The following is a 144,179-nucleotide window of genomic DNA, read 5'->3' as shown; positions in this document are numbered from 1 at the left end:
TGTGGTATTATTGTTCTATCATTTCAGTTATGGCTGACTCTTCATGACCCCATTTGGGATTTACTTGGCAAAAATAATGGAGTGATTTGTGATTTCTTTCTCCAGATCATTTTACAGATGACAAAACTGAGGCAAAGTTGTCTAGATGGTCTCAACATTCCCTTCTGACTCTAGCTTTATGATCGTAATTCTAATCTGCTTATAGGTATCACTATTGTAATATTTCAAATTATAAACTGTTTACATATTTGTTTTATTTTAAATGGAAAAGTGAGGATAATAATCAAACCCATAGCAATGGAATTTTGTGGTTTCTATGCATTAAATTTTTTAATCCACATAGTAATATGTTCATTTCATTAAATGACTTTTTTGTTTTTCATTGCACTTAGGTTCGATCCATAGTGAGTGACTTTGCTGTCTTTCTTACTATTTTGTCTATGGTTTTAATTGATTATGCCATTGGAATCCCATCTCCAAAACTAAAAGTTCCAAGTGTTTTCAAGGTAAAACCCTCTCCTCTCCTTCCTTCTTCTCCTCTCCTCTCTCCTGTATACCTCCCTCTACTCTTCCCTCCCCTCTCACCTATCCTCTTCTCTCCTATTTCTTTTTCCTTCCCCTCTCCTTCTTCTCCCCTCTTCCACCTGGCCTCCAATGAAGTATATAAACACTTGTGTGAAATTCTCAATGCTTCCTAAATGCCAGTTATTATTTATTTTATCTAGTTTATTTGTCCAGCCTTTATCTTTGGTGTGCAGGTGCTTATCACCTCAACCATTTACATAAACATTCAAGAAGTGTAAAATGACAAAGAGGTAAATGAAGTTTACTAATCCTTACTAAAGCTTGGGTACACAATTTAAAAAAAAAAAAAGATTTATGGAAATTTTTAAAAAGAAACTGAAATAAACTTTCTAATTGGTTTTTCTGCATATAACACTACTATTGTTAACGTATTTATAAAGTCAATGTTGTACAATATTTTAATTCAATTTAAGTTAGTTTCCTTTTTTATTCTTGGTACTGAAGATATTTAATTCTGTTTACCAAATGATCAGCTTGTCAGTTTTTGTAATAGTATCTGTAAGATAAACTATATATACCTAGATATACAAATGTATCTATATGTCTATATTCATATATAGCCATAGATAGATAGACAGATACATAGATAGATGATAGATAGATAGATCTACATCTATACTTATATATTAATAGTATTCATTTTTTAAATTCACATAGCCTACCAGGGATGACCGTGGCTGGTTTGTTACTCCATTGGGACCAAATCCATGGTGGACAGTGATTGCTGCTGTGATTCCAGCTTTACTTTGTACTATTCTTATCTTTATGGACCAACAAATCACTGCAGTCATTATCAACAGAAAAGAGCACAAGTTAAAGGTATGTTTTTTACCTTTTAACTTTAGTCATGTTAATTTCTTTAACTGGAATTGATTAGTTCCTTAGACTTTTCATGTTCTGCCTCATTTATTATTTTGAAAACTGCAGTGTGTCATCAATTAATCTTAAATCTTAAGGCCTTGGTTCCCCTTTTAATTTGCCCTTACACACATACCTGTGTGAATTATATACACCATTTTTTTGTCTTCAAATTCTTTTCCTTTCATTCTCTTGAAAGCATTTCTACAAAAAATATTTTCTAAGAGTAAAAAAAGAAAACCTCATATTATAGAGGGGGTTTTGGCATTCTCACTGAATTCAATAAAATAATTTATTTTATTTTTTTAATGAATATAACATTTTTCAATGAAGGCACTTCACCTTCATTTATTTACTAACTTAGATGTGATTTCACTTTGCTGCTGTGAAAACTGAAAAAAAATTTAGCTGCTATGTAATTACTATAAAATGCTTAGACAGAATACTCTCCTTTTCAGTAACCCATACTAAATGCAATCAATACAGTTATTGAGTGGTTAAAAAAAATCTAAAGCAATCTCTATAAAAATAGAACATGCACTATCTTGTTTTTGTTCTGATATCCTGGGGAATTGCCAACTATTTTCACATGCCTACCCTTGAAAACATAGGAAGAAAAATTTAGATTACCAGAGCAATTGAAATTATATCGTGTTTTATAGGATTGTATGTGACTTGATGAGATAAGAAAATTTCTTTTTAAACTATTTGTTATGATGCAGATATGATATTATGATATGAAAAACAGAACTATTGCTATTTATAATAAATAAATGTAATTCAAAGAACAACTGTTGGGAGAGCAAAATGCTAAAGTATATTACAGTTGGAGAGAACAATTTAGCGTATAAGCTCTTTTTTGAAGGAGATTATATATTTATTATTGTCATATGTCCTTGATAATTGCTAAGCTTTTCCAAATGATGTGTTTGTAATAGTTTGTGTATTGTATAAAAAAAAACACCCACCTGAGATTAGTGAAAGCTTCAGTAAAAATTTATCAGTCTTTGAATGTCTAAATTTGGATTTCTCAATTTCCAACTATCAATAATTAATGGGATTTTTACCACTTCTCCCACCAACCTCTTTTCCCTAATTCTCTTGGCTTTTTAACATTTCAGCTTGGTCTGTTCTCATGCATAGAAGGCCATAGTAACTTTGGTAAATATCATTAAAGACATAGACTTAAGGAAAGATAACTATAAAACAGACCTGTTAAATTCTTTTGTTGATTTAATATTTTCCAAAAGTGATGAAAACCTTGCCAACCACTTGCTTTGAGAGTAAACATCAAAGATCCTCTTGTGTTTTAGGAGAAATTAAAACCATATTATAAACATTGAGTATATATCAAAGAAGATATATTTTGAAGCCTTCATGGATAAACCGAAATTCTCTCTAATTTCAATGGGAAAATTTTTTTGAATAAAGATAGCAATCAGAGTAAATCAGTTAGTATCTTGTCTAAGCATTCATGACAATATCTTTAAAATGATACAGAATGATAGAGGGATTCAAGGAGAATTCTAATTTAAAAAAAAACCTATTTTGTAAGTACTTATTTCTTTTTTTTTTTTTTTTTTGTCTCCTATCCCTCTACTGTAATTTTTGGATTTTTTGCATATACTTTTAATTTTGGTCTTTCTATGATCATGTATCTGTATACTTCTCTTTTTTTCCCTAGTAAAGAGGAATACTTCCAGTCTGTGCCTCTTTGAAAAACAATCTAAGAGTACATACTTTTTAAATTTATAATTTGTTCATTTTTATTTTTATATCAAATCAAACCCTTATAGCAAATATGCATAATCCAGCAAAAACAAATTCTCATATTGGCCATTTATAAAGAGATGTGTCATAATCTTCATTTAGGTCCATTTTCTTACTCTTAGGAAGTATGTTTCATCTTCGTCCCTTTTGAAATTAAAATTTGTCATTGCATTGTTCAGAGTTCTAAAGTCTTTCAAAGTTGCTGTTCTTCATATTAGTGCTATTATATAAACTGTTCTCAGAGTTCTGTTCACTTCATTCTGCATGAGTTCATAGTGGTCTTCACAGTTTCCTCTGAAGTTTTCCATTTCTCCAGGTCTTATGGTGCAATAATATCCCATCACATCCATACACCATAATTTGTGTAGCCATTCCTCAATAGATTGGCACCTCCTTAGTTTCCAGTGCCTTGTCATACAAAAAAAAAAAAAAAACTACTATAAATATTTTTCTACATAAGGGACCTCGTCCTCTTTCCTTGATCTCTTCAGGATGTGTGCCTAACAATGAGAATCAAGGGTCAAAGAGTAATCACATTCTATCTACATGAGTTTTGAAAAGAGTTTTTTACCAATGGGAGAAACATTTTTAATTCACCTTTTTGGGGAGGGAGGAAAAGTTTTTATGAAAATCTAATTAAGATCATCTCAATGTGCATCTGCAAACAGTTCACTCTTCCTTGACATCATTTTTAATAAGGAGCAATACAATCACAGATCATTTGAGTAAATGAATGCATTTGCAACATTCTCTTGGCTCCGCATCCTCTTGAGGATTATAGCATTTGATGTGTTCTTTTCTGCCCTCTTTGTCAGCCTGGTTCTTCATGTCAATCTATAGTCTTTCATGTGGTTAACTTGACAGATGCAGGAAATTGCTGCCAAGCTTTGGAATGAATTTTTTTCAGCAGTGGCATCTGGGTATCAGATGGTCCTCTTGGCTGGCCTCTTGTCTTGCTGCATGTTGGTTTTAGTGGGGTCTGGTGTAGCATCACCTGTTGCTATGCTCCCTTTTCCTTCCATATGTCCATTTCCTATGATTCATATATGAATGTGAGAATCAATGCTCCAGTCCTGTCTCTATCTGAGAATAAATTCCTCAGAAACATGTCAGAAGGTAGAGCTCTCTCTGTTATGCACCGAGAGGGGGATACTTCCTCTTGGCTGGCATTTATTCCAGCTACAAATTTGGTAAGGAAGTCCAAGTATGAAAAGACACATTTTAAATGAAAGTCAAGTGGGAAAACTTTGAGGTGATGTGAATTTCTGGAGTGGTTTTAATTTCTTCAATTTGTATTTAATCAAGATGTCCAGCTTGATACACGAAACTATGGGGCAAAATGGTATTTTTATAGTTTCTGTCCTCCTTCAAAGAGCCACAGATTTAATTCTAGCAAAATCTTTTTTGAAGGAATTGTCTACTCTTCCTGCTTGCTCTTAGTCAGTATCCCACTTAAGTATAAAATAGATTTTATAAATCACAGATGTAGAAATTTAAATTTCCTAGGAAGCTATGCCTCATAATAAAACTGTAGCAAATAGCAGAGCAAATAGCAAATCCAAGACATGCCTAAGGCTTCTCTCTCATATCCCCAAGCCACCTGCTTTTGGGGGACTTGATCTCACTTCCCCTGGTATTACTACCCATGAACTTGCAGTAAGCATCATTCAGAAGAAAAGTCCTGTTAGTAACAATAACCTTGCATCTTTTACTATTCCGCAATCTCCAAACTCAGTGGTACTATGGCCAAACCCAGAATTCACAGAACTATGGGATTAACAAGGTTTTCTCGCACTGTACATATTTCTTGTTACAAGGGTTATGTTTTTCTTATTTTTTGGTTTTCAAAAGGAGGAATGAGAGAGAGAAAAAAGATTAACTAGAAAAATTATATTAAAAAAAGATAGGAAGAAACTGATCTCAGAGATCAAATTCCATCTATACCTGAACTTGAATTCTCTGCAATATGAAGGCAGAATAATTGAGTCAAAAGAATGCTGGATTTGGAATCAGTTTGTAGATTTAAATCCCAGGCTCAGTTCTGCCACTTAGTAGTTCACATGATCTTCAACATCTCTCTGAGCTTCAGTTACTTCATTTATAAAGTGAGATATCTGGATTCTAAAAGATAACCTCTAAAGTATCTTCCATTTCTGAATCTTTGATCCTATCATTGTGAATAAATGGGGAAATGGAACCTAATAGTTCTGTTAGGAAGTCAAACCTAAGTCTTCCCTTATATGATATACACTACTTCTTCCTAGTTCTGTCCTCTGTGGCTAAATAGAGCATGTCTAACCCAAGTACCACAGATCATCATTTTTCTATCTTCAGAACTATTTTCTTAAGAGTGATGGGTGACTAAACCCTCAATTATAGAAATGATTTTCCATTACAATTTATTAAGGGACCAGATGTTTATTCTTTTTTGTATTAAAAAAAACTTCCAGGAATTTGCTCACTTAGAATTGCTTTAAGTTCCTTATTCTTGGTATGTATCACTAACTCTTGACATCCCATTCTCTTTTTCAAGACTTTTTTGATAGGATCTATTAAGTATGCTTCTTTTCACATACAGGAGAACACTATTAACATCTTTCTGTACATGCAACTTCTCTTTCTTTCTTTGTATCTATCTGTTTCTGTGGATCTCTGTCTCTGTCTCTCTGCCTCCCTTTGTCTTTGTCTTTCTCTGTGTCTGTCTCCATCTCTCTCTCTGTCTCTTTCTGTCTCTGTTTGTCTTTCTTTCTGTCTCCATCTTTCTCTCCCCCATCTCTGTATCTCTCTGTCTCTGTCTCTCTATGTCTCTTCTCTCTTTGTGTCCGTCTCTCTGTCTCTGTGTCTCTTTCTCTTTCTTTGTCTCTCTCTCTGTCTCTCTCTCCTCTCCCTCTTTCCTCACCTCCCAAATTTGGTCACATTTATTCGGGCTTGAAGAAGAGAATTGTGTCCTAAGCACACTCAGAGGATTTCTAAATCATATTGCAGTGGCCATATTGATGACTGAATTTTCTCAACTATGCAACTATCTGCACTACATCTGCCCCACACCACCCACATTCTTTTTGTTGTATGCTTAAAGCTGCTCAAAAGAAAATTATCTCTATTAAAAAATTCCATCATTCTTCCTTCTTTAATTCCACGACATTGTCCTGGTTGACCATCCAGTATGGTGACTTTCTGGGAAAGGTTCTGAAAAAATGGTGAGAAAAAAGAAGGGTATCTGATTCAAATGAAATCTTTGAACAGATGTGCACTCAGCAAATTCAATTTAGTAGATATTTATTAAGCCCTAATAGGTGGGGAAGCAACATAGTCAATATCAAGAAGAGAACTGAACTTGGTATCATAAACAGCTTGGTGAATTATTATTTATGTGACCTTGAATAAGTCATCTATTTCTGGCCTTATTTCTCTCATTGACAAAATGAGAGACCTAGACAAGTTCATTTCCAGTTCTAAATCCTTTATGCAAGGCACAGATATTTAGAATAGTTCATAATAGGGATCCTGTGAATTTACTTATCAAATAGTGACATTTCTTAAAACTGAAATGCAAACATTATTAGTGAACCTGCCCCCCCCCATCCCAATTTTTAAAGCAAAGATACCTACTTTTTATAGATAAACCAAGTTCTTCATAGTCTTCTTCCTCTACTTCCTTCCCCTTTATACAGTTGTCAAGTCCTGGAGATTCTGGCACTGCCTTTCTCTCCTGAATTCTACCTCTGCAGTTTAGATTTTCTTTACCTCTTCCCTGGATTTTTGTAGCAGGCTATTTTTTTAATTTAAAAATTTTATTTAATTTTAATTTATGGAATAAAATAAATATTTTCATAACAGCTTAATGAAAAGATGATTGCACATGAAATTACAAATCTACTAAGTACAATTTACTACTTCTTTTAAATATATAATAAAATTAACTCTTAAATGATCTCTACATCTGTAGCATCCTCAGAATCCATCCTACTTATCACTGCCAGGATAATCCTCTCAAACTACAGCTCTGACTCTGTCACTTCCGGACTTAAAAATATTTACTGATTTGTATTTGTCCACAAAATAAAGTCCAAGCTGTTTAGCCTGCAATAAGCCCCTCCCTGATTGGATGCCAAATCTCCTTTTTCATCTTATTTTCCACAATTTCATTTCATATGTTCTATCCGAACCAGACTACAGTATTGGCTGTTGCCTGAACATGAATTTCATTTTCTCACCTCCAGGAGTGTATTTGTTCATGCTGTTTGTTAACATTGTCTGGAACGATCATAGCTTTTATAGGGAAAGATAAAATTTGTCTAACTGTAGCAGGAGGTGCGTAGACAGAGGCAATATTTAGTTAAATAAGGAGAGGCCAAATTATTAATGCCCTTCAAATCAGACAAAAAAAGTTTAATTTACTGTGGCAGGTAATAAAGAATGATGGTAAGTTATTGATGAAAAGAATGATAGCACAAAAACAGTAGTATTTTAGGAAAGTATGTCTAGGAACAGTAACGTAGGGAGAAATTGGAGGCAGAGAGACCAACTATTTCAACAGCCCAGAAAAAGGAAAATAAAAACCTGCATGCTCTATATACCATCTTGCTCCCCAGTTAAATATAATTTCCTTGAGAGAAGAGACTGTTTTGTTTTGGTTTTCTACCCAAGTAAGTAGAAGATGTTTAATAAATGCTTGTTGAATTGAATTGGTTTACTGCTTAATTTGTTAAGGCATGAATGAACAAAAAGTATGAATAGTGGTAGGGGAAAAGGAGAGGAAAGAAATATCTAAGAGATGTTTCTAAGAGGAGAGATCATTATTGATAGCAGATTGGGCAAAAGAGACCAAGGAAAGGGGATAATCCAAGGTAACTACAAAATTTGTAGTCTACAAAACTGAAAATTTGATGGTACAAATGATGGAAATGAGAAACTCAGGCAATGGGGTAGGATGACTTTAAAGCCCAGTGAACTCAATTTAAAGCATGAGTTTAAGACATGCAACCAGAGATGTTCCACATTCAAACAACATATGGGACTGGGGAATTGGTGAGAAGTTGAGCCTGAAGATATAGCTTTGAGAATCATCTGCATAGAAGTGAGAATTAAAGCAATGAGAGTGGATGAGCTTATTGAGGGAGGGTATATAGTGAGAGAAGAGAGGAGGGAGAGGAGGGCCAAGTCCAGAAAAAGTGGGTGGTTAACAGTATCAAAAGTAACAGAAAGATTAAGGAGAATGAAGCCTGAGAAATGGCCATTGGATTTGACAAGAAAAAGGTCATCAGTAACCTTTAAGAGAGCAGTTTTCATAGAGTGGTGGGGGTGGAAGCCAGATTGCAGTGACTTCAGATGGTAAGGAGTGGAGGCTGTGTGTGTAGACCACATGTTTGAGGAGTTGGCAGCAAAAGGAAGAAGGGAGTAGATGATAGCTAGAAGGGCTGCAGGCTCAAGAAAATATGTTTTGTTTGTTTTGTTTTGTTTTGTTTTGTTTTGTTTTGTTTTAAGATAGAGGAAGCCTGAAAGAAGGAACCAATGGAAAAGAAGATACTACAGATGCTAAACTCTATCGCACAGATAACTGTTAGAGTAAAGTCTCAAATGGAAAAGTAAATAGGGTCATTTCTAAAATCATTCCCAAAGTAAAGGAAAAGGAAACAAAATACATTTGTCTCATCATTAGGGTAAGCTGATAAGGGTAGAGTAGCCTTGTATGAAAGGTCTGTATAGAATCACGGACCTAGATGCCTAAGCAGAGTGGCCTACTGCCTTCACTGACAGCTCCCCAAGATTAGGAGTCTCAAATTGGGAAAAGTGAATCCACCATCCTCAATCTCCATGGTCACTGGAGTCAGAGGACTATAGAGGTCAGGGACTTGCTTATGGAATTCTTTCCCTGGCTTATGGTTGGCAATCTCCCACCTCCTGTGCTCCTTAAACTTGTGGTTGAAAAGTAATCTACTGGGTCTACAATCTTTCCCTTGCTACTTCTTCTCAGATTCTCATTTCTATTTACCTTAGTTTACCCTCTCTACTGTCTCTATATTTCTCTGTTTTAAAATCCTATTCCATTCTCTGGAATCCTTACCTTATTGTTTAACAATATCCTCTTCATTATAGATTTCTATATTTTATACTCTTTGTATTTTATGGTAGTCACAAAAATCTGATTCTCCAAAAGAAGTTACATCCTTGGGTACCCTCCCTCTATAAGTTAGTTGCTCCTTCTTGAATGCCCTTCAGAATCTCCTTATTTGAGGTTCACCCCATCCCTTGATATCTATATATTCCAATCCTAGGTGTAATCATCTACTAGTGCTTGGGACATTCTTTCTCTCTCTTCAAAGTCCATTATCTGAGTCATGGGATTTCTTTACACCCCTCTCTCTGCCCTCAATTTCCCTTTCATTACTTCTCAATTCTCAAGCTTACCTTGATGCTATCTCAGGTACTCATAGGGGTGATTAATATTTAGCTCCGAGTATTACCTAAAATGCTGCCACTCATTTATCTGAAACTTTGAAAGTCTCTTTTACTTTCCTAATTTCCTCTCTATCTCTCTACTTCACTTTTCCTAAACTAATTATTTACCTTCACCACAACTGCTTCCATCCTTTTCTCAGAAGAGAAAATCAATATCAATCATGTTCTAGCTCTGCATTCCTTTCTTCATATACTTGACCCTATAATTGATCAATTTAACTGCCCTCCACTCTTGAAACCCTTGCCCTTTTGCCAACATTTATGCTCTGATAATCCTAAACCCAAGGTAAATATCATCTGACTTTTCTGTTCCATCCAATCTCAACTGGACCTTCCATGCTACAAAGTAATCCTTTCATACTCCCCCAAAAACACTTTATCACACTATTTACTTTATCAGCTGTTTTAAACCTTATTCTTTCTCCCTCATTCTCTCTATATCTCTCTCTGCTTTGCTGTCTCTTAGGCAATTGCCTTGCCTCTAATTTTACCGAGAAAATTGAGGTCATCAGTTTTGATTTCTCTCTCATCTCCCCTGCTCCATATATCAAAACCTCTATACTTCTCTAATTGTTCTCTCCTGTTCCAATCTCCAAGGTAGGATGGACCTCTTTTTGTCAAATCTAATCCTTCTAATTTTTTCTTGATCTCATCCCTTTCTTTCTTTTCTGGGTGATTGCCAGAAGGTTCATTCCCTCCTCTTGCATCTTCAGTCTCTCATTTTCTCCTGATTCCTTTCCTGATATTTATAAACATTGCCAGATCTTCCACAAACTTAAAAAACTCTCCTTTGACCTTGACATCATTTTAAACTACAGTCCTATATTCTCTCTTTTACTGCCAAGAACCTAGAAAGAGTTACCTACTCATGACACTTTCACTTCCACCATTATCTTCTGAACCCCATATAATGAAATTTCTGATCAGAGTTACTGATGGTTTCACAACTTGGTCCTCATTCTTGGACTTTTCATAACTTTTTACACTATTACATACTCCTTCTTTTGTCTTTTTGGTGCTATTTTCTTCTGGTTCCCATCTTGCCTTTTAACACTTCCCATAAGCTCCCAAACAGGGAGCTAATAATGTGAGAAAGTAAGTAGAAGCAGAGCAGACCCTGAAGGAATACTTGCTTGGAGACATAGTTCTTTCCATCTTTTTTTAGATTCATCAGCCATTTCTTCCCCTTTCTTTCTTTCTACCTTCCCCAAACATGGATATTCCCCCAAGGCTTTTTTCTCTTTTCAGATTACAAGTTTGCTACTGGTGAATTCATAAGATCCTGTGAGTTCAGTTATCACCTTTATGCAGATAGCTCCTAAATTCATCCCAAATCTCTCTTCTGAGCTCCAGACTCACATTGCCAACTTCCTGCTGAATAAATCCTTCTCTATATTCAATAAGCATTTCAAATTCGTCATGTCCAAAACAGAATTTAGTCTTCCCCCTCAAATCTTTTCTTTCAAAATTTTCTATTCCTATTGTTAGCACTATCTTCTCATGCCACTCAGGTTTCTAGCCTCAGAAACATTCTTGATTTTTCACCCTTCTTCACCATCATGTCCTTTCATACAATATAGTTCACAATTATTGCCTTCCTTACATTCACTTCCACTCAGTAACTCATCATTTCTTGCCTAGATTATTGTAATACCATTCTAATTGTTCTCTCTTCCTTTGGTCTCTTCTTTCTAATTTACATGCTAAATTTGCTAAAATAATCTTACTAAGGCACAGTCTGACCATGCGATTCTCCTTCTCTTAAGCCTTAAGTACTTCTTATTCTGTTATCTCTTATTCCGACTCCAAACCATTTTTCAAGCCTTTATAGAATTCTTACCTTTCATGAACTCTATATTCCATCCATGTCAGATTGTTAATCATTACTTGAATTTGACCTCCTATATCCTGTCTCCATGCATTTTCTGATGCTTTTCCTTTATCACTATGCCTCAGAATCTGTCTTTTTCAAGATTCATTTCATGTGCCATTTCTTCCAAAAGACTTTGCTCTATTTTTTTCCATAATAACTAGAATTCACATAGCACTTTAAGCACAAATGTTTTTTACAAATATTGCCTCATTTTGTCCTCAAAACAACCCTGGGAGGTAGGCACTATTTTTAACCCCATTTTTACAGGTAAAGAAATTGAGACAAATGAAAAATTAAATAACTCATCCAGGATCAAACTAGTAAAAGTATGAGGGAGGATTTGAACTTGGGTCTTTCTCACTCCAAATCTGATATTCTATCCATTGTGCCACCCAATTGCCTTTCAATTGCTTTGAATTATACCTGTTAGTATACATGTTGTATATCACTCCCACTGTAGTATATGAATTGCTTGACTTCAAGTATAATTTTGTCTTTATAGTTTTATTCCCAACTCTATGTATAGTGTCATGCATACAGTAGATATTTATTAATTTTGGCTAATAGATATGAATTTAATTTTTTCCTGAATTTACATGTATATTGGAAATATATTGAAAATTGAGATGACATTAATCAGGGAACACATTTAATCTGTAAAACCATGAGCTTCTAAAATTGATTCTAGCTGCTGTACATCTGCTAATAAAACTAGTTTTCTAGGTACTTATGTAGTATCTATTACTTTTACATCTTTGACTTTTACAAATACAAGTTACAAAAGATTAAATAATATCTGTGTTCTTGCTGCTACCGATGCATGGTGGTATTTACTCTTGGTCTTTCTTCAGGTATTAGAAGTAAGAATCTTTGTTTCCTCCCAACAGAAAGGATGTGGGTACCATCTGGATTTACTGATGGTGGCAGTCATGCTTGGCGTGTGCTCCATTATGGGACTCCCATGGTTTGTGGCTGCCACAGTTCTCTCAATTACTCATGTAAACAGCCTGAAACTGGAATCTGAATGTTCAGCCCCAGGGGAACAACCCAAGTTTCTTGGCATCAGAGAACAAAGAGTTACAGGGCTCATGATTTTTATCCTTATGGGTTCATCTGTCTTTATGACCAGCATTCTCAAGGTAAATTAGATCTAACTTTATAGATAGAATCAAGAGGCAAAGTATATGTGTCATTGTAAATAATAAAAAATTTACATTTTGCAAAACTGACTCAGCAAATTGGTCAAAATGATAGATTGCTCTCTCTTTAACATAGTCTTTACATAAATGTTCATAGCTAATTTTACCAAAAGCAAAAACATGATCTTTACTGAAAGCAAAACTTCCATTTTACATTTTGAGCTCCTCTAGCCTGGTTTTCAAAAATAAAGGAGGGGATGACTTCTAAAGTTTCTTTCAATTATAAATCTTTGATCCCATGTACCTAAACTTTAACTTGACAAAAGTAAATGTCTAAATTGGAGTATCTAGATAGCACAGTAGATGGAACACTAGACTTATAATCAGAAGATTCATCTTTATGAGGTGAAATCCAGCCTCAGAAACTTAACTTAATTAATTGTGTGACCCTGGGCAAGTCACTCAACACTGTTTTCCTCAGTTCCTCATTTGTAAAATGAGCTGTAGAAGGAAATGACAAACCACTCAAGTCTTTGCCAAATGGGATCACAAAGAGCTGGACTTAACTGAAAAGGACTGAACATCATCTTGAGATGGTTAAATTGAATTATAACCGTGATCAAGTTCTTGAAAAAATACATTTTTTTGTTTGTGACTGACATCATTGATTTTTTTTTTGCAATAAAAATCTGACATATTCTAAATTTGATGGAGATTCAAACTAAGTAAAGGATCTATTTTCTTCTCAGCGGGCAGATATAATTCCAATTAATGATATTGAGCATTGTGTAGAGGCACTGAGATGAGCATAGACTTGTCTATGTTCACATTTGCCATCTCCTATTCTAAATACACCGTAAACCTATTTCATGGCAATTGTCCATGCATGCACTCATTTTGTTAAATATAAAATGGGATAATCTATCCATTGTAAAACTTTAAATAATGGTTGCTTTGTCTTACATACTTTAATGAACTGTTCTAGGTTTTACTAATTAGATTTTAAGCTGTTAACCTTGTTCAGTTGACTATGAGTAAAAGAATATAACGAAATTATTTTGCTTTGAATTAGAATTTTATACATTTTTATTGTTTCTCTACAAGTTTGTATCCTACAGTAAATTAGATAATACCCAAACTTCTGGATAAAAGAGGAAAAATGTAATTGTTTACAAGCTTCTGGCATGGTGTTAATAAAAAGCCACTGGATATTAACTGCATTTTTCTCTTTTCATCTTGATGTTTTAGCAGTATAAAGACAAAGGTCAAAGTTTTCAAAAAAATATATTGTAATACAGTTTTCTTCTACTAGAATCATAGTAAGAATCTTTGGTAATCATAAAATAACATATCAGAATGATATCTAAAAATTACAAATTGTATGTTATTTTCTTTGCTTTGCTTTTCCTCCCTTTCCAGTTTATTCCAATGCCAGTGCTTTATGGGGTATTTCTTTACATGGGTGCCTCATCTCTAAAAGGAATTCAGGTAGGTATGACATGATAAAAACTTGTAGCAAGCTCTGAAATGTACTATATTATGATAAATTCTATGGACAAAAGCATAGCCAGTTTAGGAAAGAACACTGCCATATCTCATATAGTCTCTCTAAATTGGACAAGATTTACCATGACTACAAAAGGCTAAAGTAGAATCCTTCTAGTCACTCAACTAACCTCCCTGAATCTTAGCTTTCTTCATTTATAAAAAGAAGAGGTTGCACTAAAAAGCCTAATGTCCTTTTTTATTTTTCTATGTCTTATCTCTTATTCACATTCCTACAGAATTATTTGTCAATACGAATTAATACTGTGGGATAAAATAGATTCTATTCACAACAAAAAGAATGAGTATTATCTGAGTAAAAAGATATTGTTAATGTTGTAGAAGTTGGGAGCACACTATCAGTGCTTAATATTTTCCTTTACGTATAAACATCCTTACTGAGTTCCATAACTGAATTATATCCAAACCAAGCATTTTATTGCTTTCAGAATAAGAGAATCTATAGTTCTAGGGGAAGTTTATTGGTAAGTTTAATTTATCTCAGATTGAATAAAGGAAGCTACATAAATTGTGTAATCTTCCTATGACAAGCCTACTCATCTATTAATTTCTCTGTATATTAAAAACATGGAGAAGGAAAGACTCAAGGTTGGGACTGAATCATTTTTGGCATTAGGCCAGCACAGAGCCCCTGTTGTTGAGTAAAGAACCAGCTCCTGTTATTCATAAAGAAGGGTAGAAGCTTGGCTCTAAGCTCAATATTGAGACAAAATATATATAATTCTAAGATCTTGAGTTGATTTCTAAGTCTCCCTCAAAGGGATAAGATAGTAAGAAGTAGCCCATATTATGCTAGGTAGAATTGATATCTCGAAGGCGAGTTATTGAGAGAAGCTGCATTTCCCCACACAAAAGTTCATTCATTCCAAGAACTTTTCCTCCCAGAAAAGTGCACTTCCAATGCTTCTGGGTTTCTGTAAGGCAGTCAGGGAAAAGAGGTTTTGTTTGTTTGTTTTGCTGTGTTGTTTTTTTTTTTTTGTTTTGTTTTGTTTTTTGTTTTTGCCTTTGGCAAAAGTTCCACTAGCACTAATTTCATCTCTAAGTGAAAAGTATTTATTATTAGGCCCCAGGCTCATATAAATACAGCAGCATGAGTTTAAGGAACGAAGTAAAATAGTTTTGATAGGTTTCAACAGATTTTTTCCCCTAATTCCGCTCACTTGATTTTGTATCCATGAAGTTTAGAATTAAGCAAAAATGTCAAATTGGATTTCTTTGGGGTGTGAATCTTTCAAATGAGAATTGAGGAAAACATTACCCAAAGGCCTAGGAGAGAAATCTAATGAGTTCTAAGTAGGAACAAATGAAACAGGACAAAAAAGTCCTTGATGGAATGTTTGTTGAAAATACAAGTGGAGCATCCAGGCTTCATATTGCAAATATTAGTGAAAGTGGAAAAATCAGAAGAAGCGACAAAAACAATATAAATTTTGTAATTGTTACTATTACTTGAATGTTAGTCATCACACATTTGTTCCGCATCTGTATTAACAAGGGAAAAGTTAAATCACTCCCATATGTGTGGGAGGATTCTATAGAAGTTACCTGGTTGTTTGGCAATATTAAAAAACTTATTATCCAGGCTTCTCACTCTAAAATGTGGTAGAAAAAAACATCAACAGAAATCACAGTGTTCTCACGAACACTGTTTCTGCATTCAGCTGCACAGTCACTTCTATATTCATTCCAACACTTTGAAAACTCAAAGTAAAGCAAATGTGCCACTTAAACAATAACAATTCAACCCACCCACACAACAAGGTACACTTATGCAATTATACATCTTCACATCTGGAAAAAGGTTCGCTGGGAAAATTAGCTCTATAAAATCTGAGACATTTAAATGTAAGGCAAGTGATTTCACTTTACTTTGCTTCTCCCTTTTTTTTAAAGAAAGTTCTATCTTATGAATTTTGCTTCACACACAGATATGAAGACAAATTCTTTTTTTAAGTATTCAAAATAAATAATTCAAAAAGCTCTCCTTGTTTATCCTCCATTGAACAGTGTCCTCCAAATACACAATGGGATATCAATAATTATTTGTTGTTAAAATGATAGCAATAATGGCAATTTAAGTGGTGATTTAATCTTCTCCTCAAGGACCTTCTCAGATAAAAAGTAATGGGCACAAATGAGTTCATCATATAGATGAATCTCCCCTTGTTATCTTTCATCTTTGAAGAGGACCAAAATGACATCACTATTAGAATCTAGTTAGAGTATGTCCAACTGTTAATGCTTTATCCAACCTCCTAATAAAAGTGGAATGTATTTATCAAATTTTAAGACTTGCTGTTTTTAAGACTGACAGCATAGGACTAACTGCGGGGATGACTTGGTTCCATTGAAAACCAGGAAAATTGAGGGAAGTAGCACTTAAATGGGTAAAAAAATGGGAGTGGAACGTTAAGTGAATCTAAAATGTTAAGACTGCACCATCAATTTATGATATGGTTTTTCTTTCATATTGTTAATCAAAACAATTTCATTTCTCTTGCAGTTCTTTGATAGAATAAAGCTTTTCTGGATGCCAGCAAAACACCAGCCAGATTTCATATACCTACGGCATGTACCTCTTCGCAAAGTCCATCTCTTCACCATCATTCAGATGAGTTGCCTTGGCCTCCTATGGATAATCAAAGTTTCAAGAGCTGCCATTGTCTTTCCCATGATGGTATGAAAACATTATCTTCTTCTTAGCTCCCTCTATAGAAGGAGCAACAGTGTTATCTGGCAGGTGGAAATTTTATTGGGTCTTCTATTCAGAGGATGGGAAGAAAGAAATATTATAAAACTGAAATGTTCATTTTGGTGAGATGATAGATTAAAATTAGTGACAAAAAACTAGTGTTTGGATTATCTATAAATTTCAATCATCCAGGCATTTTGTCTCCTTACTTGTGAGGATAATAGTCAAGGTATTAAATTTTGGAGGAAAAATAAATATTTTAAAACCATCCAAACTTGAGATTAAGGTATAAATATCATGATAAAAGGAGTACTTTGGAATTCAGTGACTCAAATTCAGTCTCTCAGATGTTCTATAAGTTAAAAAGAGATACTCAACACACCACACACACACACACACACACACACAAATGCCAATATAGAAATATGCTGTTATTAATATTCATGAGTTCCTTGTATCTAATGCTGACATTAAAAAATATGAGTTAATAGATTTTATAAGTTTATCTTAATCCTAATTCATAATAGAAATGTGAATTTTAAAATTTCTTTCACCATCATCATTACAATATGCCCAATCCTTTCATAATGAGGCCTGTAATACTTTTTTTTATAAGTATTTCTTATGTGCTAGGAGTGATTTCGAGTTCTAAGCAATACAGTCCAGATGATATATTACTATACTAACATTTATTTTTATATCAACCAAAATAAAACATTTCAATGTGATCTGATATGTTTCCATTAAATTCATATGCACATATAATAGGTTTACAATGCTTTGGAATAATGCCCCTTTTTGCTTATAGGTATTAGCTTTGGTGTTTGTAAGAAAATTGATGGATTTACTTTTTACCAAACGAGAATTAAGCTGGTTGGATGATTTGATGCCTGAGAGCAAGAAAAAGAAATTGGAAGATGCTGAAAAAGAGGTAGGTCAGAGGAAAAAACAGTTTTATATATTTTTTATTTTAAAATTCAATTCTCTTTAATAATTAAAGTAATCATTTCCTACCCAACCATTGGTTTTGAACAGCAAAATTTATTTGAAACAACTAGATTACCCTGTTTCATTTTATATAATCACTGATCCTGACAGATGTGAATTGGTTGGATAGAAAGCTTAGAATATGACACCAGAAAACTGGCATTTGGAAAGAAAAAAAGAAAGTACATATTTGATTTGTTTAAATGCAGACATATTGAAAATATGAGGCTATTTTAAGGAATGGTAGCTTCTATTTATAAAGTGAGCTAACTCACAAATTCCATTGAATTCATAATTTGAATATTTATATATACAATCTTCAGGTGCTACAATTGGTTTAAAAAACCTCTATCCTGAGTAATGCAGACAACTGATAATAAATTGTAGTGTCTTCTAATCCCTACATATATAAAGATTGACTTGATTACATGTATGTAAAAAAGCAAGGAACAAATCATTACCATCATTTTGTTAAAAATAAGAAATAAGTATTGGCCAAGAGACTACAGCAAAAATGTTGTCAGTCCTTGGTTACTTTAACCAAACAATGAGAAATGTTGATTTGACTTGATTTTTCAAAGTGATAGAGGTTGTTGACATAATTGAACTGTTTTCAGAGAAAACTGTTCTTAATTATTTTCATGGTCTATATCTCTGTTCCATTATATTTCACTTTTTAAAAGAAATATGTCACTTTTTTGTGCTCCTGCACGTAATTCATTATTTTCAATGTGATAAGGTTACTTTCACTTGTTTTGTCATTTCTAAATTTTGGGAGCTATTCTTATATCTGTTTAGGCAGTTATAAAATAATGTAGAAGCCACAAAATTTGCAGATGACAAGATTAACTAGTAAAATATTTGACACATTAGTTAATCACATTATTTAAAAATAGAAAAAGAGAAGTGGAGTTAACATTTAAAAGAAAATATTTGATGATAGCTTGGAAATTAGTCTTTATAATTCTCTATAAGAAGTATAGTGAATTTGTTCACTTGCTTCAATTGTCGAGTATGTTCTATGTCTATTAATATGGGCTTTTAAACTATCCCAATGGTCTTCATTTTAACTCATCCATATTAATGCCTTTTATTATTTAGAAACAAAGATTCATCATGAGACTTCTATCCATTGTTTCTTGGGGAGCTATATCTCAGTGGTGGAACTAGATTGCTGTAGCTTTCTCCTGTGGTCATTTCATATCGTCTTTCTACTATTCTTGGTACCCTGGCATAATGAAATAACTTTATACAAAAGAATATATGAGAGTATTAATCTTTTGTAAATGGTCTAGAATGAATTTTTGAATAGCATTTTCTCCAATGACACAAGTTTAAGACCACTAGTTCTTTTTCTTTCCAAGATAAAATACTAGTCTAGTATTTTAAAATTTTGCTTGTGATATAAAATGCAAGGCCCTAGAAATTCAATATCCTATAGTACTTCTTTCCTTTTCAAACTTGGTTTTAATTCATTTCTAGTGTTTTTGTTCACTAAACACCATATACCCCCCCCCAAAAAAAAAGGCCGGGTGGGACTCAGTAAAGATTAAATCTAAAGGAGATAGGAATTAACAAACAAATATTTTTGAAAACTAAAAGTACTGAAATTTGAGGTGAAAGGACTACCTGACTTTTCTGTTTTCACATTATCTTGTATATTCTCTCCACATATAGCACCTTCCAAGGGAAATATAAATTGCTTGAGGATAAGGATTATTTTGGTTTTATCTTGGTGCCATTTGATCTAGTACAATACCTTACACATAGCAGACAGCTTATCAAATATTTGTTGAATTGAGTTGGGTTAATTAATTAATTGTATTTATTCTCAATTCCAGATTTCTAGTTGAATGCAATTTACAAGTAGGTTTCTAAACAAAAGGTTTGCATACAAAGCTTTCTGGATGTAATTCTCCCAGCCTTTCCTATCTTTCATTTATTATTAAACACAGCAAAGCAGTAACTAATATCTTATTTTCTATGACTGCCTGATCTATATGAATGTCTATATTACTTCACCTCTGATGAGACAACCCTACTAACTGCTTCATTAACATAATTAACCTACCTATGACTCTCCTCTTAAGCCATAATCTACACTTTGAACATTTCTCCCTTTCCAATTTACCAAGATCATTTTCTTCTCTTATTCCTTCTTACTTTTACAAAATCATGCCCCTTGAGATTTTAGAGCACGAATTTACAATTTTGTTCCTCCCAAAGAATGTTCTCCCTTCATTCAAAGCACATTCAAACCCTCTCTCTCCTTTATCTCTCTTTGAAATTATGAGAAAGAACTACATATTATATGACTTTCTTCTGCCTTCTACCGATAAACCACAGCACCTTTCCATTGACTTTTGGACTTAATATTTTCATAATTCCAAACCATTCATATGATATATTATATAAAACCTCAGCTAAACATTCTAAGATGTTTCCCTCTTGAATGTGGTTCAATATGTCTTTCTTACAGGTTTTGAGTTCCCTAAGAGTAGGGGCTCTATTTGAGTAATTATCCTTCTACAGCACACAGAACAGTATAATATTCTTTTAGTTGCTGAGTATGTTTTGACAACAAAAAGGAGAATTTTATATATAGTAAAAATAATGCCTTAATTTGTAGAGATATTTTTTTTTCTGAAAGAACTAAACATGATGGATGTGAAATGTCCAAACTGACATTTCTATGATGCTTTAAGCTTTGCATACTATTTTACACATATGTGAAACTCACAACCACTCTATGATACAGGTAATATAGCTACCCACATTTTAAAGATGCAGAAACTGAAACTGAGATATATTAAGTATGTTGCTTTTTCATAGTCATAGGGTTGGTAAATGTTAGAGGCCAGATTTGAATCCAGGTCCTCTTGATAACATGTCCAACTTTTAATCCAAATCTATTATTTTACTGACTAAGCCATACTGCTTTTAGGTGACTTCTAATATCTCTTCCAACTCTAATCTATTTCAGATCTACTTTTGTTTAACTATAACATGGGAAGAAAAATAAGGCCAATGACAGTGTTGAAAGAATGTCTTGTTGAACACAAAATAAATTCCTGACCAGTGCAGAGATAATTATGCATCTGACAGTTGGAAAGAACAAAAGAAGCACAGAAATGTTCATTCTTTTGCTTGAAATAAATATTAAAAATGTCCAGCCAATATGGAGAGTAGGAGGGTTAGACTAAAAACTCCCATGGGTTTATTTTCAACTTTGTCCAGCAGACCTCAGCATTTGGCTTCCTGAAGACTTATGGTATCAGCAGCAGGAAAAAGCCAGTCAAGAGAACTCATTGTGTCTTACTGGGTTTTTCCTATTCCATCATTCAGTTTTCTAGCATATTGTCCAATAACATGATAAATGGATCAAAGGAGTTGTCAAAATGCTTTCTTCATAATATTGCATTTCTCCAATAGTCTGAACTAGTAGAGCAACTTCAATAGAAGTCTGGCAAGATGGCAAATTTCAGGAAAGTCTCTAATGTAACATCTAAGCTGCTCCCTGAGACTCGAATTTAAAGTAGGTTCACCTCTTGTCCTTCTGATGATAGTTACAAGTCTGTACTTTTATCCTGTAGGGTTTTCCTCCCAATAGCACACTTCCGGTCTTATGGCATTGAGAAAACATTAGGTTGACCTTAAAATTCAATAATGAGCTAAGCAGAATAAATAGCTACACAGGCCAGTCCAAGGTCGCAGAGCTTCTGTTCCAAATTTTCATGTGCTTCATGCATATGCATATGCATATGTTTCAGTTTTTAGAAAGAAAGGATTATAATCAGGGTAGAAATGAATATTGGAACCCTGACATTTTACACATTGCTCTGTGTAAATGAAAGACTTAAGAATCAAATTCTGGATGTCCAAATGTGTCTGAAACACCAACACCCCGTCCCTAGTTAAATATTTCTGAGGACTTAATATCTATCCAATAGAAAGGACTTTATATATTCCACTAATGATGAAGAATGTGGTTTCATTTCTGGCCAAATGGATTTGAGAGTCCATTTCAAACAAATTTCATTGACATGTTTCCTAGAATTTTAGCTGAGAGGAAGTTATATAGTCATCTGTTTAGTGTTGAACATGTCAGTTGAATATTCACCACGAATGGAAGGAAGAAAGGAGAGACAAAAGAGGCTAGGTCCTCCAGTGACTTACAATCTGTTGGAGAGACTTAACCACAGCAGAGAAACATAGGAAAGTGTACAAATGTACCCATTGAGATGGAGATCATTTGAGTACTTGGTGGCTGAGAACAATCCCAGATTTTGGCCAGAAAGGTAGAGGCTAATAAGCAATGTTTAATGAAAATAAAGAGAGGTAATAGAATAAAAAAATAAGAGAGAATCTCGTCTGTAGAAATTTTCCTAAACATAGTAAATGGATGTCTTTGACTTTTCAGAAATCTGAAGATCTTTGAATTTTTAATAAATGTCCATATTTTCGAAAGATATTAGACAATTTCTTAAGTCTTTCTGAATATGTCCTATCCAAAGCATTTTAAGTTATCAGAAAAAAAAAAATATGGCTTTGCAATTGTTCCTTTTTTTTTTTTTGAAACTGTACCTGTGATTTTATTAGTACAAGGAGCTCTAGGTAAGGCACTTTCTTTACCAAAACAAGTCCTTACCTTCATTGCAATTTAGTCTTAAAAGATTGTTTTGGGGGATTGAGTGGTTTACTTGGGGTCACACAATCCATATGCTGTGAATCCAGTTCTTCTAGACTCATACCAACCACTAATCCATTAAAAGCTGTCTTTTCTTCTATCATATGGAAATGGTTGATCTTGCTTTTCTGGACCTTAAACTATGGTGCTTAATAATATTTTGATAGCTTAATGATAATAGTAATAACAAGAATAATGTCTTGCATTTGTAGATTAAGGAATGCTTTCCCAGTTGACAAATGCTACATCTTCTTGGTCCTTAATTCAGTTGTAATTTAGTGCTTTTAAGTTCTGCAAAGAATATACTGTCTCTGTCTGTCTCTCTTCCTCCCTCCTCCTCTGTCTCTGTCACCTCTGTCTCTCCCACTTTCTCTCTGACTCTGTCTGTCTCTTTCTCATTCCATCCCTCCCTTCTTCCCTCCATCTATATTCAAAAAAACTTCCTTTGATTTTCGTAACAATCCTATGAGATTGGTACAATTACTGCCAACAATTTACAGATGAGGAAACTGAAGTTGAAAAGATGAATGACAGTATCTAAGGCAGTATTTGAACGTGTCTATCTTGCCTCTAGCCACTCTTTCTCCTAGGTACCTCATCCTCCAAAGACACTGACTTTGTTCTCATTCACTATACAGTGGGATTATGCATAAAGTGACTGAGGCACGGCAAAGTGGATTTAGCCAACTGAAGGGATTCAAGGACTTTGTTGCAAATCATATTTTTACCTTTGAGCCCCTCCCATAGCATGAATTCCCAGAATGGCATTATAGCAAGGCTGCTTCTTCTAACGTCTGTTCTTCCATAAGGCTGATATAAATTGAGGTGGTGATTGCCTTGAGGTCAATCCATGTAAACCCCTGTGTTTGAGTAGATGCTCCTCCCAAGAAGCATGCCTTTTTTTTTAATTTAAAAAAATTTTTTTTTGTTTCCTTATTGAGAAGCCTGAGGGACGCAGCATGCCGTCTCTGTGCTCCTGCAGGCCCACCCAGCTTCCTTCTGGCACTGAAAGCAGCCGATGCTCTGCCACCTTTCTTTTCAGATAAGCATGACTTGGAAAAGCTATCTTTAGAGGTGATGAGTTTTTGTTTGGATGGAATTATGACTTGTATAAAGCCCACGCATGCTAACAAGCCACAGAGTGCAAAATAATTATTGAAAGTAATTTAAGAGAAAAGTGGAAAATCATCTAAGGGGGAAAAACATACTTGTTCTCAAAGCTTTGGTCTTGGTCCTCCATAGTCAGGTTAACTGACCATTGTTAGCTATGACCTCATCTCTATGCAATTTAGACTTTTTTTTTCTCATTGAAGTACTTGATGTTTTATTCAGTTAGAAAAAAGCATATAATGCTTATCATTCACTGGAGAACCATAGAAAGAAGTGTTGCATTACATTTTCATTTGGGAAGTATTCCTTCAGCATTCAAGTCCTTAACTCATTTTCCATGGAAGTATGACTTTTGAAATCACTTTATGATTTTCTTGTTGTCATACATTCCACTTTTATTTTACTCATCATGTGGCAGGTGTTAACTTTCCACTTTGGCAGGATACATTTGCTATCCTCCCTTATTTTCCATGATGGAATTATAGGTCCAAGCAATTTATTTGATATAGCCTATAACTATGTATCTCGAGATATCTATGTATGTATTTATGTATATTTTCAAACCAGCTCTCTTCCAAAGCCAATAAACTATGTCCAAATGCATAGTATGCCTGAAAGCTATTCAGAACCAAATATAATATAATGTACACTAAGATAAGTCTGTTAGTGATATAAATAATTTGAGTTTTTGTGGAAAGCACAAAAAACAGATTAATGAAATCCGTCTTAAAATATTCAAACTTTGACACTGTCATCTTGGTAACAAATAGATTTAAAATAATTCCTCCTTGTGGTCAAGAATTTAAAATTGATGATTCGATCAAGTTAACAATCTTAATGATTTTAAATGGTCCTTAATATTTTTTCAAACTTAGGGAATTTAATTGGCCACTTTGCAGATAGGCACATGGACTCTGGGTCAAAACCGAGAAATGTTTAAACTTTCTCTTTGGGTACAGCAATGACAGTTTGTTTATACCCAATACCCTTTTTTGGAAAGGAGAAAAAAAAATTGCAAAGGAAAATTTCAACCGTGGCATTCAATGCCGATGATAATCCCAGAGAAGGGATAGTTTATTCCTCTACTCTTTAGGCAGGCCTACATTTCAATCACCTCAAAAAGAAAACTACTTCCCTAACTTGAAAAATATATGGAGGAGTACATCCCACAAACTCCCTTGGTAATATTCTGGAACATAGTCCAAAATTTTGAAGTCCTCATTACATAACAGTAAATTTAGTTCACAGTTTTAAAAAAATTCATAAAAGAAACTCTTTTAAAAAATGAATCAGATTTTCCATTGACTGACATGAAAAAGATTGTTGTTAACACTTAAATTATATCATTTGGGGTAACGCACCCTTAATTACTTGTGTTCTTGGTAACTGATGTTTTACTAAAAGAACTCATGCTAGCATTAATAAATGCAAAAAATGAGAGGTTCTTTAGGTTAATAAGCTAATGAAACATTAATTCATCCCTGTTCTTTAAAGTAAAATGGAGAACTATCAGGTGAAATGTACTTACTTTGAACATTGTCTTCCCAGGAAGAACAAAGTATGTTAGCCATGGAAGATGAGGGTACTGTGCAGCTCCCACTGGAAGGGCATTATAGGTAAGATGCTTTCTTTAATGTAAGTGCTTACTCCAGGATCTTTAAAAAGTATCATTTCTGGCAATGGGAAAAGACATTGAAAGCACAATGAATTCTATTCCAGAATATAAGTGGGTAAATTTCTATTGTTGCTTAAGTCTAGAGATAGCATGGCAGTCAGGAAACCACACTTGGATTTAGGCTCAATTTTGCCACATTCACTTGTATAATCCAGGGTTCTCAACAATGTCAACACTAAACTTTAGGAATTTGGGTAACTCACCTCCCACTCTGGTTGTCTGCTTCCTTATTAGAAAACATATGAACTGGACTAATTAATCCCTAAAGTCCTACCAACTCTTAAATTCTTTTGTTTTATGTTTTCTTTGAAAGTAGTTTATTTAATCCACTCAGAAAATAAGACTAGTTTTATTAAATCAAGCTTCACTCTTCAGCCAACAACTAGATACCAAGCATATATTAATTGCTTGCTGTATTCCAGATCTACTGCTAAGGGGAATATAAAGACAAAAACCCTCAAGGAACGCATTATGTAAATTGCTAGTAATATAAATATAAAGAATAACTGGAATATAATCTAAATAAAGAAGGTAAACAGGGAATTAGGAAAGGCCTCCTACAAAAAATGGGAAAAGGAAGCCAGGGAAAGTAAGATACAATGTTTAGGATCATGGAAGACAGTGAATGCTAAAGCTTGGTGAAAATGGAGAATTCTGTAGCAAATTTAATGCTTACTCCCTAAATTGAATGTATTAACTCTTAGACTCTTAATACTCATAACAATTTGTCTTTGAGAACTTTCAGTGGAACTTCAGCTCACTTCCTGACTTGAAATACTTAGCCATCCCAATGAGATCATAAGACTTCTTAAAAAAAGAAAATCTACAAACTGTAATTGTCTCTTTTTGCACAAAATTGCTACAAAGAGAATTTCTATTGGTCATAAATTATATTACATTAGCAAATATAATATATGAATCATGTAAAAAAAAGTTTATGTTGTTGCACATCACATCATTCTCCTAAAGGTAGCCCTCTTCAGAGCTACACATAATTATTTATCTACATATTTCAACCCAAAAATTTATTTTAAAAATTTCCAAATATTTTATCAGAAAACTATTTCTCTCTGCTACAATTCTTACCTGAATTTTTAAATTTGTGACTTTGTGACCTTACTAACAACTAAATTTGTATTGTCAAAATAAATCTACATAATTTGTTATCATGTTAATAAAAAAATGACTTTTCTCCCATGGAGACTACTTTTATTTGTTGCAATATTAAAGAATAAGATACAGCAGAAACATTTTACTTTATAGGGTTTAATATTAAAGCTGGATTTGAGAATCTTTTAAGATTTTTTACCACTTAAAACTGAGCAGAAGTAGTAAAGGTATTTCTTTTCCTCTTAGGGACTTTGTGAAAATTATTGTGCCAATGATGGATATAGAGAAAATCTCAGAAGCAGGAAGACTTGGTTTCAAGTCTTAATTCTAACACATATTTGCTATGTGAACCACAGAAAATCCAGAGAATTATAGACTTTTGTCAAAAGGGGTCCTTAGAGTTTATAAAGTACAATCTCCCCATTCGACAGACTATAAAACTGAGGTCTACAGAGGCTAAAAATGAAAACTTTTTTGAGAATAAAAATTGTTTCTTTTTTTTTGGGGGGGGAGGTCTTTGTGGTCCTCAGTATTTAGCACAGTGCTTGGCATTAAATGCTTGTTAATTGTGCATAATCACACAGAGTTAGTATATCTAATGTTTCTTCATAAGACCATTGAAGAAGAGGGAAGTAGTAAAATTGACCCTCCACCTGAGAATATTAATCAGTTATTTATTAAGCATTTTTAAGTGCCTACTTTGTATTAGACATTATTACAGCCTAAGAATATACCAAAACAACAACAGGGGAAAAAAAATGAAACAGTCCTTTCTCTCAAAGGACTAACACTCTACTAGAAGCATGAGGAAAGCAGAAACTGCTCTTCTCAACATGAAGTCCAGCTGTGACTTCTGCTTTTTCCAGTGTTTTGCTGCAGCAAATTATCCAATCCTGTCTATTTGCTTCTGTAAATTCCCTTCCTAGGGTTCCCTATCAGTGGCATTCTGGATCCTTGCCAATTTCATTTAATTGTATTCATTTTTGAAACATAAATTATGGACCATTCAAAATTTGATCTTGAAATGCCACCTTCTCAAAGTGCAGAGAGTCTTTTTAAAACAATAAATGTCATAACAGTGAAGATCTGCAAGCCACAAGGAGAATTAACCATGAGCCACAGAACAGAACTTGAATAAGGAAATGATTGCATATAGTCAATGCTTACATACCAGGGATATTTGGAATTGGCTTTGGATTTTCATTTTTTATGGTTATTTGTTTTGAAATTAAGAATCACATGGAAGACTGCATAGGTTTCTGCTGTATTCAATCTGGAGAGAAGTATGCTTTTCTTTCATTTTATATCATTAATGGACTACCAGTGCTAGCAGCCTAAATTGTTAAATTTTTTATATGAATTCCCATCTAGAGATGATCCATCTGTGATCAACATTTCTGATGAAATGACAAAAACGGCATTGTGGAGGAACCTTCTGATCACCTCAGAAAACTCAAAGGATAAGGAGTCAAGCTTTCCTTCTAAAAGGTTTGAATTTTTTTAGTAATTACAGCATGATGTATTAATCCCAGGCATTTTATAACCTCAAATCATTAGCTAAAAAAAAATCAACTTATCATTAAATTGAAAACTTAATTTTGTACAGAGAAATCTTTAAAATTGAAGCATAAATTATGTTCAGAAACAAAGATGATGTTACTAAAATTTTCTTTCTCAGAGCAAAACATTTGGAACATTACCTAAGCTGTCATTTATCATCTAGGCCTCTTATATAGTTTTGCCTTTCCTGACCTGCTTCATGCAAGAAGTACCCTAGATATCTGATGATATTTTGTAGTTCCTAACCACCACCACCACTTCTTTCCCTCCTTCCCATGTTTCACATGCAATGGTTATATTAACAATCTAATTTTACCCACTCCATGCAACTTAATCATTTGGGGGCCCTTTACATATGCCCCACTAGAAAACTTGCAACTCTAGAAATCTTATTCTCTTTCTATGTTTATGCATAGGCACATGTATATTGCTTGTATGCAATTTCATGTGCATGTAGAAAGCAGATTTTGCCCTTGAATTCCAACATGTATATCTGATTTTACTGATGAATTTCTCTGAATCAGTACTCCGAAATGAAATCACCCCATCTTCCTTGATGCTGAAACATAAATGGCAGCCTGGGGTCATGATAGTATTTTTTTCTGCTTGAGAGTGATCAAGGGATTTGGGGAAACTAGCTACAATGTTTGCTATAATTGATATCTTCTTTTATTTCCATAAGTTTTCAATTAACTTTTTCTACTTGGTTGTTTCATATTACATTTCTGTCATAAGCTCCCCTTCCTAAATCACTCTAGAAGCTGATTCCCCAAAGGTAAGACCCTCTCCCTGAAATCTATTCCTTGATTGCATCCCCTTATGTTAAATGGTGTCTTCTAAAAACCCGATCAGCCTCTGTATTCTGTGTAAGTTTTGGGGAGGCAAAAGGCATGGAGTGCCATAGTTTCAGGCCCACAGCTTGAACTAAAATACCCCAGGGCAGTTGCCCAAATACTTCAAAAGGGTTTGGAAGCCCACCTATTCATGATAGTGTAGACAAAATCCTCATTCATCAATTAAGAAATCTTCTTGCCATGCTATACTTAGCAACTCAAGCCTGGCATCAGTCTTTTTTACCTTAGAAGGAAAAAAAACTTTGATTTTAAAAATTACATAAAATGGGCACCTCCCCTTTATGTACTACCCACTCATCCAAACACCAGGAGTCTTGCTTTGTGGGAATGGTCAAGAACATGGGCACAAGAGAGGGTTTACTTGACACTTTGTAGAAAAACAGAAAAACAGCAAAACTTGCACCTCTAGTTGCTGATTTTTGTCACCCCAAAATGGCATGCTACTGCTTCAATGTTGTCTCTCTTTCTCAACTGCATAAATAAGATACGTAGGGAATCCAAAGAGGTTTGACTTCATAGGTTCACAGAGCAGCTCACTGACATTTCTTTCTTTTGCTTTACTTATTTATTTATTTTTATTGCTAAAAGACTAAACAATTATTATTAGTTATCACCATAGACTTTTTATAATTTTTTTTTCTGCTCCTGGGGCCAAAAGCCTTTGTGAGTTTCTCCACTTGATTATAAAAAAGTAGCTTTTTATTCTATGGCATATTTAATTTCAGTATCCAAAATAACCCATAATATTTCTGTGAAGATCTAAGAGTTGGGCAAAATATTGAAAGGGTAGCTGTCCACTTACACTGAAATCTTTTTCTAAAGTCCTAAGAGTAAAAAAAAAAAAAGTCATTATAATGGTATTTCATTATATTTCAGTGTAAAGACCAGGCTGATAAACCAAAAATGAATGATTTTTTTTAAAAATTCATTTATTAAGCACTTATTATGTGCCAAATGAAATGCAGGACAAAGAAGCTATACAAGTAAGGAAGGACAATCTGGTTTGTAGAACTGCTTACTTCAGGCACTGTTGTGTGTCTTCCTGTATTAACTAGACCAGCAGTCTAGACTGTCCATCTGTTTAGCTTTGACTCAAGCCAACAGTTAATGTTCTAATGCTAAGTGTTCTAATCTTAAGTGTTCCTTAAACTAAATACCAGACTCAGAAGTTTTCAAGTACTGCCCTTTACCAGAAATGATTAACTTTTTAAATATTTCTCTAAATTACTAGCACATTTATAGATTGACTTTGGAGAATAACTTAATATAATTTTACATACATTCCATTGTAAAGGAATTGTTTTGGAGTGTAGTCAATAATATCCATTCTTAATTCTTAATGACCAGTAATTCAGTTTCAAAATATTTCTGGAATAATTTCTGGAACAGTTTACACTTTAAAAAAAAAAAAAACCTTTTTAATGTATAAAGTACTTTCACATACATGTCTTCATTTGATAATCAATAGCAAAACTATGAAGTAGAGAAAAGTAAGTATCATTATTTCCAAATGAGAAAAGTGAGAATCAGAGAAATAAAGTGACTTATTTCAAGTCAAAAGGTTAACAAATAGAAGGCGTGAATCTATAGAACCTTCCCATTTTACCACACTACCTATATATTTCATTGTAATGAAGGTTCAGCTAGTTTCTCTGAATTCCAGAGAGTAAACCTCCCTGGTGAAGATGTCTTGTGTGCCCTATAAAGCTTTTCACCTGTATAACTATGGAATCTCTATGAAAATAGGAATTCTCAAGAAATCTAGAGAACAGTAGCAACACTATTATTCACAGACCCCCATTTAGTATCAAATGAGGGCATCAGATAAGGCCAGGAGGTATGCCATAAGTATAATCCATTCCCTTACCTATTCATTCAACCTATTGTGCACCTACTATGGGCAAAGAGGCTGTGCAACTGTTATATCCTGATATAACTTGGCCTGTCTTTGGGTCTGGAAGGAGGTAGCTGAGGCCTTAGATTTTTAATCACCTTGAGAATATTAGCACATTAGTTTCTTAGCTAAGGGATCTTAGCTAAGGGCAGCAAAACTGACTTCTTGTCATTCTAGTTTTCGCCCTTGAAGACACTGCAGTGTGAGGTTTTATACCAATTCAGGATTTGCCTTTTGTAAGTGAAGTTAAATATGATAGCTGTACTTAGCAATTGTTTCATGCACTTTTATCTATCAAATACTTCAGAGAAGATTAAGGACAGACAGTAAGAAACACTTTCAAATAACAGCACATCTGATGAAAGGGCTTAAATTTGTATCATGTGGAAAATACAAGTATTGGGTGGGTCAGCTCAACATATTAAATGGGTCATTTGAAATGAATCCCATTTAAAGTGTACTATTTCAATCAGGGGCAATTTGAGATGAACTCTCCAAGTCAGTAATTGTTGTGTCCTGTATCATTTAAAATCCACAGATTCCTCCTTTAAAAAATAATAATTCAACTCACTGAAACATGAAAATATTACTAGATGTCATAGTCTGGGCTGTTTTCCTAAATGAAGAAAAGTTTGTGTAACACTAGAATAGCTATTCTGGTACTTGAAGTCATTCTCATCATCTCTTTCAATAAATATTCTATGCCAGTGAGTCCCGTTTGTTTCTCTGTTTTATTTCAGAGGATATGAATTTGTAAAAGTATAAATAAATGATCCAAGACAGTTAAGAGGACTAACCTCTTGGTTAATAAACGCCTCTGGGTTAGTAAAACCCCAACCTATGACTTAAAATCTCCACTGCCATCATGAATGAAAAAATCCTTAGAAGTTGATTCTAATTTGTAGTTTTGAGAGTGAATTATCATCCAACTTGAAGTCCATTGTTTCAGAGACTGCTATGTATGCAATTAGAAGGAACTATATCAGAATCCTTTGCTATTGCTGTTGAGCAAATGTACATGAGAATCACTTATCAGTAGAGTATAAGAAAGGCAGCTAGCTAGCTCAGTGGATAGAGCACTGAGCCAGAAGACCTCAGTGCAAATTCAGCCTCAGATGCTCACTAGCTATGTGATAGTGGCAAGTCACTTTATCTTTTTTACCGAAGAAGCAAACCACTCCAGTATCTTTGCCAAGAAAAGTCCCCCAAAAAACATCAACAGTGTGGTTGACAAGATCACAAAAAATCAGACACAACTAAGTGAATGAACTAAGTGACTGAACTACAAGAGTTAGAGGAGCAATTGTTTTTTATAAGACTCAGTTCTTGAACACCTGGAGCATTGTTTATTTATTTCTGAAACATTTACTCCATCAATTGTATTATGATACTGCACTTTCATCAATATCCCATCATTATGAATTACCATAAGGAAAAACATTAACCTTTCCAGGCAGTGAAGAAGAACTGGTAAATATATATATATATATATATTTATATATATATATATATATATATATATATATATATATAAATATATATATATATATATATAAAACAAAAATAAAAAGTATCTCTCTTACACATCACCAACTGCCTTTTGGAAATCTTGAACTGAGTGTCCCTTAGACATCTCAAGCTCAGTATGTCAAAAACAAAACTCATTATCTTTTCCCTGAAACCTTCACTTTATCACAGTGTTCCTGTTGGCAACAAGGGCATGATGATCCTTCCATTTACTCAGTTTTGCAATCTCAGTAAAATCCTCAACTCAATCGCTTTTGCCTCATTTATACAGTCTGTTGCCAAAACTTGTTACTCAAACTTAGGAGAGACAATATCAAGATATATATATATATCTGGGAATTATTTGTGTAATAATTTATGAGATAACAAACTGAGATGGAAAGAGAGAGAGAAAATGAGAACGAGACCGAGACAAAGACAGACAGACAGAAACAGAGACAGAGAGAGACCAAGGAAGACAGAGAGACAGAGACAGACAGAGACAAAGACAGAGAGAGAGAAAGACAGACAGGGAGAGACAGAGACATTAACAGAGAGACACAGATAGACAGAGACAGAGAAGTCCCCAGATATATCCTCAAGGACACTCAAGATTAGTCTACACATCAGAGGAAGATCTAACAAAGTACCCTAAAAGGAACAGATAGGCAGATTAGAGAACCATGAGAAAGCAATGCTATGAAAACCTAGAGAAAGGCTATGCAAGAGGTGATGACCAGTAGCAAGTGCTAAGAAGGTCACAGAAGATAAAAAGAAAAAGTTACTAGAATGGGCAATTAAGAGATCATTGGTAATTTTGGAAAGGTTGTTTCTATTGAATGATGGAGTCAGAAGCCAGGGTGAAATTTTAGAAGAAAGGGAGGACAGAACTGTAGAAACCTAGTGTTTCTGGCTTTCCAAAGGAATTTTCTGGGAAGGAAAGGAGAGATATGGGTTTGTTAGCTATTGAGAAGTGATTGGATAAAATAAGTTAATTTTAAGGATGAGAGAAAAATGGAAGTTATTCATAGATATCAGGAAAGGAAATAGTAGATAGTGAGAAACTGAAAAAAAGATAAAAAGGAAGATATAGATGATAGGGGGGCAGGGGAGTGGGAGGAGGACCTGCTAAAGAAGGCAGGAGTATGGTAAGTACAATATTGGATACAAATTTATATAATATATAGGTCCTGACTTCTCTCAGAGATATCCTCTAGAACTATATTAAAGAGAACTCTATCTCTTTAAAAGTAGGTTGCATTCCGAGTGTAGTTTACAGAGCAAGAATAATTCATTTAGTCAGGTAGAACTCAAGAAGATGTTGTTATGACAGAAGACAAAGTCATTAAAACTTGTCACATGGAAAGAATGGAAGGAGAAGAAATTGAGATATGTAGATAGATGGTTTAAAAATATAGAATTAAGGCTCTCAGCACATCATGTGCATACTGTCATCCCTTCTCATGAGAAAAGCAAATGAAAGAAAAGAAAGTCATTTTTCTGTGACCTGTAAGTGGTATGTGCTGAGGCATGTGGCAGGCTCCAACCCAGGGTGCCACAGATGCTCACACTAGCTCTCAGAGATCTGGCAGCCTGCCATGAATGGCAGAAGCTCGGGCACTCCTTACCTGATGGTGCCTGGTGATGGTGACAACTGAGAAGGGCTGTTTCTAGCAAAAGTAGAAGAATAAAATCAATCTAAAGCACTTTCAGAATGCATTTGATAATGTGAGCTATTGGCCATGAAGGAATCAGTGGCTTGGGGGCTAAAAATCAAGATTAGGGACAAGTAAAATCTCTCCAGAGCCAGACATTTTGGTCAGAAGTAAGATTCTGACAAGAGCACTATCTCAGTTGCTTGGTGATAACTGTAGCAGGAAAAATTAAAGAAAGGCTCATAGGTAAGTAAGGCTTCACTTTAAAATTCAATTGAATCAGCACTTATTACTAGCCTACTGTGTACAAAGTATTTGCTAGACACTAGGGATACCAGAAATCCCCCAAAAACAAAACCATCACTGGCATTTACATTTTATGGGGAGGAAGAAGATAAAGACATAAACAACAAGTTTACACACAATAAGTTGAAATAGTAGCACCACTAACAAGGAAAGTCATAAAAGATTTTCTAAGGAATCATGTCTTGAAAGAAGCTAGAAATTCTAAAAATCCAAAGGGGAAAAGAAGAATGTACTCAAGGCAGGTCCAAAAACAAAGAGGGGTGATACATCAGGTGAGTAGTCATAAACCATGTCCCCTAGAAGCTTACAATTCAGATATTGACATAATGCATGTATCTATTTTTTATTAACATTCCCAGCCAAACAGCTAGTGAAATAGTGGGAGAATTTTTAACCTTGGAAAGGGGAGAGGGAAAGAAAGAAAGGAAGAACGGAAGGAAGAAAGAAAGAAAGGAAGGAAGGAAGGAGGGAGGGAGGGAGGAGGAAGGGAAGAAGGGAGGGAGGGAGGAGGGAGGAAGGAAGAGAGGAAGGGAAGGAGGAAGGGAAGGAGGGAGGGAGATAGAGAGGGAGGAAGAAAGAAAGAAAGAAAGAAAGAAAGAAAGAAAGAAAGAAAGAAAGAAAGAAAGAAAGAAAGAAAGAAAAAAAGAAAGAAAAGAAGGAGGGAGGAAGGAAGGAAGGAAGGAAGGAAGGAAGGAACGAAGGAAGGAAGGAAGGAAGAGGAGGAGGAGCAGAAAGAAAGAAAGAAAGAAAAAAAGAAAGAAAAGAAGGAGGGAGGAAGGAAGGAAGGAAGGAAGGAAGGAAGGAACGAAGGAAGGAAGGAAGGAAGAGGAGGAGGAGCAGAAGGAAGGAAGGAAAGAAGGAATGAAGGAAGGGAGAGGGAGAGAGGAAGGAAGGAAGGAAAGAAGGAAGGAAAAGAAAAAAGAAAGGAAGGTAAAATTTCACAGTAGACATTGATATTAACAAATGAAAGGAGTTGGAGAATGAAATGTTATAAAACCCTTTTCAGACTGTGCAAATTCACAATATAAGTGATTGGAGTGACCCTTTCTGTCTTGTGAGGCTTTGTCTTCCCAAGTGGATATCAGACTGCTGGAGGATAGGTGCTCAGTCTTTTGAGGAAATGTAATCATCCTTCAGAATGAAGGACATGTACTTCCCACAAAGCACCATTCAGTGAAGAAGGTGGGAGCAAATCGAGGGTCAGCAGAACTAAGGAATAACAACTGTGACTTCTTGTTTGTTCCATTTAACAAAGTGTCAGTGTTGTCTTAAGATGGTATCATGACGGGTGTTTTCAACAATCATTAACAATTTCATTTGCCAAAATGACAAGTGTGTGAATCTTGCATGCTTTCAGATCTGTCTGAAAACTTTCAATTTTATTCATTCTTCACTCTCTGAAATTCTGGCCCATGGCTTGTATCCTACCCAGTTCAGAGTTGTATAATTGTTGCTGGTCAGTCTGTGCTATGTAGCATGAAAAATTAATGCATCTTGGTGATGGGGGGAGGGGAGTTTGATTTTTTTTTTAATTTGTTTTGTTTTGTTTTTGAAGAGGGCATCTTTTAAGGAGAAGGGAAGGGGATCAGGCAGTTCTTACAGAAGGTATGGTGGCATTGACAGTAACAGACTTTTCCTTTCCCCCCTTCCAGCACTGAAGGCAGAAAAGAGAAGAAAGCTGACTCAGGGAAAGGTGTTGACAGGGAGACTTGTCTATGACTTGTTCTTCAATTTATTTTTACAAACATACAAGAAGAGTGCCACAATTATTAATAAAACTGCTTTGATCATGTATTGTAAATTCTGTCTCTCATCCCAAACTCACGCCCACACTGTAAGTAGTGTAATACTCATTTTTTTGTTTTTTTTTTCCCTCTGTTTAAAACTTCGGAGTGGTGTGAACATCCCTGGTAGCCAATGCAAGAATCTGTGTATTCCTTGCTGGATTAACCATTTATAAACACTAAATTCATGTCATCACTCTCATAAGAGCAGTTGCTTTTTGAGAGGACTCATGTGAGTTGACTTGTATTTTACTTTTTTCCTGGCTTTGTAATGCCTATAAATTTCATCCAAAGGAAATTTGAAAGATAACCCTACTTCTTTTCGATTTTTATAGCTTAGCATTAATCATTTATTGCAAAAGACCCAAATCAAAAAGTTAGTCTGAAAGCTCTTTTTTAAGGTAATTCTATTTGTGCTGTCTTCCTTGATTCAATAAAAGGCATTTAATATTTTAAAATTTGTATTAACTGAAGCATAAAATCATTTGGGGGAATCAAAATTTTAAAAAAAATATCTTCTCATCCTGTTTTAGACATTGTAGAGAAATCTTCAGATAGCATTCATTCAGAATGTGATCCAATATGGACCATGGGAAATATTAAAGTCAATGAACCAATACTTTTATAAACAGTTTGGAGAAGTTTTCAATATAAACCTTAGTCTGAATTATGTGGTTAAGTTTATTTACTTCTGACACCAAGTTTCTTTTTCCAAATCAGCATTTATTTACACATATACAACATAACCCATGATGAATCATTGTATAAGAAATACCAATGTGTACAATAACTCTACCACTGAGGATCCTTCCCTGTTTCATGCTAGGTTGGAATTTGTTCTAATGTGAGGTTGACAGGTGTCCAGTTGTGATTTTTTTTCCTGCAACGCTTTTATACTGTTCTATTAAAAATGCATGCTGTCAAGAAATAAACCTCAAACTGAACATTTCAGCTAATGACCAGGGGAATTTCCAGTTGATGTTTCAGTCTATTCCAAGTCATCTCATCTTTACCAAGCTTGTAGAAGAGGAAAAGGCTATTTCCAACTTTGGAGTACTATTTGAAAGGATAACTTTTTAATTCATTTTTAATGAAATTCAATAACTCTAATAGCCATTTTAGTGTTTTGAGATTCCAGGAATGCCCATAGGTCACTGAGCTTGTACTCTTTTTAATGTTCACTTTTGCAAAGATTCAGAGTTCTTCCAATGTGTTTAATTACATTTGCTCAAAGTGATTTTGTTTTCCATACTCAATGTGGGGGGAAGGGTTCCTTTGATAATCAAGTCAATGAACAGTATTTTGTAACATTCTCTTTACTACTGTCTTGACCTCATCACTTCGTAAAATTTTTCTCACAGCCCTTAAAGCAGTTATTTAAATGGAAACAAGCCTAATGGATACAAAAAAGGACTTGCATTTAATAACAATAAAAGATCGTATTTATAAATTCAGGAGGCAAAGTATAGAAATTTCCTGTCCTAAACACATTGTTTTCATGTATTCAATAACGCAGATACTATTTGTAACATTCCAATTGATTTATGATTTAGACTAGAAATATATGCCAGTCAGACCCCAAAGCAGGCTCCTCGTATTTTGATATGTTAATAACTCTGTTAAAAAAGAGATCATAGTGAAGTGAGTTTCACATGATCATCTAATAGACTATTAAGCAATCATTGTATCCAATGGCATTCTGTGTTTGAGCATTTTTTATAGTCACGCTGTTCTTGTGTGGATTTTAATGCTATCCTTATGTTAATCCCAACATTTTGAAATCACACAAAATATAATGCAAATGTAGTGTTATATATTTACTTCTAATTTCATATTCCTGGTCAAAATTGCTGAATTTCTTGGATGTAATTTATTACAAAGTAAAGTGTACATGTGAATAGGATATTGTGTTTTTCACAACTAAGAAATGTTATGTGGAAATAAATATTTATCCTAACTAATTTCCTTTCACATTTCTATATTATGTTGAGTGCTTGTCATTTTATGGAACTTTTCATTTTTTCCTCCCAGTATTCATCAGGTCAACACCACTGCTTGAACTATAAATGTCACTTTTCTTACTTTTTCAACTTGAAGTTAGGAAAACTTGGATAAATGTCATTAGGAATTTCAAGATGGTCAGTAGAACAGATTCATTGGCTATAGTTTTCCTAGATAGCAAATGATCAAAGTCATTAGAAGACAGTTCAACACCATTTTCACTGAAATAGCCAAACTAGTTGCTTTCCATTCCTGGGAGGAAAGCAGTTCTAGAAGCAATTAAACTGATTTGATTACCACCTCAAACCACCAACATCCCTAGCTAAATTGAAAACGATTGTGTCCGATTCTGTACATTATTGGGCAGTGAACCCAAAAATAAAAAACCTCAGGTTGTTTTTTTGTTTTCTTTTTTTTAATCAGACTTGTAATTTCATTAGTATTGGGAAGTGTCAATGAGGAAAATCCTTCTACTAAAGGAAGCTCAGAAACTGCTCAGACTTCTTAAAAGTCCCAGTCACTAAGAAGTTGTGAGCTATCTCCAGACACTGAATCAATATGTATTAGGAAGGTTTGAATCCAGGTTTTCTTGGGCCCATTCTCAATCCACTAACTCATGCTACCTTTAAAAAACAATTGCTAAATATAATATTTTTAAAATCTAGCTATCTTTGACCTGCTATACGAAGTTAGTTGAAAGTACAATCTGTATTCTCTGAGTATTCTCTTTGAGTACTGCAGGTTACTAAATTTTGTCTTTGAGAATCTTTAGTAAAAATACAAACTATCCAACCTTGACAGATCCATTCACTGTTCTTGAATATCTCTAGAAAAAGAACACATAGCTTCTTTCTGTAATCATTTTTCCCCCTGAGGCAATTGACATTAAGTGACTTGCCTAGGGTCACACAGCCAGGAAGTGTTAAGTGTCTGAGACCAAATTTGAACTCAGATCTTCCTGACTTCAGGGCTGGTTATCTATCCCCTACACCAACTAGCTGTCCTGAAATTCTTAAATCTTAAACTCATGTCTTCCTAAGGTTTTAAACAATGTCATTGCACTGAGATTTCAAGTTCAGCTTATGATCTAATCTGATCTTTAGATCTTTTTCAGTTTATTGCTTTTACAATTTGGTTTTCCTTCTTAACTGCAGTGGACTTTTTTTCCAATTCAAATTTATCCTTTTTTCCATTAGTTATTTCAATACAATACAATACAATACAATACTCATTGGTATTTCAGGATTTAGATCATAGGATTTAGAACTAAAGATTGTCTAGTTCAATTTTCCCTTTTTTAACATGAGTAAATTGAAGATTTACTCATGAAGGAAATTAAATGATTTGTCCATGATCTGAGGGAGTAAGAACTCTAGGGTTCTAAACAAGGTTCTCTGATTCTCAATTCAGGCAGTACTTTGGCCAATTTATGAATGATGCTAGATGCAAATAGTTGGAAAAATATGACATTTAATATAGGGATCACCTAATGGTCTAAAATTATGAGCCAATCAATTCCTTTTTCCCCTATAATTATGGTCAGCTCCCAAGCACTTATTAAGCTCCAACTATGTGACAGGCATTTGGTTAAATACAAATATAAAAGGGGAAAAAAATTCTCTGCCCTCAGAGAACTTGTAGTCTACCCAAAATACCACAAAATCACACAGAAATTGAATGATTAATATTTAAGAATAAGTGAAAACTTATTGACTTCTTGTGCAGGAGTACTAAAACTACAGGTGACAACCACATCCTGTAGGGATTGTAGTATATTTCAAGAGCCTCAGTGACCAGGGAATGACCCATAGCTCAACAAACAAAATCCTCTTGTTATTTCATTATAGTCTTGGACCAGCTGGTAAGATGACACCAGTTCAGACACATGTCAGCAGACTACTTCAAGAAGTTCTAGAGGTGAGGAAGAAGTAGCTATTTAATATTTTAAGGACCTTCCTGCATGTATGTCAAAATTTCTGTGTTTATTGATATTTGCCTCAATATTCTGAAAATGCATCCCTGCAGATTAGATGTGAGCTCACTGACCACAAGATAATTAAGTATAATTTAAAAATAGCTAGTGGTTCTTTTTTATTCCAGTAATGTATGAGACTGCATACACATAACACACACACACACACACACACACACACACACACACACACACATTTCTTAATACCATTCCTGGGATGTATGTGTGCACGCATGTGTCTGGCATGAATCAAAACATCCAAACCGGTTTCCATCCATGTACTGCAAGTTATAATTGGAAGAACAAAGGACTTGGGCTTAGAAAACTTGGGACTTGAATCTTTGCTCATTTATTTGCTGTAATACCTTGGACAAGGATAAGCATTATGCACCCAAGTTGTCTTGCTTGTACAATGATAGGGAAAAGAGGCTACACTATCTAGGGAAAGAGAAGGCAATAGTATGAGTAAGCATTTATAAGAGCATCTATTATGTGTCAGGATCTGTGCTAAGCACTTACATGCATTACTTCATTTGATCCTCTCAACAATCCTGTGAGGTAGCTGTTGCTATTATTCCCATTTTTTAGTTGAGGGAACTGAGGCAAAGGTTCAACTATTTGCTTAGAGTCAAATAAGTTGTCTGAAACAAATCATCACTTTGCCTTTCTCAATGACCCATGCAACTCATGCAGTGCTTTTAATTGTTATAGTAGTCGAATGTTTACTAATATAATAAAGTATGTCTATATCTGTTTTATGGTGGCTCTTTTCATCTTGAAGGTCTATATAAAATATTTTATAAATTCTGCACAGTCCTTACCTGCCTATCTGGCATTGGTAACTAAAAGACTGTTTATCAATTAGAAAATCAAATAATCTGAGTAAATGTGATAGTGGCCACCACTAATAAGGGACCACCACTGAGCAATGAGCAAATTGGAATGGTTATGCTGGAAAAGTAATGAGAGAATATTTAGGTAGAAAGAGGACAAATGAGAGAGGTCCTTGAAGGTCAGTGACAAAAATAGCTTTTAATTATGATTATATAATGTAATTATAGGATCAAAATCCAAAAAATTTAGTTCAGTGCCCAGAATATGTTTTGTATGGTTTAAAATCAGGATAAGGAAAGGAACTCAGATCTAGTGCATAAATAAGGATATGAATGCTCCCTCAGTTAATTTTCCAATTAAGGTACTATGGTACAATTGAAAGAGTCGGGAGGCTTGGAATCAAGAGATGAGTTCAAGTCAATCATATAAGCTATTTAGGCTGCAGTTTCCTGAACTCTTAAAATTTAAAAGGTAGACTAGATGATCTTTAAGGTCGCTTCTCACTTGTAAATCTGATTCTATGATGTTATAACCTAGGTTTGAGTTCCATTTCCTAACTTAATAGCTGTGAAAACTTGGGCAAGTCTCAGCCTCTGTTTTCTTATATTTAAAATACAAATCATAAGAATTATCTATTTCACAAAGTAGATCAATGAAAATGTAAGGCATTGTTGAGTTAAGAGCTATATAAATGTCAGTTTCTCTAACTAAAGTTACAATACAGGACCTCAGGCCTTCATTCTAACTTCATTTCTAACTCTTAGTTTATCAGGAATTTCAGATTTCACTGAAAATGAGTTTAAAAGCAGCAATTTTGAAGAAAAGGGGGTTGTAAGGGGCAGAAGCACACAACGAAATCCAAGACAAGCAGGAGAAAGGGGAAAAAAAGATCAGGCTAATTGACCTTGTCACAAAGCAAAAGTTTATGCTTAGTATTCCCTGTTTATAAAGGCAGAGAGCTTTGTTTCCAGAATTAAACCATTCTCACATCCCTAAAAGTTTCAAGTAGGTGTGTTCAATTTCCTGTTAGGGATAAATTCTGAGATAACAAGCTCATCTTAAGAAGTCAGTACAGGGGCAGCTAGGTGGTATGATGGATAGAGCAGCAGCCCTGAAGTCCGGAGGACCCAAGTTCAAATCTGGTCTCAGACACTTCCATTTCCTAGCTGTATGACTCTTGAGCAAGTCACTTAACCCCAATTGCATCAGAAAAAAAAAAAAAAAAAAGGCAGTACAGAATAAGTCCTGATTGATTCAGCACTGAGGGAGGGACATAATAGAAACAACTGTAGTTTACTACCTTATTTGTATGAATTAGATTCAAACCATTACAATCAAATTAGCACAAGCCGATAATTAGTAAAGAAATCCAGAAATTAACATGTGCACCAACAAAAATCTATCCAAGTGGTCTTCACATGTCCTCCAATGTTCCCAAATAAGTCTATCCTCCCCAATACTGGGACTAGATAGTTCCCTGATGCCTCCAATATATTCTTACATTTGGAATGTATTTCTGATTTATTCATCAAATTCTTTTAATTTCTTTGTCCTTTAAGTTGATTTAATTCTCTAATCAGTCATCATTGGAAGGCCCCTTGTCTTTTGCTCCATTATTATTCACATATTCAGTCCTTAAATACTTAAGAAAAAAAGAAAAAAAAAACAACCATTTGTTATAGTTGCCTTGTAGGCACAAAAGAAAGGTTTGTATCTTTTGGGGAATTGAGGGGAATGACAGTCGGGTTTATCATCCAGAACTAGAGTTTTGATCCTAAATGGTGGTACAGATGGTCAGTGCAGATGACAGGGAGATTGCTATTCAATTTGTGTTTCAGACTCTTATTGTACTTCAGAAGTAGGACTTAGTATTTATGCAGAGTGTTTTCTTGATGGGGAATTATACAAAGATAAGCCCAATTGTCCTAGGTTAATTGGCTTGATCAAGAATATTCACTTTTGGGGAAAAATTTTTCTTATAAGTAGTTCTTAAGTATAAGAGATATCATGAATATGAGGCCAGGTAAGTACAAGACAGGAAGAACTGTTTTCAAGTCCTCTTTCTGCCACAGGAGAAAACAAATCAGCAAAACTGAGTCCCCTAGGCAACTCTTCAAAATAGTAAATGCTGAACTGCATTGGTGGAAGAAGTTTCCACATTAGGAATTCTCTATATTGGTAAAATCAAAGGCCTGGATTTTTAATTTTCAACGGATGGCATAGCTACAGTCCAACCAATGAATAGGAAATTCGATATTAGCCAATGGGGTAAAGAAACATCTTTATTGTATTTTTTTAAAAAGTTGCAGTTGTGTGTTTGCAACCTTTTATTCAACCCTTTTTACAACTCACTATCCTCAATGATCCATTTGAAATGTTTTTAATAATATCAACTTCTGGATTTAAATAACTTGCATTTAACAGGTAACTGTTAATTACCTGTCTGTGCTAATTTTGTAAAGATATGAATACAATCTATACTAATAAACTGAAGTAAAGAATGGCTTCTAAATAATTCAAGTTATGAAATCAGATGCTTCAATTATGTGAGCATTCCAAATTTAAGACTTATTTTTGAACATGGGACACCTAAACATAAGATTGCCTCCATTAGTCATTTTGTAAGCCAAGCCCTAGCCTTAGATACACAAATATTTTAGTGATTAGGTCTACATAATGAGTGTGACTGTTATGTTTTCATCAACCAAAAATTTACTCCAGGCTAGTTCTGTGATTCCGACCATATCATAACAATTAAGCTTAACAGTTTTGCTCTGTAATATCTTAATGTCTAAGGCTCATAACTACATTACAAAATCCAATTTTCCTGGGAAAAGATTAGAGAGGCAGCATGATAACAACTCTTTAAAAAAAAAAAAAAAAAAAAGGTGATTTCTCTAAGAGAGTATATGTTGTAAGTCAACAGATAGCAGATAGGAAGGGGTATGCAATGAAAACAGGGCTACTGACACCACAAACTGCTTTATTACATCATAAATTTTGTGCTTTGTATTAAAAAAAAAACCAGCTCAAATCTTTCCATTTATTTAACAGATAATCTGGAAAATGTTAAAAAAAAAAAAAAAAAAAAAAAACAATCAGAGGCTTCCAGATTATAAGTGGCCACATGCCAATATGATTTAAATCTGATTAGGGATACATACTCATTATCTCTGAAATGCCAGAAACACACTTATTAAATGATGAGGGAAATTTTTATAGTCTAATGAACATACAGTAATGCACAACATTCTAGCTATTTTATATTGCTCAAAGGGAATCTAAGATGGCTAAATTGCTCCTTAATTAAGAACATCAAGGAAACTGATGAAAAATCCAAATTGATGCAAATACTTTCTTCAAGTTAGGATTTGCAACACAATTAGGTTTCATTTTTTAAATGGGCAAGTTGATGGGCTTCCATCCAACTTCCAAGCTGTGTCTCATGTTTGGGAAAGGCCTTTCATTTATGAAACATTACTTGTAAGTTGCTGTTGGGTTTTGTTGTTGTTTTTTTTTTTTTTTTAACACATTAAAAAAGTGGTGGAGAACTTTTTTTCACAGTACTATTTGTTTTCATAGCACCTGTAACCACAGATATCATGGAAGAGTGCTCCTCATTACTGACAATTATTCTGAGTCCTCCAATTGTTTAGAATTCCATTTAATAATTGTGGTTTAACTCAGGAAAAACCTTTGAAAATCTACTTTCCATTCTGAGAAAAGCTGTGCAACACATATCAGGCCAGTCTCTGCTGTACAGCTATAATTAGTAGTAAATACAAGGTAAAAGATATTGGGACTGAATATTTAGGTAAAGCTCCCCTACAGAATCCCTCTTTCTCCTACTTCATCTGATTCAATTTTCCATGCTTTTAATTAAGGTTCACAATCTTTGCAGAAGGCCAGTTGGGGACAGGGGAACAGGCCAATGATCCTGTGGAAACGTAGCACATGAACAATTCATTTCTTTTTTGTTTTAGCAGATGACATGTAAATGATCTGGATGCTAAACAAAATCCCACTGAATATATCCAAAATGCTGCAGTGCAATATAGTATGTTGGCAAGAAAGAATTCCACTTAAATGTTGACTTCATGTTGTATGTATGGAATTCAGGAACAAAAATACCCTTACATTTCTTGATTTGAGTTTATTTTCCCCAAGATAGTTATACTGACACAGTGCAGTTTTGGGTAATGAGAAAAAAATAGCTATTTAATAAGCTAAAAAAGAAATACAGAGTGAGACACTTGGGTGCTAAGGGAGATAAAAGCACTGTTTTAGGAAGTGGCTCATGTGAGTATATATATGTTGGTGTGCTGAACTGGTCCCAATGCTGTGATTTTCATCTGTGTACCACTAAAAAGGAAGGGGAGAAAAGGCATCATTAGTAGTCATTATACAAATGAGGTAATTTAGCTCATCAAAAAATAAAACCAAAACTGGGCATCTTAATCCTTTTGATTTCTATCATTCATAACTCTTAGACCCATCCCATCCCCAAAGACTTTTTTCTTGCGGGTCTACAAAAATTCAATACTTATAGCCCAGAGGCCCTAAGAGCCCTTCCTGTGAATTTCACTATGTGACTTTTAAGGATATGCAACAATGAAGTAATAAAATAGACAAATTGATTTTCTCTTGACTCAAAGTCAATTCTAAAGCACAGCTCCCTGTGGGAAATGACTGGTGCCAATTTGTCCCTCCAGTTTTATGAATTGCTGTAAACATCATTCTTTCTTTCTCGTCAGGTAAAAAATATCAGTGTTAAGAAAAAGTGTTAACATTGATTTTACTCTTCCCCCCACCCCACCCCCATATACACACCATCAAATGTCTAGGGGGGAAAGTGGGAAAAAAATTCTGAAGCTTTACCCACAAAAAGTCAATTAACTATTCAGATGTAGTATTTAGAATCTGGGGTTTTGACAGATTTTTTTTTTCACTATATCCCATTTGGGTGTTTGACATTGTGTAGACACAGCTTTACACCCAGAACAGAAATCCCTTATATTGAACTACTAATAAGTAGCATTACTTGGTTAAATCCAAGGCACAATTCATTGTTGGGTTATATTTATTTATTTAATGGAAGCAATTCTTTTAATAAAGATTTGACTGGACCAGCTTGTATTGGTTATTAAAAATTTTTTCTAATGAAACCAACATACCCTGACTCCTCCACAGACCACCACCCAACGAACTGCTATCTCTTCTTGAGGATTTCTGCCTGGTATCTAAATGACTGTTCCCCTCGTATAGAATGTGTAACATTGGAGCGGAGTGCCGACTAAAGCAAATATGTTAGTATGGGGTGGGAAAAGACAGGCTTTTCTGGCTAAAACATACAGGAGAGCTGCATTTTAAAATAAATATATAGAATGACATAGAGATCTATGTATATCTTTTTTTAAAATCTGGAAAGCCCTAGTACAGCAAATGAGTTTGACTTAATACACAGAAACATCTTTCTGTATAGGCAACAAAGGCTCAAGCCGTTTCCGACTTTACAAAACAAGTCTAATTGCTTATTGCCTGTTGTTGTTCAACAAAAGATAACATGGCAATTTCACAAAACTGAAAAGTAGTGATTATTAATATCCTACTGCTGTGATAACTGCTAGTCATCTATAACTGAACAGAAATGGATTTTCATATTTTGATCTGTTATTACTGCTAGTCTCACTTTAGAATGAAGCTGCCACACATTTACCAGATAAGTGATTAGATTTTCAACTGAAATCAGGGGAGATAGTAAAGATAAACAGAAGCCCAGAAATTTGGCATTCTGGACACAAGAGTTGTGGCATGTTTATAATCCATCTTCCAGTTTGAGGGATTAGTTTTTTTGCTTGTTTGTTTGTTTGGGTTTTGTTTTTGGTTGTTTTAACATTTTACTTCAGGCATTTTCACTTGGTATATGGCTTAAGGACCTCTACCTTCTATCTCAGTTTCCTCCTTAATAACAATGACAATAGTTATGTCTCTTTCCCATCTCTGGGCTTCCCCCAGTAACAAGCATTTCTAAAAATCCTGGTACTTCTTGAAAAGTGGAATCATGCTGCCTCCCTCCCAAGAGCTTGAACCGTACCATTGCCTGGAAATCCACACCGGCCTCTACGAGAGCTTTGGAGATCTGGGCTGACTGCTGAAAATGAACATTATCTGGTGGGGAGAGATAAAGGAAAAACCAAGTAATAAGTGTTCTTTCTTGTCCAGTTCTTTGAAACCGAAAGATAGGAAAACAAGTCAAAGAATAAAAGGACTGTCTGAAGTTCTAGGACTCAACAATAACAGTTACCAGAAGACAAGTGAGTTGTGGAAAGCAACACTGTTTTATTGAAGTAAATGTAACAGTCTTGCCCCCTCATGCATTTGTTTTGTCAGTAGTGAAATTGCAAACCTGTCTGTGATACTAAAAAGTCTAATTAACTGAAACTCACCATCTGCTGTTCCATGAATAAGGAGGTACTCAACTTGTTTAAAATTTTCAGCTCTGCTCATGACTGTTGAATTCTGGAATTGGGGAGAAAAAAAAAAAAAAAGAATGTCATTATTCAAAAAAGGATCTGCCATAAACTGATTTTTCACTTCAGTTTACAAAATAAAATGTTTTCAGCTGGGGCCCCCTTTGATACAAAATATAGCAAGCCGCTATTCAAGCAAATGCTGTCTAGATGTACGGCATAATGCACAGGATGCCCTCCTCCGCCTGGGATACATGGGATTTGAAGTAGATGAAGCGGCTGCTTCTCCCCTGCACATTCTGGAAGTGGGCACCTGTCACAGAGAGGCAAGGCTTCAGGAAAAGCCACTTGAATCATCACTCCAGGTTCAGCCGGGTGCTGTGTGTTAGCACGGGGCATAGGAACATATTAGTAATGTATGTTCCATGGGCTTCTGCTGCTGTTCAGCCAAAAAGTGTATCACCATGGCAACCGGGCATCACATGGTACCATACATGCTACATTTCAAAGAGCCTGTACATAGCATTTTCTGCAACTAAACATACTCTGCAATATGCCATGTGAACTTTGGTCCATATTGCTATATTCTGAATGAAAAGCAACTATTATATGTTTCAAGAACAGATGTTTAAAACCTGGAGAAATACAATGGATGAAAAGTAAAATGAGACACTGGCCAGAAAGGCCATGTATGGCTTCAAGCTGAACAGTGGGACAGTACAGACTGATTTCCTGGGTAATGGGAAAAGAAGATCATGATAGTTGTTTGTTGCCAAAGAAGCACTATGAAAATAAGGAACTAGTTTACTGGAGGACACTCAAGTTCACAGAATTCTTGTTTAAGCTGCAAAGTTAGCGATCTAGAAGAGCAGAGAGACATCTCTGGAAAGTAGACATGACTCTTTTGGTCCAGATTCCAGTTCTGCCCTATCAGAAGGTGAGGAGGAGGAAGAACCTGGCTTCCAAAAATCTCAATCAAGAGAATAACCCCCATACTTTAAATGAAGGAAAAGGTTATGAGCCAGACTGAGAAATGACTGACCAGAAATTAGTAGCATTGGAAAATCTAAGCTGAGCTAAATTCACATTTTACTAGATAAGGGACATCTCTAAGGAGTCACAGAATATAGGAAGATTGGACTTTAGAGTCACCACCAGTTCAAGCTCTTTGAAAAAAGTAAGTTTCAGCAGGCAAACTGGTAGAAAGATCACTGAATTTTCAGTCCAAAGATCTGGATTCTAGTTCCACCTTTCCCCTACTAAGGCATGACTTTTGATAAGTCACTAAACTTTTATTAATTTCTGCATCCTCATCAATAAAATGAGAGGATCATGTTGTATCAGGGATTCTTAATCTTTTGTATGCTATGGACCTCTTTAGCAGCCCAGTGGAACTTGCAGAATTCTTCTAGGAATAATATTTTAAATAATTGAAAAAAATACTAAATTTCAGATAGAAGTTTGTCAAAAATAAAGATTTTGTTTTCATCCAATTTATCTGTCCCTGAAATCTAACCATGGAGTCTATCTATCTCATGTTAAGAATCTAATCTCTAAGGCTCTTTCTAATTTCAACATTCTAGGATTCCATCTGGTTATTAAATACAAGTTTCCAAAATGGGGTACTTTCTAGTGACTTCATTTTTGGACTTGACTTGTGATTTCAATGGTAGAAGAAATTCTTAGTGAGAAACTTCCTCTATCTATAAAAACTGCTCCCTAGTCTGCAATCTAAAGTTTTAGCAATTTTTTTGAGGAATTGAAAGGTTATGTGATTGGCCTAGGATTTCAGATATTGTCCAGAGATGTACACATAGTAATGATTACAACATAAACACATCTCATTATACAAATGCTTCTAATATAAATTATAATACACTCATTCATGATCTCTTTTTTTTTTTTAAATTCCTGGGACTAAAAAAAAAAAAAAAAGCACATTCTTCATTTTTATTTTAGTGAAGCTTTGATAGCAAGTATGAGCAATAAGGTGGTCAGTCAGATCATCTTTCTGAAGTTTAGTATCTGACTTGTCCCCTTTGGATACAAGCATGGGTTTTGACTTTGAGTTATATATAATAGAAGATTTTGAAGTAAAGAGAGAGTGGGAAATAAGCATCTATGTTAATTCCTGGGGAATTTCAACAAACAACAAAAGTATATTGGCAATGGAGCTTTTCTGATCAACTTTGTTTATAAGTTCATAGGATTCAAAAAAAAAAAAAGAAGAAGAAGAAATTTTGAAGATCCAACATCTAGGGACCTTACCCCCCCCCCTTTTTTTTTTAAGTCTTGTGGAGTTCTTTGGCAGTCTGGAGAAGCCTATGACACCATTTTCATATTATAAATTGACATATACACACGCAAGTGCATGTGTGTGTGCGTGTGTGCGCAAGTGGAAAATTCATCTTCCTAAGTTCAAATCTGGCCTCATACACTTATTAGCTGTGTGATACCCCACCCATCCCAGGCAAGTCACTTAACTCTGCCTCAGTTCCTCATTTGTAAAATGAACTAGAGAAGGAAATGGCAAAGCACCCTAATATTTTTGCTAAGAAAACCCCAAATGGGTTCACATCGAGTCAGATACAACGACAACTGAATAACAATAACTATGTATATATGTAGGCTTTTGTGTATGTACATCTGGGTGCGTATGTGTGTGTGATTTATTTTTTTTTTCTTAAATTTTTAAGTGAAGGAAATGTTAAATTTCAATGAGAGGTTAATGAAAATAAAGATGGATTTTTTTCCTCAATCACATTCAAAGATCAACTGAGATCTATCCATAGATCACTTGGGATTCCCTTAATTTAGCTCATCTCTCATTTTGCAAATGAAAAACTTAAAAGTGGAAGAAAAAAAAAAGATTAAAGAAGATTCTGAAATGGCCCCAAATCCAATGCATAACATGTGGCAAAAGTCAGTGACTCAGACTTTCTGAGAGCAAATCCAAGTTTCCATGTACTTTCTGTCTGCTGTGTGCATAGCACTGTGCTGGATCCTAAGACCACTGTACTCTTTGTCAGCTTGCTCAAAGAAATTACTGGCAGTATAGCACAATTTTTTCTGGTATCTGTCTCCTGGTTCAACTATTTCAAAGTAGTCCCTTTCTTCTCCTGTAACTTAGGAATCTAGTCCTTAAGAACTGGTCAATGGAAACAAAGTAATAAAAATCTGGGAAGTATTTCATGTTATAAATGAGGTTGGAACACATAGATATATTAATTGACCTAGATAACCTCTAAAGTCTAATCCTGGAAGTAAAAGACCACTACTGCTGTTATGGAGCATTGCCATCTTTATGTGCTCAACATTTCTCAACTGAATCCTCTTCCCATCAATGGATCTACAAATTCTGTGCATGAAATGGTGCCATCACATTCTGCTTCCTCAGTTTGCCAAAGTGCAACCCCTGCAATTGTCCCACTATCATTAGAAAAATACAGAGGCATGTGGGCTTAGAACTAAGAGATGTGGATTCTAGTCCTTACACTATATTTGAGGTTTGAATAAATCACTTTAGTTCTCTGAAACTCAATTTTATTAATTACAAAATGAAAGGGTTTAAATAAATGCTCAGAATTAATGTGTCCTCAAAACAATATGAATTCATAAGTCTACAGCATTCTTTAGTCTAGGGTTTCTCAAAATGTGAGGTTCTTCACATTTTCTGTATGATCCATTCATAGGTGAGTTGATCAAAACTGAATTGCTCCAAGCTTTCGGCCAGAATTCCATTTCAATGACTATGGGTGTCCCCCCCCCCAAATAGTTAGACTAAAGTGAAAACAATATGCCTTGTTCAACAGTCAGCAACATAATTAGGCATCACCTCATTTCTCTCTACTGCCTGAAGCTCACCAAGTTGTTGGTAAAGCTCCTGGGTGAACAGAAAGGGTGTTTTTCCCCAAAGACTTTCCTTGCAGTAACAATCACAAACTGGAATTATGTACAATTGAGTCTTACATGATATCTTAATATCTTAATTATACTCTATCCAAAACTCTTGTGTTTTCAAGAGGGCTGACGCATGAGACTCTGAGAAATGAGATCTTTTCCAGGAGGCATAACTAATCCATCTATTCTGCTAACCAAGCTTAAAAACCCCATGCCCTTAAAAACAGCTTTTTGCGTTTTGTTTCTAGATTTTACTCGCCTAAATGAAATTTTTCCATATCTGTTTTTCCTGGTGGGAATAGACTGCTTGAACCCTTCACAAACTTAATCCCATCTTCACCTCAGCCTATGTACAAGAAAAGAATTCCAGTCATGTGGACTGTCACCTAAAAAAGTTTCATTTTACTCCCTTGTCTCAAATACTGAGGAAGCAAAGCCTATTCTTGCAAACTCCGAGAGCAACAACACCGGAAAATATCCCAGCAAGCTCCAAACATACTAGTTAGGAGACACAGAAATATACAGGACAGCTAACATGGAATGTGATAACTACTGGAGTTTGGAACAAAACAATTTCTGGTGGTTGTTATATGTATATTTTTTTTTCTTAAATAGAGTGAATGCAGGCTGAAAGAAGACAATTTTTATAAACAAGTAAAACCCTGAGCCTAAGATAAATGTTGTGATGTACACACTGTAGCTGTGATGAACTAGACATGGTGAGAAATGCAACATACTGAGAAAAAGAGGAAAACTGTGATAAAAGTGTCACGACGCAAATTGTTTTACATTAACAATATTACACCACAAAGAAAGAAAGACAAATACTCTAATACAGCAGGAGAAGAGGAAAACAAAAAACCTTCAATATCAGTATGAGAGAAAACTTCCTCTAAAAATATAGGCTGCCATCAGTTCATTCACAAGGGCAGTGATAGAGAAGATCCTTGGGCAGAAGACCCTCTAGAATAAAGAAATGCAAGGTGAGAATGAGACAAAGGCAAAGCAAAACAAAATCTCCAGTCTCATGGCCCTGATGCATCTGTGCAAGTAAATATGGGTTTCTCAGCCTCTGCAGTGACAGGGCTGTGTCTCCAACAGGAGATCTGCAGAGCCATTCGATCTGAGACTAGGAATACTGGCATCAAGCTTAAGTCTCATTGCTTATTAGTGTTCTTAAAAGCAGAGCACAACGACCAATGGCATTTACAGGTGAAAAAGATTTTAAGAAAAAAAAAATGTATTTAATATAGCTTCAGATCACAAAAAAAAAAAAAAAAAAAAAAAAAAACAGCTGGTTATTTTCACGAGTAACCAGAGTATTATTTATATTTGCCTGTCACATGATTATAGATTTAGATCTAGAAAGGATCTCAGAAATTACCTAGTCCAAACTTCTCATTTTACAGATGAGGAAGTAAAGGAAGTGACTTGCCCAAGTTCACAAAGGCAGAAAGTAGAAAAGCTGAAACCATGTTCTTTAGACTCCAAACCAGAACTTTTTCCACATCTCTAAATTTCTAATTAAGCTGCATCCAGAAATGAAGTCAGTGTTTCTATTTAGGGTCTAGGTCATTTCTAACCAATAAATATAAAGGCATCAATGAAATAAGCACCAAGTAAAATAAGTGAGTAAGGATGTGGATGGCAGTACAGTTGGCATAATCCTGATGATAGAAACTTCCGGAGAGTATCGGTGCCAGCAACAGCCTGGCAAAGAGAAATGGAAAGGACTGGTCCAGTGGCAATACCAATTCAACAGCATTCACTATGTGGAACTTTTCATACAAGCACTGAGAAGAACCATCTGTGGCTGCTTGTTTGATCATGCTGGTTCATAAGCTATGTTCCAACAAATGAACCTTTGTATTATTAAAATGTAAGGAACCAGTAAAAATGAAAGGAGCAGTAAAAAGAGGTGTCCTTTATACCCTCTGTAGTCAGTACAAATGGACCACTCTGGACACATTATTCTTATTATAAAACCCGAATAATGTTATCATCTATACCATACATAAGAGAGAATTGCCAATGAACCCACTAAGCTGCCCAGTATTTCAATGCTTTAATCAGCTTGAGGTCCCTTGCAATGAATGCCCTCTAAGGGGGCCCAACATGTCTTAGGAAGAAGCAATCCAAAGTTCGATGTAAGAAATGGGTACGCTGGCCTCAACTTCCTTTTCTATTTTTTTCCCCCTTTTTACAAGCACATCTGATACCACATTAAAAGCAACAGAGAATATTTAAGAATAACTGAATTTACCCCAGCACATCCCTTGACCTAATTGTTTACATAAATCAAACAACTGCACCTCAAGGAATGTGGCTGAACGATTACCTTTCACAACCAGTCAGAGGAGACTCAACCTTAGGCCTTGCCGAGTATAACTGGCTTCTTTAAAGATCACACAGCAGTCAACATTTTATCAGCACTCAACAAACAAGTTGAGGCTTGGCTTAAATCTGAAGGTCTCTCTCCCTTTGGCATATTCTGGGATAATAGAACAAATGTCAAATCAGTACAAGATGGCATATTTACAAAATTGCACCCTGTTTTGCATAACCTAACGATGCAGCAGTTCTTAAGGATTGAACATTTCAAATCTGCTAGCAGAAGATTGCCAAATCTATGACTGTTTCAAACACTTGCCAAAAGCCTATCAAATTCTGAGCAAAATGCAAAATAAATCTCCTCTACAAGTTAAATCAGTCCCTTCTTTGTGTTCCAGGCTGCCCTTTTATCTTGGCTCAAGGGATGAGCCCTGCACTCTATTTCAGTTGGCTTTAAGACCTAACTTCCTTGTTTTGTGTGGGTTCCAGCTTGAATTTTGCCCCATTTTTTTTTTTTTTTTGTCCATTCTCTGCTCCTTCCTCCTTTACAATCCTTTTGAATGATCCTACCATACATTGGGCCAACTTACTATCCAACCCCAAACTTAAAATTATCTGGTACTCATCTTTCTTTTATCCCTACAACTTGGAATATCCTACTGCCTGTTTCCATCTGGCCAAATAGTGTCAAACCAAATTTAAGTCCCACTCCTTCCATGAAGACTTCTCTGATCACTCCAATGATTTCTTCTCTTTCCTGACTGGCTGTAATGCTTATTATCTGCACACTTTAACAAAATGATGTTCAGTGTGGCATTTTCATCATTCAATATTTAATAAGCACCCACTAAGTGTGAAAAACCATTCTAGGTACTGGAGAAATAGAAAGTTTTGATCAGACATCATTTCTGTCCTCATAAAGCTTATAGTCTATTATTCATTGTTTTATTATTTAGTAGTTTTTATAGGTTTGTGTTTATCTCTTCAACAAGATTTTAAGTAACTTGTAGATAAAGATCCTGCCATATACTTATTTTTATCTCCTCTCCCCCAACTTAGGCACTCAGTAATTACTTGAATGAATGGATGAATATTACAGCACTAAAGACAGTGTTGCTTTTTTATGTGCACAGGTGTAGGAAAGACAAATCAAAGAACAACCACTAGATGTTTAATCACCGGATCCCTTTAGTTCAAACTACATTTGCTAGTTTTAGAGCCTAATATTCTTATGAGCATCTCACTGGCTGCATGATTGATTTACTTAGACTAAGCAAACCATTGCGGAGTGTTGTACATCTGTTTTATTCCATTGTTGCTTCTCTACCTTCCATTAGTGATGACATAACATCTCTGTCCTGATTGTAGTCACTCTCAACACAGCTTACCAATAAAAGTTATTCATCTTTTCTGATGTCAGTCATTCATCACATGTGGTCAGCATACTGAAGAGAAGCACTAGTATGGTGCACATACACTCATCTGAGCCCCAGGTGTCCACTGATGATGATTCTATCATGCTATTTGATATTGAGTATGCCAGTACCATCAAAGCCATTCAGAGAACTGTTGTTTGCCTTTCCTTATTTTTACCTCTCACCATATGTAACTTGGTTCCATTTAAATAACTGATAGGGAGAATGTTTAATGTCCTTCCAGTTCCCATTCTGAAATGTTAAGTGGAACTCTTATTTCAAAATATTTAGTTTTCCTGGTAATTTGGGCTTCCTCCAAAGGCTTCCAGATTTCGATTATGAATGACCTTATGGAGACTGTTTTTCATCGGCTCATCATGTCTAGCTAAATATAACATTCATCCCTTCTCGGCTCTATCCATCTAGATGCAGTGGCCATCCATCATATGTGGGGAACCTCCAGAGTAAAAACAATAATGTAGAATTATCTGGATAATTGCAAATTCATGAAAGGTTACTCAACTTTATACCATCCAAGACTATATAACCTGTCAGTGCTCAATGAAATTTGACTGGCAGATTGAGTTCAAAGAATGGGATACTGTGTTGTTTTCAAGGCATCTTTCCATGGCCCCCTCAGATACAGCTCCCTCCCTAATTTTTTCTATTTCCAAAGAAGTAGACATAAGAAGAAGTAAAGAAGAGATAGGGAGAAGAGAGAATTCAGACAGAGGAAAGGCCAAGAGAAGGGGGGGAAAGAGAGAGAGAAAGAGAGAGAGAGAGAGAGAGAGAGAGAGAGAGAGAGAGAGAGAGAGAGAGGTGCAGAGCTAAAAGGGTCCAAAGGGGCAGCTGGGGACATTGGAAGAAGTAGCTCCCCCAATATATCTCTGCCAGAGACAAAATCAGATTCATTTTTAAAAACAAAGGAGGGCAGCTTTATTCTGATGCCTGCTGTGCACCAAAAATAGATATCTAGGTTCAATTTTTCCCCACACAGAGGAAGCAACTTACCATTGTGGAAACAATAATTCAATCAATATATTTGCATTACTTTCCCCTGCCCACCTAACTACCACCCTCCCACCTCCCAAATAAATCTTCTGAGTAACACATTGGGAACCTTTAGCTCCCTGGTACTGGCAGTTTTAATGTGTCCGTTGCCAGCAATGGATGTTGTGCCAAGAAAACCCGACTCCTGGCGTGAAAGGATTAAACAGTCCTCTGGTGCCATCTGCGCAGTGAAGTGAGAGAATGACTTTGTGCACCCAGTGTGCTCATGTTACCATTGGCAGCATGAGAGTGACTCCTATTTACATTGCTACCTAACGCAGCTAACGCAGGGGGTGGGAAATAGGGGTTTAAGAGAGAAAGATGAAAAGTATCACTGCCCAAGTAGAGCCTATAGGAAAGACATGAAAAAGAAGAAAGATTAAAAAAAAAAAAATGACTGTTGGAAAACTAACCACTAAGACAGCAGAATCCTGGGGGACAGACGTATCCTGTTAGGCAGCATGCAGAACACAGGTACTAAATAAAGCCAGCTAGCCTTTCAGATACCTGCAGATATAAGTAAGTTAAAGGATGCACATACCAAGGAGCATGTGGTCAGAACCTTTTTCATATATCACCATTTTCTAAATATCTGCTGTAGACACTGGTAATTCTGTGGCCAATACATGTATCTGAAATCTGTGTAATTTTTACATACCCAATAGTTTACTTAAACTGTAATTTGATATTTTCAAAGGAATCAGCAGTAATAAGTCCAAAATAGATGTTTTCAAACTGAGTATTTTAGGCAAGAACAGAGGATGAGTGAGATAATTCTAATTCCACAATAGGATTAATTATTAATTTGTACACTCTTTGCCCTTTTACATGTCAGTCATTTTATGAATTATTACATAAAGCCACATAGATTACCTAAAATGGTCTTTAGAGGCCAATAAGTCCAAGCCCATCATTTCTCAGATAAAAAACCTGGGGTAAGAAACTGTTTTGTGATCTAAGTAGTAAATAAGAAGGCCAAAATTCAACCCAAATCTCTGGCTCCAGAGCCAGTACTCACTCCTCTGGACCACAGTGCCATGTCTTGGTCAAAGAGCAGAGCTTGCAAAACAAGCCTTGGCAGCACAAGCAAATGCAAATAAACAGAATTCAGATTAGAGCACTCACCTCACAAAGTGAAATGGTTTTCTTTGGGTTTTAGCCTGAGCTTTGGTCACATGGTTTCCAAGGTCATAGCAATAAGAAAGACGTTTATACAAGATAATAAATACTGCTCAAGAGCCATGTATTAATTATACAACTGTAACCTATCTTTGGAAGTCATGCACAATATTTCTTATTATATAGAAAAGGCAAAATAATGACAACAAATTAATGTTGCTATAGCTTTTTCTTGCTCCTCAGAAGAGATCTGAGTCTCCTGGACATGATCAATTCAAAGATGACTTACTTGGAGTTTACTAATGGAAAGAGGAAAGGGAGAAGGGGGGGAGGGTAAGAAGGGGTGTCTTGAAGACATTAAAGTTTGCAGTTCTTTCTTTCCAAATAGTTTGATCTGTGTCCAGATTTGCATTTCAAATAAATTATTGTAAACAAAAAGGGAATCCCACTGCTTAAGACTGATATCTACACTAGGATGGACATACTGATAGTAGATGTGCCCCAACCATACTTTGAACTCTGCAGTCCATCTGCGAAACAAACTGCCAGTTGGTTTTCCACCATCAGGCTGCCAGCCTGTTTGATGCCACTAAGCTCAACATGTTCAGTTCAGGGGCTGTTTAATACATTTTCATGGGTACTGTCCATCTCAGTCTTTCTTAGTTAAATTGTTGTGCAAGAAAAAGAAAATACTGCTGTATAGGTAGCTCCTCTATAGATGTAATGATTGGATTCTAAAATTGGGACCTCACTCAGAAGACAACTAGACTAACACCCTCATTTAATAGTCAGATTAGGCAACTGAAACCTTCTAGAAATGAAGTGACTTGCCCCAAGTAATACAGAGAGTAAATGACAGAGGCTAGATAGGAAGACAGCATGGTATTTCACCTGTACTCCACTGTGACAAAATAGTGTACATTTGGTCACAAGTAAAAAAAGTTAATGCCTCGTAATCTACTTAGTAGTCAGCTTAATAAGGATGATAGACTCATGAAAAGTTCTACAAAGAGCCAAAGGTCTAAAGAGCTTTCCAGCCCCTGAAGGAATATATTGAACTCAGTTTGTTATTTTCACAAATTAAAATTTACATAATAAATGCAGACACTGATCTACAGAGTATACATGTTTTCAAAACATTTGAAAGCCCCAAATGAGTATCCCAATAGTTATTATTCCTCTTATATTATTAAAATATATTCTTTATTTTAAAAGAACAGTTTTAATTTTTTTAACTTTCTGCTTGTTGCATGCACAGAAAGTATCATTATGAATTAAAAAATCAAAACAGGAAAACACATTAAAAAGCAGCTCCTAATTATGTTATATAAGTTCCTGACATAAACTGAGATATGTTTGACTCTTGACTACATTATGCTCTTTCAAATGTTGACACTTACTAAAGGAAATTCCCATAGAACAGAATCAGAGATTTGTTGTGTTGGATTTCAGGATGAATTAAAGATTCCAATTGTACAATCTATACTTGGGAAAACCCCAAGTATGTTTTTGAACCACCTGTGTGGTGTCTACATAAGAAGAATATTTTTTTTTCTGGGAAGAAAAAAATTCTAAATATATACTGTGAGATATTCTAGAATATTTTACTGGAATTTGAAATCATTGCAATTTGTTGTTTCTTACCTTGTAATGGTCAAGATTATCTTCTGCTGTTGGAAGTCCCATGTAACGCTCTGTGTATACTGAATCTGTGTGATCAAAAGAAACGGCTCCATTCAAACAAGATGGCTTTTTTGTTTTTAATAGACTTATTGTACTGACATTTCTGTACATGTTAACTCATAGTAGTATTAAAAGAGAAATAGGAAAAAAAATGAAAAATGCCCCCCCAAAATACACACATACATAATACAATCAGAAACATGAAAACAAAGCATGCCAATGACATTATATTCCTTTGGTATGGCTGTAATCTATTCTACAACCCATCACAAAAATTTGGAGTATAAGACTCAGTAAAATGTTTAAATACATTGGGTCCTAGACCAAACTAGATCTACAAAATGGAAAATCCATCTATCTACAAAAAATGCAGAGTTTACCTTATTAATGCAATTAAATTGGATTCTTACTAACAATCCATTTCTCTCTTCTGATTCTTTTGATATACACTTCACTGATAATATCATTTACCTCAACTGCCTTGAAAATTGGAAATCTAAAGAACACTAAGGAAATATCCTTGACAATATTTTATGGGCAAAGTTTTCTTACAAGCAGAAAACCCTACATATTTTCAGTGAGTGGTTGGTCATTCAAGATTCATCCTTCCATTTTAAAAGCATCTTAGAATTCCACATAATGAATCAAAATACCCAAGTAGAATTTTAGGTATAGCTATTTCTATTTGTCATTTTCTGTACTATTTACCATTATTTTAAATACTCATAACCCAACTCAATTTCATCAATATAAAGCACAATGATCAATTATTGTTGTTGTTTCTTCTTCCCTAATGTGTACCCAAAGACAGAGTGAATTAAGTTCTGCTCATGGGGAAGTGCATAAAATATCTTACCTGTTAAACAGGTAAAAGGCAGAGTTACCCTAATCACCTAACACACCCCATTTTGGTAATAGCTATGTATATCTGTACACTGCTTATGTATTAACTTTCTAAATCACAGCTTATAATAGCTTGGCACAAAAAAAAAAAAAAGCTCTGAGAAGGCCACCCCAACCCCTTTTCTTTGCAGATATAGGGAATTATGGGTGTGGGAAATTATCTGGTTTTTGTTAAGCTAATTTTGCTTAACAGTTTTTAATACCCTCTTTTTCATGCTTTTTTTTTTTTTTTTTAAATAAGGAATGATTCTCTGGCACCAGGAAAGGTGACAGATATATTGGGGAATATAGGTGATATGCAAACATAATATAACAATAAAATTGTATGGCTCTCTGCCATTGCTGAACGTTATCCCTCCTCTCCTCTGACTATCTCCATATTGTTGTTTAAAGCTCACCTAAAAATCCTACCTTCTACAGCAAGCCTTTCCAATCTCTCTTAGTTCCACTGGCTTCCCTCTTATAACTATTTCTTATTTATCCTATATATAAGTTGCTTTGCATATATTTGTGGCTTTTTTGCCTCCCCAATTAGACTGTAATTTCCTTGAGGACAAGGATTACATTTTGCTTCTCTTTTGTATTCCCCATGTTTAACACAGTGCTTGGGGAGCAGTAAGTAGTTAATAAACATTTACTAATTGATTTTAATAAAAATAAGTATGAATCAAATTCTTATTTAGGGGTTCCAAAATAGAACATTAAAAATTCTTTTCCTGTCAACTAGAACCTAAATATGATTTTAAAACAAGAAAGAGAAGTCCCTTCTAAAAATAATGATTGCTTGCTTAGGAGTGGGCATAAGAAATGACCATAATAGTATTAAAGAATATGTTTTGGTATGTATGTGATATTCTCTGAACCAAGATAAAGAAAAAGACAAGAGCGTATGATTTCATTGATATAAAGAAACTCCTTTAACTGATACAAGTCAGCATTTTCTTTGTAGTCTTATATGTTTGCCTGGAACACTGACAGGGTAAATGACTTCCCCAAATCCTAGAGCCAGGATAGGTCAGAGGCTTAACCACATCCCAGTCTTCTTGCCTCTTAGGATGTCTCTCTTTACACTACTCCATGCTGCCTCTTCATGGACAAAACAAACCACTTCAGTTTTGTATTGCTAAGTGAAGTCTCATGATAGGGGCCTTCATCCAAACATGATTCACACTCTATGTCTTTCTAACCATGTTTTTAGATGACTAGCATTGTAGAGCAGCTTGAAAAGAAGTTATTCTTAACTTGAAAGAATGAATTTTTATGAATTTTTGGATTGTTTTTCTGGGGTTGTTCTGCAAAATCATGATTCATTGATTTTCCTTCAAAAAAAAGTAATATACTATTTAAAATTTTAATCCTAAATCATAATTTCATTATATTATATATCTAGCAAAAATTAGTTTTATAGAGTTTCCATAAAGTTATGCTGTAGTTTTAAAACTCAAAATGCATTTTGTTTAAAGGCTAAGGAAGTAGTTATTATAGATAAAAAAAAAAAAAGCACCCTCAACAATCTGTGGAAAGTATACAAAGTCCAGCTGAAATCTCATTTCGTGGCTCATAAGGATGACTAATTCTGCTCACCATGCAACAGTTTATCTTCTCTACACGAAAGCCATTTACCACTGGGCATATGAGTTGAAATTGGGTGCATTTATGTAAAGAAGTTACCACTAAGAAAAGAAGGGTTTTTCCTGTTAATTTGGGGAATTTTTTTTTCTGAAAAAATATAATTTGTCTTTTAAGATCAAAAACAGTGATTATTGTAGTTGTTCATTAAATTTTAATAAATTTGTTTTTAAATAATATCAGACATTGCTTCTACAATACTATTAAGGCTGATTTACTATAGTTTAAAAGGATAAATGAATTTTTAAAAAAGGACATTAGACATGTTATATTTCATTTGGGAAGAGGGTAGAAATTAAGCAATTATCAAAAGCCTCCCTCCCAAATAAAGCAAACAACTCAAACCTTAAGAGATGGCTACTAACTGGAATATAGCTTAACAATTTGAGATATACAAATATAATGAAATATTAATGTCCTCTAAAAAGTGATTTAGAGAATAATATGAATTGATGTTTAGTGGAGTGAACATAATCAAGATAAACCATACAGGCACAAAAGCATTGTAAAGAAAAGCTCTGAAAGATATAAAACCTCTGATCAAGATTACAAAGAACCTAGGATAAGGTATTTTTCTATTCAAAGAACACATTGACTCAAGGTGACAAAAGAGAAACCTATTTTTGAATATGGCCTCTATATGTATTCATTTTATTTGACTAAACTTATTTGTTGCAAACACACCCTTCCATCTGCTACACTTTTGGTGGGGAGAGGGGTTAGCTTATTTAGCGAAAGGGAAAAGGATTAGCAACAATGATGCTTTTTAAAAGGGGATGAAGGTTAGTAAAACTTATTTTAATGTCAAAATATCTAAATCAATGTGTTTTCATTTTATTTTAGACCACTAGTGATCTTAAAAACCATCCAAACAACAAAGAAAATAAACAAACAAACAAAAAAAATGAAGTCAATAGGAAAGTTAACACATAAAAAGAAAATAGTCTTTTGGAAATAGTTCATCTGAAATAGCCAGAAATCTGATAATATTCTAATATAAAAAAATTTGGATTCTTTCCTATACTGCATTGTTTGAACTGAAAATCTGATTGCATTTTTTTGGAATGTAAGTTATGAAATATTTAGTTATCACATTCACTATATTTAATCTGATCTTATATTATATCCCAGGCCTTGAAAGAACAGCTTATGAAAACTAGGGAAAGTACCCTTTTCTTTGTCCTTCCTATCCAATACCTCCCAATTGTTTTTTTATCTTCAGAAGGGAAAGTGAGGATCCCTCCTATGGAATTTTTCAACCTCTCATAAGCTGGGAAAGGAACTAGATCTGTGATTTCATTAGCATATGGAATCATCTCCCTCTACAAGAGCACTTGGCAGTTTCTCTACAACCTAAAGTCTTCAAAAGTTACTTAGAACACTGGGGGTTGGGATGGTTTATTCTGGTCATGTGGCCAATTATGTGTTGGAAGAAATACTGAGGCTAGTTCTCTATCCACCATGACAAACAACCTCTCATAAGTAGTAAATCCAAATATTCCAGAGAAGCATTGGAATACTGCTTTTTTCCTTTTTTCTAGATCAAGCCCTAATTATAGGTGCTCTGTGCCTGAAGGAAGAGAAAAACAGCTTCCCACTGGACATGAATGTGTGAAGTCTAAATCTTAAATTGGAGAAAATACAAATATCTGCCTACAGAGATAAGGCATTTGGGATATTTTAGAAACTGATCAAAAGAATATGTCTACTTGCTAACTGCATAGAAAATGTGATACATTGTGGAAACCCCCCCCCCCTAAAATTTCATAAAAACAAAAAGTATCACTTACCATAAAATTCCCATCGTGCTACTGGTGCTACAGCTATTCCACATTTGAAGACGCCACTGCCTGCTCCTAAGACCATAGAGGTGACATATCCACCATAGGACTAAGGAATGAATATACAGAAATTTTTTTTTATAATGGAGTGAAAAGAATAAAGATATCACTTAACTCCTGTTTTTTACATTTTTTTTTTTTTTTTTTTTGCATCTTTCAGTACTGTGAATCATTAGAGACAGGAAGCATGGAAAGCAGATCTTAATTGGCCAGAATTTCAAGACTACTTTTTTTAAATAACCCTGCTATCTTTTCTTGGTAGATGTGAGGAAAATGGATGGGAAATGCACCCTTAACCAGATCCTTATGAAAAAGAAATGCCAATACACAAAAGAAATCCAGAATAATTGCTTACATCCTTTTAAAAGAAGAATGACATTCTCTGTCTCCTTTCTGTCAGTCTATACTCTTTCTTCCTAACGATATCTTTCTGTCTCTGTCTCTCTCTCAATGTCTTCCTCCTCCATTGTTCCCTTTCTTGACTATACTCAATTGAGAAAACAAATTCAGAGAATCTTCCTTACATTGATGAAGTAAACAATTAATCTCAGAAAGAATATAGAATACAGATATACATGCCACACGATAAAAGGTAATTTAAACATACAACTTTTTAGCATGAGTTTAGACAATAATAATAGTTAGCATTTATAGATCTTTTTATAATTTAAAAATTTTTATATATTATCCCATTTGATCCTCATAGCAACACTGTAAGGTAAGTACTTTTATCTTCATTTGACATTTGACAAATGAAGAAATTGAAACTGAGATGTTAAAGTCATACAGCTAATAAGCACCTAAAGAAACACTTGAACCTAAATCTTCTATTCTCTTTACTGTACTACCCAGTTGCTTTAAGAATAAAGGCACCATTTATTGTACTGCCAACAGGGTGATCAAAATAGTCCTCTAATGCGCTAAAAGAACTCATGTGTCTTCCTAAGTGGAATAGAAATTAATATATTTCAACCTAAATCATAGAATATAAAATGAGACTTCAAATATTTAAATTCCACCCCCTACTTTTAAAAAATGAGGAAATGTATCAAGAACAAAAGTTAACTCATTTTTGCTAATTTAGTTAAGGTTGTGATGAAAAAATAGAATCTCCAGCTACAAGATTTCTTTTATTCTAAACCTGTTTAAGTTTAAAATTACACTTACTAATCCTAAAGAATAGACATAAAAGGAAAAAACTAGCTTTTTTTCTATTTTTTCTATATTTTATTCTGTTTCTATATTTTTATTCTATGATTTTGCTCAACAAAGGAAAGACTGTTTTGAGTGGCATATAATAAATGACACAAATATTGTTTCAACAGCCAACAACTACTCACCCAGCCCCAAATTGCAATTCGTTCTTTGTCCACAAAGCCCATTTTTGAAAATTGTCTAAAACATGAAAAATTTATTGGAATGAATTCAGAAGCATGCCCAGAAATGTAACCCAATTTTAAATAACACATAGCACTATTATTTTTTTTTCTTTATTTAACTATGAATTTTTTTAAATGAGGGTGGAAAGAAAATGAGAAACTAAAGTTTCCAAAAAAGCCACGGGAATGAAATAACAACCCAAGATTAATTTCCTCTTTTTCACTTTAAAAGACTTTGATTCCAAAAAGCCAAAATCAAATGTTTTACCTTTTGTTGGATTCCATGAAATGTTCTTAGCTTAATTTGTATGTGTGCGGGTGTATGTGTATGATTCACAGAAAACAAATCCTGGCAGTTTTTTTCACAGCTTTATATAAAAATTTGCAGCCCAGATGCACTTTTCTTTACATAATTGAATTTAAATCTATCCAGATGTTTGTGAGTTCGAGAGTAGCTGCCCCTGCAATGCAGTAATCCAAGGGCCAGAGAGAACATCTGGGGATCTAGTTAGTGGGAAGGCTTTTTTAAAATGTACAATGATATATAAGGTTTCCTCCCTAAGAATCTTAACACCATTCATTTAAGTAAGTTTATCAGGTGTTTGGTGTTTATTAGCTTAGAACTATTCCCACCCCCACCCCCCCCAAAAAAAAGGCAATTGTGGGCATCATGTTTTTCATAATCTCTTTGCCTGGCAAAATGGACCTGGGCAGGAATATAAGAGCTTATAATCTTAGAGTTCTTCTTCTGAGGGAGATTCTTGTGATCCTTGTGGTCTTTTGACTTATTTTATTTTTTTTGCTCTTTAATCTTAATACATTTCCATTACCTTAAAAAAGGTCATTTGATTACATCTGTGCCTTACTGGAAGAAAAGCAACAACAGCTAATGAATCTCACACACACACACACACACACACACACACACACACACAAAGATACATTTTTGGATGTGGAAGAATTTGTTTTCCTTGTTTTGATTTTATGTTTGTCTTTTTCTTTTCCTTTTTTCCAATGGAAGAGCCAAGAAGGAGGCAGGCAGAAAATAAATGAGTATTAATTGAGCTAGTTTTTTAAAATAATGACTGCTGTTTTGGTGACAACTCTGGGATTTTTATTTATTCAACTGATATTTTAAAAATAAATTATTATTGTTATCTTTTTATTTTCACATTACTTATATTTCACACTACATTTCATCCTTCTCATATTTCTAAAGCTGCTCTGTTCTCCTACTTCCAAGGCTTGAGTGAATAGTGTTTGACAAAGTTTAAGAGATCAACAGTTTTTATACCATTCACTTTTTGTCCATGTTTTTGTTTTGTATGATATAATACATCATAGATATTTAAGGTATCTAAGTATATTTTTGATACATATGGTAAGTTCTTAGTGAATAATATGAAAAACTCATTACTATTTTTTTGGTAAGAAATTTTCTTAATATTTTCAGTCAATAAAGAAAATTTATTAAGTGCTTACTATGTACTGGGCATTGTGCTAAATGTGAGAATACAAAAAAGGGCAAAAATTGAGTCTTAGCCTTTAAGGAGCTCCCAGTCTAATGGGGAAGACAGCATGCAATGCACAAAGTGAATACTGAATAAACTGAAGATAATTAGCAAAGGGGAAGGCACTGACATTTAAGTGAGATTGGGAAAGACTTTCTACAAAAGGTAGGCTTTTAGCTGGGACTTGAAGGAAAATTTAAAAGTCATTATTAAATTGTTCTCTCTGTGTACTGTATAAACACCCTTTTGAACTCATTCAAGTAAATAATAGTACATAATTATGCTATAAAGAAATTGCCTAACAGAGAACAACTGGCCATTCCCTAATAGGATCTTATCTCATGACTGTTTGCTGGTCAAAGGGAAGACTTGCTGTTCTGATATGGACTGCCTTCCTTAAGTTACACACAGTTTTTCTTTACTTTCCCCTCTAGTTATTGTTTCTCAACACTTTAATCATCTTCTTGGAACTAACGCTATCTTTACAACATCTAATTGTAACTGCATAGGCTGTACTTTAAGATAATAATTAATATTAGAGATACTATTTTTAGTCAAGAGGCATCTATAATGTGAGGCACAGTTCCAGCACACCCTGAGAGAGCACTGATTAATCCTTCCCATGAGAAGAAGCTGATTGGGAAAGGCAAAGGAAGAGCTGATGATTTTCTGCCTTCAGAACCATGCCTATAATTCTAGTACAGAGTTGACCATTATTCTAAGCAAAATGAAGAGATTAAATTGAGCATACCTGTAAGGATTTTCTAAGCTAACATGACTTTTTAAATGTTCTAGATATACTTACCTGGCTGCCTCAATTTGATCTTCAACTTCTAATGTTCCCAATCTTCGATAAATTGCATGCATGATATTATCTCCCTGATAGCCACTTCCTCTGCCATCAAAGCTAGCAACTATAATCTTCTCTGTGCTAGCCAGGTAAGTAGACCAGCTGAGTCTAAAGGTAGTGTCAACTTTTTGACTACAGGGTCCTGCATATCTGTAAAACATGGCAAAATATTAATCTCTGCAAATGTGCAATTAGATACTATTCCTGTTATCTTCCCTGTGAAAAGGAAATTCGCGCTTTTTTGACCCAATAACTGAATTCCTATACATCACTAAGAAGTCCCAAGTTGGACTCAAGATATCTTGGCAACATGACCATAATGGCTGCATCTTTATTACAAAAATATGCATCAGTTTCATTTTTGCATGATTACAGCAGTGGCAAGCACAAATTCCATAGGCGAACATTTTATATTAAGAAAATTTAACCAATGGTTATGAAAGAGCAATTGAGAATCTTAGATAAAAATACTCCCTCTACCAAAGTAATTCAACACTTTCTAGTTAATTTTTATTCTTAAAGAGTTATATTGATTAAAGAGTTATATCAAGGGGATAAGTGACTAATGTGCCCAAGGTCACACAGTCAGAATGGTCAGAGATGAGACTTAAACCTAGATTTTCTTGTCTCCAAATCTAGTACTCCCTCCACTATGCAACATTCCCCTTGGCTATGAATGGAAAGCTATGTTCAATAGCAATGATCAAGAATGGGATTCTTTAGAAAAATCAACAGAATGAAGTGATAAATTTGGTTGGATAATGGGGATGTTGTAATTGAGTTTAATATCTCTAAATTTTCCTGTATCTCATTCTCCCCATTTTCCTTCTAGCCTACTCATAAACTATCAGTATTCTTTTCTCCAAGTCCTGTCTCTTTCATGTCTTTTCCTTTTCATTAACAAAGAAGTGATCTTGTTGCTTAAAGTACCCAGTCATATTCATTACCTGTGCCCCTCTTCTTGGACCTTCCTGCCTTTTTGCCTATCTTCTTTTTAACTCCTCCTACATTGTCCCTACCTCTTCTATAATAAGAAGCTGACATCTGAAGAGCATTTAAAGATTGCAAAATAAAATGTGAGATAAGTATTACAAGTATTGCTATCTAAATATTTCAAGGAAGAAACCAAAATTCTTAGAAATGAAGTGACTTGCAAAAGTTACATCTTCCTAGCAATTTAGTGCCTACTGCCATACCATGCTACTGCCCGACTTTCTTATTTTCCTCTCTTTCATACTTTTATTTCCTCTCTATTTGAAATATTTGGAAAATTAGGGGGAAAAAATCACTAGTCAAGTTAAAAACAATTTAATATCTTGCCCTATTTGACAATTCCTTTCTATAACTGGATTATTCCATTTTTCAGAATCTATCAATATCAGATCCAACCCCCACAACTGTCATTTGTATGCTATGAGATCATATGAATGATAGATATATAGCAGAGTTTAGTAACTACTAGAAATTGAAGGTTGTTTTTGTTTTTTTTGTTTGTTTGTTTTTTCTGGGATGATTTGTAAATATCCCTTGCCAAAGTTTTAATCTGTTAGCTAGGTGGCACACTTGTTGGAGTGTAGGGCTTGAGGTCAGGAAGACAAGTTCAAATGTAAACCCAGACTTTTACTAGCTATGTGATCCTGGGCAAGTCACTTAACCCTGTTTGCCTCCATTTCCTTAACAGTAAAATGATCTGAAAAAGGAAATGGCAAACTACTCCAGTATCTTTGCCAAGAAAATCCCAAATGGGTCACAAAGAGCTGGATATGATTGAATGACTGAGCAACAACAACAACAAAAAAAGTCTCACCCTAATGCCTAATAGTGGCAAGCAGGGGATGCTAGCTGCATTCTAAAAGGCCACTGTGTTTACTGTCATGCAAGTTTTAAAGTACGAGTCTAAGGATAATGTGCTATGAGCTGAAGTGATGAGTACCCACAAAGACAGGATCCTTGAAATACTGATGAAAAAATGCTAACTAGTTCATTTTTAAGATTCAGTAACTTGAGTTTAAAAAAAAAATTCTTCAGGTCTCAGGACGCACTATGGGAGTTTACCACTAAATACAACTACAAGAGTCACAATTGACCCATATGTCTAAGTTCTAAAAGAATCACAATATAATTCAAGTGAAAAACAGCTTTAGGTTTCACCAAATATTATTTGGGAAATGGGTGGAATACACTGAAAAGTGCTGAACTTTCAAACATAAGACCTGAATCAAAATCTCTACTCTGTCATTTGTTATCTCGAGGACAATCAATTAGTCAGCAAGTATTAATTAAGCCACTATACATCAAGCACTGCAGAGAGTGAGAATTAAAAAAAAGAAAAAAAAAGGAAAAAGAAGAAAACAATCTCTATATACAAGGTACTTATAATCTATTATGAAAGTAAACAGATACATATGTAAATACACTTCGTATACTTATAAAGCAAAAAACAAAACAAAACCAAAAAACCCTACCAATATATGAAGTATTTAAATACAACATAGTTTGGGAGAAGGACACTAACACTTGGGAGATCAAAAAAAGCTGCATACAGAATATAGTGCCTTATTTTTACACTAACAAATCCAACACAACTAAAATTAGAAGGGAAATTTATCTGGAGGGGAAAAAAATCTTTGCAGCAAGTTTTTGTCATAAAAGTTTCATCTCTAAGATACCTAAGGAATTGATTCAAAGTTATATACGGGTAGAACTACTTACCAACTAAAAAATGGTGAAATGATATGAACAGAGAATTCTCAAAGGAGGAAAGTGAAACTCCCTGCAGTCATATGAAAATGATTCCAAATACTAGCACTTAAATGCAAATTAAAGCAATTCTCTGAGATTCTCCTTCATAACCATTGGCAAAGTTGATAATAAAGGAAAATTACAAATGATGCAAGGGTTGAAGAAAATGGGCACACTGATGCATAGCTGTGACAGTTATTAATTATTTCAGACAATCTGGAAAGCAATTTGGAAATATGCCCCAAAAGTTACTAGCTATGCATGTCCTTTGATTCAGTCATATCATTATTAGGCTTACCCGCCAAAGAAATCAACAAAAGAAGTTCCTATAGGTACATAAATATTTATAGCAGTATATTTTGGTAAGGGGCAAAGAATTGAAAGAATTCTAAGCCCAACAAATAGAGAATGGTAAAACAAATTACAGATTATGAATGTAATAGAATACAACCATGCTGTTACAAAGAAAGAAGGAATCTGAGAGAAAGCTGGAAATTCTTGTACAAATTCTTGTACAAACTAATACAGATTGAAGTGAGTAGAAAGCTATGGACTAATATGTAAAAGGAAACAAGTTTTTTAGACACAATGACTAATATGGGAATTTATTTCATTTGATTATGTTTAATTATTAAAAGGATATTGTTTTTGGGGTTTTTTTGTTTTTATGGGAGAGGAAGGGAAAAGAGAGAATAAAATAAATGCTTGATAATTGAAAAAAATATTTAACTTTTTAATATGACACTTTTAGGGGCAGCTAGAAGCACAGGGGATAAAGAACTGGCCCTGGAATCAGGAGGACCCGAGTTCATATCTAGTCCCAGATACTTGACAGTTACGAGCTGTATGACTCTAAGCACATCATTAACCACAATTACCTCACTCCTTCAATGCCCCCCCCAAAAAAAGGTGCTTTTGCTGCACCTTAAAGTGAGTACTCTCTGAGGCAGAGAAAAAGATGTTCATTCCAATTATGGAAGATGACCTGTGCAAAGACATGGAGATAGATGTATCATGCGTAAAATAAAGAGAAAAGGCTAATCTGATTGGATCAAAGAATGCAAAAAAAATAAAATAAAATAAAATTCAATTATTGGAAAGGTAATTGACTTCGGGTTATAAAATGTTTTAAAAGATAAACAGAGCATTTATAATTTATACCAGAGGTAATGGGAAGTCTCTAGAGTTGACTGAGTTAGGAGAGTCACACAGTCATATCTCCACTTAAGGAAAATAGTATGCAGGACACCTTGGTGGGAGAGAGGGGCCAGAAGAGGGGAGAGGAGAAGAGGTGACAGTCTTGAAACAATGAGAGCAATTAGGTGAATGCTGCAATATTGTAGGTGAGAGGTAGCAAGGGGGACAGCTGTATGAGAAATGCTGCAAAGCGGCAAGAGATACTGATTGAGTAGGTAGGTTAAGGGATAAATAACATAATTTCCCTGGGACTAAATGAGGGATTTAGATTATTAGATGATTCTTAAGATTCCTTCTAGTTTTAGATTTATGGCACAATTCATTTTTAATCGACTGTCTACTTATCTATATGCTGAGCAGTATTCTGGTCCTTTGAGTCATATTTTCTACTGATACACAAAAATGAAATGCAACAAAGGTATCTATAGGCAATATTCATGTTCATACTTTGCAAGGTAGGGTGCCCTAGAATAAAGAGCACTACATCAATAATCTGAAAACCTGTGTTTCTATTCTGTTTCTATCTTGCTAACTACTAACTCTTTGGCCTTAGACCTTGACTTCTTTGGTTCTTCACTGATTTATTTATACATTGAAGGTCTTGAACTGATGAACTTCAAATTTCCTTCCAAACAAAGGTTTTCTTGAGCCAACTCAAAGCAGCCTGTGAGCTAAATGGTAAATTTTCAATGTGAACATTTTACAAATACTACAAATGCTTGACTTAGTGTTTTGTTCATTGAATAGACCCAGGAAAAAGATGGAGGAATTATGCCATATGTATATTTTCATTGTGTTTTTCCCTCCAGAGAGCTGGTGGTTAAACATTTACCAGCACATACCTCTTCTTCTAGCTCTAAACTTAAATTTAGTTTAAAAAGTACTGACAGCAATAAGGATTTAGGATGGCAAAGGAACAGAATGAATAAGTAAGGGTAAGAGTAATATAAATTTAAAATAACTAAATATATTATCATTCAGATTAAAAAGAAAAAACTCACAAAGCTGAACGTAGGAAAAAAGTCTGGCCTGCTAATTTGTCCATACTATAACTTCTCAATATTCATATTTCTTAGGCAAAGGATTTATTACGTCTCTAAATCACAAATGATTTTCTCATATCTCATCTTATCTCTTTCATTAAAGTTATTCTTCATAAATTAAGAAAACAATCTCAAGGGGCAAAAGCATCCAAAGGTAATTACTGATAAAGGTTTTAATGAGAAAAAAGGAACAGTCAAGAATATCAATCCCAAATAATAGTTATTAAAATTATCTTCTAAAATTGGAAGTATAGGAAAACCAATGATTATGTTGCTAGTAACCACAGAATGAGGTAAAAAATGGTCATAGTGGTGCAGAAGATGCTGCTTCCTCTCTGATGAAGATGCAAAATCATATTATCTAAGAGAAGATATGAGAGAATATACCTAGAGTAGTACTTCTGAAAAATATCAGGATATGAGGAAAGGCTTTGCACTAGTTTGTGATTCCAAAACAGATTAATAAAAATCAGAAAATTGCTCCCAACCACTTCTGAAAGCATTGGGAAAAAAATGTTATGGTATACTTTAGACTATTCCAGAAGAATCACTTTGTAATGCATGTGTATTAACACCCAACTACTCTTTAATCCTTTTGATTAATACTTACACGTCTATTAGAAGAGGGTATTTCTTGCATTTATCAAAATGGGGAGGCAAAATCATCTGGTACCAAAGCTCTAAAGGAAAAAGACAGTGAATGAGTTTGAAAGGCTATGTAAAAACACCAACATATACAAGTATGTATGTATGTATGTTATGTTATAATCAAGGCCTGAAAGAAGATAGGCTATAAAAGAATATAAATAGAAACTAATTAGATTTGAGTCTTTTTTAAAAGGATCTAAAATACCTTGTAAAATGAGTTTGAAAATATTTATATAATAAACTTTTTTCTGTTGTTGTAACACAATGTAACATATAGTGCCTGATAATATTAAAGTGCCTCTTAGAATATTTAAAGCTTTATTTTATTACTTCATTCTTTGGCATTCATACATTTTGTTTATGGCGTATGTTCTGAATTTTTGCGCCAAAATGGTTTCTTTTCCCCTGAAATTTCCTGAAGCTATTTCAATTATTCAGTTGGCCACAACTTAATTTTAAAGTTCTGAATTTAATAACATTTTTGTAATTATGTTGCCATTTTAGAATTAGGGAACTAAGTGAAGGAGACTTAGAGTAAGAGTAATCTATTATTTATTTGCTGTATCATGTTGGTTTTGGACTCTCAATTTATTTATAAGGCGTATTTTTAGTAACATTTGCCCTTAAATAAATTGATTTCCTTTGCTCTGTATTCCAAAATGGAAATTTAGACTAGAGTTCTTTTAAAGTGCATACAGAAAAGATTAAATGTATCTGGTGAGGTACAAGATTATTCCTAACTAAAATAGTTTTTAACTCATTTTCTTTATCTCTTCTACTTCTTGTTTTTACTTTTCTGGTAGTTATTTCAGTATGCAAGAGGAAGGACTGGTTTCTTTATGTACGAAGATAGACTCTCTCTGCTCTATACCTTACAGTGTGCTGGCACAGAAAGCTAAATTCTATTTTTTGTGTCTCTGAACTAAATGTGACGCTGAAGTGAATACTAAAAACTCAAGTTTCCATCATATGTATATACCACTGGACCATCATGTGAAGAACTACTCAGTCAAAATGGCTGATTATAGAGGTTTGTTAGTGATTCATACCATTTGACCTTTGATCTACTCCAATCAATACCAGATGACAAAACTTAAGCACTTCAGTTTTGAAAGCATATCATCTTTTCTAGTTCTTTTTCCACTTCCCTTCCTCCCTTATGAGCAGTGGGAGAGGGGCAAGGGAGTGTCAATTATTCCATGAGTAGATTTTAGATATTACTGCTACAGAAATCTAACATCTCTTCCTGTACCTCACCTCAGCTCATTTTGAAAGCAAGTTTCTTGAAAAGTCTTTAGAGAAAGTATAATCCTAACTTTCTAGGCTACTTTAAAAGAAATCCACCAAAAAAGTGGGAAAGGAAGAGAACCAAACCTTCAGATGAAAAGGAAAACTTTAACTTATATATCTTCTATTTATTAGGATTTTGAAACTGTTTACTTCCAAAAATATTTTTAATTTTATGAACTGGAGCTATTAAAATAAAAACAAAAAAAATTTTTTTTAAAGAAACTGATGTTACTAGACATCTGAGATAACTAATTACTATAGTCATTAACAGCTTAAAAGGATGGTGTTGCTAGTCATTAAGTTGCTAGGAATTTCTAATCATTTTTAGTTTGGGAAAAATGAATGAAGATCAGAGATTTACCAATAGCTAAGACCACTGACATAAGAATCTGAATAGATGTTAAGATCACAGTTATGAATGAAATTAGAGTTATGAATTAAATGGGACTATCCACTACAGAAATATTTACTTCTAAAATGTGATCCAACTATTTCATGACATAGTTGGGAGCTTTGGCAGATTTTTACAGCTCCTACAAACCATGGGTAAGAAATGTTCATCAAAGAGGATGTAGATGGTCCTTATGTTGATTTTATGTGATATTATACTGGTTAATGTTGCTGCAGTTCAAAGAAAAAAGTTGGGTTTCTAAAACATTCAAAATAAAAGGAATTTAAGTACTGAAAACAATTGTAAATCAGCTAACCAATATTTTAAGAAACAGGATATAATAGGTGAACAACTCAAGTAAACAGCATCTCACCCTAAAGAATCCTAAGATATTGGAAATCTATGCATATAGACAGTAATTAAGGTGTTGATGCAACAGGGCTCAAACCAAAGTCTTTTATGACTTTTATGACTATGACTTTGAATTTGTCAATGAATAAAATGACTTTTAGGGGAAAAATTTAGAAAATCAACCTCTTCTAATAATGAGAAGCAATTTATTAAGCACTTGAAATCTCCTAGGAATAATGTAAAGACTAAGTTCTAAAACTAAATTATCCAATGTTTTTAACTAAATAATGACAGACAATTGTGAATGTTCAATCATGTTTGACTTCAGGACCCCATTTGGGATTTTCATAGCAAAGACACTGGAATGGTTTTGCCACTTCTTTCTCCAAACCAAAACTCTTTTTAGACCATAAACTCTCCTAACACTTGTTATCTCCCTATATTAAAATGTAAAGTCCTTTGAAGACATAAACAATAACACTTTTGTATTTGTATCCCCAACAGCTAACAATGTTTTTTCATTCACATTCATTATGAGAATGATAGCTTTTAAACCAAATATTTAAGGGGTCCCAATCAAAGATATGGCAGGAAACAATAGCTTTTGGAAATCTGAAAAAAGGAATGTCAATATACATGCAGTATGTATGGAAAAGCAATGCTTTTTTTTCCCAAGTTCAGTTTCTCATTAAAAATAACATTACATGACTAATATGGAAATGTTTTACATGATAGCTTGCTGTTTGGGAGGAAGGAGGTTTGGGAGTGATAGAATTTAGAATTTAAAGCTGAAAGAGAATTTAAAAATTGTTTTAATATATAATTGGGGGAAAATAAAATATTCCACAAACACATATATGTGTATATATGCAATTTTTTAAAGAAGAACATTGTATAGATATGCCTGAAAATGTTCTAGAATAACATATATATGTAGGTCTTAGTTAACTTACTTGTTTTATTTATCATAAGGAAGTCAATTTTTTTGAGGGGCATCTGGATTTCCTTCAGCATATTTTCCAATTCTGTGTTGTCTTCCTGCACTTCAAGTACTAAGCAAGGAAATAAAAAAAAATAGTAATTCATTTCAGTCTGAGTCATTTTTATTATGCAATACATTCAAATAGGAAAAATGTGACTCATTGATATATAATCCATAAATACATCACATTCTAAACATTTTCTAGAGTTCTTTGTTAAGGGCCTTAAAACTAAACAAAATAATGCTGATAGGGATCATATATACCATTAATACACAAACACACCAACATAGTCAGCAAGGAAGAATAAGAGCTTCGAGATACCTGAAAAATTGAGGCTGCTATGCAGAGTGCTAAAGGGGTAGCCAGGGCCTGTTAATACAACAAAAGAAAAGATAAGTTTAGATGAATGATTTTTTTTTTAGAGGAGAGTGGCACTGGGCTGATGGGAGAGGAAGGGAAGATTATATTGACTGCTTTTCAAAGATGCTCTCAAATGTCTTCAACTTTCTCAAACTGATTTCTAATTTAAATTTCTGTTTCATAAAATCTATTCTAATAATGATAGATGACAATATGGGGCATAGTACACAACATTTCACTCATTTGGATATTGATTTCCTTATTAACAAAATGAGAGTAGAAAAGATGGGGTTAAAGTCCTACCTAGCTCTGACATTTCCTAGAGGAACATTCTTTGTTGTTCATTTTAGAGCCCCCACCATCTGGAGGAATTGTACTCTTCTCTGTCTCAATAACAATGATAAATTTTCAATTAGCCAGCCTCGCCATTTTTCCTAATTTCTCTTAGGACTAATGTTATACATTTAGTGTGTACACACACACACACACACACACACACACATGAGACAGTTGGTGCTGATGAATCTCTAGTAGTGATTTCTTAAAAATTATTTCCTGAGAATAATCTTTTAAAACTTGTGAACATTAAATTCAGAGAAAAAAGACAGAGAGCTACAGGATCAGAGATTTAAAAGTGGAAGTCCTTAAGGACCATGAGTGTAACCCTACTGTTTTAAAGATGAAGAAGTACAGAGACTCTGAAGACCACCGAGGTTGTTAAATGATTTGTCCAATGTCACATAGCTAATAAATGCCTGAAGCATGACATAAGCCAGGTCTTTTTGTCTTCAAGTCCAATGACTCATCCACTATGACCTATTAAGCCTAGACACACACTAAATAAATGACAAACCTATGTAGCTGAATCAAACCTGTGATTTCACTGGTATAGTTAGAACACCTTATGAGGAAATTTCCTATCTTAAGGCAGAAAATACATGATCTGTAAGTTAAATCTTATAAAACTGAAGACTTACTGTACAGGTACTGAAAGAATAAAAGACTAATACAGGATCCCTCAGTCAGTAGATGACAGTTAGAGAATCTGAATCCAAATCTTCCTGATTCTGAAGCTGCATGCTATTTCCACTTAACTTCATATAAATACATACATACACACACATATGATCCTTTATATCATTTTATATATATATTTTTTTCATTTGTGATAGTGATGATGATAGCTAACACTTACATAGTGTCTACTAAGTGCTAGGTATTGTGCTAAGGGATTTATTAAAATTATCATTTGATCCTTACAACTCTGAGAGGTAGGTGCTAATTTTAACTCCATTTTACAGATGAGAAAACTGAGGCAGGCAAACAGGATTAGTGACCCGCACAGGGTCACACAGCTATTCACATATTTATTTGTATATATGCATGTATGTCTCCCCTGATCGAATCTAAGCTTCTACCAGTCAGAGACTATTCCGTGATTGGTTTTGTATTGCCAGCACCTGGCACAATGCCTAACACATGGATAGTGCTTAATAAATGTCACCATCTACAATGTGTAGACAGAGATAGGTAAAAGATAGAAAGAGAAAAAAGGGTTGTGGGAAATTATTGTTGCTTATATGAATATGTGTTTTTAACTTTCATTTTTTAACTCTAAATTAAGGAAATATGCAGCTTGAAAAATAGCCAATCTTATATCTACTTTGGCAGATACAATCTCTCAAATATCCTAATTGCTTCAGTTACTAGTTAAATAATTTGTAAAGCACTTACTATTATTTAACAAATTGGTAAGAACCTTTCAGAAAAATGGAAAAAAGTGACTGGTTTAGAGATTTTTATTTAGTGACTACTTGGGATTTTTATTTTTTATTATGAATTTAAGAAGGAAAATGATTGTATAATAAACCATAATTATTTCTATGACTATAAGATAGTAAAAAAATCCTATTTGATCATAGGAAATGTGCAGTCTTTTTTAAAAGTACGTATTTCACTGACTAAAGTAGCAACAAAATTTCTCTACTTGCAAATGAGGCAGAATGTTTCTTTTCAGAGCATGAATTTCATGACACTGGTCAGTTTTCTCAAAAGAATACCTAAATCCAAACCAAATACTGATGCCCTCCACAGCAGCACTTTCTCTGTTGTTAATGCACATATTTATGTGCATTAACAATGTCAAGAAGGCTTTAGACTATAAATTCCCCAAAGAGAATTTCAATAGCAGAAATGTCTAACATCAGCACTGTGTGAATAATCATCTTATACTAGGGTGAAAAATAATGGTGAGTTGATCATTAGCACTATCATCAAAAAATATTTATTAAGGACCCACCTATGAACTATTGCAGGACTTTACTCACTGAAAATTAATTAGATCCGAACCTTACAAATAAAGAGCTTATAAACTAAAATACACTTAGTACCAAAAGAAAAACAATTAAACAGAGAAAGGGAAGTGATCCTTGCCTGGAAGTATACATTGACGGTTTGATGATAAAAAACAGAATGTGAACAAGGATTTTTAAATCTTAGTAATATTATTTAAAAGGAACCTTAAAAAACATCTAGTCTTTCCTTCTCATTTCTAAGACTGGGAAACTGAAACCTAGAGAAGTGATGCTTGTCCAGGATCACAAAGGTAAGTAAGATTAGCATGACTGGGATTTTAATTCAAGCTCTCTGACCACAAATTCCACTATAATCTACTAGTATGACTCAGTTACTAATTAAGTGGAAAGAGGCATTTCAGATTGCCCAAAGGAAACATAGTCAAATTTAGTTCAAACTCACCTGAACATTTTAGTTGATAATAACTTGCTTTCTGGCTAAATGACACCGAAGCATATTGACACCTTGCTGAATCAAATCCACAGGTAACGCATGTCACATGTTTAGATGAATCAAGATTAATTCTGTAAGAATAAACAGTCAATTGTTAATGCTTGGATTATTTGAATAATCAGAGAGGATCCCATTTCCAGCTAAAATTTATCAGTATCCTAAAATCAGGCACATTAAATTATTTTCTGAAAATAAACTTTTAAAATCTCCCAAAACATGTTTTGTAGAAATACACCAAAATCTGTTCTTAAATGACCCGATTCTGGTTTCTGATGCTATGTAGTTCCCATGGACATTAAGAACATTTACTGAAACACATTTCCCTCCTCTAAGTAAAAATATGATAGATTATATGTGTGAAATATAACTATGATGTCATCAGACACTGTCAGTATGTCATTTGTCTTAACTGCACTTTATTACAAAAGAGGATGCGGGGAGGTGTGAAAACTAAGTTATGGGGATGATGCATAAAAAGAAAACTGTCAGTAGTTTTTTTTAAGTGCTCAATAAAAAAAGAGTGGTATATCAATGGATAAATGCAATTTAGTATATACCAAGTTGAACAAGAATAACAACCAAACAAAAAAATCTGAAAAACTAAAAATACTCAGGCTAAAAAGCCTGATGAACTCTTCTTACCTATAAAGGTTTCTTCCTCCTGGCATTCCCTTGTATTCATTACTGATGTAGTATCTGAAGATAAAAAGGTTGTTATTTTTCAAATGATTAAAAATATGGTAAGTAGAAATGGATACATCATGTGGCTTTTTCAAACATTCAATGACAAAATGTATGAATCCCCTGTTCCCTATGTTATATTTAACTAAAGGGACAGGCAACACTAGAGTACAATAGGTAAGAGGCAAGAGGTAGAATTGGATAGTGGCATAGTATCAAGTCTTCTAAATATATATGCCTATTTCTAAGCAAAGATTAAAGCATCTTTGGATATTGGAAGCATCATTGAAGTTGGAAGGTTGCTTATTAGCTATCTAGTTCAACCATATAGTTATAACAGTTGAATCAGTTAGATAGTACTGTAAATAGAGCTGTAGACCTGGAGTCCTTCTGATTTTAAATCCTTCCTTGGCTGCTAACTACTTAGGAAAAGAGGTATTATTAACTCCTCTGTATTTCAGATTCCTCATCTATTAAATGAGAAAGGTGGATTTGATGGCTTTCTACATCCCTCCCAACTCTAAACCTTTGATCCAGAAACTGTCTGCCCACAATCATAGAGAGGGTAAGTGACAGAAGTAGAATTTGAAGTGCTCTACTACAAATGAAATACTTTTTCCTATTCTATTATTTCCTTAACCACCATTAATCTAATATCATTAAGTTCTATACTTATATTATTAATGGCATACTTACAGATATTCATTGGTAAGAGCTTCTATCTGAATCACTTCCCATTGTCCTTCTGTAATAAATGTTTTTTCCTGAAGAGGGGTTTAAATAGCCATTAATTAGAGGATGTATACTAATTAATGTTGAGGACTGAATCAATTATGTGGGCAATTCAAATAACTATATCCCATGTCCCTACTGAAGAAAAACAGATCTATCTTATTTGTATGTTTCTTCCTGAAAAGGGGTTTTTAAAGCCATTAATTAGAGGATGCATACTAATTAAAATTGAAGATTGAATCAATTATATGGGTAATTCAAAGTAACTGTATCCTACGTCCCTATGAAGAAAAACAAAAACAAAGAAAATAAGAGATTTCTCTTATCTGTATGCATTCATCAAATTTATCATATGATCATACAACTGTCAATTGCCTTTTTGCCCCAGATGATATTTTGGCCCCAAGAAATGCAAGTCAGAAACATTAATAAAGAATACTCACATTTGTGTCAACATTAAAATGACAAATATGTTTATAACCATCCTTATTGCTGACAATCTTGTAGAAGCTATTACCATCTGATGTAAAGTGAGGCTCTGAGGGTCTAAACTAAAAAAAATAAAATAAAATAAAATAAAATAAAATAAAAATTAAAGTTGAAAATACACTCTTGGGCTAGTCACTTCACTGCAGTTTTTTTTTTTTTTAGTTAGAAAATAAATGGGCCAAACTAGATGATCTAAGAGGTCTTTTTAAGCTTAAAATCTATGACTCTGATTCTAAATCTGCACCAGTGCCTATTTAGTAACGGTAAATGTTTATAAATACAATGTTTATTAATAAATAGTATTTACATAAAAGCCAAAGGAAAACCAAAAGACCGATTTTTCCTTCGCAAGGATAATTCTATCAATGCTGACCTTAAGTAGACAAAACATGTTCATTTTTTGTTTTCATTAGAACTGCCTGATTGTCATCACCGTGTATCTGACAAATGTAGCTAAAACACTTCCTATTTCTTCAATTAAAGAAGGAAGAATCTTCAGGTTGGTAATGTTTTGATATGGGAACCTTCTGGCAGAATAAGAAGTGAGAGAGGAGACTGAGCGGACAGTTTTCTTATCATTCTAAGCACTGTTTTCTTAATGAAAAAGCAAAATGTGAATTCTTCGATCTTGCTTTGGATCAAATACAGTGAGGCATAGGGTGCTGTGCATTGCAAATTCGAAATTTTAAAGTATATACATTCTTATGTCTGCCATTTCCACGTTAAGGTCTTTTCGTTTTCTAACTATATTTAATAATAGAAATCACAGTTCTATAGAAGGAAAATTCCCATATTCCTACAACAAAAACTGGGAAGTCGAATAGCACATTAATTATATTGAAACAGGCCTCCCATCAAGCTAAGAAAGAAAATGTCATTTTTAAGACTTTGATTTCCATGAAGCATTTGACAGCAGGTAGAGATGACCTACTTTTTAAATTGATGATTTATTTCATCTTTGATGTTTCATCTTGCAATTCTCCCAATTTGAGGGAAAGAAGAAAAATGATTTCCTCTTCTACTGAATGATTCAAAGTGAATTCATTTCTAGAGCAAGCTGGAATGTGCAGTACACTCGGTGTTCTCATTATGGAACTCTGAAACACATTCCCCTCTCTAGACCTGTGTTCACAGCCTTATCTTTTTAATACATTTCCCTGTTTCCCCTGGATGGAGTTGTGCCTAGTAGAAATGTGTGAAAAGTGGCATCTGTCTGGTTAAATACAGAGAGGAAAAAACATATTTTTTTCAAGGAGTCGTGAGGAAGTGTAGCATGTCTCTTGCCATGGAGGAAACCACTTTTTATGTTGGCAAACCTCTCCCCTCTGTCCAATCAGTGCCTGGAGGAATTTTAAATGCTGTAGGTTTCACAGAGGCCAATTCCCCCAAGAGAGCGAGTCAGGATTTCCCCAAATTAGGAGTGGCACACCCTTTTGAATAAAAAAAAAAAAATGTGAATCCATCCAGATAACGTTTTTTTTCTTAAAACTGACATAAGTAAATGATTGCAAGAAAGAAAAAAAAAAAAAAAAACACATGAAGTCATTTGTTTACCATGTAAAACAGTATGGTGGCTCTTTCTTTCTATTCCATAGCTGTCACAATGCAGTTCTTTTACAAGAACTTGTATAATGCAATAAGATAAATGTAGGGGGGAAAATCTATATTTCCTAGAATGTATTTAAGTGCTTAGAATAAAATGTGAAACCAACAGAGAACCTTGTTTCAGTTATTCTTATATGTACCACTAGGTGTTGTGGGAAGTGAGTAAATGTGATACTATTTTCTATTGGTCAGAATCAGAGTTCCTTAGACATTTGACCTTCAGTACTGACAGAAGTGGGTGAATATTCTGTCACTGAAGCATCTAACTTGAAATGAGTTGCCAACTCCCTATATCTGAGAATTCCTTCTGTTCTGTCTTCTTTACCACTGATGGGATTACTAGACTGGAAGAAGTTAATGTTTTGATGTAGTATGCCTGCATTTCAGCAAAGCATTTCATATTTATAAGCTGTTAAGAAATGCTAATGGACAAAACAGAGAAATATGGGCTGAAGGAGACACAAGACAGTTTTGAATTGGCTGAAAAACTGGACCCAAAGAAGAGTGACTAATGGATCAATTTCAAAATGGAGAAAAGTCTCCAGGAAGATGTACTTAGTCTTACGGAATATTCTCATCAATGATTTAGATGAAAACACAGATGACATGTTTATAAGAAGTGAAACTGACACAAAGCTGGAGAGAATAGTGGTCATTCATTTTAAATAATTGACCAGTGGTCTAAAAAGTTCTTGATAGGTTAAAACGAAGGACTCAATCTAAAACAACTGAATTTTCATAGAAATAAATGAAAATGTTTACATTTGTGTAGGAAAAAAACCCAACAATAAAAGTGTACAATATACAAGAAAAAGATCTGAAAATTTTAGTGAACATCAAAGACAGTAAGTCAACAATGTGATGTAAAAACAAAAACAAACAACAAAAATACCCATGCTATTTCGAAGGCTATAGAGAACCTTATATAGGAGCAAAGTATCCAGAATAAGGGAAATGATGATCTGGGTCTACTTTGTCTTGATTAGATCACTTGGAATAATGAATTTAGTTATAGCTACCACAATTTAAGAAATGTATTGACATGGTGGAGTCAATCCAGAGAAAGATGACCCAGATGGGAGGGGGATGTGAAGCTATGTCACATGAGAATAGTTGAAGAAACTTAGAATTAGTCTGAAGAAAAGATGAAAGATAAAGAATACATGACATTTCATTTTGTTTTTAATTATTATAGCTTTTTATATACAAAACATATTCATGGATAATTTTTCAACATTGACCCTTGCAAAAACTTCTATTTCAACTTTTCTCCTCCTTCCTTCCACTTCCTTCCCTAGGTGGCAGGTAGTCCCATACATGTTAAATATGTTAAAGTATAATGACATTTGTTTCTTAAAACTTACAGAGATGTTGTATCAATAGGTGAAAAATTAAGGTTGTTTTTCATGGCTCTAGATGGCAGAACTGGGAACAAGGGACGGAAATTTCAGGGAATCAAATTTTGATGCAGAAATATTCTCCAATAATCAAAGCTGTTTATAAGTAGAATGGGCTACCAGGCTACCACTTAGAGTAATGAGTTCTCAGCACTGGAGGTCTTGTAGAATAATGTGGATGAGCTAATTGGCAATTAAGATTTAGAGGGAATCCCTGATTTTTTTAACAACTGGAAACATACATTAGCTATTATCTTTTAAAACTCTGAAAATCAAATCAAATCAAATCCACTTATGTTTATTAAATGTCAAGAACATGCTAAATGCCAGGATACAAAAGCAAAAACAAAAAAGAAAAACAAACTAACAAAAAAAATCCCAAGACTCTGTTATCAAGACATTCACAGGTTAATGGGGGATACTACATACAAACAACTACGTACCAACAAACGCAGAAAGAAAACTAAGGTAAAAAATTCTCAACGGTGGACCTGAAGGATGCCAGGGAAGCCAGGAAAGAGAATTTCAGTTATGAAAGACAGCCAGTGAAAATTCCTAGAGTCAGACGTGGGAGAGTCTCAGTAGAGGAATAACAAGAAGGCAGTGACTTCAGATCCAGGATATTTGGAGGGAAAAAAAGGTGCAAGAAGAAGGAAAGTAAGGTTATGAAGAGATTTAATAGCCAAACATTAGATTTTATATTTACTCTTGGAAGCAATAAGGAGTCAGTTTTATTTAATTGAATAGGCAGGTGCGGTAATCAAACTTGTGTTCAAGAAGCTCAATTTTATATGAATAAACAAGAGACTTGTGGCAAAGCATCCAGAAAAATACTACAAAAATCCACACATGAGGTGATGAAGACCTGGTACCAGTGTCAGAACAGAGAAAGGTAAGGGAAGAGAGGGAGGGATATAAGTTATGTTATGAAAGTAAAATTGCCAAAATTTGTCAAGAGATTGGAAAGAAGAATGAATGAAAAATAAAGGATAACACAGCTTTTGAACATGAGTGACTAGAAAGGGATTCTGTAATTCTATTATTTTGGTTCCCACATGTTTTATTTGCTAACCTTTTCGACAATCTTATTTTACCCCCATGTACTTCCCTCTTTCTTTTTTAAATTTAGCATGTTAAATACTACCCCAAAATTCATCTGTATTCATTATAACTTTAGATTTCAAAAATAAAATATATACATGAGTGAGAAATATAGGGGAATCCTAATTTTTTCCTACAATTCACTTCCTTGGATTATATGAAATCTTCTTTTGTCATGAAGACTTCAGCAAATTTCTCTCTAATCCTCTTCCCTGCCCCATTAGGCTGAGAAAAGACTTGCTCACAAGGATGTTACTTTCTCCAACCTTCTTCAAGACTTTTGTGTCTTTTCTCTGAAGTTCATCCCACCCTCTCCCAATCCTTATGTCTGATACTAACACTCTCCCTCAGTTACCTTTTAGACTTTGGCACTTAGTTTACAGTATTACTCTCATCACACTTTCTCCTATCATTATCCTGAGTTATTCCAATAGTTGGGTTGGTAATTTTTCTAATATCCATTTTTCGAACATAATGTCTAGCACTTTATCCATACTACTTTTAGCCATTAACTACAGTGGTCACACCTTAAAACATTACTCCAAATCTTTCAACTTCCAAAATACAGACCTGTGAAAATCTGGACCAGAGATTTACTTCCAGAATGTCTGAAATTCTCTATCTGAACAGAGTATTCTGCACTTGTTTCCCTAACTCTTCTCACATGAAGTTTGATCTCCTCATTACTATCCTCGCAAACTATCAACCTTTTTCTGGTCTCTCTACCCACTTTCAATCTTTTACTCAAATATGTCAGCAATGCTCTCCTTATCCACTCTCAAATTTCCTTGACCTCTTTGCATTCCAATATTAATAAAATATTCATCCTTAACTTTGGATAACTGCAAAGAACCTCTTCTTAAGTTACTAATCCGAATTCTTAATCACCAGAACTCAGATCTTGAGACATTAATCTCTTTTAATCTCAATATTTTCAAGTGCCAAATTCTGCTTGTCTCCCCAATCATCCTCTTACAATAACTCTTGTTCAGATTTTCTGAACAATTTGTTGCAATAGCTCCTAAATTGTTCTTTCTGATATCATATGTACCTTTTCCAATTCATCATATCACTAATAGTAATTTTCCTAATATACCACTCTTATCATATCACGCTTTCAAAAATAATTTTCATGGTTCCCTCTCATCACCCAAATAAAATATGAAAATATACTTGTCATATTAAAAATCACACCATAGCACTAAAATGCCTTTCAAGCCCTATCTCAATTTACCATATTCATATATTCTACGTTATGGATAAGTGGTCCTATGCTCTACCTCCTTTCTCATCCTATCCCTTCCTGCCTCTACACATTACTCATTCTATCTCCTATATGTTGAATGTCCTCCTCATTTCCATCCCTATCTGGCAGAAGTTCCCTTCTTATTTCAAATGTCCAATTTAAATGTTATTCTGTTAAACTTTCCCAGATTCATTTCCCCATAGTCCTAAGAGTTATCTCTTTTTGGTCAAATTACTCATTATACTTTGCCCAAGCCTCTTCTTGAAACATATCATGTCTGTCATTTTGAAGAAACTATTGGAAGATGGAACTGTTCAGTGGTAAGATAGAATGGAGATGCTTCTGGAAACTGAAACTTGAATGACAAATTAAGTACCTAAGTTTCACTTTCCAGAAGCATCTCCATTCTATCTCCCTTAGTATTATGTTTATGTGAGTACATGTCTTTGCCTAATCACTCTCCCATCCTCTGTTCTAACACTATAGTCACCTTTATCTCCATAATGCCTAGAAAAAGATCTTATCCATAGCAAATAGTTAACAAAAATTTCTTGAATTTGAAGATTCTGATTTCAAATGCCTAAAAATGAAGTAATTTTAAATATCTAATCAAAATGTTTATAAACGCCCAAAATTTTAAATACTTACTCTTCCAACCCAACCAGTAGAACTTATTTCAATCTTCTGTCGATTCTGGGGAGGAAAATAGAAAAGATGATGTCTTTAAGACAACTAAGCAAACCTATAATATGACTTATATGGAAATATGTTTTGAACAATTGTATGTATTTAGCCTATATCATATTGCTTTACTGTCTTCAAGGAAGAGAAAAGGGAAGAAGGGGAAAAATGTGGAGCTTAGAATTTTAAAAACTGAATAATAAAAATTATTTTTACAAGTAATTGGGAAAAGAAAATACTATTCACCAAAAAAAAAGAAAAGAAAAAGAAATGTGAATGTTATTTTGTAGTTAATATTGAGCTTCAAATTATTTCTCTGAGATGAACAAGAATAAAAATGCAAGAAAAAACTGAAAACTATCTCCATTTTTTATTGTTTATGCCAAGAGTTTCTGAATATTATTTATAGACCAAGGGTAGTCTACTGAAAGGGCCAAATCAAATGAAGTGCCTACTGAGCTAAGAATATTTTTTTTACATTTTTAAATACAAAGAAACCTTATTTTAAAATGTAAAAGCTCATTTTAGCTCTCTGATGTATAAAAATAGGCATGAAGTGGGACATAATGTCTATATTTTTTATCTTGACTAAGATAACTACATAAGATATCTACATTTTTTGTAATGAAGAATTACTTTGCTCATTACTGAATCCATAAGTGAAAATGGAGTTATTTCCAATGAATTCTTGACAATGGGAAACGAGAAAAACATGAGAGCACATTTTAACCACATTCACTTTCCTCCAGTCCAATGAAATTTAAAGCACAGCAGAATAAAATCATACCTCCTCATAATCTCTTCCCATCAGTACTGCCCATGGGCCAGCCTGAGGGGAAGCATGGCTGAAAAATCAATCTGGCCTTGGACATCTTTGAGGATCATGTGATGAAACTAAATAATTGGGGACCATGATATAGAATTTATGTAGGATTACAACTAAACCATTACTGATAATTCTGTAATGTGTAGCCTAATGGTACTATCTTTATGAAATTCCTAATGAACTTTTTATTTAAAAATATTTAAAGTTGCTCATTAATGTAAGACTCCTAGATCTTTTTCTGAATAGTTAATGTTCATTTGATGTATTTTTCTTTCTTTGTTTTTTATCTTTATTTTTGAAATCTAAAGTTCTGTCCTTATTGGATATTAATCACCTCTCCCAATTGTGGTCTTCATGAATTCAAGCAAATTAATAAAAAAAAATTGAAAACTACTAAGTTTCAGGAAATACAAGAATAAAAGTAATTCAACCACTGTCCTATCACAATTTTTTAAGTACACCTTCAAAATGGTTTGCTGATTTGACTCCCAATATACTCTACTTAATTTGTCATTACTTTCCAAAAGCATCTCCATTCTATCTTACCACTGAACAGTTCCATCTTCCAATATGTTCTTCAAAATCACAAATATCCATGACTGAATAATTCTGAATCCTTCTGAGCCATTGAAGAGAAATCCTTTTATCATTCACCCATGTCACATCACACAAGTAATGATCACTAGAGATAATAAAAAATAAAATTTAGTTCTTTATAAGTTTTTAGGCCATCAGACACTTTACTTTGTACTGCTATGAAAGTAATGAACCATACTATGATTTTATTTGCTTGTCAAAATCACTTAGTTCCATAAAATGTCCCTTTTCTCAAAGCTTAAAATGTACTTAATTTTGAATGATAAGAGAAAACTCTAGAAACTAAACTATTATCTGAGGGGAAAAGACAACAACTAACATAACTAAAAAGACTAAAAATTCTTATCTACAACATAATCTTTCTTTGGTAATAAGTTGTGGAGTAAAGGGTGACATATTTCATTTCTTCCCTTTGTTGATCAGATACATAGACTGAGGTGTATATAGCCAGTTCAAAAGGGTTTTGTGTGTGTATATTCTACAGATCAGGGATACTTGCAGATGATATTTTCTCAACTCAGTTTCCAAAATGAAAAAAATAAAATAAAAAATCTGCAAATGCCGAAGCACAAAGACATCAAAAAAATGTTCTTCACCAAGTCAAAACCTGAATTACTGAATTATCATACACTAAACTTAAATTAAATGGTTCAAAGATTTGAAAATCTTTAGTCACCTCCTTACACACATACTCACACACATACTACATACCCACTACCCACATACTCCTTATATTATCCCAAAACGAAATGGAATTTTTCAAACAGTCTAAAGCAAAATGATCAAATAGTAAAGTTTACTTCTTAGAAATACACTAGACCTAGAATTTTATTTGTATAAATAATTTAGTCATGGATAGTTGCCCAAACATTAAGATATTAACTATCATGTACAAACAGGACCTGCCAGAGACAACTTAAACCACAACCAGAAGTCAATTGAAATTCTTAGCTTTAAAGTTGCCTAGAGTGGTGGTAAAACTCAAGTAGAAATAACTCTCATTAAACCATGTATAAGAAACCCTGAATATTGAATTAAATTATTGAATTACACATACTGTAGTATGTGAAGGATGCAGACAGATAAGATGTAGTCATTACTCTCAAGGAATTCTTCATGTAACTGGAAAAATAAGAAAGAGAAACAAAGAGAATCCAAACTAGCTTATAGTAAATGAATAAGAGAGATTCAAAAATATATAATGAAAGATCTAGGGTAGGATGTAACACTTTAAACTAACAACTATGAAAAAAACTGCGTGGAACAGCAAAAAGCGTATTGGTTCTGGAATCAGATTTCCTGGGTTCAATTTCACTTGTTATTGCTTATAACCTGCAAGTAATTTAACTTGAGTAGATGGCATCTGGAGGGGCCCTTTTAGAAGCATCCCTAAAAGTTAATATTTAAGCTAGAAAAGATTTCTGCAGATACAGAAAATTAACACTTATACAATGCTTTATGATATGCAAAGTTATCATTATTTTATTTGAGCGGCTTATCTTATACTGCCAATCAAACACTTAAAAATATTGCCTTATATTGTAGACATTTTCTGACAGATCAAATTTCTTCTCTGTTAAATCTAATTAGCTTTTCTTATTCTTCAATCTTTTTGAACCTTGTGTAGCTATAAATGTTGTCAACCATGCTCCCCTCAAGCATGGCTGTCTCCCCCAATTCTCTGCCCCAGATCCTCTATTCTTGTTTCTCAATATAATTTTCCTTTATGCTATCATTAGCTCCAATGAATTTGAATTATCATCATTAAAAAGATAACCCTGAAATCTATATATGCAACAAAAATTCTCTCCTGAAGTCTAGCCTCACATTCCATAACACGTGACAGATTGAGGCATATAACAGGTTCAAAATGGAATGCATTATCTGTCATCCTAAATTCCACCTTCTTTTAAATTTACCTACTTCTGTTAAGCATATCATCACTATTCTGATCATCCATTTTCAAAAACCTGAAGTCATCCTTGACTCTTCCCTCTCACCTTAAAACAATGGTTCTCAAACTTTTCTTCTCAGTATCTTCATGTTGTTAAAAAAAAACTATCGAGGATCTTTTCAAAGAGTTTTTGTTCACATGAGTTATATTTATAGATATTTACTATATTAGAAATAAAAAATAATTTTGAATTTGTAGACCCTCTGAAAGGGTTTCAGAGACCCCAACAATTCTTTAGACTACACTTTGAGGACCACTGCCTTAAACATTCAATCAACTGACAAGTTTTCTCAATTCAGTCTCTACAATACCTTTCCTGTCCATTTCCTCTTTTACAATTATCTGTTACAACACAACACAGACTAGTTCAATAGACCGGTAATTGCTATTTTTGTTTCCATCCCCTCCTTCCTCTAAAACATTCTCTACAGAGCTGCTAAAATCATCTTCCTAAAACATAACTCTAATAAAATAAATCAGCAGTAGTTCCTTATTGTCTCCATGACTCAGCCTAGCATTTGACAACTTCCACAATTTGGTTTCAACTTACCTTTCTATATATTCTAAATTACTCTTCTTTCATAACTTTACCTTTTAGACAAACTTTTTCCATCTCTCTCTCATGCCTAGAATATAGTCTCTTCTTTTTTCTTCTTTTTTTAGAAGCTATATAGCTTAGCTCCATCAACTCTTATGTGGCATTCTTCTGACCTCCACCCCCTCAGCTGTTAGTTCCCTTTCTCCCTCCTCATGACTTAACTGTATACCTATGTGTCCTTCCAGAAAACTGGAATTTCCTTGAGAGCATGGATTCTTTGATTATTGTCTTTCTATCCGCAATGTGTAGCCAAATGTCTTGTACATAACAGGGGATTATTAGATATCCATTGAATCAAATCTCTGCTGATTAGCTTATCATCCTCTTTAGAGAAAATACTGTGTCTCAGACATTTTGTCCTGCATAATGCTTTTAACATGTGTGACACATAAATTTTAAATGAAAAAACAAACAAACAAACAAACAAAAACCTAAAATCAACTGTTACAAAATTAAAACTTGGGGTAAATAATTTTCTATAGCATGGCTACACTTTTTATGGACAAAGTTTCCCCACATCCATCTATCTATTTCCTAGAGCACAAGATGAAATTAAAAAAAAAAAAATAGTGAGGAGGCTCTTTGTGCCATCTTCTCTACTAAAGTCCTGTTCTGATGTTTCAGATGAGTTCTCAATAGTTCTGCCACTGGAGTTCAAGCTCAGGCAAGTCTTGGAAAATTCACTTTGCAAGAGAATCTTTTGTCCAAAAAACAGTCTTATGTACATCTGCAGAGGCTCAACACAACAAAACTGAACAGTTTTTGGATCAGGGAGTTGCAATCTGTCAGAAATCTATGGAATTAAGTATTAAAGAAGTATGCCATCAAAATATATAAGATTTAACCAAAGACCTGTATGTTTTGATCAAAACTTATCTCCTCCTTCTAAAACACAAATAAATGACCTGGAAAGTCAAAGAGTTCAATGAAGTGCTTCAGGAGTCTTTTCAGTCTTATTTGCATTCTGAATAAAGCTCAATGAACTTCTGGCCCTCTACTTTATTTGTAGTTTTTCAGATATAGAGTGAGTTCTACACAGATGGACTTTATTATACAATATAATTTTGGAGTCTCCTTAGAAGCATATTTCATTTCAATATAAGGGGAAGATGGTAAAAAGTATCACTGGTAATTCAAAAGATGCAAAAGGGTCTAATTATGGGCATTACTAAAACACTTCAATTCAATTCTGGAAACAAATACATCCAACAAATAGTGCTATAAACAGACCTTACCTAAACATATTTCATAGTGTTTTTTAAAAAGATTATAAAAATTTTAGAATGAAATTCAAATAGAAAAATGATTGAAACAAATGAAATCAACCATGAAAGCATTTGCCACATTGGGGAAAAACTTGACCTGCCTTCTATATACAATAGCATTAGAAAGCTTTAAAATACTAAAATCTAGACTTCTGGACTCTGATCAAGTATAACTACATGAGATTAATAAATTTCATGAGATTAATAAATTAATTCAACTCAGTAAACACCTGACATTTTTAAGACATCAAACTAGATGACAGATAAAAGGTATTAAATGTCACAGTCAATGCTTTCTAACATGTTTATAGTCTATAAAGGAGAGAAATATACAATACGTACCTATGTACTATATAATACAAACAAGAGAGACAAAGTGCTCTAGGAAAATTTAAAGAGAAGACAACTCTAGTAAAAAGTGGGAATAATGGAGATAGAGAATTGTATTAAATCAGGGAATGCTTCACAGAGAATATGGTTCCTCAGCTGAGCCTTGAAGGAACAGAATGAAATCTGAAAGTCAGACTAATGAGAATTAGTTTTAATTTCTAATATAGTAAATATCTATAAGTATAACCCACATAAAAATGTTTTGAACAGATTCTCAATAATTTTTAAGAGTATAAAGATATTGAGGTTTGAGAACCACTAGATTAGAGGATAAAAGTCTGGCTTTTCAAGAAAGGGAAGAGAAAGACATCTGTAACTATAGGTCAGTAAGTTTGACTTGTATTCAGGTCAAGCCCTAGAATGTACAAATAAGGAGATAGTTAATAAGACATGATCTCTGAGAGTCAATATAGTGGAAATAGGGAAAACGTAGGAAAAACAATTGGGAAGTATGCAGAGTAGATGATAGTCTAAGTAGATGAATTTGGGACTGGTTATATAGCCAAGCCAAAGGCAGGATATGGTTGGGATAGTTTAACATTATTTGTCCCTAGGGTTTAACATTTATATGAGATGACATGGCTAAAACTGTTTATCAAAGTTGATGATCGCTTAAGACTGGGAGAAATTGCCAGATTGTAAATTAAATATTTATTAAGAGTTTATAATGTGACAAGAACACACTAAGAACTGGAGATACAAAAAGTAAAATATTACATGCCCTCAAGAACTTTATATCATAACAGAGCAGACTAAATTTACAACATACACACATACAAATACTCTCTCAATGTATACATGATGGTAATAGAAGGTATTGGCGACCAGGGAGCTCAGAAAAGACTTTATATAGAAGATGAACTTGAACACAGTTTTGAAGGAACCCAGGATTTCTAAGATACTGAGGTGAGAAAAAAGTGAATTCCAGGGATACAGGACAGGCAATACAAAAGCACAGAGGTAGGAAATGGTGCTACATGCATGCAGAAAAGTAAGTCAATATAGCTAGGTCACAGAATATTGACAGAAGTAATATGTAATAAAACTGGAAAAGCACAAAAAGGGCAAATTATGAAAATCTTTAGATGCAAAATAAAAGATTTTGTATTTCATCCCAGAAATAACAGAACCCATAGGGGCAGGGGAGAAAAGATTAGGAGGCACAGTGCAGAACTGACATGAGATGTGAGCTTTAGGAAAATAATTTGGCAGCTGTATCATGGAAAATGAATTAAAGAGGAGAGGGATGGTGGGAAAGAACGAGAACCAATGGGAGGAAGTTGTAAGAGGAAAATTTATTCTTGATATAAGAGGAAAAGTCTAGTAATAAGAGTTATGGAAAACATGGGATAGTTAAAGCTAAAAAAAAAAATCTCTCTTCACTGAACATTTTCATGTAAAGGCTGAACTGTTTACTTGCTGAGTATCTTACAAAGATTATTCTTCTCCAGGAATTCTGTGCCTTTTAAAAATGCCTTTTAACTCTGAAAATTCTTTATTCTAATTATTGGATGATTTTGATTAATTCACTGTTTTCAACTTGGGAACTCTAAGAATTCAGTGCAAAGAACAAATGGACATATCTATTCCACTTCATTTTAAAAATTAGAATAATAATTCTTGCATGTCACAGGCCATTCAATGGTTGTTTTATTTTTTAAAAAAATGGTTTAAGCCTTTCTACATGGGAGGGCAAATTAGGAGGGAAAATATTAAAGTTATGTAATATTTTACCTGTGTTAAGTTGTATTGCTCAAAAAAACCAGGGAAGGGGAAGAGACAAAAGAAAAGAGAAATTAAAGGAATTGATCGTAATACTAGATTGGTTGGGTTAGAGGCAAAGTTAATGTAATGCTCTTTTTCCGAAATACTTCAGGGGAATTTGCTGGATAACATACCAAAGAGAACTTAACTAACTGGCAAGTATTCCTTGAATTGACTTAGCACTGCTCCTTTTAATGCTGCCCAGAAAATAAAGCATGTCACAGTACCAAAATATAGCTGGGTGGTTTTGGAAATATGGCATCTTTACTTGATGTTAGCACAATCAAGTGATGTGCTTAGAATAATTTTTTGTGAGAATATATTTGTTTCCATGGCATTTTCAATTTTAAAAAAGTTCTTTTGGAAATATGCCTGACAAGGAAATAGAAGATTAGCATCTTGTAAATATAAGGTGCTTAATATATTGCTTTTTGATTTGACCTAACACCTTACCACTAGAGTTCAACATAAGAAATATAAAAGAACAAAGACAAGTTGATGTTTTATTAATAAGAAAAAGGAGGGGAAAAAACAATTCTTCCTAAAAATTTAGATTTATAAATAAGATAAAATCAGAGTTCATCTAGCAAGTTTTTATAATAGAAATACAAGATGTATGTGGCAATGTCTCAGTCAGAGTCGTCAGGATCAACCAAAAAATATCTTTAAACTGTTGAAAAAATGTCTGTCTTTGGACAAACTATGTGTATTGGGACAAACATTTGATTTTAATCATTTCACTGTATTTCCCCATCTAAATGGTAAATCCTGACATGCCTCATTAACCTATGGAATTTAATTAGAAGTTCAATTTACAGGGTAATTGTGACACAACTGATTGGGGGGGAGGGGAGGAACAAACCGAGGAAAATATGAAAAGTGTATATCTATAGCAGAATGAAAAACTCCACCGTGATATCTATACTTTGTCACTTAAAAAGCTGTAGCTTAGTCCCCAGTTGAACTTAACACAATAACAATCTTCATACTTAGTACGTCTAACACATTGTACTAAGTTCTGGGAATGTAAAGTCAAAATGAAACATAGGGTTCATATACTATATTCTATAGTGGCCAACTCAATGCCCTTTTGAGTTCTGTTTGTTGGGTTAGAATTTATATTTACTAATACCAATTTCCTTTTTTAAATAAAATAAACTTCCTAGATAATACATAAGCCACAAGAGGTAGCACTGAGAGCACTATAAATTGTTAAGTAATTTCCATATCTCACGAGATGCTATCAACAATTCTGTAAGACAGGTGCCAAAATTATTTCTATTTTACAGATAATTAAACTGAAACTGAGAGGAATTATAATTTGCAAAGGTCATTTAGCTAATCTGAGACAGAATTTGAAATCAGACCTTCCAGACTTCAAGTCTGATACTCTGCACCTCAAGCAGTTGCCCTATAAATTTAAGTTGTCTTTTTTTATATAACCAAAGTGATATTGTTTTATGGAAACATTTTGGAAATGAGAATTACCAAATAAAAACACTGGCTGCATTTAGCAAAAGGAAATAAAGATTCCCAAATAAATAATCAACTGTGAAATCTACAACCATCCTCAAGCTATGGAATCCCAAACTTTTGTACTTGCCAGACCTATAACCTGAAAAATCTCAACATGCTTATACTAAGAAACTCTACAAGGATTTAACAGTCCAGAGCTTCAGGGCCAACAACCTTACCTTGCTAATATAGAAGCAGGAGCCAAAATTTGTTTTGAAGAGTCATTATTAGGAGTTTGAATGAAGGCTGTTGTATTGATAACAAATAGTTTTACGGTTGGATTCTCTGTTCCTGCCTAAGAGAAAAAAAATTTTTTTAAATACATATATAAGATATTTTGTGAAAACGTAGAATATTTCCATAAACTAAATATCTTAAGATTGTTTATATAATTGTCTCTAAATGAGAAATCAAATATTTCCTTCTATGCAGACTAAGTTAAAGCACTTAAGGATAAATCTTTCTTTGACCAGTGTCTTTTCACATCCATGTAAATGAACATGTCAATTCAGTGTGAAAGGTAGACTTGTTCTAAAAACAAACAAAAAAATTTTTTTAAGGAAGTGTTTGTGTTGTTGCTGTTTCTTAAAACGCACTAAGAAGAGTGTTAGAATAAGGGTGAAGTGATTCCAAGCATGGGATCACATAGTCAAGTTTCCTTAGCCCATTCAAATTTAATTTGTATACAAGATTTGTCCATTTCTAAAGATTTCTTACACTTAGTCTGATTAAAATTGATTAATCAAACAATTGATTAATCAATTGAGCATCTGATCACTTATTTTTAGTATGGTCTAGGATTTGATTGATGTTTATGAGAATAAGAGTTGGGCCAAAATTTCTCCCTAGCACTAGCACACCCCCACTTTACATGACCTATATCTGCATGGAGAAAATTCTCAAAGAATATTGGCTCCATGGACTTGGGTTATTGACAAATATGCTGGGATCATTAAATATCAGAGATCATGAATGGTTAACCTTGCCAAAAAACTTAGAAACCAAAATGAGATTGCAGCGATAGAGCTAAAAAGATTGTGAGTGATCTAGTCCATTTTAAAAATGAAGAAACAAGAGAGTTAAATTATTTTCCCAGGGTCACATAAGTCATAAATGACTGAATCAAGCACCTGGGAAATTTCTGAATAGAAGAATCAACTTTTGTCTATAATGTTTCAGACTTAAAAGTCAATAATATGGAGTTCAAATAACATCAATATATTTAAAGCACTGTTCTCATCAGAAAACTATATCTAACAGCAAGATTATATGATTACTTCTGAAGGACATGGCTCTTTTCAACAATGAAATGACTCAAGCCAATTCCAATGGTCTTGTGATGGAAAACCATCTGCACCCAGAGAGAGGACTGTGTGAGGACTGAGTGGATCACAACATAGTATCTTCTCCTTTTTTGTTGTTTGCTTGTATTGTTCTTTCTCTTTTTTCCTTTTTTGATCTGATTTTTCTTGTGCAGCATGATGACTGTGGAAATATGTATAGAAAAACTGTACATGTTTAACATACAATGGATTACTTGCAGTCTAGGGGAGAAGGATGGAAAGGAAGCAAAAAAAAATTTGGAACACCAGGTTTCACAGTGCTGAATGATGAAAACTATCTATGCATATGTTTTTAAAATAAAAAGCTTTAATTAAAAAGGAAAAAAAAAGGAAAACACAGGATAAATATCCCCCCAAAAGAAAAGAAAACATTTTCTACTATGGTAGAATTCTAAAATAAATTATAAGAAAGAAATGCAGATGAACTTTGACCTTCCATTTCCTGTCTTTTGTGTCTTTGCTCAGGCTATCCCCTCCTTTTCTAGCCATGCATTCACTCCTCTTTCACCTATGACTTAGAATTCCTTCCTGAAAGGGTGGGTTCTGTTGTTCCTAAAATTAAGTTCCTCCCTATTCCTTTCCCAGTACTTATTGCCCTCTCTCACTTCACAGAATGATTAATATTTACTATCAAATAACAAGTAAATAGGGTTTTAAAATCAAGAGAAGAGCTTAGGGCCAATTTTAAAAAACAACAGGCCTTTAAAATATTATTTTATTAGGTAGATATAATTTTTAGGTTACACTTCTGACTTTCCTAGACTTTATCACAGTCACATATTGGAAGCTTCCTCTGTAGCAGCAAACTCCCTGGAGCCTCTGCTTTAAATATACCCAAGGTCAGCTTAAGTCTTCTCCAGCTACATTCTTATTTCTCCTGGACTTTCTTTGTGATGTTCCCCCACTGAGCACCTTCATCTCCTTTCACCTGTTTTCAACATTTTCTTTTTTTTTGTTTTTTGTTTTTTCTTTTTTTTAAAAATAGCTTTTTATTTACTAGTTATATGCATGGGTAATTTTACAGCATTGACAATTGCCAAACCTTTTGTTCCAATTTTTCCCCTCCTTCCCCCCCATCCCCTCCCCTAGATGGCAGGATGGCCAAAACATGTTAAATATATTAACGTATAAATTAAATACAAAATAAGTACACATGACCAAACCGTTATTTTGCTGTACAAAAAGAATCGGACTTGTAAATAGTGTACAATTAGCCTGTGAAGGAAATCTAAAATGCAGACAGGCAAAAATATAGGGATTGGGAATTCAATGTAATGGTTCTTAGTCATCTCCCAGAGTTCTTTCACTAAGTGTAGCTGGTTCAATTCATCACTGCCCTATTGGAGCTACTTTGGTTCATCTCATTCCTGAAGACAGCCACATCCATCAGAATTGATCATCATATAGTATTGTTGTTGAAGTATATAATGATCTCCTGGTCCTGCTCATTTCACTCAGCATCAGTTCGTGTAAGTCTCTCCAGGCCTTTCTGAAATCATCCTTCAACATTTTTCTTTATGTGTTTTTTCCCCCTTTAGAATATAAGGTAGGGGTTCATAGAGGATACTTGATAAATATTTTTTGAATTGAATTGTATTACCAGCATTTGATCCGTATTAAGTGCTTAATAAATGTTTGTTGACATGACTAATATGGAAATGTTTAATATGATTGTTCCCATATAAACTGTATCAATTACTTGTCCTCTTGGAGATAGGGAAAGGGAGGAAGAAAAAGAAAAAAAATGGAAATCTAATTGGAAACTAAAAAAAAAAAAAAAAACAAAACCTAAAAACTAAAATTCAGTTAAAAAAATATTTGTCGACTTTACTTGGCTATACCTTATAAATCACTTTACATACATTACCTCATTTGATCCTCTCAATAATCTTTTGATGTATGGGCTATTATTGTATCTTTTATATAGATGAGGAAACTGAGGCTACGGTTATATATTTGCCCAATTGTCTATCTGGACCAGTATTGAATACAAATTTTCTGCCTCCTGTGTTCCTTCCTTATATCAGTCACACCCTTACCTCTCAAGCTAAGCTTCCTGAGGCAAAGAATTATTTCATTTTTTGACTGCATATTATCCTGATGCTTTGTATATAGTTGGTGATTAATGAGCATCTGCATAATGTTTGAACAGTGTATTTGAGAGGCCCCCAGAGGTAATCAATAAAGAAATGAACTTCCAGTAGATTTGCATTCCAGTTCTGCCTCTAACTGTGAGTGACCTTGAGCAAACCACTTCATATGTGTGGGTTTGTTTCCTTAACTGTAAAGTGACAGGTTTAAAATAATTTGTTTCTATAGGTCCTCTTAGGTCCCCAAGAATTCTTATGAGAACATTTTTCTGAACTTGACATATTAAGTTCCTTCAAAGACAAATGTTCCAAGCCAAGGATAAATTCAATTTTCAAAGTAGCATACATCACTCCCATTGTTCAATTTTGATTATTTCTTCATTTGAGACCATCTGATATCATTACTTACTCCCCTTTTGCTTTTAGAGATGTCTCATTCAAACATTTCAATTTTCCCCTATCTCTCTTTCAAAAACATTTTTCCAATCTTTTTCTGCTTGTCATTCCTCAAAGTTTTTGGAGAAATTACAAAACCTTAAATCACACTCTTTCCTGGGATAATAAAAATACTTTAAAATTGCCAGATGCTGTTGACTTCAGCAAGAGTAATCACAGCAAGCTGTTGAAGAGAGACTGACAATATTTTCATTAGCACGATTGGATTAAAGGAAACCATTCTCTTTTAATCAAATTTCCAAAATACTATATGGAATAGAACACAGACCTTTGGATATGGAAGATGAATAGTCTTCGGGTACTGAAATGATTCATCATAATAGAAGGAATATTCCATGATAGGAACTTTTGTATCATTAAATTGGGCATATGCTAGAAAAGTGCCGTCTGGAGACCACCACAGAGCAGAGTAATCACTAAAGACTTCCTCTGAGGGAAAAAAAAAAGATATAAATTCTTCAGTTACAAGAAATATCTGATAAATTGGCTTTGGCATCCCAAATATTGTTCTCATTAGCTTAAGTAATTATAGCAGAGTTCAACTAAATGAACTACTTTACATTTTCTGGGCTTCCAAAACCAGAGCAATACACATAAATAAATGTAAGTTATATTTTCTGAATTTTGACTTCTAAATAGAATAAAGTCATTTTATTCTACTGTTACATGTTCTGTTACCATTGCAAAGTAAATAATCCACTCTCAATTTCTGCATTTTAGAATTCACTACATTTTAATATTTAAAAGCTTACTAAGAACCAATTAAAACAAATACAGAATTTTCTCCTGGGTCTTCTACTTTTCAAACATTCAGTGGGTCAACATATCCTCTCTCACCAACACATCTTTGTCCTTTCCCTTCTACCAGGATTCCCCATATCATGATTCACAGGATGCTGAAATAGCAGCAAAGGGAAAAGAGAACAAGTAGAAGATGCTCAATAAGCATAAACAGTGCCTATTCTATATAATTTGCTTCCTAACAGACAAGAAGAGAGAATTGATCCCCAAATGTATATCATTATCACAAAGCATCAAACCCCAAATAATCTCCCCCATACATAACAACAACACCTGGCATTTTAACAAATTATTTCATTTGATCCCCACAACAACACTGAGTAGGTACTATTATTCCCATTTTACAGAAGAGGAAACTGAGGTAGACAAGGTTATGTTAATTGATTAGTCACAAAGCTGGTATCTTGCAACTCATTTGTCTTCCTGATTCCAAATTCAGTGTTCTATATCCACTGACCCACCTAGCTGCTAAGAGTTTTTGTTGATATTAACAAATTCTTTGGAAATTTGGGAAATAAAACATCCCTTAGAGAATGAGTTCTTAACTTTTTTCTGTACTATAGGCCTTTTTTTCAGTACGATGAATTCTATGGCCTTCTGAGAATACCGTTGTTGTTTTCTAAGTTTGTTGTTTAATTAATTATGTCCAACTTTTTGTGACCTCATCTGGGGTTTCCTTGGCATAGTAGTTTGCCATTTCCTTCTCCAGATTATTTTACAAATAAAGAATCGGGGCAAACAGAGTTAAGTTAAGAGCCTAGGGTCACCCTGCTATGGGAGGAAGGGTTTGAGGCACTTCCTTGAGGATTATGCATTTTCCCAACTCCAGGCCTAGCATTCTATCTACTATACTTCCTAATGACCTCTTACATGTACAAGTTAATATCAATGTAATCAAATGTAGAGAGGATTAAAAAGCAAAGCATTATTTAGTTATCAAAATAATAAGAAATCAAAATGCTGTAACTCAGTTTAAGAATTTTTGCCTTAAAGTATCATTCACATATTAGTGTGATTTTATTCATTCAGGACAACGGTAAATTAAGGTCAGCTCATTGAATCAGTTTGAATTTGGGGAAGGAGAAGAAGGAAAGGAATGAAACATAATTAAATCGAGGGTTGAGGGGTCACAGGTGAAGGGGGGAGAAGAGATAATGATGGGAAAATTTTAGACTACCATTCAAGGGATCTTCTCTAGGGCTCTCTTTCTCCATCTTTAATATGAACATTCCTAGATTCATAGGGACTTTAGTCATCTTCCTCAATAATAAAGCTTGGAGTACTAATTTGGAATGAAATGTTCATGTAGATGGAAAGATCTTATCTGATGTTGTTGAGACTGTCAAATCTCAGGAATAAAAATGGTCTCAAGACACCTTCTAGCTGTATGACTCTGGGCAAGTCACTTAACCCCATTGCCTCCCCTGCTCAAAAAAAAGGGCTGTCAAGGCTCAGGAATAAAAACAATCAGCAGCATGGTAGAGTAGAAGGCATGTTAAACCTAAAGGTAACAAATTTAGGCTAAAATAACATAGTTACTTGTTAAGAAGGGTAATAATAACTCTCACTTTTCCTCATCTGTAAAATGGGAGAATTAATAATTTCAATGTACCTTCCTCATAAAGTGACTGTAAAACGATTACTTTACAAACTTTAAAGTTTTAAATAAATGTGCGCTACCAGTATAAATCAAAGTCTATTCTAAGTCAACTTGATGTAAAAATAAATAAATAAACGTTCCCAAATCCACTTTTTATATAGTACCCTTTCCAATGGGATATGTTACTAGGGTTTCACAATTTAGAGGGCATTTTCCATTATAAATGATTAGATTCCCAAGCCAATTCACAAATGGCTAACTATTAGGCATATAGTCTGAGTTCTATGTCTCAGAGAAAGGAACTATATAATGTAGAAGGAATCGGGGAAGATGAAGAGAGAGGAAGGAAAAAAAATGAAGAAAGAGGGAGTTCAAGGAGGAAGAGGGAAAGGAGGATGTGAAGGCAGAAGAGGAGAAAGAATATCCAAGTCCTGAGAGAGGAGATCTTTTCTTTGGAATCCCAGCTACCTAGTAGATTCTCAGCATATAAAAGGTAATTAAAAAGTTCAATTGAATTGAATTGACTTAAAAAGGACAAGATTAGAAGGGAAAATTAAGAGAAAACAGAGATAAGAATTGGAAATTCCAAGGAAAATTTCCAAATCTACTTATCATTTTTTTCATCCATCCCACATCAAAATTTCTTTTCATGTGTCAAAATTTCCAGGGCTAGAAGAACCTTTATTGACTATATAATTGAACTCCATTATTTTATAAGTGAGAAATCTCATCTGAAAAGTTTAGTAATTTGTCTACAATATCGCAAGCTCTGAATTCACAACCAATATTTCCTCTAGTATTTAACAAAAGAGGATGCTTTTAAAATCAAATGAATCTCTAATTGAGGGGTTTTCTAGAAATGTAACAAAGTGTGAGAAATTTTGAGGATGGACCTTTTCAAGTGAAGTCCCTAAAATGTTCTGGGTTTCTTGTTTTGTTTTGTTTTGTTTACAATTTCTCTCCTTCTTCCTCATTTCTATATCCACAAAGGCTCTGAAAAGCTCCATAATTTGTTCATTCTGGTTTTCATGTCAATGAAACCAAAGGTCTTTGCAATTCTGTGCAAAATCTGTCCAGGAGGATAGCCAAAATGACAAGGTGGACTGGAGATGTCTATCACATCCAGCAATTCTATCATATAGCATGTAGTTACTACTCCATTAGAAAATATATTCAAGACCATTAAAATGTACATTTGCAAAAGTGAATGATTTTTAGGTTACATAAACGCAGAGTTTAAACCTCTCATCTAGGAAAAAAAATTATAATTTAAGACTATCTACAACAATAAGATGACCTGGAGAATACAATCAAGAATCTTAGAAGGCAGACTTTGGTTAGTTTACTTCTCCATTAAATTATCTCTATAAAGTCCTTTCCAAACTACATCTTCATGAGGAACAAATTTCTTTGTTCCAGTATTTCTCTGGCTTTTAGAAAACACTAGATTTAAAGCAGTTGAAAAGTAAACGTTTATTCTTTATGAAAATGATTCATTTGTCAACAATTAATAGTAATTAGGTTGGATCTCTTTAATCAGAACCTTCAGAGAATCTGGGAAATTTTTGAAAATCTTTTTTTAGGAGGGCAACTACAAAAGAGCCTACTACTGTACATTTGATCAACACATTCACTGTTCATGAAATACCTAAACAACACTTCCAAAAGCTGTTGATATTAATGACCTCCACATTTTAACAAATGTTATTTCTAATCATTTTCCCCTCTTTTAAAAAGCAGGAAACGATGGTTTTTCTAAGAGTAAATGGACACAAATTCTCTGGAAAACTGGCTTTCTTTCCCTAATACCCCCACCCCTAGGTCTTATTCTGTCTTTGTCTGGTATGTTGTGACATTGTTTTTCTTTCCTTATCAACTACTGTTACTAAGGCAGATCTCACTGGAAAATATTTGACTTGAATCTGTTCACTTATTTGTCTCAAAGGCCTGAAAAGGTACCACTACGTAAAGCTAAATCTATAGCAAGGTCACAGATCTAAAAGTTTATTGCAAACCCACTGTGATCTAATAATTTATGACAGGTATTTCTTTAGCTTATAAATTAACACATTTTGTTTATTAAAATAGGCTGTGATGGCTTATATTTTACATATTTACTTTCAAAATTTAAGAAAATCTATCACTTTAACTAAGCATTTATATTTTCTGGTCTTACAAAATTTATAAACTCTACCTTCGTAAACCCAGTCAGTTATTCCATTAAATATCACACTTTCTTTTCCATCATAGGTGATCCTCAAACTTGGCAAATCTGGTTCATTTTTTATGTAAATGTCATTATTCCAAACATATGCCTATAAAGAAACAATTATAATGCATTAGAATATCTTTTAGCTCAGTTTATTTAAATTGTAAATTGTATCTTCAAAACATAGGGAGAAATAAATACTAATACACATATAAGGAAAACCTAAACTTAAACCAGTAATCTACCTGACCTGTGGATTAGCAAGATAAAAAAGGATTGTTTCATTTTTTATAAATTATCCTAAATTCAGTGTTGACTGACCATATTGGATAGCCCTTTCTGCTTCTATAGTGGCAGAATACCACAAGCAATGAAGACAAATGATGGAGGTTCAGTTGTTATCTGACAATTCCTATTTGATTTTGGGGAAATCACATAATGAGGCCCAATTATATGGGGCTGGGTATCTTCCAGATCTAAAAAAGGTAATCCTATGAGGGAGAACTTGATTAAAAGATCTAAGAGTAGAACACTATCCCTCTCTATAACAATCACAACAGTTCAACAAACATTTATTCTATGTCCATGTGCAAAGTATCCTGCTAGGTGCTAAAATACATACCAAGTTTAGATAATTCAATTAATATCTAGTGCCTACTATGTGCTAGGCACCGTGCTAAGCACTGGGGAGACAATTAAGAAATAGATAGTCCCTGCCCTCAAAAAGTTTATACCCTAATGGAATAAAATAAGAAAGAAGCTGAAAAGCGGAGAAACCAGGGCTATCCAAAGGAGTTAAAACCAGATAAGAATTAATTCCTTCCCTAATGTAAACAAGTAACTATGACTTTAATAGTTCATGATAAGATCACTGATGAGATCTAAAGTGTTATATAAGGTCCATGAGGCAAATAGCAATTGGGAAAATCAAAGTTTCATGATGATGATGAGGAAGAAGACGGCAGCTGACATAAAGCACTATGTGTGTCAGGCATTAAATGCTTACAATTATCTCATTTGTTCCTCATAACAAATCTGGGAAGTAGGTGCTATTATCACACCAACTTTACAATTACATAGATTTTAAACAGAGGAAACTGAGGCATACAGAGCTTAAAGGATTTTCCCAGGATCCTGCAAATACTTCCCTTAATTCAAATTTGAACTCAGGTCTTTCTGACTCCAGACCTGGTACTCTACCTACTACTATATCACCTCCCTTCCTCATAAGGGAAGTAGCTTTTGGTTAGACCTTAAAGGACAGAAATTTAAGCAAAACGGACAAGCTAAGCATATGGATAAAGGGACAGAAAAAAGCACTTTCTATGCACCAAGTATGGTTGGAGGTGGGCAAATAGTCTAGTCTAAATGGTATATAGATTAAATAGAAAGGAGTAATAAAAAAAAAAAGGAGTAAAAAAAAAAAATCTCTCCTATGGTGCCAAATAGGAGAGATTTTGAATTCCATTCAAAGGAATTTTGACTTTTTACAGCAAAGAGTCACAGATTGAGCTAAGGAAATTTCATGAACACATCTAAGAATCCAGAAGATTAAGCTGGTAGCAAGATGGAGAATGCAATGGAAGGGGAAGAAAACAGAAGCAAATCACAGTAATCCAGGCAGGTGCTTTGTATTAAGATGGTAGCAGTGGAAATAGAGAGAAAGCAGATATCATGGAGGAAGAATGACAGCAAAGTCAAAACTAACCACAAACTATTGAACATTAGTCAATGAAAGAACATCTGCATTTACTAACCAGTTTGTGACCAACTGGTGACCAGGAGATCTGTTGTGTAGTATTTGGAATTTTCTCAACTTGAATCAATGCTCTGGAAGAAAAATGAAACACAGAATAAACAATATTTGTGATTCACTGTAATCTCTTCTCTCCCTCTCCCCAAACCAATATTAACCCATATTGGATTTTACATAAAAGTTACTGACCTCTTACTTAAATCATAAATGTCATATGAAGCTGTGTAGGAATGCCTCCAAATCTGTAAAAAGAAAACAGCTGAACTTTTTAATGACTTAACGACATTCTGTACATAAAAATCTTCTCGCCTCTTCTTGGCAAGCTAACTTAAGTGGACAAAATTATAATTTATGTTTCCTAAATTTTATGTAAAGCAATTCCTATCTTAGAACTTCCTTATTGTCATTATTAAAATTTTCTTATCTTTTTGGATGTTATTTTGAAAGATAAAATATACATATGTGTGTATATATGTATGTATATATGATGGTTAAAAAAAAATCCTCTCTCCTAAATCCCCATCCCAGTATTTCCAGACTTTCTAAATTTACATGAAGTTCAGCAGAATTTTTAAAAATAAAGTAAAACTGGCTTAAGACTGAGAAGTATGAAGTATAAATAGTTTTTTCTATGATGATTTTTAAATTTAACATTTATTGGCCATATATTTGGCAAATGTGATGCTGCTTTGTTAATAGCCATGAGGTCCCTGAAGTGTTTACTTGATATTTTGTTCATTTGCAGGGATTGGAGATGCTTAATATGGACACAAGATGTTTCTGCTTATGACTCCCAGATGACAAGTCTAGTCTTTTCTGAGTCACAAATGAGTAGCTTTTTTAAAAACCTCCCTGAATTTATATGATAATAATAATAACAACAATAATGAATCTCATCCTTTTTGCAATTTAATAGTTGCAGGACACTTAAAAACATGAACCTTTTGAAGTTTCTAAACAAGTACTTCAACTGACTCTACCTGTAGAAATAGCCTCAAGAATATCTCCTCACAGTCCTGATTTATAGAGATGTCAATTTTCAGGAAATTGAACTACTAGCTAGCTCATTTTACTTTTGTTTTGGAGATAGGGAAAAGATGGAGTAGAAATGACAACTTAATGAAAGGAAATTGAAAATGAAAAATTTCAGGAAAATAAAAGATATGCAAAACTTACTATTGTTAGTACTCTTTCCAGACATAAAATGTTATCATGAATAATTTGATTTGCAAATAAATTTATTTGGTATTTTAACAAAGAACTATACTTATGTTAATCTTCTTTGTGGATTTCCAGTTCCAATTTCAATGCTTTTACACAGGCTGTTCCCTAAGCCTAAAATGCACATTATTCTCATCCCTGCCTCTTAGAATTCCTTAAAAACTTAGCTCAAACATTATTAACTACACTGAATCTTCCATTAGATCTCTCCTTTAATGGAACATTACTTTAGATTTACTTTCTAAATGTTTTGTCTATGAGTACATGTATATATTTCTTCCCCTAAATACAATGGCAACTCTTTTATAACAAAGACTTACATTTCTGCCTTTATAAAACACAGTACTGGGTATATTAATGAAGTTGTTCCATGCACCTCTTCTCAGAATGTTTTAAATAATATTACAAAGAAAACCAGTGGTAATGAAATACAATTATCAAAATATTTTTCAAAATAAAGTTCATGGACCCCAGGTTAAGAATTCATGCTTAATTGTACTTAGAAAAAAGAATAAGAAAGACCCAATCAAGAAGACAAAGAGCAATTAAAAGGAAGAAATAAAGCCGAGTAATATTGAATTCTTTGGTTTCTTGAAAATAGCAGCCCCTCAAAATAGTAATGCACTTTGCTCTCCAAATTGAAACCTTTACTGTTCCTTGTAAAGGGGTTAATGTTAAATATCATTATCTATAAAAATATTTCTACCATTTAGTTTCTAAAAGTGTGTGTTTGTGTGTGTGTTTACTTACTTATTATAAGGGAACAGACAACAATATAGAAATGACTTATTTCAATTTAATTAATATGTATGACATTAATGAATTTAATTCAAAACAGTTCATTTTATAAGTCAACATTATAAATTGAAAAGGGAAGAGTCTAAATCCTTAGAGAAAAGGTTGTTATGCCCAAGTTCCCTTTTAATGGGGTGACCCAGTTCCTCCAATTGTCCTATTTCAGTATTCTGCCTTAGGTTATAGCCGTCCCCTCTTAATGTCTGAGATAAAGGTTTTATAGACACTCCTTAATATTTGACAAGATAAAAGTTTATCCATTTCAGATGCCATTAGAATATCAGTAATGTCATTGTTCTTGTTTTTCCATAAAAAGCTTGCTGCCCTTCTTTGAGATGATAGTCTCATCTAGCCCTGGGATCAACATGGATCCATTGGTCCCAATATTTCTCTCCATTTAATAAATTATTCAATTGGTCTCTAATCTCTGTCTTGCTGAGTTTCTTCGGCATTACAAGGTGACATGGAAAAAATTTTAAGTCATATTTTCCATTATTTTCTGGGCCTTCTCATCTCCAGTAATGATGAAGAAACTTCTGTAAGTATAAATGACTATGAGCAGGATCAAATCTCTTAAAATTATCCATGCATATTGAATACTATTCTCAAAGAAATGGGTTTTTTTAAAATAGAAATTGACTTTGAAACTAGAAAGAAAACAACAAAAATAAGGACTTCTAAACTAAAAGTATTACAAGTGAAAAATCTATTTTGGCACAAGTCTTACTCAACATCTTAATTATTTTTAAGAGGACTCAAACAGTAAAATCATTCATTTGTAGGCAATGCTGAGCTTTTTCTCACTCATGAAATATTTAACCAGTAGGACTGACCTAACCAAAAAAAAAAAAAAAAATACAAATTTCATAGCACCAAAGAGTGGGAAGCAATGCCGAAGGCAAGCTCAAATGCAGTTTTTTGCAGGAATTATGCGTATCTGTATACATATATACAATTACTGTATTGATGCATGGTTTATTATCTATGTGTATAATGTATATCTATACATAAATACATGCACACACATACATATAGATTTACATATAATGTAATAAATCATAGGATGATTGATTTTTAAGTCTTAAAAAACAAACTAAAACCTAAGAACTATGACCTTGGAAGACTATCTACAAAGGCTATCATTTTCTTTTTTTTTTTCCTTTTCTTTTTCTGGGCAAGATAGTTATTGAGAAGTTCAGTGACTTGCTAAGAGCCAGACAACCAGTATGTAGAAGAAACAGAAGCTGATCCTTGACAAGGACTGTTTAATCTGTACCTTTGTTCCCCTAGCGCTTAGAATACTGCCTGGCTCATTCTTCTTTGATTGCCAGAAACACAGGGCATTGTACAGAGGGTTGCACACTGTAGGTATTCCTTAAATATCTGACTGATAAAAGTAAGAAATAGAACCTTGCTCTTATATAAAATCATAATACAATTCATCTCTAATATTGCTCATCACTTTAACTTGTAATGCCAAAGATCACTTTTAATGGGGTGACCAGTTCCTCCATTTGTCCTATTTCTTAATTCTGCCTAAAGGTTATGACCGTCCCCTCTTAATGGTTGAAATAAAGATGTTATAGACATTCCTTAATGTCATTAGAATATCAGTAACCTCCATCTATGAAGTTATCTCCACCTAGGTCTCTCCATTATGTCATTGTTCTTGTTATTCCATAAAAGGCTTGCTATCCCAATACTTGGGGCTAGACTCTTTGAGATGATAGTCTCATCTAGCCCTGGGATCCATTGGTCCCAGTATTTCTTTCCATTTAATAAACTATTGAATTGGTCTTTAATCTCTGTCTTGCTCAGTTTCTTTTGGCATTACAAACTATCACAAGAGAACTAAATGATTTAGAATTAAAACATAAGACTCAGAGATTTCCATATGAAGAAATAATATTAAGATTAGAATTCTTAAATCTGAATAGAAAAAAAAGAACTCTTAAATCTGGAAAAGTGAAAAGGGGACAAAATCAAAGATTATCAAATTATGAAGGATATTAATAAATATAGAAAAAAATTGTCAAATTCTAGGAAAAAACAGGATTCCAAATAAGAAGCTTTAGGAAAAAATAAAAGCAGATGCCATTTTAAACATAAGTGAAGAAATCTATGGAGTTCGATTGTTGTCATCATCTTTACCCTTCCTATTACTAAAAAAAAGAACTATAATAATTCAGGCATATCTAGCAGAGGCAACAGGTATGCCATCACCAATTAGTCTTCTTTAAAGGGAAGTGAGACATTTATATCCTGCAAATAACTAATCATAAAAATGAAAGGACTGCAAAGAAAAGAAAAATGTAAATAAATCTTCAGTTTTTATAATGAACTTTTAACCAGCAAGAGTGGAATCACCAGAGTTGAGAAATCCACATCATAATCTTCTTGAATGTATTTATAAAAATAGCACCAGAGACAAGAAAAAAGGAAAAGCAGTTGGATTATTCTAAATGAGCTTATGAAGAGATGTATTAGAAGCAATAGAATTGTGAAAGCAATGAAGAAGCAAGTTATAGTTAATCTTAAGGACAGATGCTATTTTTGTGCTTTTTCTTTTTTTGTAACTCTAGACTATTCTGTGTTGTGGAAATATTTGCTTTATTCCATAAATTTAAAAAAATGAAGTAAATAAAATGGTGATTCTAAAAATTATGAAAATGTGTAAAGTCCTTCATAAACACTAAAGAACTACTTAAATGCTGAGATTATCAATAAAAAACAATTAAGTTTTAAAAAAAAGTAACTCTAGCCTGGTACATAAAATTGCATATTGATTAATTGATGGACTGATTAAAACAAAAAGTGCAAACAAGAGAGCAAAGCTGACTGTAGTACTTAGTACACTTTTCCTACTACATAATTTTTTAAAATCAGAACTTATACATTTGTCAAGGGCATCTGTAATGTTAGAGTAAATGGCAAACTTCTCCAAGAGACCTTAAGAAATAGACTGTTAGCTTTACCATTATAAAATTAACTAAAGATGAAGGCAAGACAAGATCCTGCACTGCTTGTTGTTTGCAGACTATATATTTTAAAAAGTTAATATTCAGACAAAAATGACTCCTTAAAAGATGCCTTCAATATAAGATGTTTTCCATACTTATATCAAAACAGAGACATATGCTAAAAAAGAGTTGGTCACAATTGTCATGGGGGAGGATCTAACACTGTGTTGAAGTTGAAGGAATCCCTGCAGATGTTGATCTCTCTAAGAGTACTTTTTGTGGATAACATTGCACTAATTTAATCAAGTATTATAGAGCCTCCCTTGATGAGCTCTTCACCTACTAAAATGAGATTTACATAATCATCCACAAAGGAAAGCTAAGAGGTTGAAGGATGTCTTTGGTTTAGATCAGTGGTCCTCTCAAAGTGTAGTCCAAAGAATTTTTGGGGTCTCTGAAACCCTTTTAGAGGGTCTACACATTCGAAATTATTTTTTATTTCTAATATTAGTAAATAGCTATAAATATAACCCATGTGAACAAAAACTCTTTGAACAGATCCTCAATAGTTTTTTAACAACATGAAGATACTGAGAACAAAGGTTTGAGAACCACTGGTTTAGATTATGATTAATCTACACACACAAACACACACACACACATACCCCTACCTATTTGATATAAGCAAATGGGGGTAAGTTAGTTGTCCAAGGTCAAACTGCCCCATGCTATTAGTATACTCAGGATATAAAGAAAAATTGAAAAAGTTCTCTCACATATTTGATGAAGTCTCTGAACTGAATTTATAAGCATATACAGACAATTGAAGTCTATTCTGTACTATTAAATAGAACATCCACATTATTGAGATCACAAATCCATTTTGGTATTTGGAATACTCATTTATTGAGCACTTACTATATGGCCCATATTATGCTAAGTAAATTACAAATGCATTCTCATTTATCTGCATATATTTATATAGTTCTTTAAGGCAAATGAGTGACCCAATGGATAAGAGTGCCAGATCTGCAGTCTGGAAAATTCCTTTTCCTGAGCCTCAAACACTAGCTATATGACTCTGGACCCCTCTCTGCCTTAGTTTCCTCTTATGTAAAATGAACTGGAGAAAAAAATACAAACCACTCCAGTACCTTTGCAAAGATAAACCCCAAAGTGATCATGAACAGTAAAATGAGATAGAAAAAAGACTGGACAACAACAACAACATATAGTCCTTTTAGAATTTACAAAGTACTTTGGCTTATCTATTTGAATAGAAACCAATCTAGTACAATAGACTCTGGCAGGAATTATGGGTTTCATAGATAAGGAAACTTTAGTTAATAGAAATTAAATGGCCTGCCAAAAGTTACACATTAACTAACTGTCTTTCAAATTCAAATCCTGTTCAAATCAAATCCATTACAACATGGTCCCTGTGGTGCAGGTTGAAAATGGAAATATGTTTTAAGAAGGCTCTAGAGCAATTTATTGATGATAGATGAATAATGGATTGGTAAAGACATCTAAGATCCAAATATTTAGAGAAATAATATAATCCAACTGCTTCATTTTATAGATAAGGAAAACTGAGAACCAGCAAGACTGCTTATGGTCACACGGTTAATAAGCAGCAGTCTTAGGTCTTCTTGGCATCACATCAGGCTTCTTTGCACTGCAGTGCACTCAGGCATAGCTTTCTTACCTTTGGGAAACTAAAAAATAGGGGGATAACCATGTCCTCCAGCAAATAATCAGGACCAGAAAAACAGGATCTTAAGTTGGCTGGATCTAGTTCAGCATGAAATTCATCACCTTTGATAGTTACCTTCTTAAGAGTGTAGTAGAAACTCATCCGCTAAAGAAAGTAATGAGTCTTTGGAAAGAGAAATCTCATAACAATACTATAATAATCTAGTGTTTGATAAACTCGAAAACTGCAGCTGCTAGGATCAAAAACTCACTATTTGGGGAAAATTGGAAAATAGTATGGCAGAAACTAGGCACTGACCAACATCTAAACACCCTGTGTACCTGATAAGATCAAAATGGGAGGCAGTGGATAGAGCATCAGCCTTTAAGTCAGGAGGACCTGAGTCCAAATCTGACCTCAGACACTTAGCACTTCCTAGCTGTGTCACCCTGGGTAAGTCATTAACCCCAATTGCCCAGAAGGGGAAGGGGGGAAAGTGGAGGATCAAAATGGATTCATGATTTAAACATAAAAGGTCATACTATAAGCAAATTAGGAGTACAAGGAATAGTCTACCTCTTAAATCTAGATATGTACAGAAAGGAGGAATTTATGGCCAAAGAAGAACTAGAGAACATTATGAAATGCAAAATGAATAACTTTGATTACATTAAATTTAAAGTTTTGCACAAACAAAATCAATGAAGCCAAGATTAGAAGGGAAACAAAGGTGAAATTTTTATAGCCAGTGTTTCTGATAAAGGCATCATTTCTAAAATATATGGAGAACTGACTCAAATTAGTAAGAATACAAGCCATTCATTCCCCAACTTTCAGACAATAAAATTAACACCATTTCTAGTCATATGAAAAAATGCACTAAATCACTTTTGACCAGAAAAAAGCAAATTAAGACAACTCTGAGGTACTATTTCACACCTCTCAGATTAGCTAAATTGACAGGAAAAGACAATGATAGATGTTGGAGGGGATGTGGGAAAACTGGGATACTAATGCATTGTTGGTGGAGTTGTGAACTGATCCAACCATTCTAGAGAGTCATTTGGAACAAAAGGCTATAAAAATGTATATCTTTTGATTCAGCCATGCCTCTATTGGGTCTGTATCCCAAAGAGACCATAAAAGAGAAAGAATTTATATGTGCAAAAATATTTTTAGCAGCCTTTTTTGTAGTGGCAAGGAATTAGAAATTAAGTGGATGCCCCTCAGTTGGAAAATGGCTAAATAAATTATATGAATGTAATATTATTATTCTTTAAGAAATGATGACCAGGCTAATTTCAGAAAAGCCTGGAAGACTTATGTGAACTGATGCTTAAGTGAAGTGAGCAGAACCACGAAAACATTGTATATAGTAACAAGATTATGTGATGATCTACTGTGGGGGACTTGGCTCTTTTCAACAATGAGGTGATTCAAGATAAATAATTTCAATAGAGTTGGGATGGAAAGTGCCAGCCACATCCAGAGAGAACTACAGAGACTGAATGTGGATGAAAGAATAGTATTTTCACCTTTTTTGTGGTTGTTATCATTTTATTTGTTTTTTCCCCTTTTGATCTGATTTTTCCTTGTGCAGCATGATGAATATAGAAATGCTTAGAAGAATTGCACATATTTCACCTATATCAGATTGCTTGCTATCTTGGGGAGACAGGAAAGTAGGAGAGAAGGAAAAAATTTTGTAACATAAGGTTTTGCAAAGGTAAATGTTGAAAAACTATCTTTGCATGTATTTGGAAAAATAAAATACTATTTAAAATAATAATAATAAAAAGAAGGGCCTTTGCTTTCAAGAAGGTTTAGAGTCAATTAAAAGTGCTTTGCAATACTCCACCAAAATATCCAATTTGTTCCACTTTCAGCTAGCTCACTGTTCTCCTCCAACTCATGAAAGATAGATAGGTGGAAGCCAGTAACAGCAACAAAAATAACTAGCAATATTTTTCAACCATAACAAATACAAAATAACATATAGTTGTAGTATTTCCAAAACTGAGCTAGTTATTGGAGGATGCTGTGCAATCTCCATTGTAAATTAATATCAATCACTCAATTAACCAACCAATAATTAATAAGTACCTGATATATACAAGGTATTAAATTTACAAATATTCTCCCCTCCCAATTTTTTTTCCTTGGCTGAGGCAATTGGGGTTAAGTGACTTGCCCCGGGTCACACAGCAAGGAAGTGTTTGAGTATCAAGTGTCTGAGGCCATATTTGAACTCAGGTCCTCCTGACTTCAGGGCTGGTGCTCTATCTACTGTGCTGCCTAGCTGGCCCTCCAATTTTTTTTTTAAAGAAACAATTCTTGCTTTCAAAAAATGTACATTTTAACATGACAACAAATACAAATAGAAATATATACAGAACAAATCTGTGTGTGTGTGTATGTGTGTGTGTGTGTGTGTGTGTGTGTGTGTGTGAAATAGATAAAGAGTAAATACTCTTCTATCTACAATGGTTTATGTAGAAACAAGTGAACTTGCAAGGAATATCTATGACACAAGGAAAAAATTTGTAGCACTTTGATGATTTTCTTCAGGAATGTGGGGTGATTTAACATACTATCTCTCCCCCTTTAAGAGAAAGTTATATCTGTTTTATATTTATATATTTCTATTATGTGCAAATCATTGTACTTTGGAACAATCCTGAGACTTCTGAATCAGAGGAAAAAGGATTAATATTGGTAATAATAAAATTATAGAGATATGAGATAACATAGAAAAGTATGTATATTATGTCATTATTTACATATTTATTAACTTATTTATTTTATCATTATCATTTATATTTTTAATGTTAATTCTGTATTTTAACAGTTGAAAAATACAAAAATAAAATTCTTAAATATTCTTTAATTCTGATTCTTTCATGTTTAAATGATCTTCCCCTCTTTATTGTAGAATAATGATATTTTACTGCCTATCTATTGTAAACAGTCATCTACTTTTATTATCTATAGATTCAGAGATATTGCCAAATGAATGCCCAATTCTAAGATTCAACGTAAATTAAAAGAAATTCATTACCTGATGATAATTATATTCAAAAAGCACAAACTTCTGGTCAGGAGAGACATAATAATTACTTATTGTATACCCCAAATTATCCTGCAAACAAACAAAAAAATTTAAATTCAGAAACTTGTAATAATCACAATATTTTTTGAAAAACATTTCTCTAATGTATGAAAATATTATATGGTTAAGCATACTATGGTGGTGTTATCCACAAGAGTACGATTGTTTCTCGATTCAGCATTAAATAACACTAAATTGTTTTCTTTTTTATGAAGATATTCAGTATCTAAAAAGAGAAAGTAAATAAGGTCAACATTTCATGTCACTTATAACTTATTTAGCACACAATAAATGAACATCTCAAACAAAAATGTAAGATTAAGGAAGTATAGCCATAACTTTTTTTTTCTGTAGAATTATGGATTTTATTAACCATAAGCAGGTGCCTTCTATTCAACCTTGTAAAAGAAAGTTACTTAGAGTACTTAAGAGATTAAATGCCTTGTCTGGAGTCAAGTCTAGGATTTGAATTCAGATCTTGCTGGCTCTAAGGCTAGTTTTCTATCCACTGCCTTTCTCCTACAGAATTAAGAAATAAAAATATTCTAAGTAGGGAAATATGGAATGAGTAATATATTTATGTACACATCCAATTACATTTATTTAATAAATTTCCTTAAAGTAAGCCCATTATATGAAACCCCCCTATTTTTAGTATTGTCTGGGAAGACCTGAGTTCAAATACTGTCTCTGATTACTTAGACTGCCCTAAGCAAGGCATTTTACCTCTTAGTGCTCTAAGTAATTCTCTAAGACTACAGCAGGCAAAAATATGTTTCAAAGCTTCCATTCAACTTTCTTTGCTATTTTTATTAACTTATAGCTTTTTATTAACTTATAAGCTTTGATTAACTTGCAGAGTTTTCTATTCTTTTCATTCCTTCTTTCACTCTCTCTCCTTTACTACTCTCTTATCTGGGGCAAATAACATAGGTTATCAAAATGTTGCAAAATTCTGAATAACAGGAAGGGTATTTTATTTTTATATTTTAAACATTCCTCCACCACACCTCCCTAACTTAATTTATTAAATTGTAATTTTGGATGTAAGATGGAATTTTTTTAAAAAAGAAGAAATATAGCGGCAACTAGATGGAGCAGTAAATAGAGTACTGGCCTTGCAGCAACTGAACCTGAATTCAAATCTAGCCTCAAACACTTAACACTTCAAAAGCATGTGAGCCTGGGCATGTCACTTAGCCTCAACTGCCTTGGGAAAGACGGGAAGAAAGCGAAAAAAAGAAGAAATATTTACCTGAAATCCACTTTATGGGGTAAGACTTTACCCTGTAAGTATTTTTTAAATAATCATTCAAGGTATAGGTTTTCCCATAGGCAGGTTCAGCCTCTGTTATTAAAAAGAAAACACATGTTTTTGAAAGTTGCCAGTAAACCCATGTTTCAAACTTAATAATTAAGTTTCAAGAAAATGTCAATTTCTTTCAAAAAAACATAGCTTAACTATTACATAAGAAGTAAAAGAGCAATCCTTAAGATGAGAAAGACCAGGGTTGAATTAGCATCACTATCACATATTTGGTGACTCAGAACAAATTTGAAGGTACCACACCTTACACACACACTAGCCCATCCCTAACACAAAGTCTAGAATAAAAGGGTAAGCTGTAAGCCTTAGCAAATGGACAAGCAAACAAACAAATGACAGGGAAACCAAAGGCAGAAATACAAAAGAGAATGATTCCAAAAAATCTAAAGACAAAGCCTCCAAGAAAACAGAATTCCCAGAAGAAATGAAAAGATTAAAAACCTAAAAAATGATTTTGAAAACCAAATTTTTGAACACCAAAAATGATTCTTAAAACAAAATTATAATTCTTGAGGAAAACATATGAAAAGAATTGATAACTATGGAGTTAAGATTTGTAAAGTGGATCTAGAAGTGCAAAACCTTACTCGGGAGAGAAATATTCCTTGATAGTTAGAATTGACCAAATAGAAGATAATGGCTTCATGGAATAACAAAAATTATTATTGAAGCTAAGTTAAAAAACAAAAAAAGGAAGAAGAGAAGGGGGTTGGAAAAGAGAGGGAAGTTTTAGGAGGAGGGAGAAAGAGAAAAAGAGGGGGAGAAAAAGGGAAGGAGGAAAGAAAGAGGAGAACTGAAAACTATAAAAGAAAGATTTGGAAAGAAAATTAATGACTTGGATCAAGAAATGCAAAACATCACCGGGAGTGAAATATTCTTTGATAATTAGAATTGACCAAACAGAAGATAATGACTTCAAAGGATAGCAAGAACTGTTATTAAAACTAAGTCAAAAGACAAAAAATGGAGGGGGAAGAGATGGAAGACAAAGAGAAGGAAAAAAGAGAAATAGGAGGAGGGAAAAGACAAAGAGAAGGAGAACAAGAATGAGAAAGTAAGAAAAAAAGTTTCATTGAAAACTCATTGGAAAATAAGTCAAGGAGAGAGCACTGAACTACCTGGATATCATGACCAAATTCCAAGAAATCATAAAGAAAACTTTCCACGTCTCTTAGAACTAAAAGGTAGAGAAATAAGAACCACTGATCATCTCCTACAAGAAGTCCCAAAATGAAAACTGTCAATAACAGTTATACTCAAAATTCAGAGCTTCTAGAGCAGAGAAAATTGTATAGTCAATGTGACTCTTGACTGTCAACACTGAAGTCCTCTCCAAATGGGAAAAGATAGAATCTCTAGAAAGTATTCTCCCCTTTCCTAGACCTATACAGTCTATAAGATTCAAAATTGTAGTTTGTCCTTCAAGAAGACCTCATGGGTGGATGTTTTGACTTGTATATAAATTATATTTAAGTGAAACAAGAGTTGTACACAGGCCTTATTCTTCTGGAATGGGCCTGTGCCCTCCTTTTGCCCCTAGGTTTGGTCATCTTTCATGTCTTGGGAATATTCTGCAACTGCATAATCTTGGCCAAACCTAGAGTCTACGACTCTTTCTATTAACCTATTTATGCCAATTGAGCTGGAAAAATGACTCGCTGTGTTTTTTTTACTTGAATTTCCTAGTGAGGACTTAGTCTAGAGTACATCTTCCTACTGCCCTGTCATCTTAACAAAATGTTTTCTTGACAATCTACAATGTTGAATATTTTTGTGTATTATTCTGAGTGCCATGTGTGGAAGTCTGATGTTTGCATAGCAGATTATGGTCCTCAAGAAATTAGCCCAATGCAGATGTTCCCAGGAGAGACCCTGAATGAATGCACAAGCTTTAGGACTTTGTCCTTTCACTATCAATCATGAAGACTTTCTGGCCTTCGCTCAAGATACAGGATTTTCTTTCTGCTGCCGAATATAAGGTAAGTTTTAGACAACAGGCACAGAAAAATATAATTGTAGGAGATCTACAACTGGGGGCAGGGCCAAAATCAAAGACTTCTCTTTCTGAGTTTAAATTCGGCCTTAGGCACTTACTAGCTATTGTGACTTCAAACAAGTCACTTAACCCTATTTAGCTCAGTTTCCTCACCTGTAAGATGATCTGTAAAAGGCAACCACTAAAAAACCCTAAGAACAAAACCTGACACAAAAAAATGACTCAACAACAAAAGCAAGGAGATTACAAGATCTAATGTCCTAATTTTATGAATGAGGGAGTTAAGGGCCAACTATGAGAAGAAAATGTTTTCATCTGCACAATTGTCAATAGCTGTACTGCCCTTTTTTAAACTGATGAGTTATATTCTTAGAAAATTCCTTCCCATCCTGCTTTGAAAAAGGCTAACTTTGGCCTTCCTGTTACAGTCAATCTAAAGAAGACCAGGGAGCTACTGCTGAATCATTTTTTAAGTATTACAACAAAACACACAATGTTCATTTTTGCCTCACTCTTTGATCACACTAGAAAGTAGGAGATATTTGTAAAACTTTTGAAGAACATAGTTGTGATGTCTATGCCAACTGCAAGTCATGAACTCTTCACAGAATGAAATTTGGTGCCAAGTTGACATCATATTCTAAGTTCCTTCGTTTCTTCCTCCTTGTCTATTTTGTCACTTTTCGGTGCTGGTAAGTAAAGCAAATTGCTACATTAGCAAATGATGGAAAGGTTTTGAGTTGTTTATGGTTTTCCTAGCTCTGTATATGATATTCACTAATCTTTACCCTAATCAATAATCAGCCCAGTGTTTATTATGCAAATAGTCAGCAATACTTTTAATTCCATTTCTAGAACCTTAGAAAATTTTAAAATTTCCCCAAAGATCAGAAGAATAAACTTTAAATTCAACGATTACCAGACTTCATATAGAGCATGTCCATTTTTACAAAAAAAAAAAAAAAAATTGCCATATATCCCTAATATTTTTAAAAAAGACAATCTATATGACTTTCTTGGATCATATTTTATTCAACTATTAATAATGTGTTCTAATTCTATAACTCAAAACTATGTTAAAATACAGTAAAATAACAAATTTTGGGGAAACCAATCTATTATACTTATCAAAGTTAACAAACTTTAAAATATGAGATAGCTATAAAGGTACTTTTAACTTCATACAAAGGTTAAGTTTGAATTTACTTATTTCCTCTCCTGATGCATATCATCTGCAACATTAGTCTACGCTGCCTGATGGTGACAGTGGAAAATCTCACAAAATGCAATCTATAGATAAGCATTAATGTTCTAGGCACTACATTAGGTTCTAGAGATACAAATTTAAAATTATGCAATCTTTGTCATTAAGAGCTTACAATATACTAAGGGAATATAACTATCAGGACTCTGTCTATATAGCAACCCTATTCCACAGCCACAGGGATAGCAACAGGCCTATTTGTACAAATAAATTTCAGCAGTTTTTTTTTTTGTGGTGGCTAAGAATTAGAAATTTTGGTGGCTATCACTTGAGGAATGGCTGAACCAGATATGGTATATGATTATAACGGGATACTATTGTGCTATTAAAAAAAAAAAGACAAACAGGATGATTTCAGAAAAACCTGGAAAGAATTACATGAAATAGTGCAAAATGAAGTGAAGAGAAGCAGAATGCTTGTACATAATATTAGCAATACTGCATGATGACCAACTATAAATAACAATTACTCTCAGCAATATTCTCAAAAATCCAAGATAATTCCAAAGGATTCATGATGAAAAATGTATGTAGTCCATATCTAGAAACAGAAGTGAGGGAGAATTTGGAGCTCAAAATTTTAAAAAACAAAAGTCAATTTTTTTACATGTAATTGGAAAAAAAAAAGTTATTAAAAGAAAGACTTCCTAGCCCCTGACATTACTATAAGTAAGAAAACTTAGTAATCTCCTACTCTTTGACTGAGTTATTCCAAAGATGCTCAGTGTAGAAATTAAATAAAGGCTCTATAGAGAATGAGAGATGTTAGATGGATAGTATGGCTGAATAGATTGGGACCTAAGACCAGATGGGCTTCACTTATACAACATGGATGTAGGACTTTACCCCATAACTATAAGTAATGGTGCCTTGTATGTTCCTGATATTCCCAGTTGCATATTCTCTGTGCATAGCCAAGTTAAGCACTTTTCCCCCCTACAACTTACTTAAATCTCCTGGCAAACCTACAATGAACCAGTGCTATGGAAGATACCATTTCCAAAAATCCAGGTCAGACCACTTTAGACCTGTTCCCACTAGAGATGAGATTTCACAAATTTGACCTCTTTTGTACACATAATTTCTGCACTGCATTCCCAATTGGTTGACTCGAATTCAGTTAGTCTCATTTTTTTTTTTTTACTTCAGTGTGAACTTTTTGGTTGAAAAAATTAAGATAAACTTTTGTAAGAGCTGTACTTGAAAATTTTTTATCATGATTTTAGCCAAACAAAATTGTGGACAGTAGGGAAGCAACAAATAAAAAGGGAAAGGATGAAGAGAAGAGATGATAGTGCAATCTGCTAGAGAAAAAAGACTGATCTAAAAAACTATTTGTACAAATAGAAGGTTAATATTGCCAAGTAGGAAGACCATCTCTTCTTGTGAAGAAGGTGAAGGGAAAAATAGTGGAGGAAAGCACCTGAGAAATATGAAATGAGATGGAAGGGATAAAACGAGGCTCTTTGGAAAAATAGGCTCAATTTTTTTTTAATGAAATGAGATAGAGAGAGGATAGGAAAAGCTATGGGAAGTCTGAAAAGGAAAAAAAAAAGATTTGAAAAAGGTGTTGTGGTGACTAGGATAATGAACCCAATAGGGAAGTATAAAATGAATGCCTTACTTCAGTAAGAGTCCAAGTAAGATTATGTAACATAACTATAATAAACCTAATTAACATAGTTTCATGATTTTCTCCAGTGTCATTCAGCACTTCAAGAGTAGAAGTGAAAGTAGTGGATGGTGGGAGCCAGAATTTGAGCCTAGATCTCCTGCTTCCAAATCTAATGTCCAATTCTTTACACTACAGTGGCCCATCATTGGCACATTTGGCTTAGACTTCTGAGAAGTTATTAAGGAAGTGTTCTTGTTGAGGTATAAGACATCCCAACAATGTAAGGGTCCCCAGTTTGGGGTCACGGGCATGGCAAACTCATTCACAAATTCAATCTGTCTCCAAGTTAAGGGGCCTTCTCTTAGTCACATTAAGTTCTGACTTATCAAACTGCTCCAAAATATAAGAGAGCTTCTGTCTCCAATAGAAAGAAGCCTTGACCATGTATTTGTATTTGAGCACTTATTGAAGACAAATGGCATTTATTCAGGTTGGGTAGGCAAGTAGCATGCTGGATAGAGCACTAGACCTAGAATCAGGAAGACCCATTTTCCTAAATTCAAATCTAGTCTCAGATACTTATTAGCTAAGTGATTCTGGGCAAGTTATTTTTTGCCTGTTTAGATCAGTTTCTTCAACTGCAAAATGAGCTACCATTCCACTATCTTTGCCAAAAAAAAAAAAAAAAAAAAAAACAAAAAAAAACTCCAAATGGGGTCACAAAGAGTTGGAGGCAAATGAAAAATGACTGAACACAAAACAAAAATAAGGAGGTACTTTTCTTTATTCTTCTTATTCTTGAATTTTCTAACTTAGACCTTCATTATTTATACTACACATTTTTCTACTGTTTTACTGTCACGTCGTACCTTTGGTTTTGTCCTCTAGACTAATAATCTCTAGATTTCTCTATAAATAAGACTATTGGGTACATTTACCTGGATGCCCCAAAAGTATCTAACTCTAAAACCAAATTCATCTATCATTTAATCAAAGGAGCAAAACAGAGACAGAGATTGATAGAAAAAGACATCAAGAGGTTTGTTAATACAACTTTTACTAAATGTTAAAAATCTTGGATGGGGGCTGGCAAACTATTTTTTAATAAAGAAAATTTTGTTGCCTTTGCTTTTACTAAAATTTCCCCTGATTTCTTCTCCCTTTCTCCTTCCAGGAAGCCATCCCATATAAGAAAGCAAGAGTGAATGAGTGAGGTAATGGCAACTTTAGCTCTCTATAATGTGTTAATATTCTTAGAATATAATATTTTGAGCCGCTACATTACTACGCCAGTCAGAGAGGAGATGATCTCCGTAACTTAAAGATCCTTCATGTTTGCTTAATTTATACATTTTTATTATCTTTTTTAATACATATAATACAGTTACGGTTCAAATAATAAATAGTGTTTCTAGAAGACCTCATTATCATAATATACATGAGTAACTTAATATAATTAGAGCAATGATCATGTTTGCTTAATTTATACATTTTTATTATCTTTTTTAATACATATAATACAGTCAAGGTTCAAATAATAAATAGGTAGTGTTTCTAGATGACCTCATTATCATAATATACATGAGTAACTTAATATAGAGCAACGATCTTCTTGTTAACACAATATTAAGAGTTTATCAGTTTATACAACCTTTATTTTTCAAGACAGCAAGAAAAATAAGCCAAAAGTCTGATAAAAGAATGACAAACAAACCTGAGCTGAGGTTTGGAAGGTATACTGTCAAATAGGGCCAATGTCTTTGGAGGACAAATCCCAAGACACTCCTGTGCAAGATTCCTAGGCCAGAATGCTATTTGCCTCCAAAGCCAATTTTTTCATTGTTCTCAGTACATAAAGTTGTGTCATTTTTCGATTATGTCCAATTTTTTGTGACCCCATTTGGGGTTTTCTTAGCAATGATTTGCCAATTTCTTAAAAACTATATACTTACTTGTAAATAAGAAGAGTCAACATATAAATAAAGATCCATTACATCATTAGACTAAATATAGATCAGGACAACTGAAAATAACCCCAGATGATGCCCTTTCCTTTTCTTCCCTGTCCCTCTAACTAGATACTAACCCTTTCAGAAAAAAACTTAGAAATGTTTCTTTTATCTATTTCTTCTTTTTCATCTCCATTAACAATCATTATAATTCAACTACTCCTAAACTAGATTACTCAAAGAGCTTTCCAATTGGTCTCTTTACTTCAGTTTTCCACTTCTCCCATAACCAATCCATCATATCATCGAACATAAAACTAGTCTCATTAAAATATCACATTTATGTGCTCAAGCACATAAACCTTCAATGGCTTCTTATTAATCAGAAAATAAAAAATTCTGATTCCTTTAATGGAACACCCAAGGTCCTCTATATCCTGGCCTGTTCCACATTTAAGATTCTTTGATTCTCTAATTCTATCTTTTTGTAACTGCATTTCCCCAATATCAACCTTCCACTTAATCCACAGCTGTATAAAAATATATCAAGACGCTAAATTATGTCAAATTAAGAAAAGCCTCTTACACAAAAAGAGTTACTAATTCTAGCAGTGAAAAAAAATGTAAATAGCAATAATTGTTTTATATTTATACCTATACTAAAATATAGGAGGATTATCACTGCAGCATGATTCAATGAAAAGAATGGAAAACCTATCTTCAAATCAGAGGCAACTGGGTTCAAATTCCAATCTGAACCTACCTTTATGAAACAGGGGAAAGAGTTCCTATCTCTCTGATCCTAGGTAGTCTAATTACTAAAATGAGTTGTCCCAGAAGATCTTTAAAATCCCTTTAACCTCAAAATCTAAGCTCTTAAAAATTTACAATGTAGTAATTTAAATACTAAATTATCTCAGAGCTCAATACTTTTATTTCTATAAGTAATGAGGGCCTGAGATATTTAGTATTTAAGATAAGATACACAGCTTAGTTCTGTTTTTTACTTTTCTGACATAAAAAGAATCCCTCCTACCTTTCCAGACTTATACAGTACTCATTCCTTGCTATTCTTCACACATCATATTACATCTTGGCACTACTGCTATACAAGCCTCTGAAGTACTCCCACCTCACCTCTACCTTTAGAATCTTGATTATTTGTTCAGTCCTGTCTGACTCTTTCTTTTATGTCCCCATTTGAGGTTTTCTTGGCAAAGAACCATTTTTCTCTCTAGCTCATTTTTACAGATGAGGAAACTGAGGCAAACATATTAAATAATGTGCCCAGGGACACACAACTAATAAGTATCTGAAGCCATATTTTAACTCAGGAAGATGAGTTTTTAAATCAGGCACTCCATTCACTACACAGCATCTAGCTATCCCTTAGAATCTTTAGTTTTCTTCAAAGCACACACTTGAAGCCCTATCTATGAGATCTTTTCTGATCCACCCTTCTACCTCTGTTACCAGTGACTTGAGTTCCTCCTCCAAAATTATCCCATACAGTCAATTCTGTTGTAATGCTTGTTTTGAAAATATGAATGTTTCATTGATGTATTTGGGAATAATTTGAGCATAATCAGAATTTAGTGTTTGTTTATGCGCTATTTATTCAAAGAGAAACAGAGAATGCAGAAAACTGCTCCTCTCTTCATCACAAACAGCAGCTTTTTTGATGTCCACTTTCATAACTTCAGATCTTTCTTAAAGTGCCATTTTTATTGAATTTCTTCTCTTGTAGTAGGGCAGAGAAAGGTGGGGCCTCATCTATATACTCTCCCACTAGTCTCAGATGGGCCCCTCCCCCATTAGGTTCCTAATAATTTTTTAATGTGTCACTGAAGAAGTTTTGGAGTATTATGTCCCATCTCACTTCTCCCACAAATTCAGTGGTTTTTATTATGAATTATTGTATAATGTGGTGATTTTTAAGGATGTACATATTATGTTGTAGGAGAATTGAACACATTTATTTTCTCTATACTTTAGTAATAATAGTATTTAATCCCCAAAGATTGTTAATCATAGTTAGCATTTTAATATTTGCAAAGCACTTTACAAATATTATGTCATTTGATCCTCACAACAACACATGTGTAAATAATATCAAATTGCCTTCTTTCTCAAGGAGGGGGGGGATAGGAAGGAAGGGAATTTGGGACTCAAAGTTTTTATAAATGAATGTTAAAAACTGTTACATGTAATTGGGAAATGTTTTATGTAGATTTTATGCAAATAGTTTATTGTGGGAGTTAGGTGCCATTTTCCCCCTTTTATCATTGAGGAAATAGCAGGCAAAGATCCAGTGCCTTACCCAAAATTATATACCTAGTAAGTACATGAGACAGGATTTCAACTCAGGCCTTCTTGACTCCAGATACAGTACTTTCTATCTACTGCACTGATACTGAGCACACTGGATAGATATGATCTGGATCACAGACAGACATGAACAAATCAAATTACTTATATTTATATAGATATATACACATATACATATATATAGCACTTTACAAATCTAACACACCATACAAATGCTAGCTATGTTATTATGTTTGTATCCTATTAATTTGGGCGCTAAGTGGTTCAAGAGATATAGGGCACAAGACCTTAGTCAAGAAGACCTGTGTTCAAATTCATCTACAGACACTGTGTGATACTGAGCAAGACACACATTTCTCTGCCTCAGTTTCTTCATCTGTAAAATATAAGAATAATAACACCCTCCTCCCAGGGTTATAGTGAATACATATAACACCCTTCTCCCAGGGTTATAGTGAGGATAAAAAGAGGATAAATATTTGTAATATTTGTAAGGTACTATGCCAACATTAAAGTGCTTTAATTAAATGCTAGCTATTTAGCTACAGGAAATTTACAAGAATTCTAAAGGAATTTCTACAGAATAATTCTTAACACATTGGAGAGGGCAGTATTGAGAAAAAAAGCAACAAGGAGCAAGTGGGACAATTGTATGGGATGATTTTACTGATTTTTCAGTCTCTTCAGTGATGGGTTTAAGCCAGAAAATTGAGGGAGAAAAGGAAATAGCAGTAACTTTCTGGTATATTCTTAAACTTGCCCCCTTTCTACAGAGAGTATACAATTGCAAAGCCAAATGGACAAAGCAAATAGGATTCTTGACTAGACATAGTAAGACAACCAGGTTTTGCGATCTTGTGTCCTTCAGAGGATTGCCCTCCCTCTGAGTGTCACTGTGTTCTGATGGTAGAAGATACATAAGAGGGCACTGTTTACCCTCAAGAGCATTTTATCATATAGATTTTAAAGTCTTTACAAGTATAGCTCCCCATTCAATAGAGGGTTATGATTATTGTGTTCTCAAAGTCACCACAAATTAATAAGGTGTTACCACTTTTGATGGAATATGCTTACTTAGTAGTCCTACATGAGAGAACTCTTAACCTATAGCAGGGTTCTTAACCAGGGACTTATGATTTCAAGGATTGATGCTCCTATTTTTCATTAACCTTTGTAATCGCATGTTTTCATTTTATAAATTTAAAAACCTTATTTTACGAAATCCATAAGCTTCACCATGACACACAAAAAAGATTTTAAGAACTTCTGCCTTAAGAGACTAGTATGAGTTAAAGAGCAGATGAAAACAAAAGAAATTGCTAAGTATTTTTTTCTTTATCACATACTTTATATTTATTGAACACTGATTATACACAGTTACTGTGTAGTAGTTTAGTGAAAGACATGTTAGAAAAAATATAAATAGTTACTGCCCTTAAATTTTAATTAAGGAGTCAACATAAACATGAGATAACATAGGAACACAAAACATCATATTAACAACTGAAAAAATGCTGTAACAGAAAGTGAATCAGAGTAGAACACAGTATTATGCAATATAGATATGTGACTAGTTTTAGAACTCGTTTTCATATACATAAGATTGTACTGAAAATGTGGATTTTGATCTATGTATGTCTTACTTTTTTTTTAAAGTTATATTGATGTGTAATTTTTTTCCATAACAGATCTCTTTTATAATAAACTAAAGCAACTAATTAAAAAAATAGTAACCTCATTCAAAAGGGCATGCAATATTCTACATCTGGACTACCCCTCCACCTTCTCTTATTTTTAATTGTTTTTCTCTACCTCCCACCTCCCATCTCATTAAAAAAGAGAGTAAAAAGAAAAACAAAGTCCTTGTAACAAATATGCCAAGTCAAGCAAAACATTCCTTCAATGGCTATAAATAAAACTATCTGTATCACATTCTGTGCCCTGAATTTCTCACATCTCCATCAGGAGGTGGATTGTATGTTTCATCATTGAGCCTCTGTAATCATGGATAGTGCTTGTACTAAACACACCTATTACCAGCTTTCAAAAGTTTGTCTTTATAATGGTTTTATCATTGTGTAAATTGTTCTCCTGATTCTTATTCATTCTTCACTTTATTAGTTTCTTTTCTACAATATTGAGATTGAAGTACAAAATGTTCTTCTAGTGGTTTGCTTCCTTCTATGTCAATTCATATAATCAATTCATATAAGTTTTTCACATCTCTAAAATTATTTATTTCCTCTTTCTTATAATGCATTATTTAATCATTCCTTGATAAGCATCCCTTTAGTTTCCAATTTTTTAGTCACCACAAAAATTTGCTACATGTTTAACTTAATTGGATTACTTCTGTGGGGAAAGAATGGGGGAAGGGAGGAAGAAAAATTTGGAACACAAGATTTTGCAAGAGTAAATGTTGAAAACTATCTTTGCATGCATAAAAATAAAAGGCTATTATATAAAAAGGAACTGCTATTAACGTTTTTAAATATATGTTTTATAAATGTTTTAAAAACATTAAATACATAGAATCTTTTCTTATTTTTTTTTTTGGACACAGCCTTAGCAATGGTACAGTTGAGTTAAAGAGCTAACACTGATTATTAACTTGTATTAACTTGCTTTCCAGAGTAGTTACATCCATTCACAGGTTCACTAATACACCAATTCATACACACATAATTACATATATATATATATGCACACACACATAGTACATATATTGTCTACCACAGGAAGTGCGATTCTATTGGACTAGTCATATTGTTCAAATCTCAGACAAACATTTGCTAAAAAACAAACAAACAAACAAACCTATTTCATGGAGATCTTACATAAGGCAAGTATTCACATGATGATTAGAAAAAGTTACAAGGACACTCTCAAAATCTCTCTGAAGAACTCTGGAATTGTGAAACATGAGAGACACTGGTGCAGGACCACTCAGTACGCTGTGCTCTCAGAGAAGGTGCTGTGCTCTATGGGCATAGCAGAACTGAAATAGTTCAAAAGAAACATGAGGTATGCAAATCTAGAGATTCTATCTCAAATGTTCACATGGACTATTTAAGCCTGACCTATGGTGGAGCTTTTCAAGCTCATATTGGTCTGATCAGCCATCGTTGGACACATGTAACTCAACTCTAATATAGTGATGTCATTTTGGTCCTCTTCAAAAACAAAAGGACATCAATTAACTATATATTTTTTCACACTCAAGCAACTATCTACTTTCTAAACTTATCTTATACTGCCTACCTCCTCCATAATATAATCTAGTCATTCAGACAACTTGGGTTTTACAAAATCTGTTATTAACTAGCTACATGACACAAGTCAAATCATTTCCCTTTTCTAAGACTCACATACATAGACACTTGGTCTATATAAATTCATCATGTAACTCTCAAGGAGCAGCTGGGTGACTCAGTGAATAAAGTGCAGTCTGGAGTCAGGAAGACTCGGTTTTCAGAGTGTGAACTCATAATACTGCCTATTTCTTCATCTATAAAATGAGCTAGAAGGAAATGACAAACCACTCCAGTATCTTTGAAAAAAAAAATGCTCTTAAGTGGAATCACAAAGAGTAGGACATGACTGGAATGACCTAAAAACATCAGCAATTAAAACTTTCAAAACTGTTTTGCTTGTTTTCTTATTTGCCTTTTCCCTCCTGGGCATTTTTTTAAGGTGCTTCAGTGATACTTTCTTCCCTCTGCTACCCTACTTATCACTTCTCTCTGACCCATCATCACCACATCCTTCCCAACCCCCCATTCCCAGACAAAGAATAAATAAATAATATTAGTTAGGTAAAGTTCTAGAAGTACTAAAGGGGTCAATTATGGTAACAGGTTTGTCTCTCAATCCAAATATTATTCCCAGTTTGGGAATATACAGCTAAATACAGCAAATGGAAAGTATGTTTGTTCTGCAGAAAAAAATCACGGATTTGAATTCTACCTCTGATGAACTTGGAAAAATCACTCATTTTCCTTAGCCATATAATGAAAAGGCTGACTTAGAAGACTGACTTCCACAAGGTCCCTATTGCCAGATTGTAAGCCCTTGAGCTATTTTCTTTTCCCTCTTTTATATCCTTAGGGAATGCCTGGCACCTAGCAAGGGCCTAATATAAATCTTTACTGTTTGAATAATAACCAATTCTATAGTCCCATCTTTCACTCCAATTCCAACTTCAACCTTCACCCATAATCTCCAACTCCATTTCTGAGTCCTAAACCATCATTTCTATTTGCCTATGAGATATTTCCACCTGGGTGTCCTACAAACATCTCACATTCAACACGTCCCAAAACTGAAATAATTACCTTCACCACAAAACCACTTCCTCCTCTTTATGTCCTTGTTTCTATTGGTGGCGGTACCATTCACACATCCCTGAACCTTTGATTCTTACTTCTCCTTCCTGTGTCATATCTTATCAAGTTCTGCCCTTTCTATCTCCTTCGTCTTGTTCTTTTTATTTATACTCATGCCATGCTAGTTTTGGGTCTTATTAATAAGTCTAGCCCAATCATTTATTTCACTATATAGTTTCTCCCCATTCTTTCTCATTGCTACCAGAATAATTTTCAAGTTGTGATCACTTTTCATTCAAAAACAGTACAAAAAGGGACTTTATCTACCTCCCTAATCAAACTTGTGGCATTCAAATTCCTACACTCAAGCTACCCTCTACTTTCCAGACTTATCTTACATTACACTCCCCTCTAATCTAACCCAAATCAGACAACTTGGGGCTTCACAGATCTTGTTATTCAGTCATTATTTAAAATCATGTTCTACTTTTCACAACCCCATTTTGGGTTTGGTTTGGTTTTGCTTTTGCAGAGATATTAGAGTGGTTTGCCATTTCCTTTTCCAGCTCATTTTACAAATGAGGAACTGAGGGTAAACAGGGTTAAGTGACATGCCTGATGTCACAGCTAATTAAAATCGTCTTATTTAGGATAACATCTTCCCAACAACCCGAATGGCCAGGTCAAATATCATCTTATTTATCTATGTAATTTTCCCAGATTTCCCTAATCAGAAATAATCCTCTGAACTCTTAAGAACATTTTTATTCCTCTCTGTGGGACAATGGAAAGAACACTCTCTTTGAAGTCAGAAAACCATGATTCAAATCCAACTGATTATTGTCTGAGAGGACCTGTTTTCTCAACTATAAAATGAGGAAGGAAAGAAGCAAACATTTATTAAATGCCTGCTATGTGACAGGCACTGTGCAAAGTGAATTGTACTATCTCATCTAATTATCACAACAATCCTGGGAAGTAAGTCTTATTATCATTTTCCATTTTACACCTGATGGGGACTGTGGCAAATAGATATAAATGCCCACAATCAGCTAACAGATGTTTAAACCAGATTGAAATCGTCTTTCTTACTCTAGGCTAAGCACTTTCTTCTGAGCCTTCTACAAACTTCTATGAATGAACTGAACTAAATAGCCTTTGATGTTCCTATAATCTCAACCTGGAGTCCATGAATAGACTTCAGAAGGTCTAAGAACTTAAGTGAGGGAAGATTCATTTTTATTTGAATATAGTTGCTTTCCTTTGTAATACTACATATACTGGGTATTTACCTTAGTCTATTATTGTGCTACAAGAAATGATGAGCTGAGAGATTTCACAAAAACTTGGACAGACTTACATGAACATCATGATGCAAGGTGAAGTAAGCAAAATGAAGAGAACATTATACATAGTAACAGTAACCTTTTATGATGATTAGCTATGACAGACTTAGCTCTTCTCAATAACACAATGATCTAAGATAATTTCAAAAGATTTTAGAAAATGCTATCCCCTTCCAAAGAAGGAACTATGGAGTCTGAATACATATTGAAGCAGAATATTTTCTCTCTTTGTTGGGTTTTTTTCCTGTTTTTTTTTTTGTTGTTGTTGTTCATTATTTTCCATTTTCTCTTTCACAACATAAGTCAATATGGAAATATGTTTAATATGATTGCACATATTTAACCTATATCAGATTGTATGCTGTCTTGGGAGGGAGGGAGAAAAATCTGAAACAAAGTTTTACAAAAATGAATGTTGAAAACCATCTTTACATGTATTTGCCAAAATAAAATACTATTTTAAAAATTTAATGAAAATAAAAGAGTTAAAAACACTTTTATGATACTCAAAATAATCTTATATGCTAGATAGTATAACTCTTAACACATACACAATTATTCAGCTAGGAGGATCAAGTTAAGTGACCTGACCAAGATCAAACAGCTTAACATAGCTCCGATGCAACCTCAGATCTTCTGATTCAAATCCTAATTTTTTTGGTTTTTCCTTTGTTTTTTTTTTTTGGATAATGGCTTTTTATTTTCAAAATATATGCAAAAAATAGTTTCAGCATTCACTGTGGCAAAATCTTGTGTTTCAAATATTTCTCTCTGCTTTCTCCCATTCCCCTCCCCTAGAAAGCAAGTAATCCAATATGTTAAATGTGCAATTCTTCTAAACATATTATATCCTATTTGTTTCTTCCTATAGAAAGCAGTTTTGCTCAGTGAACTGTTTAATAAAGAATCATGTACTATCAACATAAGTAATTTCCTAGGTAAGCAATATGGCTTATATTTTAAAACCAAAGAAGCTGATGTTCATGTAAGCCAGAAAGATGACAATTTTAATTTGGTACCTAGAGAATAATGCAGCAGAATTGCTAACTCATGATTCTAAGTACAGGCCAAACTTCACTCTTGTTAAATCTTATGCTTGTGTCAGAATGAACTGTAAAACCCAAAGGTCAAACATTCTACAAGACATTCATTTACAGATATAAAAATGTATTAACATTAAGGTATACAGTGACAATTAACTATTAACTCAAAGAATCTACCATTAAGGCATTTCCTAAAATAAATCCTCAATCAGTTTGAGTCATGATACTTCCTTGTTTTGAATTATGTGAGCAAACTATACCACAGGTCCACTAAGAAAAAAATCAGTCAAAAATCAAAAGCAATTCAACATCAATCATTAAACAAGCTTTTACTGAACACTGAGTATTATGCAAGAAAAACCTTGAGTGCAGTGGATAGAGCACTGGTCCTGGAGTCAGGAATACTTCTTTTCAGAAGTTTAAACTATATGCCTCAGTTTCTCATCCTCTAAAATGAGCTAGAGAAGGAAATGGCAAGGACTCTTAGTATTTTTGTCAAAAAAACAAACCCAAAAGAGGTCAAATGAGGTCACAGTCAGACAGGACTGAAAAACAACTGAATAAGAACAGCAAAAATGTTAACTATCTTCAATAAGACAGACACTGTTAATGGTTCTAGAATGGCAACTGCTCAGCTAGAGTCCATCCCAGACCTTCTTTGGCTTCCTCCAAATCAGTACACAGCTCAGTCTTCACCCCAGTATGAAGCCTTTACTAATCCTTCCAGTTCTTAAGAGTTTTTTGGCTGCTGAAATTACTTGTAATATTGTGATGATTCAAGGAAGAAATCAAGAATCCAAAAGAAGGAAAATAAAACTCAACATTTATGATATAATGAGCTTTAAATGTAGTCTCATACATTGTCTGACATATTCATGTGGAAATTTGTTTTGTCAGACTATGTGTTGAAAACAACTTTATGGGGGAGGGGCTGTATTTTTGGTTAAAATTTGGGGAAATGAATAGTGAGATTAAAATGTTTTAGTTTAAAAAAATGAAACAAACTTTGCAGTTCTTTAAATAATATGCCTTCCTGCATGTCTTTGTCCTGATGCACTTAAGAGTAGGAAACACTTAAGTCCAAATTGAGTCTCAGATATTTACTAGCTATTATGACCCTGAGAAAATCACTTACCTTTTATCTGCCTCAGTTTTCTCATGTATAAAATGGGGAAAATAATAACATCTATTTCCCAGGATTGTCTTGAGGATAAAATGACATATTTTATAATAAAACACTTTGCAAACTTTAAAAGTGATGTGTAAATGAACTATCATCTAGTCTCTTTAGTTTTTTTAGTTTCCTAGACTTACATGATCTCCAGAAAACTCATCATCTTTCAAGATGAAATTGGATTGGGCAGCTAGGTGGAGAAGTGGATAGAACATCAGTCCTTAAGTCAGGAGGACCGGAGTTCAAATCTGACCTCAGATATTTAACACTTCCTAGCTGTTTGACCCTGGGCAAGTAACTTAACCCCAATTGCCTCCTTAGGAAAAAAAAAATGAAATTGGCTCTGTAACTCAGTCTTCCTCAGGTCATAACCCAGCTCCAGGACTTCTTTTTATGCATTTCTTCTTCTTCCATGAGATTATGAATTTGTTGAGGGGAGAGTATGTAGTTTGCCTAGAGCCAAAGCTCTATATAATACTCCAAATATATCCAGATGTGGCAAGAGTATAGCAGGATTATCACTTCTCTTGTTGAGAATTTGTTGTTCTATTCTTGATGATTCCACTGAGTTTTCTTGGCAGATATTGGAGTAGTCAGATATTGCAGTAGTCTTCCATTTCCTTCTCCAGCTCATTTTACAGATGAGGAAATAGAAGCAAATAGGGTCAAGGTGATTTGCCCAGGGTCATACATGATCAAGTAAGTCTGAAGACTAATTTGAACTCAAGTCTTCCTGACTCCAGGCCCAGTGGCTTGTCATTTAACTGCCCTTAGCTGAGGACATTCAATCATTTACAATCTCTCCCTTTTCATCATTTTTTTCCTATCAACCTCCCCAAACCTAAGAGTTTTTTCTTAACCTTTAAAGTTTATGAGATTCCACCTTTCTTCTCCTTCACTATTAAATTTGTTGAAGTTGTCTATATCCAAAGGCTTCCAATTTCTTGCTATCAACTTCCTCAACATTTTCCATCTCTCTCTAAAATGAAATGAATACATATCAACAGCGAGGTGGTTCCATAGTGCACAGAGTGCTGGCCCTGGAGTCAGAAGGCCTCCTTCCTGAGTTCAAATCCAGCTTCTGACACTTATTAGCTGTGTGACCCTAGGCAAGTCACTTTTATCTGTTTACCTCCATTTCCTCCTCTGTAAAATGAGCTAAAGAAGGAAATGGCAAATCTTTTCAGTTTCTCTGGCAAGAAAACCCCAAAATGGGATCATGAAGAGCTGGATATGACTGAAAAATGACTGAACAACAATGACCACATCCAATGGCTTCTTTTCAGTTCTTATTCTTATTTACCTCTCCATAACTTTTTTATACTACTGACCATTCTCTTCTTTTAGATATGCTCCTTAAACTTTTAAGAAGATAATTTTCTCCCTAAATTTTAGACAGCACAATCTTTTTTTCTTTCTTTTCCAATGTTCCCTTTCATGCTCCTAATTTTTTCCCTTTTCTGAAGATGGGTATTCCTAAAGAATCTCTCTTCCCAAGGCAATCTCATTTAACTACCAGTTTCAATTACCAACACTATGCAGCTCATGCTGTCTCTTTAACTCTTCTTCTGATCCATTTTATAAGCTCCAGAATCCATATTTGTACTTTCTTCTGAGCATCTCAATCTTGATATTTCAGCTTATTCTTTTTCCGAAAAAGTTATGCCTACTTCAGATTTTTCCACTTCTTTGTAAAGCACCACCATTCACATGGTCTCACAAGTCTGTAAACGAGATTATTTCCTGCAAAAGAGGCAGCTGTTGTTTGTCCTTCATTCTTGAAGACCATGACATCAGGAGTGATGCCATAACATGCAAATGAACTGGATTTAAGTGAGAGAGGACTGTGCAAGGTCATCTGCCTCACTTTCCCTTCCAGAATCATCTAGGTCCAGCAGTGAAACACAGATCAGCATGGTATATAGTACAATGAAAAAGACAACTGAATAAGCTACAGTGGTGTAGTGGACAGAACACTGAATTTAAAGTCAAGAAGTCCTGGGTTCAAATCATTCTTTATATACTTATTAAGTAAGCCAAAAATAGTCATTTAACAACTCTGTGCCTCAGTGAGCTTATCTGTTAAAATGAAGGTGCCAGATTCAGTGCCGTCTAAGGTGCCTTGTAATTCTAAAATTTATGATCTTAGGATTGAGCTATAAAATCAAAGGACATGATGTCAAAGTCCTTTGTTACTTCCTATTATCTGTGTGAATATGAATCTATGGACCTATTTCCTCATCAGTTAAAAAAAAAAAATGTCAAGTGTGGGAGGGTGGAGGTGGAACAGATAACCTAAGCTCACAACCCATCAATTACTAGGTTTTACCATTTCCAAGAACAGAAAAAGTGCTAGATCTGGGTCAAAAGACTCTGGTTCAACTGTAAGGGCTTGGACTTAACTTCCTGGGATTTAGAAATCACATGACTTCTCTAACTTGAGTTGCTTCCTCTATAAAAATGAAAGACTTGAATTAAATTATTTCCAAAATCTCTCCAAATTCAAACTTTATGATACTATTGCCAATGGCACCACTCTAGTTTGATCCTCAATATCACTAAGTCAAGATTTTTTTTTTTTCCAATAACCTTCTTATTGGTCTCACTACTTCCATTCTTCTTTCTCTTCAATCTATCCTTCTTCTACAATAACTAGATTAATTTTTTTACACACATAGATCTGGTTATCTTATTCTTTTACTTTAAAATAAAAAAATTGCTCTCATTGACATTGACATTAAAAAGTTAAAATCCCTAAGTTTTCCTTCTATTTCACAACCTAGCACCACTCTCCTCTTATCTTGTTTTATCTTATCTCAAACTGCAGATCTCCAAAGCCTTCCAGTCCACATTTCAGCCAACCCTAGATAACATCACCTTGTCTCCAAATGTGCATTTCACCTTTATGTCTCTGCTCCATTGCTCAGATTATCCAAGTTGGTGTCTTATTTCTCAGGCTAAAATTTGAATTTCTTAAGAGGAAAAGCTATACTTTCCCCTAATTCCTAGCATTTTAATCTGCATATCATGAGCACTTAATAATGGTTGCTCTGATTAACAACAAATATTAGTATTAATTTTTTTGGATTGGAATTATAAGATTCAAAAGTATGAGGAAAATCTCTTGTTAATGCAAATCAACACCTATTGTATATTAGTGTCAATAAGAGTAAATAACTTGTTCAGGAACTTCTGAAATCAAATGAGAACATATGTGAAATATTTTGAAAACCATACCAAATAAAGGTTAGATATTATGTCAGAAATGTCTACCTATTTCTGAGGTCAATTACATTACACTGCCCCTCCTTTGTGATAGTCACTTAAATAAATATTATAAAATAGAGCCAAATAAGGCTCTTATATGTGGATAAATTTTGTCCTTGACAATAAGATTTAAATCTTTCCCATGATCTCTTTCACTTTTAACTCATGAGCAATTTTTCTGCTCAAAGATAGAGAAGTAGAGAGCTTAAGCAGATGATAGTTAAGGGCTAATTGAAAAAATTTAAGAAGAAATTTGGCCATGCTTGAAAGCTTCATATTAAAGAGATGGGATGATTCAAGTTGCAATGTCCTGCAGAAGATGAGAAATTATGGGATCAAGGGCTTCTCTGTGTAAGAGTCATCTCATATCAAAAAATGAAGTTGGGCATAATTGAAAAGCATTCAGTTGAAGAGAACGGCAAAGAATGGGAGAAGGCAGCTGGATGACATGGTAAACTGACTGCAGGATTTGGCAATCTAAAAGACCTGGAGTTCAAATCCTCTCTCAGCAAGACCCTCAACATCTATAAAAAGGGAATAATAGTACACATTAGACAGGATTCCCATTAGGATCAAACAAGATAATGTATGCAAAAGTACTTTGTAAACCTTAAAAGGCTTTATAAATAGTAGCTATTGTCATTAAAAAAGGGAGCTCAAGGTACATAGGGTACGTGGGCAAAAAGGGAAGGGAAGTTATGAAGGGCAGAGAGGTTTCCATGGGAGAATAGAAAAATGCTTTGCATTAATGAGGGCCCAGATAAAGTTAGAAAACATACACAAAGAGTCACCCCAGTTATGTGACCTCCACTTATAGTTTTCATACTTTTTCAGTTCATTTTTGCTGATTCTTCCTCCTTAAGTTCAGCTGTTTGAATATAACCAGTGAAGGATGTTTGTAAAGTTCTTTTTCTGGCAGTTTTTTTCCCCCAAGTGAATAACCACAGACTTTCACCTGAAGTCTTGGGGAGGAGAGGGGAGAAATACATTTGTGCAAAATGAATAGTTGATGTGTGTGAAGGACACACAGCCAAATGGGTATAGAGAACTCAAGCCAATGATTTTACCATCACTGCAGTCAAATAACTAATCTGTGAAGGACTGCATACATCTATTTTGTCTTAAAAAAAAAAAAGAAAGAAAGAAAGAAAGAAAGAAAGAAAGAAAACTTCTGAAAATTACAAAGAACTTATTTAACAGATTTTTTTAAATTTAAATTGCCCTCCTGGATGTGCTAAAATAAACCTCAAAAGTCCTATCACTTTTTTCCTTTTTGGTTTGGTTTGCTTTTCTCTAATTTTATTCTTCATATAAATTTTTCTTATTGATACCAAGAAGATCTTGGTCATCAGTTTCCCTATTCAAATTGAGAAATTATAAAAGTTTTTAAGGAAACAGAACACTAAAGTACAGAAAATATAAGAAATAGGACATGTTTATTGACAACTATGTGATATCAAAATTAGGATAAAACAATTTATTTACCCTTGTAAACAAGTGACCTATAAGCATAAGATCTACTATAGTGTTTTACTTATAATAGGTGCTTTATATAAATGTGGAAATGGATAGAAAAAAGAGGAAAGAAATTGAATGTTGAGTAATTATAATGGGTGACCAAGGTTGGCCCCGAAATAAGAAAATGTCCATCCTTGCCTTCTTTTTTTGCAGAGGTGGCAGACTATCAATACCAAACACTGTAAAAGAGCTCAAGCTCAGTGGGCAGTTACAAACTTGTCTTGGTTTTCTTTAACTACTGTTTAATTCTTTGTTAGCAAAGGTAGCTCATTGGATATATGAGAAGAGATATAATGGAAAATGATGGTCATTTAAAAATAAAACATATCAATAACATTTCTAATTAAATTAATTTTCTTGAATTAAACTACATTATGAGATAGTTTGCTGTTATCCTTTCTCAAGATGACTTCTGTAGTAGGAATCCAGGTTCCCATTCATATTTCTGAATTTTAGGGACATTAAAAAATTGGCATACAAGGCTACTTTTCTGCTAACTCTCCCAAAATTTATGAGGCAGATTTTTAATCAAGAAATCTCAAATTAAATGTTGCAGATGGTATAGATAATGCATAATTTCTGCCTTCGAGGAAATTTCATTCTAAAACTAAATAACATTAAAATCATGTTATATAAAGTTTACAACAAACTCTGTATTCTCTTATTCCTTGTCTTTGTATCATGCTATTCCAGCTGTTCCTACACAGTCCTGCCCCAGTCAGCACTTCAAGTGAGCAAACTTAACCTTCACATCTACAGACCTCTCTAGGGAGAAGCCATTCTGATTGCTTCTTCTTAGCTGTTTTGTGCTTAGCTTTTCACATAATCCAGAGCTTTGTTTATTGTTTATATTTTTTTTTATTTTTTTCCTGCTCTGTATCTTTGTAACTTCCTTCAAATCTGGATTTAAAATGCAGAGGAAATTTCTCAGGAAATAACTCTCCAGTCTCAGTAACTACTGACATTTTTATTTAAAGCAAAGCCTAGGTCCAGTATTTCTGATCTAATGGAAATACTGTATTCCTGAGCCCTTTTCTTCTGCTCTCCTCTATATCCCCTACCTCTCCCTTAATCAAAAAACAGAATTGGAAACCAGAAAGCATCCTGAATATTTCCTTTAAACTCAAAGTACATTAATATTCCTGTTTAATGTGTAGCAGTTCACAGAAATGGACAATGAAAGTTATCATTCTCTCCCACAATGGTCCGTTTGTGTTATTCACTTAAGTATATAAAGTTTAACTTAGTGAAAAAAGGAAAAAAAAAATCAATCTTTGCTGTATAAAGTTTATAATTGATAAAAAAAATTGTTAATATAAAGATAGAACTTGTTAATAACAATATAATGAGGACTGTCACTCCCCAAAATGATCCTTGTAATGTCAGAATTTCAGTTATGTCCTTGCATCCCCAATCTTAAAATATTTACTTTTAATTAGGTTAAACTGAGCTATACCCTACTTGCTGCTCCCAACTCCAGGGATTTTGCCTGTGGGAGAGCCCCACCAGAAGGATGCTACCCTTGTAGTGTCTTTCCCCCTTCATTAGGATTTAATACATAAAAGGAAAAAACAACCTGAGTCAAGTGGTTTTCCTTAGCCAGATGGTCAAGGGCTAGCCACTGGGGTCTCATGATTAGGCCTTGTTACCTCACCTAAAAACTAGTTTTATGGATCTCTTTAATTGGGAAAATCCATGGGACATCCCCCAATGTGGCAGGTTTGCTACACTATTATCTCAATTAAAGATACTTTATTCCTCAACTCACAACTTTGATTTATTTTAGAACTTAACACAATCAATGTCTTTCTGACACTGCTTCTCAGAAACTAAGATGGAGATACAATAAACGTAAATAGGATTTGCCCTATTAGATATTTTGCCTTTAATCTTCTTGGTGGGTATGACCCCATTTGATAGTAGTTACAACTATGAGAAACTATCTTAAGAGAGTTACGTGGACTACAGAGAAAAATTTTGAACTATGATTATGGAATCTGAACTGAGACCACCTAGTTGTTTAGATACTCTTATTTCAAATTTTCTGATGACTAGCAAAATTGTATGTAAACATTCCACATGTTTGGGTCCTCTGATATTCCTTCCATCCTAGGAACAGAAGGAACCACTTCAAGAATTTGATGGTAAATTTTAGGGAATAATCTGAGGCACATGGAGGTTTAAATAACTTTGAGGGAGCTTCCTAAAGCACAGAGGTTAAACTCAGGTTTTCCCTAATGGAAGCCAAATACCTCATCCACTACACCTATACATAACCCACTGTTGGGGAGTATATATAATCCCCAAACTCACTTAACTTCTCAGTATTTTAGCTCTCTAAGATTATAGACTCAAAAGTTAAGACTAAAAACACTGCTGAGCATTTACTAGTCAATATTGATAAGGGGGAGAGAAGGGAGAGAATGACAGAAAGACACACACACAAAGAGAGAAAGAGAAGGGTGGGCAGGGAAAGAGCTGCACATAGATAAAAATCACCTGTCTTGGACTAAGAAAAAAAAATTCAAAGTAATGTTTTTTATGAGCAAATGATGCATCTTACCTCAATTCTGGTTTTTGAATTTTAAAGCAACAGTCAAGCAGAAAAAAGCTAAGACAGCTTTAACTGAGCAGATATCTATATAATGCTATGGATATACACTATTCTAAACATCAGCATATAAGCAGTATTAACATGATAAAATTGTTTCACTTCGTTCTGTAGCTCCTTCCAGCCCTCCCAACCAAAAAACATGTTTTTCTTTTGTCTTAAAAAAAAAAAAAAAAAAAAAACCTCATATTTCAAGCATCCTTGAAATAAACTAAATTACTTCCCTTTTCTTTAAATCTTATGGGGGAGGGGAAATTACTTCTGCTTTCTTCATAGAACTGCAAATTAGCTATGATTGGGATTTACAATGACATTTTCTTTTACGGCAATTTTTCCTTGCATAGCATGATACTATCAATTCCAGCAAGCATGTATTAAGCACTTTGTGCTTAATGAGGGAAGATTCTCATAGATTTCAGAGACCGATTTTAAACACCAAGGAAAAATATTCAGCACTCAAGGACTTTACCTTCTAAAGAAGTTACTTAGTTATTAAACAATTGCTTCAGGAGTACTAACAACGAAGATTAAGTGCTTTCAGGTAGCAAAGCCCAGTACTAAACATAGTGGAGATACAAAGTTTTGATAAGACTCAGTCCACAAAGAGTTACAAAAACTACACTAGATTTCACGCTGTGCAAAAGCTAAGCATTTCGTAGGCAACTAAGGTCCTACAAGAACTAACAACCAGTGGAAAGTGCAACTTTTGGAATGATTTTTAAATATCTGCCAGTTTAATTCTCCAAAAGCCTCGCTGATTTCTTAATTATGAAGAGAAAGAGCAACATTTTATCCCTTTAAAGACTAAGGTTTCAACTTACTTTTCCTGGTCAGCAAAACAGATGGAACCGTTATTATAATAATGACTGCAACTACCCCCAACAACGCTGCGATACCCCACACAGTCTGCAAAAACAGGAAATGATGGCAAAAATTAGAATGATATAATTATTGATAGTTCTACATTTGTTTGTAAATTGGACACGTGCAAACCTGGAGGGGGGGGGGGGGGGGGGGAAAGGGAGGGGATTGTGAAGAGAAAGGGGTTTGTAGGAAGGCTTGTGTTGATGATCTCTAGAAGAGATATGAAACTTCTCAAATTAGATAAATTAAATTCCCAATATTTTATAGGCAAGGAAACTGAGACCCAGAGAGATCAAGGAACAAGTGTCAAAGCTGTTATGGAAAGTAAGACTTGTGGACTTCCTCAGTTCATCTTGCTATCCTCTCTTCACACTATGAACAATAATCCAGTGGGACATGCACTTGTGAATATTAGTGCCAGAGTTTGCATGTGATTATGACTTAGGAAAATGATGATTTATATCCTTGAAAACATAAGAACTATTTCTTTGGTATTATATTTGAATGAAAACAAAACTTTTATCTCTAAACCTACTACTACGTATGATAAACTATGTGTGCATTTCCTATCTTGCTAACATAACTCTATTACTAGTGTTCCCCATTCCCATTCTACACTTCCCCCCCCCCAAAAAAAAAAAGTCCTTTGGGACAAAAACCAAGAGTGCAAAAAAATTCTCAGGCACCTTCCCTCATCTTACTAGAAAGACGGCATAAATCCCCTGAAAACTGAGTGCAGCGTTCCGTGTCGCACAAGTTTAAATGAAGAGGAAGGACAATGCCCAAAAAAATAAGAGCTGAATAAAGGCAATATGCCATTGCTTACTGACCTTCATCGTCGGGAACACCCCTCAAGCTGATCTTCCCTGAGCCGAGGTAGAAAGCAAAAGTTAAGAGGTGAGAAGCGTTCTGCTTTTCGTTTTCTCCGGGTGCGGTGTCACAGGTCGTTCCCAAGTTCCCAGTCCTGGGTTAAACATTAGTAAGGAAGGGCTGAGACTCCGATTAACTCAGTCCCGGCGCCCAGCGGTTGCAAGGAACTCGCAGCTGGGCGGCCGCTGGGACAGGAGAGAGCTGTGGGTCGCCCCCACCCCACCCTCATCTCTACCCTCATCTCCCCGCCAACCTCACTTCACCCAGGGACAGACGGAGGGGCCCTGTTTATGGCCACCAAGGCGAGCCCTGTTGGTGAGGCGTGGGCTGCACCTTCCGCAAGGAGGGTTCCAGCTGTGTGCTCTGGAGGAAAGAGAGGGGATCAGATACCGAGTGAGGGACCTCCTGGCCCGCCCCTCCCTCTGCCTGGAGGTGGTGCTTGGCCCTGGTAAAGTCTTTTAGGGTCGGGAGTTAGTTTGGGCAGTCCCGGAACCAATACCTATTTACGTGTGCTTGGATGAAAAAAGAGATTTTTCTCCCTACCTGAGTGAAGAGATCTGCACCTTTAGAAAGGGAACAGGGGATGGCAACCCGGCGCATTGAAGAGTTAGAGAAACTATATGAATTTAAAGTTCGACAATCTAGCTTGAATTGGATCACCACCCCATAAGTAGAATGCCATTCCCTCCACACCTAGGCTTCTGGGAATTCTTCAGTTCTTTGAGCATTAGCAACGAGGGCACCAAACAACAGGAAGCTTTTTCTGAATATCTTTTCCTGTTTAATCCTCTAAATACAAGTTACCTTATTTATCTGGAATAAGCAATTTATCCTCATATCCCTTAGGGGCAGGAGCAGCCCTTAGTACTAGACTTGCATCTTTAGGGTCAACAAAAAGAGCTTTTCAAATAATAAGTACTTAATAAAGATTACTTGAATTGAACTGAGAAGCTGGCTGTGGGAGGTCTTATCTTGATAAAGGCAGAGATTAGAAGTCGGAGAGGAGAGGAAACGTCCAACTTTTTCTGGAG

General features: G+C 34.1%; 2 protein-coding genes across 9 annotated transcripts in view; one reads left to right on the top strand and one right to left on the bottom strand.

Annotated features, from left to right (window-relative positions):
* Positions 1–38,034, top strand: part of SLC4A10 (solute carrier family 4 member 10) — a 361,700-nt gene extending 323,666 nt beyond the window's left edge. For 5 of the 6 annotated variants that reach the window (XM_031960579.1, XM_023499232.2, XM_023499231.2 and 2 more), the window contains 9 exons: positions 393–506; positions 1,243–1,404; positions 12,436–12,687; positions 14,107–14,175; positions 16,757–16,930; positions 17,754–17,876; positions 25,278–25,345; positions 27,886–28,002; positions 35,942–38,034. In XM_031960579.1, coding sequence (XP_031816439.1) covers positions 393–506; positions 1,243–1,404; positions 12,436–12,687; positions 14,107–14,175; positions 16,757–16,930; positions 17,754–17,876; positions 25,278–25,345; positions 27,886–28,002; positions 35,942–36,008 — 1,146 coding nt within the window. In that variant the 3' untranslated portion in view covers positions 36,009–38,034. Of the gene's footprint in view, positions 1–392; positions 507–1,242; positions 1,405–12,435; positions 12,688–14,106; positions 14,176–16,756; positions 16,931–17,753; positions 17,877–25,277; positions 25,346–27,885; positions 28,003–28,809; positions 28,850–35,941 lie in introns of all 6 variants that reach the window. The other variant, XM_031960580.1, reaches the window with a different exon arrangement.
* A 6,345-nt stretch (positions 38,035–44,379) lies between these two features.
* On the bottom strand, positions 44,380–143,813 carry DPP4 (dipeptidyl peptidase 4). 3 transcript variants are annotated; one of them, XM_023499246.2, is made up of 27 exons: positions 143,692–143,813; positions 143,109–143,242; positions 142,236–142,320; positions 116,907–116,999; positions 115,786–115,877; positions 115,601–115,681; positions 106,060–106,112; positions 105,872–105,944; positions 104,100–104,220; positions 99,773–99,933; positions 95,795–95,910; positions 88,079–88,214; positions 86,674–86,718; positions 80,631–80,738; positions 80,152–80,219; positions 79,417–79,470; positions 78,724–78,845; positions 75,928–75,975; positions 75,577–75,675; positions 72,554–72,623; positions 66,917–67,111; positions 64,562–64,616; positions 63,171–63,270; positions 58,810–58,874; positions 47,327–47,399; positions 46,975–47,048; positions 44,380–45,242 (listed from the first exon to the last, which is right to left on the bottom strand). In XM_023499246.2, exons 2-27 carry the CDS (start codon positions 143,112–143,114, stop codon positions 45,141–45,143), a joined length of 2,295 nt encoding a protein of 764 aa, XP_023355014.1. In that variant the 5' UTR covers positions 143,115–143,242; positions 143,692–143,813; the 3' UTR covers positions 44,380–45,140. The 3 variants fall into 3 exon arrangements, 2 of the variants coding, with proteins under 2 accessions (XP_023355014.1, XP_023355012.1); XM_023499244.2 differs by lacking the exon at positions 143,692–143,813 and adding an exon at positions 143,402–143,531; XR_004233111.1 differs by lacking the exons at positions 44,380–45,242; positions 46,975–47,048; positions 143,692–143,813 and adding an exon at positions 53,589–53,741 and having other exon boundaries at positions 143,109–143,384.
* Between the last annotated feature and the right edge of the window lie 366 nt (positions 143,814–144,179).

Source organism: Sarcophilus harrisii, chromosome 3 (assembly GCF_902635505.1).
Source record: "Sarcophilus harrisii chromosome 3, mSarHar1.11, whole genome shotgun sequence".
NCBI lineage: Eukaryota > Metazoa > Chordata > Mammalia > Dasyuromorphia > Dasyuridae > Sarcophilus > Sarcophilus harrisii.
Note: the sequence above shows the minus strand (reverse complement) of the source record. Positions and strands in the feature narration are given on the sequence as shown.

Bases quoted from the DNA above. Each gene is read 5' to 3' on its own strand.
- DPP4 (XM_023499246.2), bottom strand. The intron at 88,215-95,794 runs GTAAGGTTGTTG...TATTATCTCTAG, and splicing joins CCTGCTTCTATATTAGCAAG to TGATCATTACTTGTGTGATG. The intron at 45,243-46,974 runs GTACGGTTCAAG...CTTCCTTTTTAG, and splicing joins GTGTGGATTTCCAGGCAATG to TGGTACACAGATGAAAATCA.